This window comes from Schistocerca gregaria, chromosome 1, assembly GCF_023897955.1.
Source record: "Schistocerca gregaria isolate iqSchGreg1 chromosome 1, iqSchGreg1.2, whole genome shotgun sequence".
Taxonomy (NCBI): Eukaryota; Metazoa; Arthropoda; class Insecta; order Orthoptera; family Acrididae; genus Schistocerca; species Schistocerca gregaria.
This window is the reverse complement of record NC_064920.1, coordinates 1,043,723,713-1,043,845,608: the sequence shown is the minus strand read 5'-3', so window position 1 is coordinate 1,043,845,608 and position 121,896 is coordinate 1,043,723,713. Positions and strand designations below refer to the sequence as shown.

The 121,896-nt window shown below is 42.4% G+C and overlaps 1 protein-coding gene across 1 annotated transcript; it reads left to right on the top strand.

Annotated features, from left to right (window-relative positions):
- The first annotated feature begins 721 nt into the window (after positions 1-721).
- Positions 722-62,982, top strand: LOC126280713 (keratin, type II cytoskeletal 68 kDa, component IB-like). The gene is made up of 3 exons (XM_049979786.1): positions 722-836; positions 54,357-54,627; positions 62,044-62,982. The coding sequence occupies exons 1-3, from the start codon at positions 755-757 to the stop codon at positions 62,273-62,275; spliced, it is 585 nt and encodes a 194-aa protein (XP_049835743.1). The 5' UTR covers positions 722-754; the 3' UTR covers positions 62,276-62,982.
- The last annotated feature ends 58,914 nt before the right edge of the window (positions 62,983-121,896 follow it).

Genomic DNA, 121,896 nt, shown 5'->3' with positions numbered 1-121,896 from the left:
CACGTGGTGAGTGCAGGCAAATATTGGTAGTTTTCGCGTGAAACTTAATTCTTGAAAATGTATACGTAGAATTACGCCAGCTATTAGGCATTATTCTTCGAAATTTTTCAGAAAATTTGGTACAGATACCCTCACCGTTGTTTTTATGCGTACAACATCAAGTGTTAGTTTAGTTAGATATGGGCTCTCAAACGATAGAGCTTTCTTCCGTCGTATACTGCTTGTAGAAGCACACGTATATACTCATACCTAAACAAATATCGACGTCAAAACTTTAGTTGCATCTCGAAGATCGTGCCGAGATGCGTGTTTTAACACGAAATCTATCAGCTTGTATTTCGCATAATAAATTTATATTACGTAGTACCATTAGTTCTTACGCCCCTATGCGGCTTCTCCCTGCCCCCAACATTTTTATGAGACTCCAGTATTTGTCCCCTTTTGGATTATCTACGCTAATACCAGTAACTGAGAGTATCCTTGGTGTCACGCCAGAGCACGGGTGTTCCCACGATTCACTGCGCGTGGTCCGTGAGACGTCGACGCGGGGCAAAGCACTTCTCGTCACGAAGCACTCGTCGCCAAAAACGGAGGGCGGACGCGCTCCGGCTGCCGGAAGTAGCCTCGGGCGGGGGCCACGCCCCTGGGCCGTGTCACAATGCGACATAAGGGATTCCCGCGCCGCGCCGCGCCGCGCCGGGGGCAGGGAAGTGTTAAAAGGCCGGCGGCGCGCGCCGCGACGCCAGCCGTCACCATGGCGACGCCCCGCCACCTGCCGCTGCTGCTCGCACTGCTGCTCGCCGCGGTAGCCCGAGCCGCACCCACCGACATCGCAGGTCAGTAGGTCGCCCAGTCACTGGAGTGCATGCGAGGCATTAGCCTCGAAGGGTAATGTGTGCTGCTGGAGTAAAAAGAACTGCCGTACCGTTCACGATCTGGTGCAAGCCTGGCCAACCGATCAATGCAGCCAATGGGTAAGGCACTGGACTCGCATTATAGAGGAAGAAAGCTGTCCTTTTTGCCATCCAGTTTAGGCTTTCCTGACCCACTTCAGGCGAATACTGGATCGTTCCTCTGTAGAAGTAATAGCCTGTTTCACTCATGAACCACGACAGGATTCTATTTTGGGTCAACTCCTGGTCCTTACGTATGTGAACGTCCTTACATTTTCACCAAGGAGAACTGGTACTTTTTGCAGGCGATACTAGCGTCATAATAATTCCCATTAGAGAGAAAGCAAAAAAAGAATTTGCTAATTATGTATTTCAAATATATATACATAGTCTTTCGGACGTGAAGATAATGGATGAGGAAAACGGGGAAGGGGCACTACGTTAGTAGCGTGTGACCGAGAACTTGAGTCTGGAGGGAGGCGTGCTAAGAGTTGTCCGTGCAGCTGCGATGACCACTGTGTCCTGATGGCTTCCGTAGTAAACAGGAGACACGGATTCGAATCCTACTCCAGCACAAATTTTCAACTTTCCCCATAGATTTCCGCCAATGCCCACACCCAGCCAAAGTCTGTAATTGTTTTGTGTCTTAGTTACTAAAATATTTATCTGAAATTCTACTCTCGCTATATTCTGGTATATCACACTGTATTCATTGTAAAACGTACACTTTCAAGGCCAGTTACGACCCACTAATTAAAATACTCTTTGGTGTTATGCCGTGGTCGCATGATATTAATTGTTGAAACCTAACATTTATTAGTCATCTGCGGAAAACATCTCAAGCAGAGGGTTGTAGCTTTCTCAAAGATCCGATGGAAGCCCCGGCTCGTTGCTGTCAATAGTTAGTCAGGTCGTACATCGGACCTTCAAAAACTTCAGAACTCCCTTGAAAATGTCTTCTGCGGATAGGGTCGAAATGCTGGGTTTTAGCAACAGACTGATCCGACCACGGCACAATAGGCCGTGTAGTGTTTTAAATAGATGTGACACTATATTCAGATTTGTACAACGAATACAATTATACGAACAACTGGTGTGGCAAATGCACAGGAGTCAGCAAAAAGCGTCCTGATATATTGAGCATATTTACACTCTATAATTCCTTATGGAATAAGTTTCTGGAGTAACTCATCACTTAGAAAGAAAATATTAATCGAGCAGCAAGAATAATATGTGTTCACCCGCAGTCATATTGCCCATTTAACTGCACTTTCACACTATATACTTTTTCTACCCAAGTAGTATTATCCATACCTACAGCACAGGAAGAAAAAACAGACTTTTATTACCCATTATTAAAGTAGTCAGTGGCTCCGAAAGCAGTTCAGTGTACATCATCAAAAAGTTTTGATCATTTTCCCAGCAACATAAGATGTCTGATAGCACCACAAGCTTTAAATCTAACGTAATATCATTCCTTGTGGACTATTTCTGCTTCACATTAGAATTTTTATTTAAAAAGTAGTAGGCTCTAAAAAGACTAATTTTTAAAGGTAGTCATATCAGTAGGAATGAAAAATAATATGTTAAGTATATTTAAAACTGATCATGTCTACATATCATGTAAACTTACTCTTTCGTCATTATTTAAGTAAAAAAAAAATTCATATGATCTGTGTAACATGTACTATAACGAACAATCCCAGTCACACTGAGTTCCCTATTCGTCACTAACGGTAACATCAACGGGGCGTTAAACTATCAGTTTCATTAGTTCCTTCTACCACTCCATACGCCCGTGTCCCCATTTTGTTGCTTCTTTATCGAAGCAACTTCCGAGCGGGCCTCAAGTGATTCCAAATCGGGCACGTCTGTTACTGAAGAATCCGATGTGACCCCCGGGAATCGAACTCGAGAACGCGCGTCGGTGTTCTAGCTGTTGGGGAGATGTATAATTAGACGTCAATTACGTGAAGCATTTACGTAATCGAATTTTCGTTTCACGAAATCACCGAGAGCAGAAACGCCAGTCAATTCGGGCGAGGCAAACTTTGTACAGTGTCGAGAGCTGATCTTGTCATCAGTCAAGGATTTGCAAAGTGAGCTCAGAATGCACAACCTGAAAATAGTAGTTACGCAGATTTGAATCCCGCTCTAGCAAACAGCTTTAATCTGTTACGTACATGGGACTGAAATCTTTAATGTCAAAATTTTATGTATGACAGAGGATTCGAAACTGAATGTTTCGAGTAAGGAATCAATCGTCGGAAATAAATGTTTCAGGCAGTACTAGGTGATGAATGGTGTTTGGACGCGAAGAAAGTATTTCAAACTGCTTATGCTTTCCATCTACGTTAGTGGCGCTACCTGTATAAAGCAATACACAATCGCCTGATGTGTGTTCACGATGGAATTTTTCATGGCCCTGTATGAAACAACAGTAGAAACCGAAGAGGGACAGTAGGGACAATGAGTGTGGCAATGTTTTATACCCAGTTATAACATGTTCTAAGAATGGTGGTCATCACTTTGAACAGCAGCTGTGAGCTTAAGTTGATCTGTAAGGTGCAAACTTTTTACATCATAAAGAACTAAATAGTAATTTTCGGCTACTAGTTCTTCAGCTCGTAATACTCAGTTTGGGATCCTCGAGCATATGTGTAGTTTCGACCTAGAAAATTCTGGACATCAGTGTGTACTGAACTTGTTCGATAATTTGTTCTCAGATTGTGATCAAGCTTCTCTGAGGTGTAGGAACAGTTTCTTTCTAAATTTATTGCTGTTAATATATCAAACGGTTATCTAATTCGTATGTGTAAAAATCGTTCTACATATGTATGTATTTATGAATGTACTTTCCACATATACCCCTAAACCACTGGATCGATTTCAACCACAGTTGGTACAGCTATCGCTTACTACCTGGAGAGAAGCACTGTGGGGATATGAACCACATACCTGCCATAGTTTGGGGGTGGAGACGAGAAGGTGGCACGTAGGTGCACAATCCAGGAACGTCTAGAGCAAACTGATATTTACATGACTCATTATTTGTGCAAAACATACAAATGACATGTGGCATTGTTGGTTGTGTGGGTCCACTTATGATAGAACATGTAATATACCAGGTGTTCGGAAATTCCCGTTACAAACTTTAGGAATTGCAGAGGCGAATGTGTGCCTAATATTTCAAACAGAAACCCGTTTCCCCCACGTTTCCAGTTCAGATATTTAACACATTCACTTTTGCTTGAGGAACTGAATTAAGCTTGATACAGTACAATTATTGGGTAATAGTTTTAAAGGAAACATAACGAAACCTCGATTTATCACTTAAGTATATCGAGCAGCTGTTGTAATGCGTCAGTACTGTTCTGTACGTAAAGCATGCTGGGTTCTTTTTTAGGTTGGAATTATGTAAACACGTAATGTTTAAAGGTTAATTCTTCAAACGTTCTCAAGTGATAAATGAATATACCGTTATGTTTCCTTTCGAATTTTTACCTAATAATTGTACTGCGTCACGCCTGATTCAATTCGTTAAGCAGAAATGGATGAGCTAAACATCTGAATTGAAACCGTCGCAAAACGGACTCCTATTCAAAATATTATGTACTCACTCCTCTCTAGAAATCCTTGCACTATGTAACGGAAATTTCCGAACACCCTGCACAAAAACTGAGATAACAGTATGTAATTTTTTTTTAAAATAAAACTTTTTTTAAAAAAGAGTTACGTTTATTTGTTATTCTAGAAAATGGAAAATGCGGCCAGTGCTATTTTAACAACGGCGACGATTAGAAACGAGCAGCCGACAGAAGGAGATAAAAGGCTTCGATGGCCGGTGTTTTTTTGGACAAAATAATTTTCGGTATTGAGCCGCATTATTGTAAACTACTAAAACAACTAAACTGCCGACGTTTCGACCGACTTGCTGCTGCTCTCTTCAGGAAAAAAAAACAGCAATAAAATAGCGAAAATCGGCTATTTCAGAAATCGGTTATTTCGAGCGGTTTAAACAGTCAGAATAAACAGGAGTGTGCTCCCTGCCGCCGTTGGATAAGCAGCTGCCAGCAGAAAGTCGTATACTCCTAGCTCACTCATTTCTTACATAATTTAATTCTTAATTTGTTTGCGTGTTTTTGGTACTTGCATTATTTAATTCATAAATTTCGGGCGTATTATAGTATTTGAGAGTTGTAGCATCGCGATTTAGTACCTGAATAATGTAAAATCGCGTAATCTCCTTCCGCCGCCAAGCAGTGTGTCAGCAGTGCGCAAGTAGCAGCATTACTGCATTTACTAGGCAATCTTGTATTTTAATAACCGTTTAAATTTTGTGCCGATTTGTTGGTGCTCTCTGTAGATTAATTCAGACGTTCTTTGCACAACAGTTTTTAGCATGGATAGGGACTGAAACTGCTGTGTTCGGATGCAGGTTGAATTGGCATCCCTTCGTTCCCAGCTTCAGGCAGTGTTGGCTTCGGTCACACAGCTTGAGGCTGCTGCCAATGGGCATCACTGTGGGGGTCCGGATAGGGGTTTGTCGGGGACGGCCAGCTCGTCCCACGCATCCCCCGATCGGACTACGACTGTGGCTGCCCGGGATACTGCCGACATTGAGGCTGATCCCTCACCTGTGGTAGAGTGGAAGCGTCTCGAGGAGTGGCAGAGGGCGAAAGACATTCCGGAGGGCTGAACGGAAGGCCTCTCCAGTTTGTCTGACAAACCGGTTTCAGGCTCTGTCTCCGGCTAATACTGATCTTCGGCCGGAGATGGCTGCTTGTCCTGTTCCAGCGGTTGCCCCTCAGTCTGCAAGATCTGGGCAGTCACAGAGGGTGGGCTTACTGGTAGTTGGGAGCTCCAACGTCAGGCGCGTAATGGGGACCCTTAGGGATATGGCAGCAAGAGAGGGGAAGAAAACCAATGTGCACTCCGCGTGCATAGCGGCGAGAGTCATTCCAGATTTGGAAAGGTTCCTTCCGGATGCCATGAAGGGTACAGGGTGCACCCATCTGCAGGTGGTCACTCATGTCGGCACCAATGATGTGTGTAGCTATAGATCGGAGGAAATACTCTCTGGCTTCCGGCGGCTATCTGATTTGGTGAAGACTGCCAGTCTCGCTGGCGGGATGAAAGCAGAGCTCACCATCTGCAGCATCGTCGACAGGACTGACTGTGGACCTTTGGTGCAGAGCCGAGTGGAGTGTCTGAATCAGAGGCTGAGACGGTTCTGCGACCGTGTGGGCTGCAGATTCCTCGACTTGCGCCATAGGGTGGTGGGGTTTCGGGTTCCGCTGGATAGGTCAGGAGTCCACTACACGCAGCAAGCGGCTACACGGGCTGTGTGGCGTGGACTGGGCGGTTTTTTTAGTTTAGATGGCCTCGGGCAAGTACAGAAAGGGCAACAGCCTCAAAGGGTGCGGGGCAAAGTCAAGACATGCGGGGACCAAGCAGCAATCGGTATTGTAATTGTAAACTGTCGAAGCTGCATTGGTAAAGTACCGGAACTTCAAGCGCTGATAGAAAGCACCGAAGCTGAAATCGTTATAGGTACAGAAGGGTGGCTGAAGCCAGAGATAAATTCAGCCGAAATCTTTACAAAGGCACAGACGCTGTTTACATAGATTGCATGCAACCGGTGGTGGCGTGTTTGTCGCTGTTAGAAGTAGTTTATCCTATAGTGAAGTAGAAGTGGAAGTTAATAGGAATATAAAAAAGGGAGGAAGGTTTATCTGTTTAGCAAGAGTAATAGAAGGCAGATTTCAGACTACCTAACAGATCAAAAAGAAAATTTCTCTTCCGACACTGACAATGTTGAGTGTTTATGGAAAAAGTTTAAGGCAATTGTAAAATGCGTTTTAGACAGGTACGTGCCGAGTAAAACTGTGAGGGGCGGGAAAAACCCACCGTGGTTCAACAACAAAGTTAGGAAACTACTGCGAAAGCAAAGAAAGCTTCACTCCAAGTTTAAACGCAGCCAAAACCTCTCAGACAAACAGAAGCTAAACGATGTCAAAGTTAGCGTAAGGAGGGCTATGCGTGAAGCGTTCAGTGAATTCGAAAGTAAAATTCTATGTACCGACTTGACAGAAAATCCTAGGAAGTTCTGGTCTTACGTTAAATCAGTACGTGGCTCGAAATAGCATATCCAGACACTCCGGGATGATGATGGCATTGAAAAAGAGGATGACACGCGTAAAGCTGAAATTCTAAACACCTTTTTTCCAAAGCTGTTTCACAGAGGAAGACCGCGCTGCAGTTCCTTCTCTAAATCCTCGCACAAACGAAAAAATGGCTGACATCGAAATAAGTGCCCAAGGAATAGAAAAGGTACTGGAATCACTCAACAGAGGAAAGTCAACTGGACCTGACGGGATAGCAATTCGATTCTACACAGAGTAGGCGAAAGAACTTGCCCCCCTTCTAACAGCCGTGTACCGCAAGTCTCTAGAGGAACGGAAGGTTCCAAATGATTGGAAAAGAACACAGGTAGTCCCAGTCTTCAAGAAGGGTCGTCGAGCAGATGCGCAAAACTATAAACCTATATCTCTGACGTCGATCTGTTGTAGAATTTTAGAACATGTTTTTTGCTCGAGTATCATGTCGTTTTTGGAAACCCAGAAACTACTCTTTAGGAATCAACATGGATTCCAGAAACAGCGAACGTGTGAGAACCAACTCGCTTTATTTGTTCATGAGCCCCAGAAATTATTAGATACAGGCTCCCAGGTAGATGCTATTTTCCTTGACTTCCGGAAGGCGTTCGATACAGTTCCGCACTGTCGCCTGATAAACAAAGTAAGAGCCTACGGAATATCAGACCAGCTGTGTGGCTGGATTGAAGAGATTTTAGGAATCAGAACACAGCATGTTGTTATCAATGGAGAGACGCCTACAGACGTTAAAGTAACCTCTGGCGTGCTACAGGGGAGTGTTATGGGACCATTGCTTCTCACAATATATATAAATGACCTAGTAGATAGTGTCGGAAGCTCCATGCGGCTTTTCGCGGATGATGCTGTAGTATACAGAGAAGTTGCAGCATTAGAAAATTGTAGCGAAATGCAGGAAGATCTGCAGATCGGATAGGCACTTGGTGCAGGGAGTGGTAACTGACCCTTAACATAGACAAATGTAATGTATTGCGAATACATAGAAAGAAGGATCCTTTATTGTATGATTATATGATAGCGGAACAAACACTGGTAGCAGTTACTTCTGTAAAATATCTGGGAGTATGGGTGCGGAACGATTTGAAGTGGAATGATCATATAAAATTAATTGTTGGTAAGGTGGGTACCAGGTTGAGATTTATTGGGAGAGTCCTTAGAAAACGTAGTCCATCAACAAAGGAGGTGGCTTACACTCATTCGACCTATACTTGAGTATTGCTCATCAGTGTGGGATCCGTACCAGGTCGGGTTGGCGGAGGAGATAGAGAAGATCCAAAGAAGAGCGACGCGTTTCGTCACAGGGTTATTTGGTAACCGTGATAGCTTTACGGAGATGTTTAGCAAACTCAAGTGGCAGACTCTGCAAGAGAGGCGCTCTGCATCGCGGTGTAGCTTGCTGTCCACGTTTCGAGAGGGTGCGTTTCTGTATGAGGTATCGAATATATTGCTTCCCCCTACTTATACCTCCCGAGGAGGTCACGAATGTAAAATTAGAGAGATTCAAGAGCGCACGGAGGCTTTCAGACAGTCGTCTTCCCGCGAACCATTCGCGACTGGAATAGAAAAGACAGTGGCACGTAAAGTGCCCTCCGCCACACACCGTTGGGTGGCCTGCGGAGTATAAATGTAGATGTAGATGTAAATGTAGAAAGAACGGGTAGAACCGAAAAACCTGTTGTTTCAGCGATAACCGCCATCCCTTATGACGGTATTGCGCCAGCAATGGATTAATAGTAGGTACTTTTCAGCAGTTCGAAAAGATATTCTTTTCCTCACTTCAGATCATCGGTTACAGTTCGCTGGATGCAGTCGTTACTGAAAGCCCAGTCCCCCACCTTGATACGTTGTTGCTGAGAAGTAACTGCCCACTTGAGCAAGGGCGGAGCTGTCCTCAACCCGAAGGTTTGAACTCTGATGTGAGCTACTAGACGTAGCTGTATTGTAGGTAGTATGTCCTTCCCTACTTCCGGCCTTTGAACTGCCTTACGGAGGCAGTCACATCGTTACCTACACTTCGGCATGGGTTCCGAATGGTGCAACGCAACAGTTTACGCATTCGACCTTCATTGCAGGAGGCGAAAGAAGAATTAAGTTGCAGAATAAATTTTAGAAACTTCTGAGCATCCATCCCTGCACCATTGGATCTGTACTACTATACCGGGTGGGCAAAATAAAAGTGACCACTAAAATATTTAATGTACCTCAGGAGAGGCAATCTAACTAACATCATCTGCCTAATTGCGGATGATGTAAATTGGGTTGGCTGTCTTAAGGTATATGAAATATTTTCTGAGCCACTTTTAGTTTTCTAACCTGTAGTTACTTACATAGCCACAGGGACAGTAGAAATCGAGTACATGCATGTTGTATCTAACGCTAGTGCTATCTGTCATTTTAATTAACGTATTCAGTTTAAACTAGTTTATGAGATCAGCGATATTAACATCTTTGAGTGTTACATTTGGTTTCGCGTATGGTACCAATAAATCTCCAATCTCCAATCCCGACAGTTCTGATAACAACAAAAGTAGTTACTTGGTGAATTCTGTGTAGCACTTTAGGCTGGAAAATTACCTACACATACAGAGGCCTAAATTACTCAAACTTTTTTATACTCGACCGTTCGGTGGCTTTATGAACAATGAGTGGGGTGGTTGGACGTAACTGTTTCGTTTAGATGGCCGTGATGATTGCGCGTGGAGTATAGTGAGGTATTTGCATTGTTGGTAAACGAAATAAAATAAGGCGACTTTCTGAGCCTGCTCGTAGCCTACTCGTCCGGAAGGGGAGCTACTGAACTTAACGCCACCATCCGACACAAGGGCGCCCTCGCCACATGGGAGATCGACAGAGCTTTGGAAGCTAGCCTCGCACACTGACCCTACGTTTGCTGATGGAGAACTTTATGCCACCACCTGTGCTTGCTTCACTGGCCGAATACTACTGTTGAAAGTTTCTTCCACTCGCAAAATGCGAAGCAGCTCTTTCCAGATCGAGCGCGATCGCTCAAGCGTCCTGGTACTGAACTGTATCTTAAATGAATCGCCTCTCTTTAAGTAGCTCTCTTAGTGTTTAAACTTAGGCAGAACGGCCTATTTCGAAACCCATAGACTGTTATACATTTTATTCACATTAGCTTTTATCCTCGGGATTCGTCGGCATACATCATATATATACACTACTGGAAATTGAAATAAGAACACCGAGAATTCATTGTCCCAGGAAGGGGAAACTTCATTGACACATTCCTGGGGTCAGATACATCACATGATCACACTGACAGAACCACAGGCACATAGACACAGGCAACACAGCATGCACAATGTCGGCACTAGTACAGTGTATATCCACCTTTCGCAGCAATGCAGGCTGCTATTCTCCCATGGAGACGATCGTAGAGATGCTGGATGTAGTCCTGTGGAACGGCTTGCCATGCCATTTCCACCTGGCGCCTCAGTTGGATCATCGTTCGTGCTGGACGTGCAGACCGCGTGAGACGACGCGGTCTGCAAACATGCTCAATGGGGGACAGATCCGGAGATCTTGCTGGCCAGGGTAGTTGACTTACACCTTATAGAGCATGTTGGGTGGCACGGGATACATGCGGACGTGCATTGTCCTGTTGGAACAGCAAGTTCCCTTGCCGGTCTAGGAATGGTAGAACGATGGGTTCGATGACGGTTTGGATGTACCGTGCACTATTCAGTGTCCCCTCGACGATCACCAGAGGTGTACGGCCAGTGTAGGAGATCGCTCCCCACACCATGATGCCGGGTGTTGGCCCTGTGTGCCTCGGTCGTATGCAGTCCTGATTGTGGCGCTCACCTGCACGGCGCCAAACACGCATACGACCATCAGTGGCACCAAGGCAGAAGCGACTCTCATCGGTGAAGAAGACACGTCTCCATTCGTCCCTCCATTCACGCCTGTCGCGACACCACTGGAGGCGAGCTGCACGATGTTGGGGCGTGAGCGTAGGACGGCCTAACGGTGTGCGGGACCGTAATCCAGCTTCATGGAGACGGTTGCGAATGGTCCTCGCCGATACCCCAGGAGCAACAGTGTCCCTAATTTGCTGGGAAGTGGCGGTGCGGTCCCCTACGGCACTGCGTAGGATCCTACGGTCTTGGCCTGCATCCGTGCGTCGCTGCTGTCCGGTCCCAGGTCGACGGGCACGTGCACCTTCCGCCGACCACTGGCGACAACAGCGATGTACTGTAGTGACCTCACGCCCCACGTGTTGAGCAATTGCCGGCCGCGGTGGTCTCGCGGTTCTAGGCGCGCAGTCCGGAACCGTGGGACTGCTACGGTCGCAGGTTCGAATCCTGCCTCGGGCATGGATGTGTGTGATGTCCTTAGGTTAGTTAGGTTTAAGTAGTTCTAAGTTCTAGGGGACTGATAACCACGGCAGTTGAGTCCCATAGTGCTCAGAGCCATTTGAACCATTTTGTTGAGCAATTCGGCGGTACGTTCACCCGGCCTCCCGCATGCCCACTATACGCCCTCGCTCAAAGTCCGTCAACTGCATATACGGTTCACGTCCACGCTGTCGCGGCATGCTACCAGTGTTAAAGACTGCGATGGAGCTCCGTATGCCACGGCGAACTGGCTGACACTGACGGCGGCGGTGCACAAATGCTGCGCAGCTAGCGCCATTCGACGGCCAACACCGCGGTTCCTGGTGTGTCCGCTGTGCCGTGCGTGTGATCATTGCTTGTACAGCCCTCTTGCAGTGTCCGGAGCAAGTATGGTGGGTCTGACACACCGGTGTCAATGTGTTCTTTTTTCCATTTCTAGGAGTGTATATGAATGTCACATCTATTTAACGTTGTTGAGAGCGAAAGCGTTGATCTCATTAGACGCGTCGAAAATGATCATTCACTTCATGTAATCAAGTTACCCCTTGTTCACTACCTGATGCGGAAAGTGAAGCATGGTGTTACTTGGATTTTCAGGAAGAGTGAGCCGTACATGCTTATTTGTACTCCAACATAAGATGATGGTGGATGTCTTGTAAGGAATCGTTGCTTAGAAACATTTTATTGTGAACTACGAAATCTACGTTCCGCATTCAGTGTATTACGAGGGTAATCCCAAAAGTAAGGTCTCCTATTCTTTTATAATTACATAGACCTGTTTATTTCTACAATGGTTTACATCATTTATAGCTTGAACGTTTAGCTATTTTTCGAGATAATCACCATTTCTGTCGTTTCATTTTTGTAGACGCTGTGGCAGTTTTTGTATGCCCATGTCATACCAGTTCGCCGCCATGCTGTTCAGAAAGTTATGAACCTCTTCTTTCACCTCGTCGTCGGAACTGAATCGCTGGGACCACGATTAATTCTGACAGGCACTGTGAGACTCTGAAAGTACTAAGACGGGCAATTCCGAACTGGAGAAGAGGAACGTTCAACAAGGGCGGACACATTCTCCATGACAACGCTCGCCCACACATCGCTCGGCAAACCGTTGCTCTCCTGCAACAGTTTCAGTGGAACATAATCGCCCTATAGTCCTAACTTGCCGTCCAGAGACAATCACCTGTTCCGTAGTTTAAAAGAACATTTGGCCGGAAAGTGATTCAGCTCCGACGACGAGTTGAAAGAAGCGGTTCGTCTGTGGGTTTGAAAGACAGAATTTATATTGGTCATTACTGGATCACGATGTGTAGTTAAGCGAGTTACCTCGAGGTCCCAAAATGGTCTCAATTCGTCGTCTGTGGGTATCTGAGTCCAAAGTACAAATACAGCAAATCTGCTCCCAATGAGAATCCAACTGAATATGGTGGGAATTAGAACTATGGATATAAAACGCGGATCGGTAGTCTATCGGCGACAGTTTAAAAACTCGATGGGCATGTATTTTTGGGAACCTGTTCGTCGATCAGCTAAGTGCAGTGCGCGGACATGTGCCACCATAATCTTGTGGAACATAGGGCTGTGGCGTAAACCATTGATCAGTTTCATACTTGTTGACGAAAGTCGTAGCGTTAGTTCACACTAGTGTAATTTCGAAAGACAAGGCTGTACCATCACGAGGAGCTAGTACGAGATTCGGTCCTGGAAACTCTAAGTTGTCGGCGGTCGGAGGCAGGCAATTTCAAATCTTCTGTTAAAGACTTTGATATGAGGACTGCTTGGTTTCTGTCGTCTTAACACACATTGAGTAAGTTTTCTGTCATGTTGACCCTACGATACGCAACTGAAGCTTGGCATGTATTTTAACTCACTGAGCCGAATAATCACTCTAAGATACAATAATAAACAACCGGATACACCATGAAGGAATTATCTGAATTAGTCGGTAATTGGTAGAAGTGATAAACATGTACAGAAAAACAAATAATTACAATTTCAGAAAAACTGGATGTTTTATTCAAGGTAAAGAGCTTTACAAACTGAAGAACTCGATAACGCGCTGGTCCACCTCTGCCTCTTACGCAAGCAATTATTTGGCTTGGAATTGATTGACATAGTTGTTAGATGTCCGCCTGAGGGATTCATGCCAAATTCTGTCTTTCCGGTTCGTTACATAGCCAAAACACAAGTCGATTTGAGGACAGCAAATAATGCTCCAAACGTATTCAGTTTGAGAGAAATCCAGAGGTTTTGCTGGGCGAGGCAGGGTTTGGAAATCTCGAAGGCAAGCAGTAGAAACTCTGGCCGTGTGCGGGCGGGCATTATCCTGCTGAAATGTAAGCCCAGGATGGCAGTGCTGTAAGTGTGCCGCAGATGACAACCAAAGGGGTCATGCTTTTTTTGTGTGAACCATCAGTCTTCTGACTTGTTTGATGCGGCCCGCCACGAATTCCTCTCCTCTATGAAGTGAAACGGCGCCCCAGACCTTCACTCCTGTTTGTCCGGCCGTGTAGCAGGCGACGGTCACGATGGTATTCCACTGGTGTCCGGGGCTTCACCAGACACGTATTTGCTCGTCATCGGGGCTCTCTTCGAGACTCGTCACCGAGCACACTTCTACAGCAGTCAATGAGATTCCAGGCCAAACACGTGTCTAGAGAAGCCCCGTACAGTGGTGGGATATCAACCTGTTTGTCACCAGCCATATGGCCCGACAGCTGGGAGTGATGGTCTCGGGTGCCATTTCACTTCACAGCAGGACCCCTTTGGCTGTCATCCGCGGCACCCTAACAGCAGCGCAGTACATCGACGTCATTCTACGCCCCGTTTTGTTGCCATTCATGGGCAGCCATCCTGGGCTTACAATTCAAGCAAGATATTGCCCGCCTGCACATGGCGAAAGTTTCTACTGCTTTTCTTGGTGCTTTTCAAACTCTACCTTGACCAGCAAGGTCGCCGTATCTCTCTCCAACTGAGAACATCTGGAGCATTATGGGCAGGGCCCTCCAACTATTTCGGGACTTCGACGATGTAATGCATCAGTTGGACGGAATTTGGCACGATATCCATCAGGAGTACATCCAACAACTATGTCAGTCAACGCTAACCCAAATAACTGCTTGCATAAAGGCCAGAGGTGGACCAATGCGTTATTTACTTTCCCAGTTTGTGAAGCTCTTTCTCTTGAATAAATCATCCAATTTTACTGAAATTATAATCATATGTGTGTCTACATCACATCTATCGAATTCGTCCCATTCAGATAATTAATACTTAGAGCGTCTTTTTTTGTGCCTTTGCTCCATCTTAGCACCTTGGCCGGATGTTGCTCTCTGCTCGATGTTCTATTTGTATGCAGCTTGATCAACTCAGTTACTCTAATCTTCCTTCGGTACAGTCGTTTGATTACACATAACTTTATTTTTTTGGCTAGATATTTTTTTCATTCATGTAGTGTCGAAACAATTTATATCTCTTCAACTCTGCATCTTTTTTATTTTAAACTTTCGGTCTTTGAACATAAAACGTTTCTCGACATTATGAAAAAATAATTATTAAGTCGTACAGAAAAGTACCACTTTTTATAAATTGTAATCGTGATGTAATCCCAAACTACATGTAAAGGTACATCTAAATACTCATCGGCAAGAGCCTCTGGACCTATTTCACGGTCGTTCATTTCATTTCTGAAAAGGAGGAGAAACTCCTATACGCAAATGGTAGATACCTGAAACATGACATTGCTAAATAAGCATACGGTGCATGGAGACAATCACGTCTGCTACGTTGTTACCAGAGTAAACAGCAGAAATTTGTTCGCAGCGTGTAGTAAACACGATTCATCTCGTGATCCGACCTCAACACCTAGCGCGAGACGTGAGTAAATTTGGGATCTGTCCGCAACCTGTTAATAACGGGAGTAACTTTTCTCATTGCTACCAATATCTTGCGCGACGTACCTTCGATGCATATCGACTTATCATTCGGGTTTTTACAATCTGCACAAAATACTAAACGCTTCTTTTAGCAATATGACACTTTATGTCGTCGGTTTAGACATAGAAAACACCGGTTGGTAAGTCTCAATTTCTGTTTTCATGCAGTGACGTCAGTAACTGTATTACATTCTTCGTCCCGATGGCCACATTCTTCGCAAAAAACGCAAAATAGACCTTAATTTTTATTGCCTTTTAGTAGTGTCTATTTCTGATTAGCACGTACAAGAGCGTCCTCTGGTATGGGAGTGTAAGTCGACGTTTTATTGCCACAGTAGATCCTCCGCGAAGGAAGTTCTGCGTCTATTACCGCTCCTATAAATTACATCAAGCGAAGTATGTCCCCTCCTGTAAAATCTGTTTGCTTGACATGAATATGCCAGGGTGAGCAGTTGTCGTCAGGAAAGTTTTGAGAAGTTTTGGTGCTTGTACACGATCGTAAGTACGAGGGTTGGAACTTTAATATTGGCAACTATTTATTTACATATCGTGCAGAATAGATACGTGTTTTAAAGTTTTACTGACCTTCAGAGTGTGTATAGCCCGTTGCCAGCGATGCGGAAGTCGTAGGATACTCTTAGCAGTGTCAAATGTGTTGACATTTCGAGCGGCACGGTCTATTGCCGTACGAATTTGTAGCAGTTCTGAAGCGAATGCCGTGAAGAGTTTCCTTACGTTTAGAAGTCGAGATGAACTTACGAGGGCTTAAGACAGAGGAGTGCAGTAGATCGTATAGCTCTTAGCAGCCCCAATCAGTCAAACAAATCAGTAACAGCTTGCACTGTACGTGCTTGAGCATTGTGCTGCAAAATGATGGTCAGGTCCTGCAGAATGCGTCATCACTTCTGTCTCTAGGCTGTTCATTTTTGGAACACAACCTGCAATGAGCTGAGAGACAGAAGTGATGACACTTTCTGCAGGACCTGACCATCATTTGCAGGACAACACTCAAGCATGTACAGCTCAAGCTGTAACTGATCTGTTTGACTGAAGGAAACACTTCGCTTCAGAATTGCTACAAATTCGTCGAGTATTCTACGATCTCCACATCCCTGGCAAAGGGTTTTACACAATGCTGGTGACTACTTTGAAGGTCAGTAAAACTTTCAAACACATATCATTTTGTACGAGTTGTAAATAAATAGTTGGTACTATTGAAGTTCCAACCCTTGTATTAACGTCTTCACCAAGCGCTCGCAAAGCTTGGATGAGCCGATCACAATCGATAAATGTAAAATTACGTAATCATGAATTCGCCATGTGTACGGACTTGATAGATTCCAAGTAATCGAGATTAGCCTGTATAATCCTATGTTTATTGCTGTAGTGTGCTGTGATAATTCTTTGGTTAGACAGTGTGTGACGGTAGATTCGCGTCAAATGCGCACGTTTAGTGGTCCTTCGCCGACCAGGAAGTTGGTCTGAGTCAGCGGTTCTACGTCATCTCTAGCAGGGATAGGCCTCTCCTTTATCAATGTGGTGTATAGTTGTTCTGCAGTTAATCTTGATCGTCTCAACGCTTTTCACAAGCATCAAAACTGTCTTTGTATCAGTTCTCACCAAAGTGTTTTTTGCGTTCATCAGTGGTACCATGTCTGCCACCGCAACTGTGTGGCCTCGGCGCCGACTTGTCATGACGGGGAGGGGGAGAGGGGGGGAGGGGGGAGGGGGGGAGGGTGGGGGGTTCGATTCCCACCTGTGTTGGAGATTTTCTCCGCTCCGGGATCAGGTGTGTGTGTGTCGTCTTCGTCATCATCATTTCATCCTCATCGACGCGCAAATCGCCGAAGTGGCGTTATCTCAAAAGACCTGCACCAGGCGATCTGGTGTACCAGCCATGGGGCCCTCGCCACACGATATTTCATTTCATTTCAGTGGTACCTTCTCTGACAGACTGTTGTTGATGTTGTGTTAATGTGTGCATTTGTGATCATATGTATGTGCACCAAGCTAAGCCGTGTAAAATTACGTCTTGCCACTGACCGTGGAAAGGACTGAAAGCACAGAACGGAAATACGATTAGGACTTAACGAGGCCGCCAGGGCTATAGCCCCACCCGACATTGGGTTCAGAATCAACAGTGTCCTACGCGCTCAACTATTAAGCCACAAAAAAGGGAAAGATGGAAAGCAATTTTGTGGCAACAGTCAAGAGGTACGTTTCTAACACCAGCAAAACACCTGAGTCGAAATTTTATTGCAACCCAGGCATGAAAACGGCTGTCTTAGGGTCTATCGCCACAGAAAGGGACTGGTCACTTCTGCAAGTAGGCGATTTCTTTCGGACAGGTGTTTGTGCGTCTAGCAGAGCACACTCTCCTTGTTGCAGAGATGAGAACTCTGCAGCATCCCAGCTGCCGACGCTCACATATATACGCTGCTCTGTAGCGACCTCCAAACATTCTTGGAACAGCGAGACTACCAGGAAGCGCAGAGCATTGTTCTGTTGCATCACAGCCAGTGCAACTGGTACGTGCAGCCACAAGGCTTGCACACTGAGTGTTCTGCGTGGGATGATAATGATATTTTGTGGGGAGGTTCACCCTCTCTCCCGCCTTGATGCTGGCACGCCTTTTAGAGTACATTTTGCAGCTTTTTATGCGAAATGAATATTTCGTCATTTGTTCGGTATTAGTGCAAAATGCTTTTCAGATGATTCTATGACATGTTACTTACATGAATCCTTGGTGGGTGACAGTTTTGTGAAGGTGCTACTTTAGTCTGAAGTGTTACAGAATAATTTAAAGAACCATCGATGGGAAATACCAAACAGCGCTATTAAATGCATTCGCTCGTGTGCTTTTGTGTGTGTCTGCGTGTCAAATGAAGGGGTGAAGAATTTAGAAGTAATTTATTAATGTGGGTGACACGTGTCATCATGAAGATACAAATATAATCTGACGTCAGCGACACACACAAACACGCACACACACACACACACACACACACACACACACACACACACACTATGTGTGTGTGTGTGTGTGTGTGTGTGTGTGTGTCTACAGAAATTCAAACCCACGAGATTTTCGAGAACATAGATTCTGAATGTCGATGGCAGAACTTTGTTTGAAACGTCTAAACACCAGGGTACAATACAGATAACTGATTAGAGGAGCGTTCTTTTTTCTGCATGTCGCATTCAGCGTAATTGTGCTGTCGTTTATTCTACCCATTTGGAAAGGCAATAACAATTAAGATTCAAGTGAATTCTATAAGTTGGCTGAAGGCCAAAAATCTAACACTTGAAAAGCAACAACCTTAGTTTAAACGCGGCTGAAGGACCATGATTTAAGACTTAAGGTAAAATTTAAAAAAACACATGGCAGAAGGCCTTATCTTCAATTAGGCTGAAGGCTCCAAACAATCTAACACTTGACATGCAAGGGACTTTAATTTTAAAATGGCTGAAGGCCCATTACTTAAAACGCCTCTAAAAACAATTCAACTTTAATCAAAACCATCGGCTATGAGCCATACAAATACACACAACAGAAAATAAGAAAAGGAAGTACAACTAACGGCGCTCAGAAGTTGCGGGGATCGGCCAGCACTTTAAATACTAAAGATCACTTAGGTGAGACAGGCAGTCGGCCCAACCATTCTCGATCCGACGACAACCCAACCAACAGACAGTCAACAGACCCACTGAAAAGGTAACTTGCGCTCCACGCGACCAACATGCAACTGGGAGTTCAATGCGAAACGTAAAAGGCATGGACACCCACAACCTAGCATACATTAAGCTGTCAAACTACACACCATGCTGAACAGCGACAACACGGCGAGGAAAGGACACTTCCTGAATGCCAGGGCAGGTAACCAGAACATTAACGACCACAAGGCAGAAAATTCCGCTGGTTCACTTCAACTGCAAATAACCAAATACAGTTAGACTCCACTGGAAGGTAGCTAAACCTTCGCCAACTCGAACAGACACGTTGTTGCTCCTGAGAATGTCCCAACAGCCAACAATGAGAACCAGATGGCACAATGTGAACAGTCTTGACTTGCTGATAAATTAAATCCAAACTCAGCTCCCGGTGGGGTCAGGGATTTTCTCTGTCTCTTGATGGCTGGGTGTTGTGTGATGTCCTTAGGTTGGTTAGGTTTAAGTAGTTCTAGGGGACTGATGACCATAGATGTTAAGCCATTTGAACCATTTTGAACCAAACTCAACTTTCGTGTTCAGGGTCGGGGAGCCCCGGACCTCCTAGCAACGGGAACAGCCCCACACACTCCGACACTGCAAGAGACCGCCAGTGGGCCCGGCCAAACTACGCCCCACAGAGATTTCCTCGCTGCTCCACGCCAACTGACGACTAGCACACCACCACGGAGAGCACTAAAATAACTGAGCAGTCGACATCAGAAGCTACACTCAATTCCACAAACACTTGGATGAAGAACGCAGCCAATGCTAAAAGCAGTGACTGAGCAATGACACAGCAGAACCACGAGCTGAGACACACACAGTCAACCCATAAGCGACTGGCGAGCACATACACGTCGTCCGGTGAGACGACCAACCTCGATCAACCAAGTGCGTCCCCAGTTCAAGTCATGTGTGCCGGCGACGGTCGGGCGAGTCGTGGCTGTCCAAGCCTCACTACTGCTCCAACCCGACCGACTTCCCCCGCGTCCCAGCACTACGACTGCCAGGTCCGTATTGCACTGCAGGCCCTTTCCAACTCGATGCATGACAGATGTCAACCGGGAAGTAAAGCAAGTCAGCAAAGATGATACGGCAGGCTATATCGATAGGCCCTGGTGCTGCCGCTCATGGGCAGGCAAAGCAGCAACTCAATGACAACAGAAATTGAAACTAACATAACGAGGTGCCAGTCTGGTAAAAAATAAAAACAAACAGATGTCAAATAAGAGATGGCACGAACACGAGCCAGGCGCGGCTCAAGATTGTTAGAAGTAAGCCGAGCTAATTGTCTCATTGACTCATGAATTCGTGGTTTAACGAAAAACTAAATATAACTTATTTTTCGTCACGAAGTGGCGATAGGAAGGGCATCTGCCCCCCCCCCCCCAAACTAACCATGCTGAAACCGTTGATAACATTGCCGTCCCGAATGAACGAGCACGTTAAAGCGCCGCTCTTGTGATTTGGGAAAGCAATCCTACCGCTGATCGAATCCGCCCAGTGGTGGACGACGAGTGATAGCAAGCCAGCCAACCTCGATGTGATTTTAGGCGGTTTCCCACATCCATCTAGGTAACAATTCAGATGATACCTGTGTCCCAACTGAGATACATGCTACGCAAACATTTAGAGCACGCCCTCACAATTGAACGTGGGATTTAGGCTAGACGCAGGCAGGTAATTCCTCCTGGGGGGGGGGGGGGGGCGGGGGGGGGGGGGGGGTTTGGCGTCGTCTGATCACCACCAGCACTAAAATTACCAAATCCCCACATAACAGTGCCGACCCCTCGAAGAAGCGGGGCAAGACAAGGGAGAAGAAGGAGATAGCGGGAATATTACTGTTCCCGTAACGCATCCTTTAAGCGTACCCAACGTTACTTTTGGTTCTTTTGGAACATTCGCTGTCCAGTTTCTTGTCATTACCCTGAGGTGGATCTTATTAAGGTAGCACAGCGTATTTCTCCAAAGTTGTTACAAGTCGATCCCACTTGCTGTTTAGTAAACACGGTGACGCGATCAGAGAGATTGTGGGCCAAGACTAACACGTGGCGTAAAGAATAATGGCTCTATTACTGTGCCCTGAGGCAGCAGTGACGTCACATCTCCGCAGAAGATTCATTGCAAACAGAGGAGAAAAACGTAAACGGCTGCAGATGGTAGGCGGCTTGTGTACGGACGGGACAGGTCGGGGAAACCCGCGAGGCCGACCTTGCACTTGCCGGCTGCGGCCGTCTGGGGAAAGCCCGCTGCCGCCAGCGCCACATCCGGCTGGTGGCCGCCACGGGAACCTCCGGTGGCTAATAGGCGCTCTGTATGCGGGCCGCGCCCCGCGTGCATAGTCGCGCCGCCGCCCATACCGTGCGATATCGGTCGCGCAGCCTCGCCTCGACATTCGCGGGCGCCCACGGTCGCGTAACTCGACGTAACTGTTTTGTCACGGCGGCAGTTTGACCTGAAGCAACGGGTAGGCAGTATTCCCGGCTAGTGTGTGTATGTGAAAATCCGCAATGGTGAATTAAAGAGCTTTCTCAGCATCGCGTTGTAATCGAGCTTCTACGTAAAAGTCCCAGCAGCCAAAATATAACTTAAAAGAGCACACTGGTCGCTTTGGAGAGCTGTATAAATCATAGAGCTTGTACTGGGCGGCGATGCGGCCCCCATCGCTAAGTGTTGGCAGTGGAGTGGTAGAGTGCATGCAATCAGTGCAGTAAGACAGGTGGAGGTGGAGACGAGACAGAATGTCAGAAAGGAGCTATCGTGTCTGGATGTACCCTTAATACGAGGGGAGTTCGATAAGTACTGCAACACATTTTTTCTCTGCCACTTTCTGAGGAAAAATGCGGAATTTATCGTGAGACATCTTGGATTATTCCCGCTTCAGCCCTTACTGTTTCACAAAGTTCTGATTGGTGGCGCCACTATACTTCAAAATGGCGTCTGTAACGGAGTGCTTTCCAAGCAGAGAGCTGTCATTGAGTTTCTTTTGGTGGAGAACCAGAGCTTCACAGATATTCATAGGCGTTTGCAGAATATCTACAGAGGTCTGCCAGTGAACAAAAGCACGGTGAGCTGTTGGGTGAGGCGTCTGTCATCATCGCAATAAGGTCGAGCGAACCTCACCGATCTCCCACGTGCTGGCCGGCCGCACACAGCTGTGACTTCGGGATTATTGGAACGTGCGGACACTCTCATTCGAGGTGATTGACGGATCACACTCAAACACCTAAGCTGGATGTTTCTGCTGGTATCTTTGACATATTCATCCACCAGTTACGGTATCCACCATTTTGGGTACTGAGAACTGTGTGCAGACAGAATTCCTTGTCACATAACAGAAGACTTCCATCTGATTGGCCAAACGAGGATGCTCTATGCAAGAAGCAGCACTTGGATAATAGACCACTCCATTGACAGGCCACAAGTGGCCCATCTGGACCATGCAACAGCCATGACATCCTCAGCTGAGGATGCGGGTAGGAGGGATGTGTTGTCAGCACACTGCTCTCCCAGTCGTTATACTGGTTTTCTGTGACAAGAGCCGGTACCATTCGGTCGAGTAGTTCCTCAATTGGCATTACGAGGCTCAGTGCACTCCGAAAAATGGCAACAGCGCATGGCGGTCCAGACGGTCATACATCCAAGTGCTGGCCACACCCAACAGCGCTTAACTTCGGTGATCTGACGGGAACCGGTGTATCTACTGTGGCAAGGCCGTTGCCTAGTACTTGGATAATGAGAGGTTATTAATGCAGCAACACGTTGGCTCCTTCGTTAAGCAGTAGAATAGTACCATGCAGGTTTAAGAATACAGGCCCTTGAAGTAAGGTAAAAGAGATAATGTTAAAATATAGGGTTTTGTAGTCAAAATAATGGCAAATAATATGGTGTTTTGGAATCCAAAATGAAACCAATCAGTTTAAAAAAAACTGTTTTGAATTACTTATTGAACGTCACTCGTACACCGTGCAAGAATTTGCTCAATTTGTTTTGTCATTACGTACAGCTCAGCGTGTCTACAAGGAATGATCTACCACTTGCAGCATCACCTGAAGGGACTGGAGACGAGTTTCACGACTTGTTAATGACAGTTGGATGCAAACCCAATAGGAAATGCTCCCATCAGTTAATGCAGGACCATCGGGTCTAGTTTCCGAGCGTCAATGGGCCAAGCATCACGAAAACGAGACAGTAACTGACTTTTTCAAATTAACCTGAGCCTCTACCCCGTCGATAGCCTCATGAGGCAGTTAACACACAGTGTGTGGAGGATGTAATTCAGGCTGGAGGTTTAGAGGCTATTTCTCGTATCACGACTTGGGCCTATGCTTTCAGGGCACCGTGAACACAAAGCAGGATGCTTATTTCAACATTCTCAGTGATCAAGTATCGCCTTTTCTTTCACATCTTCATTGATGTGTATACAACGGCCACTCTCACCTCCCAAGATAAGAACAGCCGATTTGACAGGGCTTCTTCACACACGCTCTCCTGGTTTTATGAACACTCACCTATTTCCACATTCTTCGACAGATGCGCTAAATCATCCGAACTTAATCCCACAGAAACTGTCTGCGACTATTTGAAATAGTGGGCGAATCCCCGCAATTTCGTAGTTCTACAGGATCTAACGATCAATGAGTGGCTTCAGTCGGATATGCCACACAGAAAAAACTCTCTTCCACTCCGTACTGAGGCCGTTATCAAAGCTAGAGTGGATATTAACATGGTGTACTCTGAACATAACTATTCTTTCTCTTGGTGTGGTTAAATCAATAAGTATAGCGTCCGAAGTAGCAACACTTGGGAAAGAAAATAGAGCGCAGGATTTGACACAAAGAACAATTTACCTCTTTGGCTAATATATATACAATTTAATGTTGTCTTTTTTGTTTTTAGTCCTTTTTCATATTTGCCGGTATACAAGAATTACGGGCTACGTACCAACTTTTGGGAGTGTAATGAAAGTCTTATTTAGACCATGCAAGTGACATTCTCAGTGACCAAGTATCGCCTTTTCTTCTACATCTTCATGGAAGTGTATACCAAGGTCACTCCCATGCCTTTAAAAGCATCTTCAGTGGTCACTGTAACAGTTTAGTGTCTCTTGCAAATCTGATTGTTACGATTGCAAACAGTTCTCATGTTTTACTATACCACTATTTAACAGTATTAAATTATTATTATTAATCAAGATCTTTTGCTTCCTACAACACTCCTAATATTCTTCCATCCACAGGTATTCGAATCTTGAAACATTAAATTTCACTTACCCTGGACACATTTATCTTTGCACATAATGTAGATGCACTTAAACCAAGAGCAGTTTGTTTTGATGCAATGGCAAATTGTTTTATTTTCTGTGGTTGTGGAGGTGCCTGCTATATCTCTGTGCACGTGTGATTTTTATTTTTTCGACTAGAATATGTATATGTGTGTCAGTTTAGTGGTGATCAGAATAAGTAAAGAGAGAACTGTCTGAGTACGCTCAGTTTCACTCAGCTGTCTTTGTAGGAAATAACATAGAAGTTTACCAGCACAGTAATTCATAATTTTTCTAAGGGGACGTTACAGAATGCTTTCAGATACAAAAGTCAAATTTTCTTTGTAATGCTCATTTACTTTTACTTTTACATTATGTTTTAAATCATATATGCATTTTTTTTGTTTTTAGCACGAGGAAGGATATGTCTTTATGGGTGTTCATGTGTTTTGTGTGTATGTGTGTGTGTGTGTGTGTGGCTTTGAATGTAGGGTAGGTGGCTGACACCAAACCTGATGATGAAAAAACTCAACTACTGCAGAAGTTTTAAAACATAATCTAAAAATAAAAGTAAATGGCTTACTATCTGAAGAGCAGAGGAAGGATATAAGTGCTATGAACATAGGTCGAAGAAAGGAATTAATAGGAAAAGATGGTAAAAGCATCAAAGGTAAAATACATGAATACATTAAGACAAAAGGGATAACCACAGAATCTAAAACTGTGAAAACCTTTAGAGGGTAAATGTACAAAGAAAACAATCATAACCAAAGCAGACAAGGGAAATAAAGTGGGTCTCATGAACCAACAAGTGTACAATAGCAAAACACAAGAATTCATACCACAGAATAAATTCTAAAGAGTAAAGTCAGACCCAAAAACACATTCGGGACAAAAATGAAAAAAAAATTAATGATAACTATACAACATACACTCGAGGATAAACATGTAACGTGACTGACTACACGAAACCTAATGCTCCAGAACTCTCCTCCAAACTAAAAATCATATTGTAGATACACCTGTTTGAGTAGGTGTAAATTACAGAAAAGCACCCACATACTACTCACTAGATATGCGTTAAACACACTCACTCAGTTGTACACAACACAAAATAACACATCGGTAAAAAAAAAAAAAACACCTTAAAATACATATATTCCAGCTATGTTGATTTGATGTAGAAAACATAAGCTCCACGATCCTAATCAAAGAAACAATCATGATGATAGAAGAATATACACATACAATTACCACAGGAACTCATCTCAGAGATAAGCACAACCTTACCTCTTATTACTCACCAAAACTACTTTGAATTTAATTAAAAATTCTACTTACAAGAAGAAGTATTTCCAGTGGGGTCTCTCATTTCTTTAAAGGTAGCAAATATTTTCATGAACAATACAGAAAAAGGGTTATTACAGAAAATAGTACCAGGAAAATACGAACTACTACATTAGTGGAGATACATGAATGACATCCTATGCTTGGTAGGCAAACCAGAAACAAAGACAGAACAACAACACACAGAAATAAACACGCTACATATTAACCTGAAGTTCACTTCACAATAATAACAAGCAGATCAAATAAATTTTCTAGATATATCTATCACAAAGAAAAATAACTAAAACTTATTCAATATTTAGAGCAATACCAGGGCAACAGACACAATGCTACAAAATCATGAAACCATCTACAGTGCAAAAAAATAAGCACCTGTCAGATACAGGCTCAACAGACTAAACAGAGTGTTCCTAGACAAAAGGAATTACGATAAGGAGCTAGTAACTCAACTAGCTGAAAGTAATGGATACAAAGAATCTCTAGTTACAAAATTATATAAGAAAACCCAGAATGACTTAAAAATAAGACAATACAAATAAGTAAAAGAAAACACCACACAAATCCAGCAACACACAACACTCACCACAAACTCAGACACTAACAACAGCACTATTACACAAAAATGGTTCAAATGGCTCTGAGCACTATGGGACTTAACTTCTGAGGTATCAGTCCCCTAGAACTTAGAACTACTTGAACCTAACTAACCTAAGGACATCACACACATCCATGCCAGAAGCAGGATTCGAACCTGCGACCGTAGCGGTCACTCGGTTCCAGACTGAAGCGCCTACAAGCGAACAGCCACTCCGGCCGGCACTATTGCACAATAAGGACACAGAACTAAAGCTCAACAACCACACTGGTACACACTGACATGTAGAAACAAGCTGACACACAGAACTGGTAATATTTTTAAGAAACAAGGAGTAAAGGTACCTTACCAAGGCAATTATTAAATAAAGAACGATTAAAAGAAGGACAATGAAACTGATATATATCAAAAATCTGGCATTAATCAGCAGATGTGGCCTCTATACTAAGGACAGGCCAGGAGAACATTTGAAACAAAATATAAACAACATAAAAGAGCCTGAGACTATGACACCAGACATTCAACATTAGCAGAACACCTCTGACAAGAGAACAGACCCCTCACCCCTTCCCTCTCACCCATCGCTAATACCACTGCAATAGAAACAGATATAAAAGTAAACAGGCTCAACAAACAAAAAAATCTCCTAATACAGCAAGGAAACTTCCAAATGCAAACGGCAGTCGTAGAAAAGAAAAACGTAAGAAACAAAGAAACAAACCTTAACAACCAAAATATATTTAAACCAATAAAAGATATTGTAGATAAATAATAATCAGTTGTTGTAGCCACCACAAAAACAGTACAACATAAGAAAACCAAGACACCAATCATGACCACCTGCCACAGTAGCATAGAAATATGCTTTAACAAAGTAATAATTGGTGCATACAGAAGTTAGGACACGTATCTACACCCCCCCCCCCTCCCCCCCCCCACCCACACCCACACACAGGAATAGCAGACGCCTCATCAACCTTATCATACCAAACAAACACATAAAACAAATTGCACGAGGTGTAAGTGGATCTACAAAACACGAAAACCAAAATTCACTATGGTGCAGAACTTAATGACGAATGTAACATGAACATGATGTCCAACTACCAAGTAACATAGCTCGATGAAATTTGGACAATACATGTAAAGAACTGCTACGGTATGGTGCAGAAGGTGACTGAAAGAAATACGCAATCAGATGAACAAAAATAACACTTTTATTCAAAGCCAAATAATTACGCCGGCCGCAGTGGTCTAGCGGTTCTAGGCGCGCAGTCCGGAACCGCGCGACTGCTTCGGTCGCAGGTCCGAATCCTGCCTCGGGCATGGATATGTGTGACGTCCTTAGGTTAGTTAGGTTTAAGTAGTTCTAAGTTCTAGGGGACTGATGACCACAGATGTTAAGTCCCATAGTGCTCAGAGCCATTTTGAACCTATAATTACGCTGAAATCACCTCGATTTATGATGCTCCCCTGGACGTTTCAAAAGTTAGGAGTTGGTTCTTTAACAGGGTGTGTGATCACTTCTGCAGCGTGTTCCCATGCCTGCCACAAGACAATGTTCCTGGGTGCATTTCGTGTTCCCACCTCTCGCCATATGAGGTTACGACCAGCAATGTCGAATATGATCGTTTTGGTGGTCTGTGTATTGTGGTATTTGGGGTGGGGGGTGCTCATAATGTTGCATGGGCGTACTGACCTAAAAATCTTCGAACAGGGTACACTTTCCCGTAAAACTTTATTGTGACACTGTAATCCTCCCCCATTTGCTTTTTTCATGGGTGCATTCCTCCCCGGATCCATTTCTATGAATAATGTGCTACCGCATCGAATATCGCAGGTGTTCCCTCGACTTAAATCCGTCGTTCACGTGGTTTTGGATGCGCTAGAGAGTGGTTCTGCAGCATGTACACATGCGCCAAAAAAACCTCCAGCAGTTGTCAGCCGAGCCGAGGTAGGAATGGAACGCCACACCGCGGGAAATCCTTACTAACCTTGTGGCCAATATGTGAGCAGAATGAGACTTGCACTCTGCAGCGGAGTGTGCGCTGACGTGAAACTTCCTGGCAGATTAAAACTGTGGGCCGGACCGAGACTCGAGCTCAGTACCTTTGTCTTTCGCTGGCAAGTGCTCTACCATCTGAGCTACCCAAGCACGACTCACGCCCCGTCCTCACAGCTTTACTTCTGCCAATACCTGGTCTCCTACCTTACAAACTTTACAGATGCTCTCCTGCGAAACTACGAGAACTAGCACTCCTGAAAGAAAGGATATTGCGGGGACATGGCTTAGCCACAGACTCAGGGATTTTTCCAGAATGAGATTTTCACTCTGCAGCGGAGAGTGCGCTGATATGAAACTTCCTGGCAGATTAAAACTGTGTGCCGGACCGAGACTTGAAATCAGGACCTTTGCCTTTCGCGGGCAAGTGCAAGAGAGCTTCTGTAAAGTTTGGAGGTAGGAGACGAGGTACTGGCAGAAGTAAAGCTGTGAGGACGGGGCGTGAGTCGTGCTGAGCGTGTTCGGTCAGAGGGCTAGCTGCTCCCTGTAATAAAAAAACTAAGTTAATGGATCAACAACGAACTGAAACGGGTGTCTTTCGAAGTCCGCCCAGAGCAGATACAACAAACGAAAAAAAATGAGAGTAAAAAAAAATAGTTGGCAGAGCACTTGCCCGTGAAAGGCAAAGGTGCTGAGTTCGAGTCTCGGTCCGGTACACAGTTTTAATCTGCCAGGAAGTTTCAGTACGTGAGCACGTTGCAGAGCATGCATTGCCATCCGTGATGATTACACACTCTATTAAAAACCATGTCCCGCCGTTTGTAACCTGCAGGAGACCGTCACCAATCTCTATGACCGGTGTAATTATTGTCCTCATTCGTCAATTTAAGTATTTCTTTGAGTGACCTTCCGTACTATACTCCAGCTGTTCTTTCTATGTATGGTCGAGGTTCCATCCAACTATGTTACCTGGCAGGGACAAATCATGCGAAAGTTACTTTCATGCTTAAGTTATGACACCAGTTTATATACAGTGCCAATGAAGTGTAGTGTTCGAAAATTGAACGACGATGTGTGGAAGAACATCAGGAATGACGTAGGAAGCAAAACATCGTGAGTACTAATTGTAATTTACTATTCAATAGTTGTAATGTAAAAGATGGAGAACTGTTTACGACACTGACAGACAGATTTGTTAGAAGAACCAAATTGTTACAGTAAGACGCTTTGAAATGAAACGAAACACATGTGGTCTCAGTAAGACTTTTATTACAGTCACAAAAGACGTTATGTAACCTATAATACCTGTGTAACATTTAATCCTTGACCCAGAAGTAAGAAAATAAAAAGAGGGCGATGTAGAGGGCACTGCAAAGAAATTAACTGAAAAATGTAGAGACACAAACGGATTTGCAGGAAAGAAAATGCGGGAAAATGTCCCACTGTTCCACCATGAAGTGGGAGACGGCAACTGACAGGAAACGACACGGAAAGACATGGCGTAATCTGACTGAGCACATTTAAGATGCTGAAATAAGGAAGACCACAAACACTGGTCATCTCTCCACAGCTTCATGAAATCCACCCCATCAGCCTGTTCGTCCCAAAACAGACGAGCAGAACCATCGAGATCTACGCTATACCAAACTGAATAAAACTCGCGACTATGATAAACGACAAGATTCATGCTCCGGTGATCGTAACGGACAACGCAGACATGTTAACGATGGTTGAGTTGCATGACTGTGGATTAAGTACACTGCATAAAAAAAAAAAAGAAATAAACCACTCAGAAGGGGAAACGAAATGAAGCTTCACGGATTGAGAGTGTGTTGAGATTATTCCAGTGATTACAAAACAGAATCAAATTTACAAAGAACTTATCAGTATGACGTTGCACCCCTCTGGCGTGGATGTATGCACTGATACGACTGGTAAGCGCTCCATAAATCTGTTGTATCCTCTTCTGAGTCAAGCTGGCCCACAACAGTCATGCAATTGAGATTTTATTCTATTTTATTTTAGCTACCAGTTTCGGCATTTCATTATGACATCTTCAGGTCCCATATGAGCCTCTAAAAAATAATCGATGTTGGCATACTAGGGCCGTATGTTTCTGGATGTCGTGACTTCGTAGTTCAAGTGCTTCCTTCGAAGACTTGACTGCTTGACCCATGTCCAAAATGGTTCAACTGAGACTATTGTCAGTGGTTCCGGATATCCTGGATGCTGGTACTGGGACGGATTTATGACTGAACTGGTGCCACACACGTTCCATCGGTGACAGATTTAGAGATCTTGCTGGCCACTGTATTACCTCAGTATCTTACTTCACTATCGTGCCCTGTGTGGACGTACATTGTCCTGTTGAGAAATGGCACAACGATACTGTTTCTTGGGAGGTAATACACCAGCATGCAGACTGTCTGTGACGTAGTGTTGTGTCGTCAGTGTTCCCTCAAACACTACCAACCTCGAGCAATAACGCCAGAAGAACGGGACCTCTCCGAAGGCAGTTACTGTACTCAACGATAGTTACTTGGAGTAATGAAGAACAGCGATAATCGCTGTTGTGGTGTTCAGGGCAGCCTACCCAGGGGACGGTAGCTCCCTAGCCCGACTGCTGATAGTCTCCGACCAATGGAGCGAAATGGCACAGACTGTCGCAGGGAGTCCGTTCCATGTTGTCGAATGGCAGGCACAAATGTGAAGGGGATATGATGTTCTTGATAACGGAATACGGCGATCCTCTCTTGTCGGATCAGACGGCGCCGACCGGAACCGTGGCGATGCGTATGCCTCCCCTCACGTTCTCATGCAGTACAACACTGGGCTACTGTCACATCCTAATGCCCCAAAAACCTGGGTATTGCACCATTCGACTGTAGGCAGAGTGGAACCCATGGTGAAACCCTTTTCAAACTTTGGCAGTTCCTAATAATGCTCACACGAATACAAGGCATCTCTGGGTCCTTCAGAGTGATCACTCAATATATTTGTTCAAGCCCCTTCAACACTCTGCCAGGTCTGGTAACAGCACTAAACACGAAGATCAGCAGTGCACTCTGGTGGCGGATCTATCTGTTACAGAGATATGTGGTCCTATACGCACTTGCCGAAGGTGTGTACGTGAATGAAGTTACATTGACATTCGACGATGTCTGATACCGGCTCTTCACCTTTCTTGTCATAGTCCGCAGCTTGTCGTCTACTGGCTGTAGTTGCTATCTCTGGATCACACGGCCCTGGGTTCGATTCCCGACCAGGTTGAGGATTTTCTCTGCCTGGAGACTGGATGTTTGTGTTATCTTCTTCATCATCGACATCATTCGTGACAGTGGCTAGATTGGATGGTGAAAAAATTGGTCTCTGTATGAATTGGTACTTTGTACGGGCGATGATGACCGCTCAGTCGAGTGCCCTACCTCTACGCCTCCATCAGCTTTCCTGTTATTTGAAAAGACCCGAGTCTATGATGATTCAGAAATCGAACACCATGGTCAGTCTTTAGGGGTACAGAATGAGAAGTATGTATAAAGCAGTGAAGTATGAATATTGTTTTTCATGTAGTTCACAACTGTTCCGTAGTACTAAGATTACTATTGTTCGTAAATAACCATAAACTGGTTTCAGGATACTGTATATTCTATAACTCGTGTTTGGAAAACGTAGCTGAAGGCACTCTTTAAAAAGCACCAGCAGATTTTACGTCCCCACGGCTAACGGACACTCTAATGCTGATCCAGCTGTACATAGTTAAGTCAAAACGTATGAAAATTGTAGACATTGAGAAAGGTCTGCGGAGGATTGATGCTCGGTGCAGGAGCTGGCGGTAGACCCTCAACATAAATAGAAGGAACTAGGCGGAAAGACCCGTTATTGTTCCATTACGAGTCTGGCGAGCAATCACTGGAAACAGTGAATAACAAGCGTTAAACATTTAAGAATTCAAAGGGGAACGACGACATGAAACTTGCTATAGGAAAAACAAATGGCAGACTGAGTTTCATTGGAAGTACTCAAACGAAATATAATTTACCAGTGAAAGATGCAGTTCGCAATACCGTCTTGAAATTTTATAGTCACTATGACGGTAAAAATCTGAGAAATTCGACTTCATGTGTAGGCTTATGACAGCATTATGTCTATGCACCATTCAGCAATGGGACGGGAAAAAGCGAGAAATTATACGGGTATGCGAACTACCCTTCGCCACAAACAATAAGACGGCATATAGAAGAAAGGTTATGCACCTCATGAGAGTAATTTTTTTTCTCTCTGTATTCCGTACAATATTTATTCTATTCATCTCCCTCTTTTACGGTGGAAATTATTCCTTGATGTATTAACACACGTCGTATCGGCCTGACCTTTCTCTTGCCAGTGTTTCCCATATGTTCCTGCCTTTCTCAACTCTGCAGAAAACCATATCAGTCCTTATCCTTTCGGTCAACAAAATGTTCAATATTTTTCTACAGGAATACTTCTCAAACGCTTCGATTCTCTTCTGCTTCGGTTTCCCCACTCGATGCTGTGCTCGAAAGGTACATTCCCACAAATTCTTTCCTCAAGCTATATCTATGTTTGATATCAGTAGAGATCTCTTGCCCAGGAACGCCCTCTTTGCTTGCGCTGGTCTGCATTTTATGTCCTGCTTGCTTCGTCCGTCGTGGGTTATTTTCTTTCTAAGGAAGAACAACTCCTCAACTTCCTCTAATTCGTGACCACCAATTTTGATGTTACGTTTCGTGCAATTTTCATTTCTGCTTTTTCCTACTACTTCTGTCTTTCTTCGGCTTACTCTCGATCCATATTCTGTACCTACTAAACTGGTCATTCCATTCAACAGGTCCTGAAATTCCTCTTCACTTTCAAAAAATGGCTCTGAGCACTATGGGACTTAAAATCTGAGGTCAGCAGTCCCCTACAACTTAGAACTACTTAAACCTAACTAACCTAAGGACATCACACACATCCATGCCCAAGGTAGGATTCGAACCTGCGACCGCAGCGGTCGCGCGGTTCCAGACAGTAGCGCCTAGAACCGCTCGGCCACTCCGGCCGGCTCTTCACTTTCTCTGTGGATAGCAGTGTCATCAGCAGATCTTATGATTGATGTCCTTTCGTCCTGAATTTTGATCCGACTCTTGATCCTTTGTTTTATTTCCGCCACTGCTTCTTCGTTCTATGGAATAAATAGTAGAGGTGAAGAACAGCATCCCATCTTATTTCAGTTTCAATCCGAGCACTTCGTTCTTGGTCTATGAATCTCATTATTACTACTTCATTTTAGTAGATACTGCACATTATCCACGTTTCCCGAAAGCTTACTCCTATTTTTCTCGGACTTTCGAACATCTTGCACGATTGTACTAGGGTTGCGAAGAAAGCGAGGTCATCGGTCTCATCGAATTAGGGAAGGACGGGGAAGGAAGTCGGCCGTGCCCTTTCATCCCGGCATTTGCCTGGAGCGATTTAGAGAAACCACGGAAAACCGAAATCGGGATGGCAAGACGCGGGACTGAACTGTCGTCCTGCCGAATGCGAGTCCAGTGTGCTAACCACTGCGCCACCTCGCTCGGTAACAGTTCTTTAGTGAACATAACGAGAATTACACATATGAAAGAAAGGCGTTTTATCTACACGGCCTATTTTTCTACATAATTTCCACCTCGTTCTATGGCCTTCCTCCAGCATGAAACAAGGCTGTGTATGTCTGTCGGTACCAATCCTTGTCCTGGTGGAGGATCCAATGCTTCGCTAAGTGGACTTTCTTTACTGACTGACAAATGCAGAGCCAAGTGCCGAGTCGTAATGCGTCTGTCCTCGCGAATGACATCATCATCTCCCTGCAACATGTCACGTGTGACAGCCGTGGGTGGTCTCCCGGACCGCCGAATCGCCTTTAATGACCTCACTCTCCGGGCCCAGCGACTGACTGTATTTCTGTCGACAGCAGATGCCTCATAGATTTCACTCAAGCGTTTGTGAGTATTCCCCAGTTCTCTGCAGTGAGAACTTCAATGACGGCACGTTGCTTGTAGCGGGCCATTTTGAAACTGCCCTGCAACCACGCCATCTGTAAGGAGTGACGGAAACTTGAGGCACTCACTCAGGAGACTTCAAATAATACACACGAAACGTTTCGCATTTGTAGCATTGTTATCGGTTTAGAAACATAATTCGATGCATTACTTTCTGGACAACGCTAGTAGATTTTCGGGAAGCATTTGACCCGGTGTCCCACTCCAGGCTGTTATCGAAGGTACGAGCATATGGAATAAGTTCACAGATATGTGAGTGGCTCGATGATTGCTTACGCAGTAGAATCCAGAATGTTGTCGTAATCAGCGAGTGTTCATCAGTGACATGAGTATTGTTAGGAGTGTCCCAGTGAAGTGTGATAGGTCCGCTGTTGTTCTCTATGTACATAAGTAATTTGACGGACAGAGTGGGCAGCAATCGGCGGTTGTTCGCTGACGGTGCCGTGGTGTGCGGTAAGGTGTCGAAGTTGAGTGACAGTAGGAAAATACAAAATGACTTAGACAAAATTTCTAGTCGAGCTAGCCCTAAACGGTAAGTTAATGTGGATGAGTAGGAAGATCAAACCTGTATTGTTCGGATACAGTATTACTAGTATCCTTATTGACACAATCAAGTCGTTGAAACATATGTGCTTCACGTTGCAAACTGATATTTGCGAGAGGAACAGGAAAGAAAATGACAAGTAGTGGTACAGGGTACCCTCCGCCACGCACCGTATGGTGGTTTGCGTAGTACCTGTGTAGATATGGATGTAGATGTAGATGATGATGATGATGATGTTTGATTTGTGGGGCGCTCAACTGCGCGGTTATAAGCGTTCATACAAATTCCCAACCTTTGCTCAGTCCAGTCTCGCCACTTTTCAGGAATGATGATGATATGATGAGGACAACACAAACACCCAGTCATCCCGAGGCAGGTGAAAATCCCTGAACCCATCGGGAATCTAACCCGGGACCCCGTGTCCGGGAAGCGAGAACGCGACGCGAGACCACGAGCTGCGGACTGTAGATGTAGAGAACTCCATCCCACAATCTGACATCCGACGTCTGTGCAACAAAATGCATGAATGTTTGCATGCTTGCATTCAAAATTCTGGCGGTAACACTGGTTTGTAATGTACCAGCAGTTCACATTTGCAATGGCTTATCTCGCGCTGATCTTAACCTGTAATCATACAGTGTTAATCACTTAAATATGTATTCCTAAAATTTCATTACTCTACATTAGCTATCTTTTGGTGTTACGATTTTTTTCCTTCTGTGTAGTACCAGCGGAACAGCAGAGCTTGAAGTCTCCAACCGACTGAACGTCAGCAGTGTCACATGACCTTTGGATTTAATCTAAGGCATTGCCCCAAAGCCTAGTGATCGAGAACTTCACGCCCTCACCTCTCATTTCCTTGCCGATCAAAAATTAGCGATACTAAAAATTTATTTTGCTACTGATACTCGAACCGGCTTCCTCTGACTCGAAGGCCACTGCAGAAGTCTGCGTCAGCAACCTCGGCTATAAGACGGAGGTAGCAATCTGGAATATTTTACTTTTGTTTTGGTTTCACGTGGTACCATAATTTTGTTTGCTCAAAGAGACATAAAGAAGAAAATAAAACGAAATTAATAGTTTTCCCGTTTTGCCTCCACGGCTTTAATTACGTCAGTTTCGTCGAACATAAAAGCGAGTTCTGGTCACGCTGTGGAGCCGTGACGTCATCCTGATGCAGCATGAGTGATAAAATGTCAGCAGTGGCAATCATTTTGACTCCATAAAAACGGGGGCATCTTCGAATCTCGAACTTTTGAACAACTGTTATATAATTAAAAAAAAAAAAAAAAAACAAACTCACGAGTGTTAGAGCAACTAAAGAATTGATACGTTGCAGTAGGATGCTAGATAATTACTCACGGAAGAAGCAAAAAATGTCTTCTGTCCATCTGCATTGCATGCCGAGAGTAGAATGTCAAGGAGAGCAACTGCGCTATTAAGAGCAATGTTAACACACCTGGCAACATTTCGAAATATTACTTTTCTACGAGTGATATTCTCAGCTAACGTCAACGAGAAAACATCACCATTTAGAGTACATCTTTGTTGCCGTAGCAGATGTCCTACTATCCAGTCGTTCTTCTCCTAAGGGTCTTCGATGTACTTCCTCACCTTTCTTTAACACTTATTCATATCGTACTTTATCTGTCCATTTAATTTTTAACCTTCCTCAATTACATCACATTCAAATGCGTCCAAATTCTTCTTGCCCGGATTTCAGATGGTCCGCGTTTCACTTCTGTACATTAGTGAGCTACAGACTAACACTTTCGTGGGATTTTTCCTCCCTCAGTTCCGTATCAACATCTGAAATCACTCGGGCTCTTCTGTCCGAAAAAAGTTTTCATCGCTTGTGCCATTCTCTTGAGGTATCTTAGTTGCTTCGGCCATCTTCCGTAATACTGCTTCGTAACTAGCAGAACTGTTACTTTTCCATAGGTGCAACATTTCTTGCTTTGCAGAGTTGTAGGACAACAGCCGATATTTATGTAAGAACGAAAAGAGCACCTTCAGCTGAAAGTTCATCTACAATTTTTTTAGGCAACCGATTTCGGCGGTATAATACGTGCATCATCAGGCCCTCTATACTACACAGTGGATGAATTTTCCATATGTGAAAATAACCAGTCTTCGCATCAGCTTATGCGCTCACATTAGCGCATGAGAACGTCTCCGAGGTAAGGTTGTCGTGTGGAATGCCACTCATGCATAAGCTGGTGCGAAGACTGGTTATTTTCACGTATGACATGCATACGCTTGTCATTGGAAAATTCATCCACTAACTACAATGCGCAACAGAATTAAAGGATCACTTTTTTCGAAACCCCGTAATTGTCCCCCATTACAATGCATAAGTTTAAAATTTGTCTCAAAGATGCCTACAACGTTCCTATGTCATGGTGAAACAGCATGGCGATGTCGGCCTCGACGCCCCTTCAAACAGAAAGGTGTCCACAAATATGACAAAAAAAAGGCCAGAGCTCAGAAGCTGATGTGACGTGTAATGTGGGCTAATGTGGTCACGTTGGCATCAAATTTCACCACAATTCTGCCTAACCCCCCCATGGACCTGTGACACGACGGTCAGATCTTGACAGACCCTATTATCCACATTTCACCCTTGTTTTGACGCCTCGGCGATGAAAGTCATAACCGCGATGTCCAGTGTCGAAATAAGCTGTTTTGTTATGGATGTCTGAGGAAAACATTTCAGACACACCGCCGCACAGAATCGAAACGAAAAGGCATCAGGGGATGTCGTTAAAGGGCCTCAGTAAACTACCTCTTTCCTTGACATGTCGATTCTCACACATTTCGCTTCTTACATTACATATGCGATGAGCAAGAGGAAGATCTCCTTGAGAACCTTTGATACTGTTTACACCCTTGAAGGTGTCAAACCCTTCCCTATTGACATCGTTTGGCTGCATCCATACTGAACGTGATTACACGTCTTTGGAGTGCAGTGCGACCACAATTTTTAATCTAGTGTAGAGACTGGAACTACTAGGAATCGTTTAAACCAATTCGACACAATGTGAACGTGATCTACAGTAGCACAGGGTTCTTACGCTTTTTCGGCGCTCCTGTTTTACCCTTTCCTGTGGCGTGATTACAGAGGTGTACGACACTGACACATACAAGAATAAAATGACAAAGACTTCCTCTAAAACCTTGAGTTTGGCTAAACTATCAGTAGCACCAGCCCAGTATTTTAAAAATGTACGAAGGCTGTTCACAAAGTAAGGTCCGATCGGACGCGAAATGGAAACCACAGTGAAAATTCGATGAAGCTTTCCACAGATGTATTGGGCAATGTTTCTAACAAGACCATATACCGCGTCAAGTTGCTCTTTTCAGTTCCGAGCGCACAGTGACCACTTAAAGATTCCTAGAAAATAGTGTCTCTCGCCAATTGTGAGTGCCATATGAGAGATTTCGCCTGATGTGATGCAGCCCACATAACATAACTGTAATGTGTTTCCTTCCTCGTGACAATTCTCGGCCGCACTTTCCAGGAGCAATGAAGATGCTCCTGCAGCGTTTTTGGTGCGAAGTGTTTGATTACCTACGATACAGACCGTAATTGACTACCCTTGAGTTTCATCTCTGCTCACATGAACCGATGGCCATGAAGATTGTGTTTTGGGACAGACTGCGAGCTGTAGACCAAGGTAGAGAATTGTAGGAAAGCACAGGCAACTCTCTTCTGTGGCGGATGTGGTAAAGTTGGTACAACGCTTCGACAAATGTCTAACATGGAGCGGCAACTATATAGAGAAGTAGCCGGAAGCTGTAGCTGCCTGTTGCAAATGAAAAGTTTTTGATTTTCACCGTGGATTCCGTTTCATGACTGATAAGACATTACTTTTCGAACAGCCCTCCTACCTCTACAGAGAAAACCTGCGAGATACTCCTAGTTGCCTGGAGGCAGGCAAGTGACCCCATACACGTGTCAAGTGGTTGCCTACCTGCAGGTGCCTCAGGCTCCTTCGCAGGTTTTCTCCGAAAAGGCGTATTTTTAAAATTCTCAGTGAACGTGGGCAGGTGCCAGCGAGAATTTTGCTGGACTTGGGGTTTTAGAGAGACCCTTTACAAATTTACTCTTGCATATGTCAATGGCACAACCCTCTGTGATCACGCCATAGGAGGGTTTGAGACAGGAGCACTGAAAGAAGCATAACTACACTTTGATACCTTGGATCACGTTCATATTTCATGCAATCGGTCTGGATGGTCCACAGTGGTTCCAACCTGTATATGTGAGCAGAATTCGCTGTCGCACTGCACTGCGATCATGTTGAAGGGGGATGCAGCCCCACAATTTCCACAGAGGGAGGTCTGAAACGTCAGAGAGTGCTAGCAGTGTTAAAGGCTGTCATCACACTGCGAACTGTCGTTTTCTAGCGCGAAATGTGTTGAAATGGACATCGCAGGAAAAGGTGTGGTGTCGTTGATGTCATTTATACCATCCCCTAAGGCCTTTACGTTTCGATTCTGTGCATCAGTGTGACTGAAAATGAATAAAAAAACAGAATATTTCAAAGCCGGGCGTCGCGGTTCTGACCTCCATCGCAGAGGCGTCAGCAGAAGGGTGAAATGTGGGTAAGAGGGGCTCTGGCGACTATCCCATCGTGTGACAGTTCCACGCTCTGGTGCTGGGCAGAGTTGTGGTGAAACTTGGTGCCAATGTGACGTCACATGAGCTTCTGAGCTCTGACCTTCTTCCCGCACGTGCCGACACCTTGCTTTTGAAGTATCGTCGTGCCTGAGGGTGAATTTACAACGCGCCACGCTGTTGCGTCATTATAGAGACAGGTCGTAGGCATCCTTGAGCATTTTTCAAACTTATACGCTGAAATGGGAGACAGTTAACGGGTTTCGAAGAAGTAATCCTTTAATTTTACTGGACAGTGTAATACAGAGGGCCTGATGATGGCGTATTATATGGCCTTAATCGGTAGCCTATAAAATAAATTGGAGATGAATTTATGGCTGCCGGTGTTCTTGATATTTTTCACTGTTTCACTTCTTACACTATTGTATCGTTGAACATTTTGATGTCAAGCATGTCGTTACCGAACTGGTAACTGCAGAAAGGAAACAGGTCATCTTTTCCAAATTTTAGAGGAGAAACAGAAAACTGCTTTGTACAAAAATTCTAAAGCTAAATCATACTATATTTTTCCTAAAAATATGTTGTTGTATTGTGCTACAGATTATGTGATTTTTGTCCAGTTTGCAACACCATTAGCCTTTTTTTTGCAGCTGGAGATGTTCCCTTTTTGCATTAAACAATGTGGAATATAAATTAAAAGCCTTATGTTTTGTGGATAAGTAGTTGTTTTGCATATTTTTCTCAAACTAAAGACATTTTGAAATTCTTTTCTGTTTTATCTCTATTTTTTGTATGATATGTGACAATTTCATTTCATATGCGTCTTTTCTTCTGGAATGTAAACTGACCCTTCTTTAGTTTCAACCTGTTTTAAGATGTTTATGGGTAGTTTAGCTTTGTAGGCAGGCCCCTTGGGAAGTACAAGGTTCATTTGAGTACTCCTTAAATAAACTATGTTACGTAACAGGCCTTTGATTTTTATCTTACATTGAGCTATCTATGGTGTTTCTTTGATTAAACTAAATTCATGATACTCTGATAGGGCAAAAGAAATGTTTTAACTTTTGGAACAGTTTCTCCTTAAAAATTATTATTAAAGCAATTTTATTTCGTAGAATTTTGGTTACCAGGTACTGTAACCTTTAAAATCCTCTGGACGAGAACAACACTAAGAGGACTGTCACCTACTAACAGTGTAACATCTTATCTGTTTTCTCCGTTTTTATCCCGATGATGCCAAAATCCATATCATTCGGCAAAAATGAATGGACTTTCTGAGTATAACGCCATAGCCCACGACACTCTTCTGTTCCTAACGTTTCGTCCAGAAATGCGCTGGACAATTTGAGAGGCTTTTCTCGTGACACCTTCTCGCTGGTGAAAGAAACCTGTGACCATTCGTGCTGCCGTTCTCTGTACATATTCAGCACCCCCTGTTAGAATTATTAAACTCGGGTCCCACATACTTAAGCAATAGACTGTAAGCGGCAGTCAAATGGAAACGAGACAAAAATGTTTATTACTTCTAAAGTAGTTACCCAAAGTGTTAATACCTTTACGATGCTGTGAGACGAGATGGTCAATGCCTTTCCAGAAAAATGTTTGCGGTCGCCTGCGGGACCGTATTTGTATCCAGGTGAGCACCTCTTCGTCTGAAGCAAACTGAACGCCACAAATATATTTCTTCAGAGCTCCAAAAATATGAAAATCCTATGGGGAGAGACCGGCACTGTTTGGAGGATGAGTGAAACTCCTGCAGCGTTGTCGAAGCAGCATTGGTAATGTGTGGACAAGTATTATCCTGCAACAGAATGGTGGACACCCGAAGACGTCTACGACTCTCGATGACTCTCTATCCAAGATAGTACGCAGTGTCCCCCTCCCAAGAAATCCTCAATCCAGTCACAAGTTTCGCTTGATACCCCATAAGATAGTACTTTCGACAACACTCTGTAACAAGAAATTGTTTGTGCAAATTTAACATAACTTTATGAATAAAACTGACATGTAGAATACCAAAATGACAGTAGTTTTTCCAAAATAATAATTATTTTGTAGCAGTGGTTGAAAATATCGCTTCAGTTGTAAGTTACTTTATTTTTACACGACCGGTTTCGGACTTTTATAAATCCATCCTCAGGTTTCGTAGCTGTCAGGTGACGTTCCTGTTCTGCGCACACCGCGCCTGGTACACGCAGCGCTCGGGGACCACACCACAACTACGACACCTGAGGATGGGCTTATAACAGTCCGAAACCGGACCTGTGAAAATAAAGTAGCTTACAACTGAAGCGGTATTTTCAACTCCTGCTGTAATGCTCAGTTGCGGATGTTCTTCCAACAGGATTGTTTGTGATTATTTTGTTAATACTTAGGATATTCTCGTTTTTAAAAGGCCTAGAATAAAACACTGTTCATTGATTTACTTACACCAGATAATTCACAGTGTCATGTTTTTTATTAGATTCATTTCCATTGTCGTTCAATGCAAAATTAGTGCAAATTTATTCCACTGTTTTCTAGTTTATTCTAAATTGCTTCTAAGTTTTTTGTTGTGTTTTCTGTACCCTGAATTAGTTGTTGACTCTGTCTGTTATGTCTGTGGCTGTTACATTGGACATAAACAAGTTAAACATAATACTGTATTAGGAGAGTTTTGTAATGCATATGAATCTTAGTTTCGAGTTACGGTTGGCGATGTGGATTTCTTGGGCCCTTCGTCTGCCATGTGAAGCTGTAGGTCTGTATTGGAAGAATATATCCATGGGGAAAGAAAAACTATGCCTTTTGTAGTCGGTCGAATTTTGACGGAGCTCATAAACCATAATGATGTTAGCTATTTGTGTATGTGGCCATACTCCTTGTGGATATTACACACGGACTAATTAAACAGTTCAACAAAGATGTGGCTGGTGATTCTGTTGCTCTTAATTTTCGAAGGCCTAAACCCAGACATCAGACGCAAAAATGACACGCGGAATATTTTTACCGGACCTCTGGTTCGCTTCATTTTACATTCAGTCAAAAGATCTGGAGGAAGCAATGACTCCAAACGAACGTTATGCACTGGAGTCCTTCAGAATGCTGGTACATGGGTTTCTATGTGAAAATAAATGAGAATTACCTAAAACTTGATGGTGCTAGAATACCACTGTACGAAGAATGTAAATTAAAATGACCTGCTGCTATTCACATATTGATTTCTTTAGACAGATTTTGTAAAATGTGAGTGAAGAACACAGGAACGTTTCCATGAAGACATTCGGTCTGTGGAGAAAACGTGTCAAGGAAAGTGGCATACAGCTACTATAGGGGAGTCTACACAGGGCTTTGTGGGCGAAACGAAGGTTAGCACCACACAAAAGGAGATCACTTTTTTATTTGAATTCTCTCTAACCTAAAGAATATCCTTTTTTGAATGGCCGTTGTTTGTCATAAGTACTGCTCTTGTAAACATTATTTTCTTATATATTATTCTGTTTGTTGAACACAGTAGTTTCCTATGTTAGCCTAGTTTAAGAAAAACTGAATATTTTTAAATTACACCTAAAATATTGAAATAAGAAAAAAATTCTTTTATTTTCTTCATCAGCACTGCAAAGTCATACATAAACACTAAAACATTAAGATAAACAAAAACCTGACAAAAATTTGGTTATCCTGTTTAGTAAGTGTAGATGTGGTACTGAGCAGAAGGCTTTTTGGAAGTCGAGAAATACTGCTTCTTCCCGACTGTCATGAACCATGGCTTTCAGAGTTTCATCTTGAATCGCTGGTCCCGGCGGAGGTACGAGTCCTCCCTCGGCATGGGTGTGTGTGTTTGTCCTTAGGATAATTCAGGTTAAGTAGTGTGTAAGCTTAGGGACTGATGACCTTAGCAGTTAAGTCCCATAAGATTTCACACACATCTGAATGTGTATATATATATATATATATATATATATATATATATATATATATATATATATATATATATATTTCAGTCGCTGATTATATTCTGTATCCAGCTGTATACAGCTTCAGTGTATTGAAAGAATGGTGTTATGGAGCACCAAAAGCTACTGTGATGTACATTTATTTATAGACAACCACTTTCGGTGAAGCGATCAATTTTGGTATGCCGGCCTGGGTGGCCGAGCGGTTCTAGACGCTACAGTTTGGAACCGCGCGACCGCTACGGTCGCAGGTTCGAATCCTGCCTCGGGAATGGATGTGTGTGATGTCCTTAGGTTAGTTAGGTATAAGTAGTTCTAAGTTCTAGGGGACTGATGACCTCAGAAATTAAGTCCCATAGTGCTCAGAGCCATTTGAACCATTTTTGAATTTAGGTATGAACGCTACATCAGATTAAAGAAAGGTTGCTTAGTGTAATTATATTCCACGTCAAGGTACTTTCATTTAACCTGAATTAATGTCAACTGGTGACACGAAGATGGTTGCTTGACTGAGACTGGCAGTCCGTGAATAGGTACCCATCTCAGCAGCGTCTGGTGGTTTTCGTGATTTCGCTCCCGAAAACCCACGTTGTTGTTGACTGGTATTCGTTCATATCAAAGAAAGAAGAAGACTGCAGTTCTGTTTAGAAATTGCTTCAACCTTCACATCTAGTGTTCCGTAGAAGGGAAAATAAATTAAACTGAAACGTTTTAAGCATTATGAAGAAACTGTTGTTTGACATTCATCTGCAAAATTACAAATACGGAACTGGAGACACCTCACGGTGTAAAAGTCTGTTAATGAGCACCATTCTTCTCGGTCTATACTTTAGAATGAAAGCGCTTCGGGAAAAAGCATTTCTAGACCCATGTCATTCTTCTCGGAAGTGTTTTTTTCTATCACGCGCTCCCTGTGAAGGTGTCGAAACTGCAGTAGTCGTCAACAACCTGGCACCTGAACAAAAGCCAAGGTCAATAGCCGCCTATCGAATGCAACGAGTCCACTTTCACGGGAACACGACGGACGTCAAATGGTTCCAGGAAGTTTACGAGTGGCTGTGGTCCTGAAAACCTGTAAGAGGAAGTCGTTACCTAAAAGTTTCGTTGCCCATTTGTCTTCTCGGTTTAGAATGTCTTGTTCGATTTTACATTGTCGCATTCTCGCATTCACAACCTCTAAGAAGATATCGAGATTTTTCATTACGCTTCCTTCCACTGTGGCCGGCCAGAGTGGCCGAGCTTTTCTAGGCGCTACAGTCTAGAACGGGTGACCGCTACGGTTGCAGGTTCGAATCCTGCCTCGGGCATGGATGTGTGTGATGTCCTTAGGTTAGTTAGGTTTAAGTAGTTCTAAGTTCTAGGGGACTGATGACCTCAGAAGTTAAGTCCCAAAGTGCTCAGAGCCCTTTGAGCCTTCCACGATGAACCACAGTGTATTTAGCCGACAATACGAAAGCATGAAATGGCATAATCATTGTCCGATAGTTTTAAAATTAACAGCTTATCCGTTCTTTGGTGGTATGAGTAGTTTCGGGAAACTTAATGGTTAGTCTCCTTTTCTCTCGGTGCATCGTACCTCTCGTTCACACCCAATCGAATTTAGTTTCTTCTGGCGCATCTCATAGGCTCAATGTGAAATTTCATTCAGTCTCCGTCCGTATTACACATACCTTCAAAGCACGTCCAACATTTATAAGACTTTGGGACCGTCTGGAACAATGCGCAAAACATATCGGACGGAATTTCTAGTGCTAGTAAAAAAAAAGCTGTATTTTTAAGTTAAAAAAGAATTATTTCTCGACGAAGTAACTTTTAGGTCACGCTGTCTGAGGTTTCTCTAGTGAAAACATTCCTCCTCTGAAGTCCAGCTGTGGAAGATCTGCTCCCTATTCGTATATTGCTGCTATAATTAAATAATTAGAACTCCTCTACGCCCATATCACCACCAAAAGTGAAACGTCCCCTTAGAAAAATTATTACAAGACTGTGCTTAAACTGAAACACAATATTTTTTAGCGCAACGCAATCTGACTTCCAAAAATCCCTACGAAAGACTGGCCCTGACTAGCATTAACCTATACGTTTCATAAATCACTTACCTCACAAAAATCTTCGTTACTCAAGCTACTGCAATACAGCGAGCGCCAATACTGCCAGCTAAATAAAAGATTCAAACTACGGAAGGCACTAACTACTGATAGGTATAGTTAGCAAATGAAAGATTTTAATAGAGAACAAACAATGTATTTACCTTAGTAGTCATAATATATATATCATTTCGTGACACCAATTCTTACAAATTTCAAAACTCCGCCATCTCTCTACCCACGTCCACCACTGCTGGCGGCTCACCTCCAACTGCGCAACGCTACGCGCTGTTAGCATTCAGCTGCCGCTGCCCAACACTACAATGGCGAGTATTACAACAATGCCAACCAGCCACAGACTGCACACGGCACAGCCAGTGATTCTCATACAGAGCGCTACGTGGCGGCGGCGTTACCAATAAAAAAACTTAATCAGCCTACTTACATAGCCCCCATGCTCCCCACAAAAAAATTTTACAAATTGTTTTGGGCAGTGGCCAATAATGATTTGATAAAATTTTTCATAACTACTATGACAAAGAAGTGAAATGCACACACTTATCGATGCAATGTTGGTCAAAAGTTAATATTTTCTCACAGTCCATAAAGACAGTCCTGATCATTCATCAAAGTAAAATTGCAGTGTTTTTCTCAAAGTCTGAGTAGTAAAAGAAAATGCACACGGAAGTAGAGGATTTCCATGCAGTCTTGAAGAAGTAGTGTTGTCCTTCCAACAGAAAGACAGTGCTGACTCTTGACATGCTGACAGGTAATGGGCCACAACAGAGCAAACCCACAGCAGAGTCAGTCCAAGTTTTGAAGAATATTGGTAGGTAGGTCGTCACAGAATAGGCCCATTGTAGTCCTGGTAGAGATTACGATATTGGTGGGCCACCAGAGGTGCAGACCCATTGCAGTCCTTGTAGAAATAATGGTATTGGTGGGTCGTCAAAGGTGTAGACCCACTGTAGTCCTTGTAGAGATGGCCAGCAGCCATCTGTTTGACTGTGCAGGTGCACAATCACCATTGAAGAGTTTTACAGATAATATAGCAAGTCCATAACCACCACATGTGCACTCACAAAAATTGTTTTTGAAATGTCCTTACAACCAGCAATGCTGTTATCCAGTCCCTTACTGAATTATTAACACACGTGCAAACACTATGAGTCCCTACTTCTCACATATTGTCCATATGCTATGACCAACAGAAACGTGTGCAGTGAAATGTAATTTACAAGTTACTTAATTTGATGAACTGGTGTCAGTTACAATTTTATAACATCAAAAGTTTTATCCCCTCTGTGAAATGGTCAGTCTGCTGTTCAAGCAATCTGAGGTTGGCCATACGTCTGGTTGTGGTTATTCATTGACACTGTCCTATCTGGGAGGTAAAGGAAGCTAGAAAGCTTTTGAAGGGTAGTGGTGTAGAGCAGAGGGGCAAAATGCAACGGCAGGTCGTGAAATAAAAAAATAAATAAATCTGCCTGACAGTCTAAACGAGTTAGAGGAGTGCTGACAGATTACGCGGCGACAGTCCGTGCAAGTGTATTATGTTTGTTAATAGCGAAGTTACCATTATTACTGGACACCGACAACGTCTGCTGAGCCAACTACAGCGGCCTCGGCCCTATAATCTGTCAAAACTATCAGAGAGGTCCATTTGATAACAAAATTGGCCACTTAGTGTAGTGTTTCAGCTACGTTTACATCTGCGTGATTACTCTGGTATTCACAATAAAGTGCCTGGTGGAGGGTTCAATGAACCACCTTCAGAAGCAGTCTCTACACCGTCCCACGCTGGAACGGCGAGCGAAAAGAACGAGCACTTAAATTTTTCTGCGCGAGCCCTGATTTCTCTTCGATTATATCGTGATGATCATTTCAACCTATGTGGGTGGATGCCAACAGAATGTTATCGCAATCGGAGGAAGAAACTGATGATTGAAATTTTATGAGAAGATTCCGTCGCAACGAAAAACGCCTTTGTTTTAATGATTACCACTCCAATGCATGTATCATGTCTGTGGCACTATCTCCGCTATGTCGCGATAATACAAAACGAGCTGGCCTTCTTTGTACTTTTTCGATGTCATCCGTCAGTCCCACCTGATGCGGATTCCACACCACACAGCAATACGCCAGAATAGGGCGAATAAGCGTAATGTAAGCAGTCTCTTTAGTAGACCTGTTGCACCTTCTAAGTGTTCTGCCAATGAATTGCAGTCTTTGGTTTGCACTACCCACAACAATTTCTATGTGATCGTTCCAATTTAGGTTATTTGTAATTGTAATCCCTAAGTATTTAGTTGAATTTACAGCCTTCAGATTTGTGCGACTTATTTGATAATCTAAATTTAGTGGATTTTTTTTTGTACTCATGTGGATACCTTCACACTTTTCTTTGTTCAGGGTCGATTGCCACTTTTCGCACCATACAGATATCTTATCTAAATCATTTTGCAATTCATTTTGGTCATCTGACAACTTTACAAGACGGTAAATGGCAGCATCATCTGCAAACAATCTAAGACGGCTACTCAGATCGCCTCCTATGACGTTAATATAGATCAGGAACAACAGAGGGCCTATAAAACTTCCTTGGGGAATGCCCGATATTACTTCTGCTTTATTCGATGACTTTCCGTCTATTACTACGAACTGTGACCTTTCTGACAGGAAATCACAAATCCAGTCGTACAACTGAGGCGATATTCCATAGGCACGCAATTTGATTAGAAGACGCTTGTGAGGAACGGCGTCGAAAGCCTTCTAGAAACCTAAAAATATGGAGTCAATTTGGCATTCCCCTGTCGATAGCACTCATTGCATCATGAGTGTAAAGAGCTAGTTGTGTTTCACTAGAACGATATTTTCTGAATCCGTACTGTCAATAAATCGTTTTCTTTGAGGTACTTCATACTGTTCGAACTCAATACATGTTCCAAAACCCTACTTCAAATCGTTGTTAGTGATATGGGTCTGTAATTCAGCGGATGACTCCTACTTCCCTCTTTGGGTATTTTTGTGACTTGAGCAGTTTTCCAGTCTTTCGGTACGGATATTTCTGTGAGCGAGTGGTTTTATGTAATTGCTAAATATGTAGCTATTGTATCAGCATACTCTGAGAGGAACCTGACTGGTATACAATCTGGACCGGACGCCTTGCCTTTATTGATTTAAGGTGCTTCATTACTCCGAGGATATCTACTTTTATGTTTCTCATCTTGGCTTCTTTGTTGAAAGAGTTTCGGAAAACCGTGTTTATTAACTCTGCATTAGTGGCACTGTCATCAATGACTACACTGTTGTTATCGCGCAGTGAAGGTATTGATTGCGTCTTGCCACTGGTGTGCTTTATGTATGACCAGAATCTCTTTGGGTTTTCTGCCAGATTCCTAGACAGACTTTCGTTGGGAAAAGTATTAAAAGCATCTAACATTGAAGTACGCGCTATATTTCGAACTTCTGCAAAACTTTGCCAGTCTTGGATTTTGTGTTCTTTCAAATTTAGCATGCTTTTTTCGTTGCTTCTGCACCAGCGATCTGACCCGTTTTGTGTACCATGTGGGGGAGGGGGGGGGGGGGGTCAGTACTATTTTCGTTTTTCCTTGTCATTTGCACATTATCAGCTTTCCTGTGGTCCTCTGATGTTGAGCTGTAGAGGTGCAGCTGCCGGCTCATTGAGTCATGCTACGTATGTTTTTGGGTTTGATTTTGTCTTAGAAACTGTCTGCCACAACCTCTTCATTACTCTCAGTTCTCCTCCAGCTACAAATATCTCTTCATGTTGGTTGAACTAGGTGGAAGTCGAAGTTTATCCAGACAGGTTAATGCTTAAACGTTCTGTACTAAAGGTTTTCGACTGCTAAACCGTCTTTGTGGGCAGACAAACTTTGATGTTTCTTAAGCAGTTTAGGATTTTGCTCGCTCGTTCCTCATACAGTTCATCCACTAGACTTCATTATAATCTGGTAACTGTGATTTTACCATTTCTGAGGTAACTGATGAGGAGAATTACTCACAGAACCGCGAAAACAGATTATATATAATATCCAGTACATGAAATCGATTGCTATTTCTATGGTGAGATGAAGTGCCTTATTTACAGCAACTGATCCGCGCAGAACATCAGTAATTTTTTTAAAATTTAAAACGAAGAAAATAAATAGTTTTATTAATCGATTTTTAATTTTATTCCCCAGAATAATTACATATAACTTCTTGATGAAATTAAATGGGACGAAAAATAAGCCACTTTAAAAAAGAACTTCAGAATACACTGCCATTCTTTTCTAAGCTAGTTTTCGTATTTGCTTTTAATTAACAATCACAAATGCTGCACATGTCATTCGTGGAGTTTTAATTCTGCTAGTAAAATTAACCATACTCCTTCTTTTAATATGCTTATGGCATCAGCTGTTTTACAAAAATTTAAACGACGATCGTTAACTGAAGATCCCCTTGCATGAACCAGACATCTTCAAATTATAGAACATTTCACAGGATACGAAAAACTGAATTAAAAAATTAAACTTGGGAAAAAGTAGCTGCTATTCAAATACAACTGTTAAAAACATCAATAATAAACGTACTGAAGTGAAAATAATCTGTCGTTATAAGTTAGTAGGCGTCCACGGTCAGTGTCATTTTCAACAAAGTAATTTTGGATATTAAGTCACCCCCCTGTAAAACAGTAAATCAGCTAAATTTTCGACGGTTCGACCGACTTGCTGCGGTTGATAGCCGGATACTGGTGAATATCTTTCCCTATATAGTGTCTGTTTCCGTTATCTCGCAGCTGTTAGTGTCACATATCAAGGACGTCAATGAACAATTTGAAGAGAGGTAGCTGTGGCTGTATTGCCTGTACAATCTGGTGGCTGACTGAACGACAACCCTAGTAGGTGACTTGTAAGAAACAACATGTCGGCAGGCTTTTGGCTGTGTCACTCTAGAAAGTTATTGGCCGTTGGTGACTGGCAGGCAATAGCAAATAGGCAGCTAGTATCCATGGGGGTAGTGTTTTCCAGCAGCGAAGTGTTAAGGCCGCACGCGAGTTCTCTCGTGGCCGGTCCTTATGCTGGTAAGCCCCCACGTCAAATGGTGCTGCTGGCTGGCGCACATACGCGGTTGTGTTTGTAGGTTTATCTCATTTTTTTCATATAACCACTGGAGCTCTCTATTTAATTGCTCCGGTAAACCATGTTTACAACGGAGGATGCAATACCCAGAGCAATAAACTGTCTTAATTACCTGCATTATCCATCTGACGTAGTTCATTATATAATAAACTTCCTATGAGACTGATTATTGGTACAGCGAAACAAGGAAACTAGGACGTCATAACTCAGCTATAACACTAGTCACAGCTGCACGATCACTTCCAGTTGAAACTATCTGGCTGTAGAGCCACAAAGTATCATACGGAAACACTTCGTTGCTATGTAACGCCGTTGTTATTTCTCGATTGAGTTTATAATAGACTTTATGTGTCTTGCAAGAGCAGCTCATACTTCTTTTTAAAAACAAAACTATCTCTTATCAAGGAATTGTTTGTATTGGACTGAACGATAATCTATAGCTCTTTTCAGTCAACGTTGAAGACGGTTTTGAAATGAGTTGCATTATTCAGATTAGGGTAGGGACCGTCGGATCGAGATCCGGATGACCATAAGTCGAAAATCCATCATTGTGGAGCTAGGGTTATAAAACGACAACTAATTAGAGAAGAGCGCCAGGTAATTCGGCCGATAAGTGAACGTATTGGAATGTGCCCAGCATCGCGGCTTTCAGTAAGAGGGTGCGGCAATCATCATTTTCTTCGGGCGGCTTGCAGCGTCAATGTCGACTGTCTTACCGCAGTGCTGTTTCTGCAATATAGCTTAGTGTGTTAATATACTGATGGGATTACGGTACTTCCTGCGTAGCTAAACTAATAGTCAAGCTGTACCCAGTAAATATCAGAGTGGATTCGCGTCTAACGTAACCAGCCATAGTTAGGAATTCAAAGTTTGCCTAACTTTGGCCCCCCAGCAGAAACCATTATCTTCACTTAATTTAAGTAGTTACTGATACAACAGGAATTAGCTGAGGCAAGTTAGTTTAAACACACATACTTCCACGTGATCGTCACTGACTGTCGTTTTATAGCCAAAGCGGCGCGTTCAAAACCTTTGGGAGCCTGGAAATCTTGCTGCATTCGATGTCCTCTGCCATGCTCTGATATTATTATGAAGTTAAAGTTCTCCATACTAGGTGGTATCCAAAATTTGCCTATATAACTCTAAGAAAAAAAAGCCACACACCACTAAGGAATTATCTGAATGGGACGGAAATCGGTAAATGGGATGTAGATGTACTGATAAACAAATGATTACAATTTCAGAAAAATTGAATTATTTATTCAGAAGAAATTGCTTCACAAACTGAGCGAGCCTATAACACTTTGGTCCACCTGTGGCCCTTGTGCGTTTAGTTACTGACATTGGTAGAGTTGTTGCATGTGCTCTTGGATGTGGGGCCGTTTGGCGGGCAACAGGCAGGTTGGCACCCCACTGCTGCCTGGGGCGTCTCGAGATATGTCTTTACTTGTCATCAATCATTTCGCCTCGGGACTCACCGCTGAAGACAATTCTGCTCCAGTCAATGGGGTTTTAGGCCGAATACTGTCTCGAGACGCACCGGACCATGGCGGAATACCAGCCAGACTGTGGCTCGCCATACGGGTGCGCAACCAGGAATGATGGTCTGGGGTTCCATTTCGTCATCCGCAGCACCCCAGCATAGCTTCATACCGACAATGTTCTACACCCCGTTTTGTCTGCTTTCGTGGGAGGGGGGAGAACGGCGAAGAAATATCTGTGCAGTCGCGACGACGGTGGATGTGCGGGCATATCCTCCACTTTCAGTTTGTATAATATTACATTTTCGCAATGTTGTTGTTGTGGTCTTCAGTCCTGAGACTGGTTTGATGCAGTTCTCCATGGTACCCTATCCTGTGCAAGGTTCTTCATCTCTCAGTACCTACTGCAACCTACATCCTTCTGAATCTGTTTAGTGTGTTCGTCTCTTGGTCTCCCTCTACGATTTTTACCCTCCACGCTGCCCTCCAATACTAAATTGGTGATCCCGTGATGCCGGCCGCGGTGGCCTTGCGGTTCTAGGTGCGCAGTCCGGAACCGTGCGACTGCTACGGTCGCAGGTTCGAATCCTGCCTCGGGCATGGATGTGTGTGATGTCCTTAGGTTAGTTAGGTTTAAGTAGTTCTAAGTTCTAGGAGACTGATGACCACAGCAGTTGTCCCATAGTGCTCAGAGCCATTTGAACCATTTTTGATCCCCTGATGCCTCAGAATGTGCCCTACCAACCGATCCCTTCTTCTAGTCAAGTTGTGCCACAAATTTCTCTTCTCCCGACTTCTATTCAATACCTCCTCATTAGTTAAGCGATCTACCCATCTAATCTTCAGCATTATTCTGTAGCGTCACATTTCGAAAGCCTCTATTCTCTTCTTGTCTGAACTACTTGTCATCCACGTTTCACTTCCATACATGGCTACACTCCGTGTAAATACTTTCAGAAATGACTTGCTAACACTTAAATTTATACTCGATGTTAAAAAATTTCTCTTCTTCAGAAATGCTTTCCTTGCCATTGCCGGTCTACATTTTATATCTTCTCTACTTCGACCATCATCAGTTATTTTGCTCCCCAAATAGGAAAACTCCTTTACTACTTTCAGCTTCTCATTTCCTAATCTAATTCCTGCAGCATCACCCGATTTAATTCGACTACATTCCATTATCCTCGTTTTGGTTTTGTCGATGTTCATATTATATCCTCCTTTCAAGACACTGTTCATACCGTTCAACTGCTCTTGCAAGTCCTTTGCTGTCTCTGACAATATTACAATGTCATCGGCGAACCTCAAACATTTTATTTCTTCTCCGTGGATTTTAATTCCTACTCCAAATTTTTCTTTTGTTTCCTGTACTGGTTGCTCAACATAGGGATTGAATAACATCGGGGAGAGGCTACAACCCTGTCTCTATCCCTTCCCAACCACTGCTTCCCTTTCATGCCCCTCGATTCTTATAACTGTCATCTGGTTTCTCTACAAATTCTAAGTAGCCTTTCGCTCCCTGTATTTTACCACCTTCAGAATATGCAGCATTTGATTTGACCACCATAGTATTCTGTTTCTTTTTTTTAAAATCAAGTTGGCACTTAACATTAGTTACTTTACAATATGTGCGAATATAACAAAAAATAAGAAACTTCCTGGCAGGTTAAAACTGTGTGCTGGACCGAGACTCGAACTCGGGACCTTTGCCTTTCGCGGGTAGGTGCTCTACCAACTGAGCTACCCATGCACTACTCACCCCCTCCCCCCCCCCCCTCCTCACAGCTTTACTTCTGCCAGTACCTCGTCTCCTACCTTCCAAGCTTTACAGAAGCTCTCCTGCGAACCTTGCAGAACTAGCACTCCTGAAAGAAAGGGTATTGCGGAGACATGGCTTAGCCACAGCCTGGGGAATGTTTCCAGAATGAGATTTTCACTCTGGAACGGAGTGTGCGCTGACATGAAACTTCCTGGCAGATTAAAACTCTGTTGGTAGAGCACTTGCCCGCGTGAAGCAAAGGTCCCGAGTTCGAGTCTCGGTCCGACACACAGTTTTATTCTTCCAGGAAGTTTCATATCAGCGCACACTCCGCTGCAGAGTGAAAATCTCATTCTGATAACATAAATAAGTTTCTCAGTTGTATTAACATGTGTTTGCGAGACCACGGAAAATTTCTACTTTGACCCATACTTACGAAGCGTGATTTTCCGCAGGAGCGGGCGACGTCTTCGTGTTCCCGGAGCCGCATGTGGTAGCTGCGGCGGCCCCACTGCCCACGGCGTCTGCGTCTGCGGCGGCGGCGTCAGAGGCAGCAGGGGGCGGCGTGGGGGCGAGCGCCGTGGCCGAGGGCGGGCTGGCCGGCGCCTCCAGCTTCAGCGGTCCCGGGTTCGCGGCCAGCCACGCCTCCAGCTACGGCGGCGGCGGGGGCGGCGCCTTCAGCTACAGCAGCGGCGCGCACGCCGCCTCCTACAGCTCCAGCTTCGGGTGAGCGTCGGGGGCGGCTGGAGGCGGGAGGCAGGAGACCAGGCTCCTTCCCAGGCTCGACAAGCGCTCTCTTCCACCTGTTACCCCTCTCACCCTGTGTTCACGTTTTATACACACTCAACCGAAAAACTGATAAAGCTATGGTTATCCTTCTAAAAGATTCGGCCTTCAACAGCATTTTCACACAAGAACATAACACTGTTTCCTCTACTACCAGAATATTATTATACTAAATATGCAGAGCCATAGTACAGCCCATGCGTTGGACACAGTTCCTGATCCGATAAATTATCATTTGTAACCTTCGCTCACCTAGATTAACTGAAATTAAACTTAAGAATAATCGAAGCTGTCGTTTTGTCTATGCCATAGATTTAAAATCGTCCGGATCATTAATTTATTTTACGACTCATACAAGTTCACTAGAGTTAGTAGCATAATTGATTTAATTAACATTAGTGCAGAAACAGAAAAATACTCACAAACTATTAATTCATGCTACTTAATTTTTAACTTTTTAAATTAAACTAAAATTTTAAGAAAAGGGGCGTGTGTTATCTACCCTGTGCTCCATTTTCTTACCTGATGTCAAGCATGTGAAGTTCTATCTTTTTGTTTAGCTTTTCCTCCTTAATGTGATTACTATGAAAATAGCCTCAACCACATTACTACAAATTGATGCTTATCTATGTAAGGGAACTCAGTGAATAGCCTAGCTAGTTCTGGACGATGAAACCAGAGCTAGCAATGTGATAGTTCCTAAAGAGCTAAATTGTGATTGACAATGTTTATAGAATATCATAAGATGTAGAACTGTTTTGTTGCCAAGCGCAGATCTGTCCTTTTCTTAAGCTAATGTATGACACGAGTTCCTTATTTACATTAATGTATAATGTTTACATGAATAAAGTGTTCAACTTACAGTGTTCAAAGAAAAAAAGTAATAACACTGTTCCTCTAGTGAGATGTCTTGCTGTATTCATCCTACATTAGTCAAGCATTCCCTTCAGTTACTTTATGCAGCAGCATTACAACATTCGAAGCACTCCTGTCCTGGCAGGTAAGAGCCTTTGAAGAAGTTGTAATTGGAGCTTTGTTCTCGGTAGCAAGAAGTTCACTAGCCTCGTACGCATAGTGTACTGCAATCTCAGGAGCTCCTCTACCAGAAACACTCAGCTGACTAAACACTTTACATACAGTAACTAGGAGCTGATGCGCAGTAGCGATGTAGTAGGTTCTTACACGGGAAGACAGCGCTTCGAATATCCATTCGGCTATCGGAATTCACTTTTCTTTTATTCAGACTAAATCGCTGAAACCAAATGCCGTAATAGTTCCTTCGGAAGGGCGATGCCAGCTCTGTTCCCCGTCCTTGTCCAATCAGAACATGTGCTCCGCATCTTATGACATTACTGATGGGCGAATTAATCGCGATCTTCCTTTTTTACCTATCGCAAGTCATTGGCAGTTTGACATAGAGTCCCACACACAGGAAATAATATCAGTAGAGGGGTTTTGCCCTTGACTTCCTCGAAGCTGTTATGAAGTGTCAAGTGTATGCCTGTGTCCTACGGATGACTGTGGTGAATGGTTGCACAGTGTAGCTTTGCGGTATTGGTGTTAAGCGAAAAGGGAAGAGAGATGGTGCAACCGTTGCTGGCACATAGTTTTCGCCTCTCGGATAGCACCAAGTAGGGCCGCCGGAAGAAACACCATCAACAGTGCCACGTGCTCTCAATTCGCGAGATACTGCGGACTGGTTTGGGCTTAAATCCAGTGCACAGACGCAAAGACTGATGAACAGGAACTTTACTACAACACCTCTCCTTCCAATGCCGGCCAAATACTGGATTTTAACATTTTCCAGCACCAGGATTCTAACCGACTTGTCCGACTTGTCCGTGTCGATCGCCACCGGACAAGCATGTATTAGTGACTTAGGATACGGAGATAAGTAACATAGACCTGTATAGAGAAAGCAAGAGTGCCAATCAGTTTAACTAACTAGATTCGCTCAATAAATACGCCGTATTTTAACCAAGACGACCACTTTCAACATTCATTGTCGTCATCTTCAGGTCTTTAACATTTTTGGTTGTAAAATGTATTCATTTTACGCTGAACGTCACTCACAAAATATCAAGTGGATAAAATAAAGCACATTACAAACGTTTGTCATCGCTGAAATATTTAAAAAACTGACATGGTGAGTTTTATCCACTTGACATCTTGTGCATGAATCAAAAATGTTCAAATCTGTGTGAAATCTTATGGGAATTAACTGTTGAGGTCATCAGTCCCTAAGCTTACACACTACTTAACCTAAATTGTCCTAAGGACAAACACACACACTCAAGCCCGAAGGAGGACTCGAACCTCCGCCGGGACCGGCCGCATTCTTGTGCATGAGGGTCAGCGTAAAACGAACATATTTTACAACAAAAGATTTTAAAGCAATGACTGCTGATACCTGTCCTCTCAAATAAAGAAATTTTTATGTGATCTTGGCTTTTGAATGGTTTTTAACAATTAAAACAGACAGCCCTGCAACACTCTTAAAATGAGAAAATCCAGTGTAGTTTATTCGCTGGGCAAAGAGATTCCCCGTGGGGAATACAAAATCATAGCAAACCATATTCAACGGCTTCAAACATGAAGGAAGATTTCAACTGAAATTAATCTACAATGAAGTACAAACCAAAGAAATATTTCAATGTATTATTTATTTTTCTTAAATCTTACACCCTAATTTCACTCAGTCAATTGTACTCTGCTTACTCTAAATTAGTCTAACATGGTTTACGCAATTACAGAACGGGTCAGGCACAGACGCCTGTTTTTTTTCTGTGCAAGAGTTCTGTTAGAATCTCAGTGAATTTCGCATACTTTTAAGTCTTCATAGTCTCGGGAGGATAGACGTCGAAAAATGTCTTACTCTCGTCGGAACCTGGCCGATGGACTTCTACTCGACCAGCTTTGTCCCTCAGCAACGGTTTGAACGCTATGAGATTGTGTACCTGTTTCCTGGCTTACCTAGCTTATCTATATCTATACCCTTATGGTATCCAAGAGACTCCAAAGTATCCGCCGTTTGCTTTTGATGAACAGGACAAAAAACGCACTCGATATAAAGTTTCTGATACTTAAGTCACAAAAAATTAAAACCCAGTCTAGCTGCGATGCTAATACCAAAGCATGTAGTGTAGCCTGGTGTAAGCCTTTCTAGCAGGCACAACTGGAACAACGTCTGCATTATTGTCTTGAGTGTAAAATAAGTAGTGGCGGTGACTGATGCGTGAATATGTAGTGTGTAATATCATGAATGTGGCGTTGTTGATGCTGACTATAACGAAAAACAGATAGGATGTAAGTGCCGACGTACAATCTGCTCCTCTCGAACAGCAAAAAGGGCTCGCAGAGCCCAACGACCACCCAGCCCAGCCAACGGATCAGCATCACAGCTACAGACCCTCACTCAATGAGACATTGCGGACGGGTTTGGAATTCATCCCAGAACGCTGGCGCAAACTCTGGTGATAATGATCACGAATTTTACGCCACTACCTCTTTGCCGACAAAATTCTGGCTATGAAAATTACTTCCATCATTAGGATTCGATAGAGTTACCTCAAAGTTGAGCGCCACCACGAAAGCATGTGTACGTGATCCCAACTGAGGAGGCTAATTTTTCTGTAATTGACCGAGAAGAGTTCCATTTTAACTGTAATTTGACGCGCCTTATATACCGAGTACTGCAAATTGTTTGTCTCTGCTGCGCAAATCAAACAGATCACTAACACTGTAGTTAATTCCTATTGGAAATTTTGCTTCCCTGAAACTGCTGTAGTTTCAAAGGATCATTACTACATCACCGAACCTTCTCTCTCAAGCTGCTTCACCCAGTTTTCTTCATGTAGGTAATTCGCGATTTCCTGAAGTCTCCTAAGGTGAATGCCATATTCTATGAAAATAATCTCGCCGATTTCCTATTCGAGCTTGTGTTTCTACACTCCTGGAAATGGAAAAAAGAACACATTGACACCGGTGTGTCAGACCCACCATACTTGCTCCGGACACTGCGAGAGGGCTGTACAAGCAATTATCACACGCACGGCACAGCGGACACACCAGGAACCACGGTGTTGGCCGTCGAATGGCGCTAGCTGCACAGCATTTGTGCACCGCCGCCATCAGTGTCAGCCAGTATGGCGTGGCATACGGAGCTCCATCGCAGTCTTTAACACTGGTAGCATGCCGCGACAGCGTGGACGTGAACCGTATGTGCAGTTGACGGACTTTGAGCGAGGGCGTATAGTGGGCATGCGGGAGGCCGGGTGGACGTACCGCCGAATTGCTCAACACGTGGGGCGTGAGGTCTCCACAGTACATCTATGTTGTCGCCAGTGGTCGGCGGAAGGTGCACGTGCCCGTCGACCTGGGACCGGACCGCAGCGACGCACGGATGCACGCCAAGACCGTAGGATCCTACGCAGTGCCGTAGGGGACCGCACCGCCACTTCCCAGCAAATTAGGGACACTGTTGCTCCTGGGGTATCGGCGAGGACCATTCGCAACCGTCTCCATGAAGCTGGGCTACGGTCCCGCACACCGTTAGGCCGTTTTCCGCTCACGCCCCAACATCGTGCAGCCCGCCTCCAGTGGTGTCGCGACAGGCGTGAATGGAAGGACGAATGGAGACGTGTCGTCTTCAGCGATGAGAGTCGCTTCTGCCTTGATGCCAATGACGGTCTTATGCGTGTTTGGCGCCGTGCAGGTGAGCGCCACAATCAGGACTGCATACGACCGAGGCACACAGGACTAACACCCGGCATCATGGTGTGGGGAGCGATCTCCTACACTGGCCGTACACCTCTGGTGATCGTCGAGGGGACACTGAATAGTGCACGGTACATCCAAACCGTCATCGAACCCATCGTTCTTCCATTCCTAGACCGGCAAGGGAACTTGCTGTTCCAACAGGACAATGCACGTCCGCATGTATCCCGTGCCACCCAACGTGCTCTAGAAGGTGTAAGTCAACTACCCTGGCCAGCAAGATCTCCGGATCTGTCCCCCATTGAGCATGTTTGGGACTGGATGAAGCGTCGTCTCACGCGGTCTGCACGTCCAGCACGAACGCTGGTCCAACTGAAGCGCCAGGTGGAAATGGCATGGCAAGCCGTTCCACAGGACTACATCCAGCATCTCTACGATCGTCTCCATGGGAGAATAGCAGCCTGCATTGCTGCGAAAGGTGGATATACACTGTACTAGTGGCGACATTGTGCATGCTCTGTTGCCTGTGTCTATGTGCCTGTGGTTCTGTCAGTGTGATCATGTGATGTATCTGCCCCCAGGAATGTGTCAATAAAGTTTCCCCTTCCTGAGACAATGAATTCACGGTCTTCTTATTTCAGTTTCCAGAAGTGTAATTATCTCGACATCGACGGGACGATACACCTTACGCTTGTTTCCTGCCTTTCTTTCTCCAAAATTCACCTCCTATCACTGTGTTTATTCATTCTAGTACTGCAGGCAGTTTGCTTTGATCAGAACCCAAAATGACGACACATTGCTGTTACCCATTTGTCTAACTTTTCTAATTGGATATCTACTTTACTCTCCACATTTTCAAAGTGATAATTTCATACAAACACCTCCTTCAAAGTGCCTGCATCCATTTCCTTGCTGCAGTTATCGCCGAATTACTTGCCGTTTACTGTCACTTCCAAATCGATGTTCCTATTGTGGTTTCACAAGCGTGGCTTCACATATGATTTGATTTCATACAAACAGGTAACAGCTATAATGGGGTGAGTACAGAATCATTGATACAAATGATAGAAAAGCATACTTTGTCTCAGTGAGATGCATTTCTTCTTCTTCTGTACCAGTTGCTGACAAGTGAGTGCATATCACTATCAATTTATTCGGCCATGTATTAGATTACCATGTAGTTGAAACTCAACTGCGAATGCAGCTTCAAAAATTAGCTACACGAATAACATGATGGTCTATTGTATATTTATAGAGTTTCACGCTATTAAAAGAGATTATGAACTGTATGTTTTAGTTTTTCCTAGCTTTGGAAAATAAAGAATAATATTTATGATCCATCTACAAATAGAACTCTTTCCGATACATGTACCTAATTGGGAATTTAATTTCGTTCTGCTATCACATCCAGTCTAGTAAATGAAATCTGAGGTAGTTTAACTCATGTCGTATGGGCAGAGGTTACAAACGAGAAGAAAGTTCATCATAAAAATTTGACGATCACGTAATTTTGTACACAGTGGGACTGAGAAAGGAGTTTATTAATGTAAAGATATTTTCCAACAACATAATTTTACTAGCAACTGATAGTTAGCAGCAAGATACTTGACATAAGTACAGCAGTTTTTCTTCATATTTCGTGAATTTGATTTGATGGCTTTACGACAGTACCAAGCTTGCTTGTTCATTGAAAATAACATCAGTAGAATGTCGGCAAGAAATCTAGCGCTACTGTTAGCGCTGTCCTTGTAACAGGAGTGCATACTGCTGTTTCCACTGTTAAGCTCAGCTATTCGTAAAATGAAATGTTCTTGTCGCTAATTTTGATTTCTTTATTGGTAGGAGTTAGGCTATGACAGCTTCTTTATGTGCAAGAAACAGGAATGGACAACTTTATCAAAGCCTCATACTGTTTTACTAGTACCTGTTGCCGTTATTCTCGGGTTATATGGCTTACGGTTCTTTGACTATTCTTCTGTCGTTTCGGCAGTACGAGTGGCTAAGCACTGTCAAAGGTTCTCCATTAAATTGCTCGCCTCTGGTAGTGGATAAGTAACTTTGAGAACTGACGTGCAAATACCGATAGATAGCATTTGTGGACTGCGTCAGTGCAGTCTTTCTCTGCGAAACCATACTAAACATTTTGTATTTCTACTGTTGTGAAAAATATTTATCATTGTCGTCTATCTGAGAAGTCCACATTTACAACTAGACAAAACGCTTTAAGTGTTAGCCATAGACGTTTCACGTCCTTTATTTCTTCAAGCACCATCATGCTTTTACGTTAATCCTAATGATTCATTATAGTAGAGATTAAAAACCTTATGGAATTTTTTTCTTTTTTTTCTTTTTTTCTTCTTTTTTTTTACGGCGCTTGGTTGTACTGAAGAAGGGTACTTCTTCAATGTCCTGTTCTTTGTCATTTTGTATTTATATTAAGATAACTAAGTAGTCGTCCGAAACTAAAAAAAAAAAAAAATCAAGAAGAAACTGTAAAATGTTATTCTGATCAAACAGGTTGACGCTTAATCGTTTCAGGACGTAGATCTATCCCAGTCTCAGACAGACTAACGGCCTTGTTTTCATACCGATCTGTGAACAGTGTACGCTAACGCAGGCGCCGCCTCCGCCGTGTTTCAGGCCGGCGGGGGCGGCGGTCCATCACTCGGCCAGCTTCAGCTTCAGCCACAGCCAGCGCCACGGCCAGCAGCAGTTCCCGCAGCTGCCGCCAGAGTTCGTACGCCGTCGCGGCTCGTCTTCCAACCCAGCGTTGAAATCTCCGGAGCTATTGCGGCGACTGATGCGACGTCTATCGACTGCCAGGCGAAACGCCACGACATTTCTACGAAGGGCAGCGGCCTCGTCTCATTGACAACTGCTGTGCTAGGAAACATGTCTCCATGCTGAAGCTTTTTTTAAAATCTAATTCCTGCTACGTAGTAGTTACCATCACAAGTTACCGAAGAAAACCTCAAGTTTACCAAAGCCGTAAATGTAAACAAAGCACCCGCAGGTGCTGCAACTCACTGCCATAATTCCAACGTTGTGTTCAGCCTCTCACCATTTAAGCATAAATAAACAGCATTGCTCAAATTTTAATACATGATTTGCAACATAACCCTACCGTCTAATTTTTACACTTATATTTATATTTATATTTATAGCGTGTTTTTATAGCGAGACAATTCCGTCATTCGTAATACAAGATGTACTCCCATCTGATTCTCAGTTAGAGCATGTGTTCTTAGCAAGTTTGTTGTTCAGAGTTAATCGAACCTAAACTAAAACAGGCATGTATGTAGTATATACCATTCGTGGCTCTTTAAATTCTTCCCCTTCTCCAACAGCATACATAAACAGATATCGACAATATTTCTAGTCATAGTACAAATAGCAACGTTGCTCAGAAGTCAGTGGTATCAGACGCAGTGCTAGACCAATTCCTTAATGATCAGTCACTTAATGAAATTTTCCCCCGTGTGCCGATTATCAAACAAACAAACAAAAACAACTGTAAAACTGTCTCTCTGTTATGTCTATAACTCAGTAAATAAATATAATAAATTATCCATTGTTTCATTCTGATTAACTGCATTTTTTGTAGTACCCTGTCATGCTTACACTGCATACATATTTAAGTTACCAGTGCACCTTTTTAGACTACATGTGGTAAAAAAATGTTACTGAGTACCTTATAAGTCGTTTTGAATTTTAATGGTCGAAGAGTAAAGTATTTTTCCTTAGTTTCCCCAAAATAATTCAGAAATTATTCTTTGGTTTCGTTATCGACCTTTGTGCAGATGAAATATGTGATCTATATTTGCGGAAGACGTTTCTAGCGTTTTATTTATAATAGCATCATCAAAGACAATCTCGAGGGCTATCTCCGTTTGGAAAAATAGTGTAAAGGCGTTTGTAAATGTAACGTACGTGGAGCAAGTTGTAGGCTTTGATAAGGCACTATTCTTTCTTTATGGAGGAGCATGGTTCAAATTCACGTCCTGTTACCCACACTTCTGTTTCCCGAGGACTCTGTAAGGCACGTAAGGCACGATTATTAGAATGGTTCCTGCCTGCTTCGCTTTTAACGGCATTGAAGCCATTCGTTTAAGCCTATTATCCCAGTGCCTGAAGTAAATGTTTTTTATACTGATCGCTGTTTATTGTCTTCTTCTATTATTCAGTACACGCTGGATCACACAATCTGTTAAACTTAAATACAGTTATTTCCAGATTCTTTATACAACGTGTCAGAAACTATCATGGTTAAAAGTAAGCAGACGGCAGAATATCACATTTTGGCTTAAGGAAATAATGGACGGAATGAATATTTCAGGTGTTACGGGGTCTCGGATTATCTACATGGGAAAGTCGGTTGTGTATGTTTCATTCCCGCGTCGACGTTGACGATACGCCCACGGTGGAGCTGCCACTGTTTACAGTTCATGACTTGTCTAAGATGGAACGTTACTTACTATAGGAATTTATAGACTTGCATTTATAGACTTGCAATAATCTGCAGCGGGTAACTGTGGCGTCCGAATAGTCAGACAATATGCAATATTTGCATTTAACATTTATCTGCACTGATGGTCTATTACTTACCTTATTAAATGAACTGTATATTACTTAACATTTTTGTAACACTTTGTACAGAAATAAATAAATCTGTATTCCTGTTTCATAAAATATCTAGTATACACTTAAGACAACACGTAAAAAATGTAAAATAACTTTGGCTTGAGAAATTGTAAGAATCTGACATGAGAGCATCTGATCAGGAAGGGAAAAAAAGGAAGAACACAGGATAGAATGTGTAAGCTCCCACCACCAGCGTCATTCCAGGCGCAAGGGTCTCAATAGTAAACATGGGGTCGTTCGCCTCTGGGTGGCATACTGACTTCCGATATAATGACTGGCTATAGGAAAGTATTTCCAGATTAACGTGCGGTTGGTACCTGAAGTCTGTTTTCTATGCTATTCTAATCTAACTTCTATTGTATTTTAACATAACCTGCAGTAAACTTTTGTATTCTTCTATGTGTATGGCTAGTTTATTTCATTTCTATTTGTATCCGGTTTAACAAGCCCATTATAGGTGTAGCCCCCCTACAGATGTAACAAATGTAAAGAGAAAACTTTCGTTACATGTTTCATCCGAATTGGAAAAAAATTATCGCTGCAGATGGAAACTTACGAGAGAATGGATCATTCGAGACACGAACACATGACTCAACGTTCTCCAGATGCACAACAGAATTTAAGCAGATTGTGCAGAGTAGTGTGGGAGAGGATTCAGGAATGTGAAAGAATCGACTCGGCCTTAAAATGCTTACTCCGAAGAATACAGTGTACAGAGTATTGGTGGAGAAGCTTTTACCCTTCTATCTTAAGAAATGAGTGCAAGCAGTGAGATAAAGCGATTCTGAACATCGAGAACAGATCAATGGATTGTATTATAATGTATGCATTCTGGCTGACCGTGGTCATTCCGCACGGTTGCTATCAGTTATGATGCCTAAGCCCGTTATATGAAGAAAAAAAATAATTTACGTCCATTATTGCTCTAACTCACAGTACTCAGCGTGGAGTTCTTTGCCACATGGATCATTTCAACCCTGAAGATTTTGTTAGACACGCGTCAGATATCGTTTACAAGTTTTCAACAAATGATAGAAAATAAAGGAGAGGCAACTTCTTAATTTTCTACGTAAATGAAATAGATATTTAAAAAAAAGATTTACGAATTTCATCAGTGATGTACGAGAGGACTTGGAATAATAAAAGTACTGATATGTTGTCTGATGTGTCTTGTAGCGGAACGTTTTGCGGATAGGCGCACAGCTCTCTTTCTTGATGTTTACGGGCCAGATCTGGTGATATTGCGTTGTGCTGGCAACCTTGACTTTCATATGTAGTATATTTCCCACGAAATATGCGAAAATTCCCCTGCAGGCCATGACAAATATATTACTGTACTTCTCTTTCGAAAGGCTCTTTAAGGCCTTAGAAAGTTACAGAAATGCATAGTTCCATTTAACAACCACGATTACTTCATTATTTTGCCGAATTTATTAACAGGTTCTGCACAAATGGATTAGCTTTAAATTTTGAACAAATTCAGGGCATCCAGTTTTCGGCTGTCAAATCTACTTGCAAATATCGGTTGCAAACAAAAAGGTAACAAACTGTTTAAAAAGTTCTTGAGGTGTATATTAACGACAAATTGAAAAAAAATGAAAAAAATTAATTTCTATAATTATGAGTCATATTACCAACGAGTGCGATCTTTTTAGAGTTGTCAACACCTTTCATCCACACTAAGACAGATTACGATTCATTTATTTTACGATGATTCCTGGTCCTGAGAAACATAGGCACAGTCGACATGTGATACGATGAACCCTTATTTCTGCTGTAAACTTCACAAATCTGAAATGTCCGATAAGCGACGACATTACGTGCGTTGAAATTATCTAGCCCTTTTATTTTATCGACGTTTGGTCCAATACAAGAGCAACGGTGACCCATGCAACATTTCTATCATTACCAAGGATTACGTAGGCGCCCAAGTCATGTTGCATGGGCCATCGGTGTTTTGCGGTGGAATTTTGAACTTCACTCTCGCTAACAAGGATACGAATGAACACGGTAACGGCTGGGTCACCGTTGCTCTTGTACGTGGACCAAAGTCGATAAAGTAAAAGGGCTAGATAATTTCAATTCACGTGATGTCATCGCTTATCGGACATTTCAGATTTGTGAAGTTTACAACAGAGATGAGGGTTCATCGTATTACATGTCGACTATGCCTTTGGTTCTCAGGACCAGGAATCATTGTATAATAAATGAATCTGAATCTGTCTCAGTGTGGGTGAAAGGTGTTGACAATTGTAAAAAGATTAAAAATGAAAAAAAAACGTTTTGTAAACTAACTCTGCTACTTTTGTCATAAGAATAATTGTTAACTTTCAGGACATAGAACTAAGAAATTCTATATATTGTGAATGTATTTTGTAAATTTTAATTCACTGATGTCCTACGGATAAAATTCTAGTGTAACTCCTCACTTAGTCCACTTTGGCCTGAATTATTTTTCCTGTTATATTTTGGGAAAACATTTAAAATGTACTTAAAATAATTTATTTGAGATATGGTCACTATAATTTTTGACTGTAGACCAATGGATTCAGCAAAAAACATTGTTCCCAAATGTGTAAATAGGAACAACAGGAATGAGAGGGATTGCACAAGTAAAAATGAAAAAAAGTACTTTTTTCATTAGTGTTCATTTATTTAGAAAACAAAAGCTTTAGTACAAATATTTGTTATATATATCCAACCAGTAGTTAATTCTTAGAATGTTAATCCTTGAAACAATATGCTTGAGGAGTTAATTTACATTTTTCGCTTCTTTTTTGTTTTGTTTTTCCACATCCTCGATGCTCTGGTTGCATTTCAAATCCAGTGCCCAATGTTGTCAAAGCGAACTGTGTCGATATTCCTCTTTTGTAACATTTTCGGTGTTTTCGCTGTTCCTCCTGACGTTAGTGGTCCTTCATGCTTTTGAAAATATATTTGTACTATGTTTCTTCTAAATGAGAGACTGTGAAAATTCTTATTATTTATATTTTTCCTGCAAAGTTACCATGCATTTTGCATTGACACATCAAAACAGAAAATAAATGTTTGCCTTACGTCACCCATAAAATGGTTATACGCTTGGACTACGTTCGGCTGTTGAACTATTACTCTTTCCTTTTCAGCCCTGGTCCAAGTGCAGGCTTCTCTGATGGTGTGAGCAGGTTCAGACATTCATATGAGGTGATCTGGTTGGTTGTTGTTCCCAGTAGCTATCAGTGACCCAAATTGTTTTTCTCTTCTGTAGCCAAAGCTACTGCAAAGGAACTTCCCTATTTTGTTTGGATCATCCGCAAGGAACTTCTGTATTCTATTGCTCATTATTGTGCTCGTCAATCTCATTCAATTTTCTCTCAGTTTTCTTTGGCCAAATAAATTAAGGAAAAAGAGAAGTCTGACCAGATTTTGTGTGGAGCTTGTGGTCTCGTGGTAGCGTTCTCGCTTCCCGAGCACAGGGGTCCCGGGTTCTATTCCCGGCGGGGTCAGAGATTTTACCTGCCTCGAGATGACTGGTTGTTGTTGTGTCGTCTTCATCATCATCATTCATCCCCATTACGCTCGGAGGAAGGCAATGGCAGACCACCTCCACTAGGACCTTGCCTAGTACGGCGGCGCGGGTCTCCCGCATCGTTCTCCTACGCTATGTAAAGAAGCATGGGACTTCATTTCCATTTCCAGTGCAAAAAATGGTTCAAATGGTTCTTAGCACTATGGGACTTAACATCTGAGGTCATCAGTTCCCTAGAACTTAGAACTACTTAAACCTAACTAACCTAAGGACATCACACACATTCATGCCCGAGGTAGGATTCGAACCTGCTGCCGTAGCAGCCGCGCGGTTCCGGACTGAAGCCCATAGAACCTCTTCTATTCTTTTTTTGTTCGTTATGGTTCGTTGTGTTTCGTCGTAGCGGACGTCACATGACATCGCTGTTGATCTTTTCACTCATTTTTTTTTTATTGCAGAGGGCAACCAGCACTGTGAACTACCGTGCTGGCAAATTTAGGAGGCGCTGGGTATCGATCCCAGTACCTCTGGCATGCTAAACGAGCGCTCTACCATCTGAGCTACCTGAGCTACGCACCCCCCCTCCCCCCCTCCAACCGCTCGGCCACCGCGGCCGGCGTTGGTGGAAAGTCTTTCAATAGTTTCAGAACAACTGGTTCACCTAAGCTGATGTTTTTCAGCCTATCAATATCTTTTCGGCTGTAAGGAAATTATTGTACTATGTATCCAAGTGGCCCTCAGAGGTACCACTAGCTGAAGCCAAATCTTATGGACTCACACGCCTTTGCTCGATACATTCTATAATATGATACCATACTCTCGTCAACAGATGAGACAAGAAGCGATCATTCAGAAGCCTTATCAGGGGTGATAATTTACCATATTGATCGCCTGATGGTGTCTCGGAGTTATTACCACAGTGGACTAACTGTTTTATTGTTTCAAATCTATTGGGTTGCATTTGCTAGACTGTGTCGACATCCCACAGCATTCTACAGCTAGGAACGGTTAGGTGCCCTGACAGAAACAAAATTGCTAAACTATGGTCACCTTCCTGGTAGGCATATAGAGTAAACGTTTCTCGAAGGTGATTCAATATACCATCGTCAAAAAAGACTTCAAAGCACTCAACAAGAATAGAGGAGATATCGTTTTCTTGTAGTGGATTAAACTGATTGAAACTGGGAGCAATGTCAGCTTTCTCCCAATCATAAACAGAGTGATCCTCTGAGCTTCGTTTACTTTCATATTTATTAGAATGAGGTTCTGGTTCAGGTAGAGCGGTTCCGTGCATATATTCTGCTCTGTCCGGTCTGATGACTTTTGCTTCAGCTACTGGTGAAAGTTGTCCACCAGACTTGTCAGTAGTACCGCATATTTCTTCATCTCCACTGACATCTTCAGTCTCCCACCCATCGTCTGAGGATCACTGTATACACTTGCCTCTGAAAAGTCTTCAGCTTTCTCCAAAATGGCTAATATTTCAGCAGCAGAGAGAAATATAATTTTGCATGCAACTCTTCCTTAGTAAGATTAACGAAAAGTGATAAAGAGTGTGTTTCTGTAGTGCACTTACTTCTTGGCTCTTATGTTGTAAACTAAAATGAGTGACAACTTTGTAAACATACAATAACTATCAGGCGCCAAACACGTTCGATACAGAGCGCTAAGAACGAACTTAGACTCCAAGCATTGTAAAAAGAAATTCACAATTTAATAACCATTACATGTCTCGAAATAGATAAACAAAAACTTAAAAAATATTGTTCCAATTTGGGAACAACGAGCAAAAATGGGTTTGGCAAATAGTGTTTATTGCACAAAAGAAAACTATTAGGATTATATGTAGATTTCATATACATACAGCTTTTTAACACTCACATCGTGGCAGTACATTTGTTCACTTACGAAAAGTGTCATCAACAACCCATTGCAGTATGAGAGTAATAGGGATATTCACCAGCAAAGTCCTAGAAGGAAAAATGATCTGCATTTCCCCCTAGTGACACTAACTTTGGCACAGAAAAGAGGGCAATATTCAGCTATAAAATTATTTAATAACTTGCCCACTGAAGCGAAATGTCAGACAGTAGTAGATGGAAGCTTTTCTCCGTAACCACTCCTTATATACCAAAGGAAAACTTTTGAACAGAAATAGTTAGTCAGTTAAAAATACGTAAATGGCCAGTATACAGAGAAAGTGTTTTGTTCAGCTGACACATTCCAAATCACAATTTTATTGTGAATGTGATCAAAGAACATGCAACTAATTATCTCATTAGGTAGAAAAGCTATGAGTATTGTGTACACAGCGAAACGTTCGCCCATCTGCCTCTCAAAAACAATTTTCAGCGCACCCTGATGTATAAAGGCTTAACAGCTTAGGTAACTGACGTAGTATACGACTCCATTTAAACATTGCGGTACGTGAGATGTGCAGCTGATCATCGAACGTTTCCTCTGATTCATCTGAAGCACAACACAGTAGCTATGCACTTGCTTCGGAATATTCCTAGCCACACTTCTCCGTCATAAATTAAGAACGATGGTGCAAGCTCTTTGACGTGCAGTCTGTCGGGAACGTAATGACGGCTGTTTGTCAAGCAGGCGTGTGAAGGCGCGGAAGGACCGCTGCGTGGCAGCCGCATTGTTTACGCTGGCCGGCGCAACGTCACGGCGCGGACTTACCCAACGCTGGCCCTTAACAACTTCCCGCGAGGCGCATCACCCGGCTCCTCCGCTGCTTACGTAACTCAAAATGCCAAGGCCGGCGCGGGCTGAAAATAATGTATCGGATCAGAGCTAATAACTGGCTGCGTCAGACGCGCGAAAATCGCATTCTGTCTGCCTGCAGCCGAGTGTGGGTCCCCGCTGGGTTTCCCAGCAACTCCTCACATTTATCTCCAACCTCTCCAGCATGGTGCCAGCTCCTTTCTCCAACAGTAGCTACCTAACTGATGCAGCGTAATTGCCTTGTCGTGACTGATTTGTGTCTCAAGGAAGCGAACAGCGAAGGCTGTAAGGCTACTTTTAACTTTCCTTTTCCTAAAGACAGACGAGTAAATTTCTTTCTACATGCTGTCATTTATGCGATTCATTCAGTGGAGATGAATATACATCCGTATCAACGGAATGTTTGTTTCACTGTTTCTGTAGTAATTACCATCCTACATTGTGCAGGTTTATAATAGAAACTTGTTTCCTCTTTAACACGAAAAACAGGTACCCGACAAACAGGAACGACACCGCATCTGCTGTGAGTGTGTTGCTACCGCTCCAGAACTAAACTTGTTTGAAATCTGCATTACATATAATGACAAGGAATTAAATAGGTCAAGTGAAATTCGTGTCTAGCAATGAACCGAGCATTGTGTCGTGTTACGCTCAGAGGGGAATCACGTAGAATGTTCATATTATAGAATATTTACACACAAAAGTTAAGAGGTGATATTATTCAAAATGTTCAATTGTGTGTGAAATCTTATGGGACTTAACTGCAAAGGTCATCAGTCCCTAAGCTTACACACTACTTAACCTAAATTATCCTAAGGACAAACACACACACCCATGCCCGAGGGAGGACTCGAACCTCCGCTGGGATCAGCCAAACAGTCCATGACTGCAGCGCCTCGGGCATGGATGTGTGTTATGTCCTTAGGTTATTTAGGTTTAAGTAGTTCTAAGTTCTAGGGGATTGATGACCTCAGATGTTAAGTCCCATAGTGCTCAGAGCCATTTTAACCAATAAGCTTGTATCTTTCCATCCACACACATCACTTTGTGGGGCTTCAGAGATAGACCTTTTCATAAATTGCTTGTTGTCTAAAATTGGCTTTTCAGTTATTAAGACTCAATGATGTCCCGTTTCCTAACAACAAGCTACTCGAGAGTGATGTTCCTCTTTGTCACGAAGGATCAGCCACACAGTCCATCACTGCAGCGCCCTAGACCGCTATGGTAAGTGATATTATTCTCCAAGAGAGAATGCATAGGAATGTGGAGCAAACATGCCTCGACCTCAAGTACTTCTAGAATATACTCAAATCGTGTACACGAGGGGCAGGAATCAAATCCTCGTTTTAGGTTTTATGTGTTTGTCTGAATCATTTCAGAGTGAGAACAGGGATGTTCCTTTGAGGCCGGCCGCGGTGGTCTCGCGGTTCTAGGCACGCAGTCCGGAACCGTTAGACTGCTACGGTCGCAGGTTCGAATTCTGCCTCGGCTGCCTCGGGCATGGATGTGTGTGATGTCCTTAGGTTAGTTAGGTTTAAGTAGTTCTAAGTTCTAGGGGACTGATGACCACAGCAGTTGAGTCCCATAGTGCTCAAAGCCATTTGAACCAATAAGCTTGTATCTTTCCATCCACACACATCACTTTGTGGGGCTTCAGCGATTGACCTTTTCATAAATTGCTTGTTGTCTAAAATTGGCTATTCAGTTATTAAGACTCAATGACGTCCCGTTTCCTAATAACAAGTTACTTGAGAGTGATCTTCCTCTTTGTCACACAGGTGTGAAAATTATTGAACTAATTATTATATTTAAATTCCTGTTCCTTGATCGCTAATGATCATTGTGATCTACTTTATGGAAACTGATTGTACTTACTGATGTTCTGAGGTACTGTCAATCTTTCTTCAGCTGAGTGTATCACATGTGTATGATCTGACGAGCTACAATTTTCCCGTACCGAGCATATGACTGTGCTGAGTAGCTGTGTAGTTATGAACTATATTTTTACATTGGACGACTGTCGAAATGCAACGAAGAGAAGGGGTGAAACCTCATCCCGACATGTACCATACCTTTCTCGAATAGTTCACTGTTAGGACGGCTGATCGCTGTCAACAGCGTCATACACTTCTGGAAATTGAAATAAGAACACCGTGAATTCATTGTCCCAGGAAGGGGAAACTTTATTGACACATTCCTGGGGTCAGATACATCACATGATCACACTGACAGAACCACAGGCACATAGACACAGGCAACAGAGCATGCACAATGTCGCCACTAGTACAGTGTATATCCACCTTTCGCAGCAATGCAGTCTGCTATTCTCCCATGGAGACGATCGTAGAGATGCTGGATGTAGTCCTGTGGAACGGCTTGCCATGCCATTTCCACCTGGCGCCTCAGTTGGACCAGCGTTCGTGCTGGACGTGCAGACCGCGTGAGACGACGCTTCATCCAGTCCCAAACATGCTCAATGGGGGACAGATCCGGAGATCTTGCTGGCCAGGGTAGTTGACTTACACCTTCTAGAGCACGTTGGGTGGCACGGGATACTTGCGGACGTGCATTGTCCTGTTGGAACAGCAAGTTCCCTTGCCGGTCTAGGAATGGAAGAACGATGGGTTCGATGACGGTTTGGATGTACCGTGCACTATTCAGTGCCCCCTCGACGATCACCAGAGGTGTACGGCCAGTGTAGGAGATCGCTCCCCACACCATGATGCCGGGTGTTGGCCCTGTGTGCCTCGGTCGTATGCAGTGCTGATTGTGGCGCTCACCTGCACGGCGCCAAACACGCATACGACCATCATTGGCACCAAGGCAGAAGCGACTCTCATCGCTGAAGATGACACGTCTCCATTCGTCCCTCCATTCACGCCTGTCGCGACACCACTGGAGGCGGGCTGCACGATGTTGGGGCGTGAGCGGAAGACGGCCTAACGGTGTGCGGGACCGTAGCCCAGCTTCATGGAGACGGTTGCGAATGGTCCTCGCCGATACCCCAGGAGCAACAGTATCCCTAATTTGCTGGGAAGTGGCGGTGCGGTCCCCTACGGCACTGCGTAGGATCCTACGGTCTTGGCGTGCATCCGTGCGTCGCTGCGGTCCGGTCCCAGGTCGACGTGCACGTGCACCTTCTGCCGACCACTGGCGACAACATCGATGTACTGTGGAGACCTCACGCCCCACGTGTTGAGCAATTCGGCGGTACGTCCACCCGGCCTCCCGCATGCCCACTATACGCCCTCGCTCAAAGTCCGTCAACTGCACATACGGTTCACGTCCACGCTGTCGCGGCATGCTACCAGTGTTAAAGACTGCGATGGAGCTCCGTATGCCACGGCAAACTGGCTGACACTGACGGCGGCGATGCACAAATGCTGCGCAGCTAGCGCCATTCGACGGCCAACACCGCGGTTCCTGGTGTGTCCGCTGTGCCGTGCGTGTGATCATTGCTTGTACAGCCCTCTCGCAGTGTCCGGAGCAAGTATGGTGGGTCTGACACACCGGTGTCAATGTGTTATTTTTTGCATTTCCAGGAGTGTATGTTCTCGCTTTATGAAAGTTTACCCACGACATTGACTGATCAAAAGATGATCAGGAACTGCCCTGCTAATTTCTTACCACCACACTCTCCCGGTGTCTATAGTAAAGTCCGTGCTTATCGATGCACTATTGATCACTCTTTGTTTATTGTCCATTGCTTCTTCTATTCTTTTGCACATGCTGGATTACCTCAACTACCTCTGCATAGAATGAGGCTGCATGGCGAATTTGGAGCTTTCAATAAATAGCAGTATTTAGGAACCACTAAATGTACTGCTACCTACTTGGAAAAACACCGTTGAAAACATATAACAGACATATTTCTACAGCATCGAAGAAGTGAGTTAGTGTCCTGAAATGCTATCTGTTTTGGTCAGGTTGATGGAGAACAATGTATGAGAGTCTGAGGAGATCGTCAGTAAGAAATCAAAAAATGCTGGTGCTTGGTAAGAGCAGTACGCCTGAAAGGCAAGGCCCTGTGTTCGTGTCTCAGTCAGCGTTTAGTGTTTCATGATGCTTAACAACAGTGCTACAGAGATTCTTTGCAATTTTTTAAAAATTAGTAAGCAACAATGCGTGAAAAAATTTATTATTCTTTTTTGTGGTGAAAGTCTTCCCAGTTGACATCCGAATTAGTGGTTTGCATGTCAGGTTTCTTAAGTGTAAATGTGACAAGTAGTTTCGTAGATAGTGGTGCGACAGAACAGCACGAAATTGGGTTTGTCTCCGCTGAATGGAGGATCACCACAAACTGACTCATATGCCTTCACTCAATGAGTCTCTATTGAGAGATTTGGGCTCTGACCTGGGTCTAATGGTCACGAAGTCTCCCTTTTACGGTCAAATACTGTTAGTGTAGCTTTCTTCAGCAATAGGATTTCGATTCTACTGTCTCGGAAATAAGAGTAACTCCACAATAATGCGTTAGCGATCTCAGCTACACAAGCGAGTCTTCTATTAGACGTAACCCAAAACTCCAAGTTAAAGAGAATTTTAACGTGAGCTACTTAACTGAGGCAAACACATAAGACAAATTCTTTGCGTTTACTGGTCCACGTACTAAAACAATATTCTGGGGTGGCTCATATAAAAGCAAAATGAACTTCATTTCGGCAATATCTTTCCAGTGAACTGAATATTTGCTTTAACCAAAGTTAATTGCTAAGAGAATTCAATTTCATACGACAAAATGACGTTACAGGTAGCATTTATTTTATGAAAAATTTCGTTCATCTAGTATGGAAATCCACACTTCCTCCCCTCTTTAATTCGAAACCAATTTATTCAGAGGAAATTGAAAGGAAGATTTGTCGAGGTTCACTCACTTCTCTTGGGAACTGGACTTTTTTGTAGAAGATCGTAAGGCGGGATTTTAACACAGTGCTCCAGTCAGACAACCTGTTTTCGACGCACCTAAGAAGAAGAAGTGAAGTAATTACGGACAATCACTTGATGATCTTTGCCTCGTTAATGGAAAATGTTTTATGAAACAGAATAATTCGAGTCCATCTTCCTTCCTTCTCGTCTTCACTTTCATCTATGTAAAAATATAGTAAGATTAAAAGGTTTTCACAAATTCTGTCACATATTCCCGACAGTAACTTCACCGCAGACAAAACTTTCATTACGACGAATAAGTTCACATTGCCTTCAGGTCACATTAAAATAATTTTCAGACATGTGAAGCAATTGTTGTGATGAGATACTACTTCGAACTTCAATCCCTGGTGCCTAACAACAGTTACATTTGTAGTGCCAGTTTCTTTCATCTGGATAATAGACAAATTAGTTAATGCGTAAAATAAATGCCCAACACTAGAAACCTACGGTATTCAGAACCATTAGGCACAGCATTGCACTAAATATAGTCACAGTGGGCTTATCTTCTTAGACAAGAAGCTGCTAAGGTGAAATTGTGAACTAATATCCAAACGCTAATGGAATAACTGCTAGAGTGCCAACCCTTTCATTAATCGGCAGCTGATTACTACGGTTCCGTTAGGTCCAACATTGTTCACATACAGAAGACTGACAACCATCTGAACAATGGTAAGGGAGCCATAACAATAAGTATTCTGTCTACAAGAAACAAATGGCTGTCGTTGATCTGAAACATCTGCCCTCTGCAACCGGGTTCACACTCTTGTGTTAGACGATTAATGGTCCAAATATCACATCGATTATCAACAAATTAAAAATTGCTGTTACAAAGCAACAGTGGACTGAAATCAAGAAAATTGCCTTGGAAGCGTGGTGAAAAGCAGGTGCGAAATTTCGAAATTCGTGCCACATTGCTTGATGATTGGAATCCCGCAAATCCAGGTTGAAAGGTTTTTGTGTCTGCTCCACTTAGGCGACCACTTTGTTTCAGTCCGCCCAGGGAATTTTTGAAGTCATTAGATCGTGTACAAAGAGGAGATGTTTGATGCCGGTACTGCAGATATAAGAGAAGGATTGCGGTAGTTAAATGCGATAACATAAAACGCCGTATGCTACGCCCGGCTATGTATATTTTCGGGGAGAACACAGGATATCCTCGAAGCTACGAAAGATCTTACGGCACGAACATCCAGCTACGGTAAAAAATGTAACTTGCCCCTTTGGTTTTTTGTTCATAAGATGAAATCATGGAACTGTCTGTTCTTTTCGGTGTGTATATATTGTACAGAACGACTTGTTAATATTTTAATCTATTATTGTTATAGTTTTCTCATCCATAACGTAATTCAAATATGAAATGTTACCACAAAAATTATTCTAATCGGAAGAAAGATTCTGAGTGAGGTCTCATAGAAAAATGGATGTTTTTGTCGGAAGTGAAGTTGGAAAGGAAGTGTCATGAAGACAAGAGAGAGGAAAGCACTGAAGTGCATTTCACATTAGCAGTGTAAGAACTCACTGGGTCGTCGGAAACATCGAAGTAGAGTAATAATAATGGCAACGAGGATCATTACACCCATCACAGCATTACTTCACTAATAGGAGTTTCATCTAAGAGTAAATGTGTAATTGCAACAAGGAGTCAAAGAAACTCTTGAAATGTTTACCAGGTTTATTCTTTGTAATTACATATGATTAACAAATGCAGCACCATGAACAGAAGCAACATTTTAAAGGGAAAATAAATCTAGTAGAATTTGTAACTAACAGAACACCGTTGAAGCTGCTCACGAAAGCTGACCTCGGCTTAGTGGACATCCGAGAATCACATGAAGGCGACGCCTTGTATTGATTTCTTTAACGGTACAATGAGTTAATGGTAACATTTTTAGACCTCAGAGAAAAAAAAATCGACGGATGTAAATCAGCGATCCGTTGCACCTTACAAGGTGATTATATGATGGGTGTGCAGTCCTTGAGGCAGAAAGTGAAAAACAAGAAGCGTGACCTGTAACGGTCACTGGACTTTTCGTCCAGTGAATACAGGGTTATAAATATAAAATCAAACAGGGGTAATGCAGGAGTTGGTTTAATAATGATTTAAAAAAGCGGTGCTGGTAAGCTACTACAAACAGCATAGTGAACGCATTATTGTGGCCAAGATAGACACGAAGCCCATGAATACTACAGTAGTACAAGTTTATATGCCAACTAGCATGCAGATGACGAAGAGTTTGATGAAATGTATGATGAAATGTTGTTGTTGTTGTTGTTGTTCTTGTGGTCTTCAGTCCTGAGACTGGTTTGATGCAGCTCTCCATGCTAATCTATCCCGTGGAAGCTCCTTCATCTCCCAGTACCTACTGCAACCTACATCTTTCTGAATCTCCTTAGTGTATTCATCTCTTGGTCTCCCTCTACGATTTTTACCCTCCATGCTGCCCTCCAGTGATAAATTTGTGATCCATTGATGCCTCAGGACATGTCCTACCAACCGATCCCTTCTTCTAGTCAAGTTGTGCCACAAGCTCCTCTTCTCCCCAATCCCATTCAATACCTCCTCATTAGTTACGTGATCTACCCACCTAACCTTCAACATTCTTCTATTCTCTTCTTCTCCACACTATTTATTGTCCATGCTTCACTTCCTTACATGGCTACTCTCCATACAAATACTTTCAGAAATGACTTTCTGACACTTAAATCTATACTCGATGTTAACAAATTTCTCTTCAGAAACGCTTTCCTTTCCATTGCCAGTCTACATTTTATATCCTCTCTACTTCGACCATCATCATTTATTTTGCTCCCCAAATAGCAAAACTCCTTTACTACTTTAAGCGTCGCATTTCCTAATCTAATTCCCTCAGCATCACCCGACTTAATTCGACTATATTCTATTATCCTCGTTTTACTTTTGTTGATGTTCATCTTATATCCTCCTTTCAAAACACTGTCCATTCCGGTCAACTGCTCTTCTAAGTCCTTTGATGTCTCTGACAGAATCACAATGTCATCTGCGAACCTCAAAATTTTGATTTCTTCTCCCCGGATTTTAATACCTACTCCAAACTTTTCTTTTCTTTCCTTTACTGCTTGCTCAATATACAGATTGAACAACATCGGGGATAGGCTACAACCCTGTCTCACTCCCTTCCCAACGACTGCTTCCCTTTCATGTCCCTCGTCTCTTATAACTGCCATCTGGTTTCTGTACAAATTGTAAATAGCCTTTCGCTCCCTGTATTTTACCCCTGCCACCTTTAGAATTTGAAAGAGAGTATTCCAGTCAACTTTGTCAAAAGCCTTCTCTATGTATACAAATGCTAGAAACATAGGTTTGCCTTTCCTTAATCTTTCTTTTAAGATAAGTCGTAAGGTCGGTATTGTCTCACGCGTTCCAACATTTCTTCGGAATCCAACCTGATCTTCCCCGAGGTCGGCTTCTACCAGTTTTTCCATTCGTCTGTAAATAATTCGCGTTAGTATTTTGCAGCTGTGACTTATTAAACTGATTGTTCGCTAATTTTTCACATCTGTCAACACCTGCCTTCTTTGGGATTGGAGTGATTATATTCTTCTTGAAGTCTGAGGGTATTTCGGCTGTCTCGTACATCTTGCTCACCAGATGGTAGAGTTTTGTCAGGAGTGGCTCTCCCAATGCCGTCAGTAGTTCTACTGGAATGTTGTCTACTCCCGGGGCCTTGTTTCGACTCAGGTCTTTCAGTGCTCTTTCAAACTCTTCACGCAGTATCGTATCTCCCATTTCATCTTCATCTACATCCTCTTATATTTCCATAATATTGTCCTCAAGTACATCGCCCTTGTATAGACCCTCTATATATTCCTGCTACCTTTCTGCTTTCCCCTCTTTGCTTAGAACTGGGTTTCCATCTGAGCTCTTGATATTCATACAAGTGGTTCTCTTTTCTCCAAAGGTCTCTTTAATTTTCCTGTAGGCAGTATCTATCTTACCCCAAGTGATATAAGCCTCTACATCCTTTCATTTGTCCTCTAGCCATGCCTGCTTAGTCATTTTGCACTTCCTGTCGATCTCATTTTTGAGACGTTTGTATTCCTTTTTGCCTGCTTCATTTACTGCATTTTTATATTTTCTCCTTTCATCAAGCAAATGCAATATTTCTTCTGTTACCCAAGGATTTCTACTAGCCCTCGTCTTTCCACCTACTTGATCCTCTGCTGCCTTCACTACTTCAGCCCTCAGAGCTACCCATTCTTCTTCTACTGTATTTCTTTCCCCATTTCTGTCGATTGTTCCCTTATGATTTCCCTGAAATTCTGTACAACCTCTGGTTCTTTCAGTCTACCCAGATCCCATCTCCTTAAATTCACACCTTTTTGCAATTTCTTCAATTTCAATCTACAGGTCATAACCAATAGATTGTGGTCAGAGGCCACATCTGCCCATGGAAATGTCTTACAGTTTAAAACCTGGTTCCTGAATCTCTGTCTTACCATTATATAATCTATCTGAAACCTGTCAGTATCTCCAGGCTTCTTCCATGTATACAGCCTTCTTTTATGATTCTTGAACGAAGTGTTAGCTATGATTAAGTTGTGCTCTGTGCAAAATTCTACCAGGCTGCTTCCTCTATCATTTCGTACCCCCAATGCATAATCACCTACTACGTTTCTTTCTCTCCCTTTTCCTCAACACAATCTATTGGCTATGAACTGTAGATTAAAACTGAAGAAACTGGAATAAGGTGGGAATTTAAGGTGATGGGATCTGGATAAACTGACTGAACCAGAGGTTGTACAGAGTTTCAGGGAGAGCATAAGGGAACGATTGACAGGAATGGGGGAAAAAAACACAGTAGAAGGAAAATGGGGGCAGCAGAGGATCAAGTAGCTGAAAAGAAATCCTTGGGTAACAGAAGAAATATTGAATTTAGTTGATGAAAGGAGAAAAAATAAAAATGCAGTAAACGAAGCAAGCAAAAAGGATAACAAACGTCTGAAAAATGAAATCGACAGGAAGTGCAAAATGGCTGAGCAGGCATGGCTAGAGGTCAAATGTAAGGATGTAGAGGCTTATCTCACTAAGGGTAAGATGGATACTGCCTACAGGAAAATTAAAGAGACCTCTGGAGAAACGAGAACCACCTGTATGAATATCACAATCTCCGATGGAAACCCAGTTCTAAGCAAAGAAGGGAAAGCAGAAAGGTGGAAGCAGTGTATAGAGGGTCTATACAAGGGCGATGTACTTGAGGACAATATTATAAAAATGGAAGAGGATGTGATACTGCGTGAAGAATTTGTCAGAGCACTGAAAGACCTGAGTCGAAACAAGGCCCCGGGAGTAGACAACATTCCATTAGAACTACTGAAAGCCTTGGGAGCCAGTCCTGACAAAACTCTACCATCTGGTGAGCAAGATGTATGAGACACGCGAAATACCCTCAGACTTCAAAAAGAATATGATAATTCCAATTCTTTACATACGAATGGAAAAACTGGTAGAAGCCGACCTCGGGGAAGATCAGTTTGGATTCCGTAGAAATATTAGAACACGTGAGGCAATACTGACCCTAAGACTTTTTTTAGAAAATATATTAAGGAAAGGCAAACGTACGTTTTTAGCATTTGTAGACTTAGAGAAAGCTTTTGACAATGTTTACTGGAATACTCTCTTTCAAATTCTGCAGGTGGCAGGGGTAAAATACAGGGAGCGAAAGGCTATTTACAATTTGTACAGAAACCAGATGGCAGTTATATGAGTCGAGGGGCATGAAAGGGAGGCAGTGGTTGGGAAGGGAGTGAGACAGGGTTGTAGCCTCTCCCCGATGTTATTCAATCTGTATATTGAGCAGGCAGTGAAGGAAACAAAAGAAAAATTCGGAGTAGGTATTAGAATCCATGGAGAATAAATAAAAACTTTGTGGTTCGCCGATGACATTGTAATTCTGTCAGACAGCAAAGGACTTGGAAGAGCAGTTGAACGAAATGGACAGTGTCTTGAAAGGAGGATATAAGATGAACATCAACAAAACCAAAACAAGGATAATGGAATGTAGACGAATTAAGTCGGGTGATTCTGAGGGAATTAGATTAGGAAATGAGACACTTAAAGTGGTAAAGGCAAAATAACTGATGATGGTGGAAGTAGAGAGGATATAAAATGTAGGCTGGCAATGGCAAGGAAAGCGTTTCAGAACAAGAGAAATTTGTTGACATCGCGTATACATTTAAGCGTCAGGAAGTCGTTTCTGAAAGTATTTGTATGAAGTGTAGTCATGTATGGAAGTGAAACATGGACGATAAATAGTTTGGACAAGAAGAGAACAGAAGCTTTCTCAATGTGGTGCTACAGAAGAATGCTGAAGATTAGTTGGGTAGATCACATAACTAATGAGGAGGTATTGAATAGAATTGGGGAGAAGGGGAGTTTGTGGTACCGTTTGACTAAGAGAAGGGATCGGTTGGTAGGACATGTTCTAAGGCATCAAGGGATCACCATTTTAGTATTGGAGGGCAGTGTGGAGGGTAAAAATCGTAGAGGGAGACCAAGAGATGAATACACTAAGGCCGGCCAAAGTGGCCGAGCGGTTCTAGGTCCTTCAGTCTGGAACCGCGCTGCTGCTTCGGTCGCATGTTCGAATTTTGCCTCGGGCATGGATGGGTGTGATGTGCTTAGGTTAATTAGGTTTAAGTTCTAGGGGATTGATGACCTCATAAGTTAAAGGCCCATAGTACTCAGAGCCATTTGAACCAATACACGAAGCAGATTCAGAAGGATGTAGGTTTCAGTAGGTACTGGGAGATGAAGAAGCTTACACGGGATAGAGTAGCATGGAGAGCTGCATCAAACCAGTCTCAGGACTGAAGACCACAACAATAACAACCTCTGACAGTGCAAAGATCATCCAGTACTGTTGTTGCTAAGGCTGTAGGATAGGCAACTTTCAGAGATGGTACTACGGATCAAAACAAGAAAAAGAGTTTGGTAACATGGGCTCTAAAATGCATGATTTCAGATCGACGAACACTTGTTCGATAGAGGAGGGTCCCTTAATTGAAAATGATACGTTTATCCTTTTCCTTCATCCCTGAAGATCTGTAACATCATGACGGAATCACCCTGCCTATAAATACATACAAAGGCGGCGGGGCCTGTAACTTAGACGCTCTGTCAGTATTCCGAGCCAAAGGTCCTTGATACTAGCATAATGTCACAATAATGGAGCAAAACAATGGCCATGGAGGTAGTGAAAACCCGAGAGTATGATAGTGTACAGATGAATACATAAAGATGGATTTAATTTTATTGAAACTGACGTAATGCCAATTCAGAAAGTGCGAAATTTGTTTGCATAATAATTTATTACATCCCGATCGCTTGGATACATAAGAGAATATACACTACTTCATCGAAGCGAGAAGGTAATTACGCAAACAGCTGAAAAGTATCCTCTGTTAAACGTAGCTTCGAGCTTCTAAAATTCCTTGGCGTTTTCAAGACTCTATTGTCCTCATGCTACTTTATTCTCCGAGAGTTAGTTCTTAAATCCGGAAATCGACAATAGTTGTTGTTGTCCAAAGATTGGTTTGATGCAGCTTTCCACGGACGTCTTTCCTGTACTAACCTCTTAATCTGTGCATAATTACTGCAACCTATATCCATTTCAAACGGCTTATTGCATTCAAGACTTGGTCTTCCTCTACAACTTTTACCCTAACACTTCCTTCCATTACCATCGTTAGATAACTTTTCGCTTCCCTTATTTCAGTCCTGCTACCCTCAGAATTTCAAACAGTGCATTCCAATCAACATTGCTAAAAGCTTTCTCTCAGTATACAATAGCTATAAATCTAATTTTCCCTTCCTTCAATCTATCTTCTGTGATAACTCATAGGGTCAGTATTGGCTCGCGTGTTCCTACATTCAATGTAACACAAAATCATCTTCCCTGGGTCGGTTTATACCAGACCGGATTTTCTATTCTTCTGTAAATAATCCATGCCAATATTTTGCAGCTATATTTTTAAACTGATGGTTTGGTAATATTCACACATGTCGTCACCTACCTTCTATTGAATATGTATTATTCCATTCTTACAGCCTCAGGGTATTTCGTTTGTGTGATACATCTTGCATACGATATGGATCCTCTCCCAAGGATCTGAATATTCTACAGGATTGTTTTTTACTCCAGTGAACCTGCTTAGAATGAAATCTTTCAGATCTCCATCAAATTCTTCGCGCAGTATTATATCTCTTTTTTCATGTTCATTTACTTCCTCTTCTCTTTCTATAATACTGTCTCCAAATTTGCTTACGTTATGTAGACCCTCTATGGGTACCTTTCACCCATCTACCTTCCTTTCCTTGCGTATTTGGGCTTGTCACCTGAGCTGTTTATTTTCATACTGGTGACTCCGTTTTACCATAATGTCTCTCTAATTTACTTAAAAGTTACATCTATGTTCCCCGAGTCCTGCATATTTCAATAGCCTCGCATTTCTCAGATAGCCATATCTGTCTTGCCAGTTTGCAGATTTTATCATCCTCATTTTTTAGATTATTGTATTCCATTTTGCCAGCTTCATTTTCAGTATTGTTATGCTTTCTGCTCCCATCAACTAGATGTAATATCTTGTTCATTATTCGAAGATCTTTACTGACTTCACTATTTTATCTCACAAGGCCCCCATTCGTTTTTCTGTTGTGTTCCTCATCCTGATTCTCTCAGTTGTTGTCTAATATTCCCCTCGAAATTCTCAACTCCAAGTGCCTCCTCCTTAATATCCAACCTATCTACAGTTACATCACCTTCAGTCTGCTGTGTTTAACGAATAAATTATGTCCTGAATGAAACCAATTTGCCGAATTAGCTGTTTTAATTTGGATTAAACCACCCTTCTATTTCATACTGTTCACTATAATTTTGGTTTGTGTAGTCATTCTCAAGTGTGAAGTATAAGTTATTAAAAGCACGTACATTGGTTACATTTATCATACTTCTATACATCACACACTCTTTGAAGCAGTGTATGTCAGTAAATATAAAGTCCGGCCAGTCACGCTGTGCTTCTAAAATGGTGTGACGTAGACAAGTATGGTAAATGTAACCCATCTATGAGCATTTAACAACTTATACTCGGCACCTTAGAACTGCTACACAACTGAAACTACCTAAAGTGAACAATGCGAAATAATAGGATGGTTTAGTTCTGACAATAGTAACCAATGCAGCAGACTGATATCGTTTAACAAATTTATCACGGCTGTGGAATATTGAAGTGGGTTACGACATGCCCCCAATTCCCCTCTGAAAATGTTATGGAGTTTAAAATATGGTTTTCAAATATCTGTCTTCCTATTACGTTATCTGTTTGGAACTGTCAGGTGTCTCCAAGTCCCCTCTACCTATATAACGACCTTTCACGATTTTTAAACTGAGTGTTAGCAGTGATTTAATTGTGCTCACTGAGAAATTATATCAGGTGATCTCCACTTACTTTCCTCTCATCCGTCTCTGCTCCCCTAGTACTTTTCCTTCTCTTCATTTTCTTACTATTACCGAATCCTAACCCCACCCCATCACAGTTTTAGTTTCACTTAACTATAAGAATAGTTTATTTTACTTCATCATAGATTCTTTGTCTCTCTTTGTCGTCTAAGGAACTAGCTGGTATATTAACTTGTACTGCTTTGGTGGGTATTGGCTTCTCTGGTTTGGCTGCTACAATACGTTTACTATGCTGTTCATAATTTATTTCCTACATTTCTATTTCCTCATTATTTATTTGGCTTATTCCTCAATTACGTCTTTTTGATTTTATGTCAGTAACTCTCTACTGATCCGACCGGAAGTTTGTTAGTCCTGCCAGTATACTTCACTAATTTTCACCATATTTTTCAACCTACTCATTTCCCTTTTTAAATTTCCTAACTCACCTTTCTGGTTAAGGAATCCAACATTTCATGCTCCGACCGCTAGACGTCAGATGACGACATCCTCTTGAGTAAGTATCCACCCAGAGATCCGAATGAGGAACTTTTTACTTTGGGGATGTTTTGTAGAGGAGGATATTATCATTACTAAGCCAGACGGTATAAATGCATGACCTCGGGAAACTTAATAGCGGTAATTTACCCTATCTTTCAGTCCTTGGCAATACCAACATAGCAAGAGCTTGCTGTCTAGTGTTACAATGTCACGTCAGTCAATCATCAAGACTAAAGCCCCTGCAACTACTGAAAAATCTGCTGCATTTCTTCAAGGACCACATGTTTGTCTTGCCCCTCCACAAGTACAACTCAGATGTGGTCGAACTTGCGGTACGGGTGTGTGGTGTGTGCGGCGTGAGTGTTTTCGTGAGGTATAACTGCATCTGTGTTATTAAATAAATGAAACCCCGTGCAGAGCGACACGGCGGACAGTAGAGACGAATCACAAGGATGGGAACGAAATCAACCGCGCGCTTTCAAAGGAACTATCCCGACATTTGCGTGGAACGATTTAAGAAAAACTTAAATCTGGATGGTCCAACAGAGATCTGAATTGTCGTGCTCCGGAATGCGAGTTCGGGGTGCAAAGCACTCCCCCACCTCGATCGGTAAGTTGCCGTTGGGTTCTGCACCGTCGCGCTTGCATACGTAAACGATCTTGCCTACACAGGCAGGTCACATCGCGTTGACGTAGTTAATGTAAAATTTGCTCGTGTATGTTCAAAGCAAAAGATTTTGACACTGTTTATGCATCGTCCGGTGGACTTTGAAACCTCCTATTGAGATATAATCCATTGTTGGTCAGATTTCCTGCAGATTGAGTTCTTAAAGGTGTAGAATAGTTTGACACATAATCATTATAATAATCGGTAGACAGTCAGGCAGCACTGTAATAAGATAAACTGATGTTATGTGTTATTAAGCTCTCCAGTTCTACGCAAGCCGTTCTGAAAGTTGCGACGAATTCCCTAATGGGATACGGCAGGTAGCCTATCCGTATAGGCGAACCCCGCTGTGGTTTCAACTGCCGCTGCGTCAATGCAATGAGAAGAGTGAGAATTAAAACTCACGTAATAGATATTTGCTCTCAGGAGTGATAATATGGTCTTTCAAACAAACATGAAAATTAGGTATCCTACTGTAGACACCATATAGCTGACATGTTTATTTAATTTCCGATTGCGTTAAAGACTGAAAAATGTGAATATGCGGTACTCTACATAAAAAAGGGTATTTCTTGCTAAAGGAAATTTTCTAATATCAAACAATGGCCTTAGTCTGAGGAAGATCTGGTGGTATACGTTTAGTACACAGCACTGTTGGACCGTAGGGAGACAGAAAAAGCAAAGAATCGGATCGTTTGAGATGTGGTGCTACGGAAGGGTGTTGAAAATGGACTGGTAAGGTAAGAAATGAGGAGTTTATCCCCAGAACAGGTGAGGAAAGTGACACGTGGGAAAACACTTACAGAAGAAGAAGGGACAAGGTGACAGGATACGTGTTAAGGCATAGTACTAGACGGAGCTGTAAGGGACAAAATCTGTAGAGGAAGATAGAAGCTGGAATATATCCAATAAGTAACTGAGCATGTAGGATGGAAGTGCTTCTCTGAGATGAAGTGGTTTGCTCAGGAGAGGGGTAATGGCAGCCACGTCGAACCAATCAGAGTAATGAAAAAGAAAACTCCACTTGACCTCACAGGCAACAATTGAAGGAAAAGATAAAAGTACCGACTGTGTTATTCCTCTAGAACCGTTAAGATCTTAAACATATTTGGCGAACTTGCTGTCAACTGTTCCTGACAACCTAACTAAAGAGAAACATGCGGTGTGAAGGACAGATCTGGCTATACTATCCTGCGTTTCAAAACTGTTTTATGATTGTAAACGACAACTATATAAATAATTTTATGACTACATTCTAAACACAAAAGCCAGCCTTTTTTTTTTTTTTTTTTTTTTTGAGTAATCAGTCTTCAGACTCGTTTGATGCAGCCAGCCACGAATTCCTCTCCTGTGCCACCCTTTTCATCTCAGAGCTGCACTTACAGCCTACGTCCACAACTATCTGCTGGTTGTATTCCATGGTCTGTCTTCCTCTACTGTTTTTGCCCTTTACAGCTCCATCTAGTACCGTGGAAGTCATTCCCTCATGTCTTAACAAATGTCTTATCATCCTATTCCTTCTCCAAATCAGTGATTTCCACACAATCCTTTCCTTCCAGAGTCTGAGCAGAACCTCTTCGTTCCTTACTTCATGAGTCCGCCTAATTTTCAACAATCGTCTGTAGCACCAAATCTCAAATGCTTCGATTCTCTTTTTTTCCGGTTTTCTCACAGTCCATTCTTCACTACCATACAACGCTGTACTTCAGACAAACATTCTCAGAACTTTCTTGCTCAAATTAAGGCCGATATTTGATACTAGTAGACTTCTCTCCGCCAGGAATGCCCCTCTTCCGTTGCTAGTTTTCTTTTGATGTCCTCCTTGCTCCGTCCGTCATTGGTTATTTTACTGCCTAGGAAGCACAGTTCGTTAACTTCATCTACTTCGTGACCATCAATCCTGATGTTAAGTGCCGGCCATGGTGGCCGAGCGGTTCTAGGCGCTTCAGTGTGGAGCCGCGCGACTGCTACGGTCGCAGGTTCGAATCCTGCCTCGGGCATGGATGTGTGTAATGTTCTTAGATTAGTTAGGTTTAAGTAGTTCTAAGTTCTAGGGGACTGATACCCTCAGATGTTAAGTCCCATAGTGCTCAGAGCCATTTGAAACATTTTGATGTTAAGTTACTAGCTGTTCTCATTTCTGCTACTTCTCATTACTTTAGGCTTTCTTCGATTTACTCTCAATCCATATTCTGTACTCATTAGATAGTTCATTCCGTTCAGCTGATCATGTAATTCTTCTTCACTTTCACTCCGGATAGCAATGTCATCAGCGAATGTTATCATTGATATCATATCACCCTGAATTTTAATTCCACTCCTGAACTTTCTTTTATTTCTCTCATTCCTTCTTCGATATACAGATTGAACAGTACAGGCGAAAGACTACATTCCTGCCTTACACACTTTTTAAGCCGAGCACTTCGTTTTTGATCGTCCATTCTAATTATTCCCTCTTGGTACTTGCACATATTGTACAGGATGAGTCACTAACTATTGCCACCTAGAATAACTCCGAGAGTGTGATAGTAACTGAAAAGTTTGTGGGACAAATGTTGTATGGTACAACGGGGGCCATGACATGACGTTGGCTTTTTGCTGCTAGGTGGGATCGCTTCAGAGATATGAAAGTCAGTACAGATTTTTTTTTCTTTTTTTTCTTTTGATGGGATGCTGTACTTTGGTACTTATTGTCTGATAGCGGCTATCGAGAGGAATCCAATGATGTGTAACAGTAAGGTCAACGAAGGTCAAAATGGTGGCAAGAGCGTCCATTTACAGAAGGTGTTCGAACTGATGACCATTGGTATCAATGCAGTGCTGCAATCTTCTTATCACGGATTAAATGGTATTCCTTATCACTTCTGCACTTATCGAAGCACATGCCCTGACAATTCTCTCTCGTATATAGTAAACATTCGCCGAATACGGCGTATCCATCTAAAGTGCCATTGACATGTAAACACCATTCGACGGTTTCGCAATACAACACTAACAGGAACCGTAAGACTAGCATCGTCAAATCAAGCGAATGTGAATGATGTGTGCCTTGGAACAAGTCGATATGCTTCTCATTTACGGAGAAAACGGAGAATGCCAACGAAATTCAGCGAGAGCTAGAGACTTACATGCTGAAAGATAACCTCAACGTACTCACCCTACACGTCGTACATTTAAATATGTGTATGATAAACTGAAAACAACTGTATCTTTAACGTATCGGAAACATATCCGGAACAGGAAAGTTACTAACTAGGAAATGGAAATTGGTACCTTTGTCACTGTGGTTCGAAATCCTATTGTTATTTAGCGTCAAGTCACTAGGAAACATGACAAGAGCTAGAGTAGTGTTTTTCGTGTTCTGCATCGCCATAAATATCATACTTACCTTATCAGTCTCCACCAGGAATTAAGTCGTACGGATTGTATGCGTCGCATTGAATTCTTCCAATATGGTCAACTTCACATTCAGAGGGATGATTTTATTTACTGATAAGGCTACATTCAAGAACTATGGAAATGTTAATTTGCATAACAGGCATTATTGGGCAACTGAAAATCCATGTTGGCTGCGGCAAGCTGCACACCAAAAACCTAGGTCGGTGAATTTCATCGAAGGGAATCCTAATGGTAGGAAGTACATCACATTCCTGCAAAAACATTGGGTCTATTATTGGAGGAAATACCTTTAGGAACAAGGAACAGAACGTCGTATCAACACGATGGGTGACCGGCACGTTTTTGCAGATACAATTCCCAAATCGTTGGATTGGACATGGAGGAGATGTGTCGTGGTTAGTTCGTTCGCCAGACTAGACGCCTCTGGATTTTTTATTGTGAGGATTCGTAAAAGACGTTGTTTATAACCTGAAGATATGCGAGAGAGAATTTTCAGAGCAAGTCCTGCGATAAGTGCACATGTGATAAGGAATACCACTGAATCCATGACAAGAAGGTTGCAGCACTGCATTGATACCAATGGCCATCACTTCGAACACCTTCTGTAAACGGACGTTCATGCCACCTTTTTGACCTTCGTTGACCTTCAAAGACCTTACTGTTACACATAATTGGATTCGTCTCGATAGCCTTTATCAGAAAATAAGTACCAAAATATAGCATCCCATTTAAAAGAACAAAGTTAACCTTCATATCTCTGAAGCGACCCCACCTAACAACAAAAAACCAATGTCATATTATGGTCCCCGTTGTCCCATGCAATTTTTGTCCCACAAGCTTATCACCCTCCTATCATACTTTCGGAGTTATTCTTGGTTTCAATAATTAGCGACTCACCCTGTTTATGACCCGTCTCTCCCTATAGCTTACTCTTTCTTATTTCAGAATTTCGAACATTCTGCACCATTTTACGTTGTCGAACGGTTTTTTCAGGTCGACAAATCTTGATTATTCTTTAGTTTGCTTCCATTACTAACCGCAACGTCAGACTTGCCTATATGATGCCTTTACCTTTCCTAAAGCCAAACTGATCGTCCTCTAACACATCCTCGATTTTCTTTCCGATTCTTCTGTATATTATTCATGTGAGCAGCTTGGACGCATGAGGTGTTAAGCTGATTATGCGATAATTCTCGCACTTGTCAGGTCTTGCAATCTTCGGAATTGTGTGGATGATATTTTTCCGAAAGGCAGATGGTATGTTGCCAGACTAATACATTCTAAATACCCACGTGATTAGTTGTTTTGTTTCAGTTCCCCCAGAGATTTTAGAAATTCTGATGGAATCTTATCGATCCCTTCTGCCTTATTGAAGTCCTCCAAAGCTCTGTTAAATTCTGATTCTAATACTGGTTCCCCTATCTCTTCTAAATCGACTCCTGTTCCTTCTTCTATCACATGAGGCAAATCTTCCCCTCATAGAGGCTATCACTGTATTCCTTCCACCTATCCGCTTTCTCCTCTGCATTTAGTAGTGAAATTCCCGTTGCATCATTAATGTTACCACCCTTGCTTTTTATGTCACCGAAGATTGTTTTGAACTTCCTGTATGCTAAGTCTGCCCTTCCGACAATCATATCTTTTTCGATATCTTCACATTTTTCATGAGCTATTTCATTTTAGCTTCCCTGCACTTCCTATTTATTTCATTCTTCAGTGACTTGTATTTTTGTATTCCTGAGTTTCCCGGAACATTATTGTACTTTCTCCTTTTATCGATTAACTGAAGTATTTCTTCTGTTACCCATGGTTTCTTCGCAGTTACCTTCTTTGTTCCTATGTTTTTCTTTCCAACATCCATGATGGCCTTTTTAGAGACGTCCAATCCTCTCCCACTGTACTGGCTACTGAACTACACCTTATTGCTGTATCTATATCCACAGAGAACTTGATGCGTGTCTCGTCACTCCTTAGTACTTCCGTATTCCACTTCTTTGTGTACTAATTCTTCCTGACTAATGTCTTAAACATCAGCCGACTCTTCATCACTACTATATTGTGATATGAATCTGTATCTACTCCTGGGTCTGACTAAGATGGCCGGCCGGTGTGGCCGAGTGGATCTGGGTGCTTCAGTCTGGAACCGCACGACCGCTACCGTCGCAGGTTCGAGTCCTGCCTCGGGCATGGATGTGTGTGATGTCCTTAGATTAGTTAGGTGTAAGTAGTATTAAGTTCCAGGGAACTGATGACCTCAGATGTTAAGTCCCATAGTGCTCAGAGCCATTAGAACCATTTTTTGACTCTGATGTAAAAAATGGTTCAAATGGCTCTGAACAAGGGACTTTACATCTGTGGTCATCAGTCCCCTAGAACTTAGAACTACTTAAACCTAACTAACCTAAGGACATCACACACATCCATGCCCGAGGCAGGATTCGAACCTGCAACCGTAGCAGTCACGCGGTTCCAGACTGAAACGCCTAGAACCGCACGGCCACACCGACCGGCGACTATGATGTAATCTAACTGAATAACGAAATAAAAACCCAGCCTTTTCCAAATATACCACCTCCTCTTGTGATTCTTGAAGAGAGTATTCGCTATTACCAACTGAAATTTATTAGAGAACTAAGTTAATCTTTCTCCTCTCTCTCATTTCTTGTCTCCTGTAACCTTTTCTTCTGCTCCTTCCCCCCGACAACTGCATTCCCCATGACTATTAAATTTTCATCTACCCTTATGTACTGTATTACCCACTCAATATACTCATAAATTTTTATCTCATCGTCTTCAGCTTGCGACCTCGGTATGTATACCTGAATTATCGTTGTCGTTGTTGGTTTGCTGACGATTTTCATAAGAATAACCCTATCACTGATCTGTTCACACTAACACACTCTCTGCCCTACCTTCCTGTTGACAACAAATTCTACTCCCGTTATACCGTTTTCTGGTGCTTTTGATATTACCGTATACTCATCTGACCAGAAATCTTTGTCTTCTTTACATTTCACTTCACTGCCCTCTACTACATGTAGATTGAATCTTTGCATTTCCGATTTCAAATTGTCTAGTTTCCCTACCACGATCAAGCTTCTGACATTCCATACCCCTGCTCGTAGAACGTTATTCTTTCGTTGACTAATCAATCTTTTCTCATGGTCACCTCTCCCTTGTCAGTTCCCTCCCGGAGATCCGAATGGTGGACTATTTTAGAATCTTCTGCCAATGGAGAGATTATCATGACTTTTGTTCAGTTACATGGCACATGTCCTGTGAATACACGTTACATGTCTTTAATTCAATGGTTTCCATTGCCTTCTGCATGCTCATGCCATTGATGACTGCTAACTCTTCTGCCTTGAAGCTCAGTTTCCCATCCCTAGGACAAGAGAGCGCTCTGAACCTCTGTCCACTCCTTCACCCTATTTGACATGCCCACTTGCAGAATGAGGGTGACTTCTTATGTCAGAAGTCTTTGGCCATCAATGCTAATTATTAATCAAAATTTTGGTAGTGGTGGGATTCGAACCCAGGATGGAGGATGTTTTGACTACTAACCAAAGACCCTACCTGTAGACCACGTGTGCAGCCTATGAAGATCACTTGATGCGTTTGGTGCAAAGCACAGATAAAGAGTGGATTTGACAGATTTCTTTTCCCTAGGCTATTATAAGTCAAGGAGCTATAGGAAGCAGCAAAACGAAAAACTATTTCCTGCCCAAGTCGTGCAGTTTTGCTACTGTAGCGACAAATGCATAGCCAGGCGAATAGTCATGAGTAGTGGAAACGGTGAGTTCCGGTGTACTTTTGATATCAAATTGGTATGCCACTTAATTAAATTGATGAATTTAACCACCCCTCCCTTTCCCCTTAACCTACTTTTCGGCTAAGTGGTTTATGACCTGCTGGGGTTTTATTTATGACCCCCATGGGCATAATCAGTTCTTCTGAGAAACACCCTCCTGCTCCTCCACTTCCTCCTCCCCCCCCCCCCCCCTCTCTGGGAAATGGGATACTTTGTTACTCAATCCCACTGCAATTAGGAGCCTCTTTTCTCATCCTGGAAAATACCCCAGACCTCCCCTCCTCTCCCCTTCTCCCCCCTCCCCTCGATATCTTGAGACTGGTGGCAGAAAGACTCAGTCTTAGCTGAGCTGCTGCAGAAGAAGGATCTCACAACATGAAATTCACTTTTGTGTTAACTGGCATAATAATATATTGTCAATTAAATTTGTATGTTAATACGTTTGTTAGTAGATTCTTTATTTAATCAGATTGTGTGAGACAGGGCTGCTCCCTTCCCCTCCTCTACTTTCCATGTTGTAATGACCGTAAGCACCAAGGAATGGACTGAAGTGCGATATATTAGCCAACATTTAGAGTTACTCATCCGTGTGCCTGTCATCTAGGTGCTGCCAGGCACGAGACGGAGCATGGTGGTCAGGCCACGTCTACCAGGTGAGTGCCGTGGCACCTGGCAAAGTACCAAGCACTAACAGCTCTGTTCCTGTGGACTGATGCCGCGTCGTGTGACAACCGCTCAGAGAGACCTCTGTCGGGAGCTGCAGATAAACTGTTTATGGAAGCAGTAAAGTCACTTGCCACCAGGAGCCACTCGCGCCAATAGTGGGCCGAGCAGACAAATGTGCCTACTAGGCTGGAGACCTTCCATCTCACAGATCTCAAAAAGGTTCATTACTGAAATTGTAAAAGTCTGTGCACCGTGTTTCTCGAGAAAAAAAAAAAAAGAAAATTATACGTCAGAAATGTATACACACACCTTGCACGTTATGTAAATGGAATAGATGTTTTTGAGTTTCATGTGCTACTAACTGTGTAAATCTGATTAATTTTTAACTGTAGGTGTATTTGCACATAGTGAAGAAGAATTGTTGTTTTACAACAACTATGTAACTGCTACTATTGGGACTATGCAGTTTAGTTGTAATGTAAGAGTAACAGTGTCTCCACATTAGCTTTTAGTGTAGATTTATTCACGTAAAATTGTAAATATTTCAACAAGTGAATTTTTTTGTTATTTGGGTAAAAAATGTATCTCTGAATTAAATATTAGAACCAAATCGTGCCTCAAAATCCAGATTGTACCACAAGAACCAAATTGTATCTCAACTATCATACTACATCTTTGAGAATTGGCTAAACAAAAAAATTCGTTACCACACATCTCTTTGTTGTTATTTACAAAACACCTATACCAAATGAATATATGCCAATGGTGTGCAAGACATAAATGACATGAGTTTTGAACATCAAGGTGAGGGAAGACAACAAAATATATAGAATAGTTGAATGAGATTACACTTATAGTGTAGCACGAATTGGCGTATGGGAGCAGGGGGCACATGGCCATGTTTGCTTCCAAGGATATATAGCAAAAATATCTAAAATTATATCACCAGTACCTGCAGAAAACCATAGCTGTAGTATCTGGTGAAAGGTATATACTATCAAGGTGGGAACGACGTAAAAAGAAATCGTTCCTTTATTTTCCATCCAACTTAAAAGTAATTTTAAATTTTCATGAGCAGGTACAACGATATATTCACACATCTTCTTGAATCGATCGAGAGCAAGACGCTCGTACAATTCTACGTCTTGACTAGCAGCAAAACTGAACATTCGACACATGGTATCCGTGTGGTCGACCAATCGAAGTGATGTCACAGTATCTTTATAGTGTATACCAGGATCACCCCAGTAAATTCTATGGTAGAAAGGTGTTAACTAATTTGCACTCCTTGAAGTTTTAGCACACTTCATATCACTGAAAGATCTTGTAACACAGCAGTGCAGTGTCTATAACAAGCAATGGTATTAATGTTGTAATTTTCATTAATGGAGTAATTTTTATGTAATATACGAGGGTAAGTCAATTATTATCCGCAATTTAGTTATATTTTTCTTTATTTTGATAGTACTGTCGTTTTACGTTGATTACGCATGCTCTGTAAATTTGTTGTTACATCTTTGCAATTTTCAAACTGCTAGGTTAGTTTCATTATCACTGCCGTGCTCTTAATCATGGCTGCTCCGCTGTCTATTTGCACCAAAGAAGAGCAACGTTCAGTGATTCAATTACACTGTGCACATTCGCGCCCAGCGACAATGTTCCCTACTTCAACTATACTCTTCGACTGTTCACAACAGCAAATCGCCCTGACTAGACCATCATGTTTACTAGATGTCATTACACAAACCTTTTTTAGATATTGCATTCAAATTACGTAATTTAATTTATTCACAAAAAAATATTTAAAAAATAGTGACAGAATACGATGGTGATCTCGTTCTCCTTTTGAGCTCCTTGAGTGTAAGAGTTTTTACGTGGCACTCCGTAGCAGAATAAGTCCGTGTTTAGCATTCAGAATTATTCGCCTTGTGTCTTCAAAGTATGCCAGAAGCTGTTTCAGGGGTATACATGCAGTAAATCTCTTGTACTCTTCCACTGTTCTACCCACTGTCGAAACAGCTCTACCTGTACAGTTTGATTCTACCGTAGCAGTACCATCCATTTTCGCTAATAATCTGTCAATATATATGACACTCCGGCATGGGAGATTAAAAGTGTCTTTATATTGGATGAAAATCCTAAATTCATCGTTCCTTTTAAATGTAGTTCATGCATAAGGTTTATGCAACAATGGGCTGCCCTATACCAATATACTTTCTTGCACATATTGCCTTGGCTTTGTCAGCTACAATGTATCTGCAGCGTGACGCCCTGGGAGATCTTTATTTTTTGCATATGCAGTTTCGTGTTCTAAACACTTCTCATCAAGCAGGTTACTCCTCTTATTAGCATGAGCCAATCGTTTTTGTAGTCTTGCACCAGGTCTGCAATAGTTATACTTCGGAATGTGCAATTCAGCTGTAAGTTTACTGAGAATACCACCACTTTCTCAAATGTATCTCCTATTGTGCCTGTTATGCTACTGTGCTGGCTGTGCTCTGCACACCCAATTATACACAAAATATTCAGTGTCAATCCAGCTGTTTTGTGTTGCACGAAAACCTTGCCATTTACCTAGTTCTTCATTCCTTTAACATCTTATGACACACTTCATCAGAAACATATGTGGTTCTTACATTGTCTGGATTTCCTTTCTGTAAATGCATCCAGAAATTTCAGTTCCACTGCTATCCTTTAAGATGTAAGTTCTGGGATTTGTTCTCTATCGTTTGAAACTGTGAATATCTCACGTGATCAGTTTGGAACGTATGACTTCTCCAGCATTATGTTTTGTTTTGAGATATGCACCAAATTACCTGCATTAAATTTCTGTTTATATCGATCCATCATTTTACTATGATAGGGTACCATATCTATGAACCCCTTATCACAAACATCATTTGGTTTCATTTTTGTTCTGCTATTTTGGTACGATTATACTATGCAATTATTTCTGCAAGAGTTTTCATCCTCTTGTATGAACCACACAGATTGAAACATACCCACATTTGACCTTTTATTGTGCTGCTCAGGCGTTCCACAGTACTCACCTTCAGGTGGGTGAATGTTGAGAAGTGATGTATTCCATATTACTGCAGCGCGATCTTGAAATATCTATTGTAAAACTCTCCACTGTGTTTGGTTTGGAGGTTGTCTGCGCATCGATTCAGTCCTGTCTGCGACAAATCTTCAAACATCTCTGCTACATCACTTCCCATTCTTATTTTAACAGGTAATGTCCAGGAAAATTGGACTATGTATCAATAACCATTGAAATATATTTTAATCCATTATTTACATGTGAGTATCCCCACATATCTACAGGATAATCCTGCTGTAAGTCATCCACATCTTTAATCACAACATCCATAGTTATTCGATTATACCTCTCTCTCTGTGCTCAGAATTTATTGAAATAACCTCATTCAAATGAGCAGTATTAACAGCAGCAACTGATGCTGTGAGCAGTCACAGTCGATCTATTAGTGCACTGGGTTAGTCATAGTGTAGGTACTGCAGGGGTTGATTGCTGACTGTCCACAGCTCGTGGTCGTGTGGTAGCGTTCTCGCTTCCCGCGCCCGGCTTCCCGGGTTCGATTCCCGGCGGGGTCAGGGATTTCCTCTGCCTCGTGATGACTGGGTATTGTGTGCTGTCCTTAGGTTAGTTAGGTTTAAGTAGTTCTAAGTTCTAGGGGACTGATGACCGTAGATGTTAAGTCCCTTAGTGCTCAGAGCCATTTGAACCACTTTTTTTTTTGATTGCTGAATCCTTTATACTGGATGTCACTACAATCACAAATGCTATACTGAGCATCTAATATATGTGTTATAATGATTCTGCATTTTGCACTGTGCCAGTTTCCCACTTTCTTATGTACATCAATCATTTTCAGTGTTTTACCATGCGTCTTCAGACCTTTGGATGAAGAATTTACCGTTTTTGTGGGATTTAGGAAAATAAGGTTCGCTAGACCAGCTGTTCATTGAAATTCGCTTTCTCCTAACTGTATTGTTTTCTCTTTTGAACTTATATATTGCATGCCCAACATGTATAATTTTTCACCACTGGCACCGAATGTTTTATCTATCCTAGCATCACTATGATGGTTAATGAAATCAGCGATGCCATCGCCATTGTGTAATTTCACTTAGAGTTCATTGAGAGCTTCAGTAACTGGTATAAAGATTCTCGCAGTGTCTGCTCTCGATACAAATATCCTGTCCGCCCCAATAGCTGAGTGCTCAGAGTGACTGATTGCTGTCCTATGGGCCCAGGTCGCCCAATGTGGCGTCGAATGTAATAAGATCTGCACCAAGGCAGCCGGACATACCCCGCAAGGGGACTCCCGGCCAATGACGCCAAAAGCTGATTTCCATTTCCATCCAAATATCCTAACCTTATCAGTCGTAACTTCTCTCAAATAGCTACCCATGCCATGATGACCTTATGCTTAATCAACATCTTGTTATATTCTAAGCAGACTCCTTCACAGGGTGCGCCTTATATACATTCCGTCCATTTCTATCAGTGTTTACAGTTAAGTTCTGTACATTCATTTCAGTTCCATCAACTTTTACAATTAATTCATTTACTTCATATCTCTGAAATCAAATGATTCAAATGGCTCTGAGCACTTTGTGACTTAACGTCTTAGGTCATCAGTCCCCTAACCAACCTAAGGACACCACACACATCCATGCCTGAGGCAGGATTCGAACTTGCGACCGTAGCGAGTGGTTGAAATATTGTGAATTTGCCAATGGCGTGATGTAAACTAATGTATTCATCACTTTTTTCACTGATTTATCAATAATGAAGAACCCGTACTGTGTGTGATTCGAGAAATCTTCACCTAGCTTTACAAAATAATTGAATGACATGTCAGTTCCTAGATGTGTGTGGTACATGGATTTTAAATTCAAATTTCTTGTTTTAAAGTTGCAATGACATTAGAATTATCCCACACCCATTGTTCAGAATTCTGGAATATGTGTGATTCAAATAAAATACGTTGACAAGCTTATGACTAACAAAAAAGAAATATCATAGAATTTGATCCTGGTTTCTCACAGAAACATCGTCAAATATGAACATAGTGTTTGGCTTTACTTTTTCTGGCTAACGGATGTGATTGCTTTGACTGAACGTCTTGTATGTTAGACCATTGACATCCTGCAGTATCTTTTGAAGCAACTGGTATTTGGGTTGAAACAGCGTTTTTGAAGCTGCAGATAGATACTCAAAGCATACTCCATCCAGATGTGTTATGAGTGACATGAGAACATTTGTCTTGACACAGATGGATTGACCTACAATTATTGTTTGCATATTATTGGGTACAAGTCCAAGATTCTTCTTCTTCTTCTTCTTCTTCTTCTTCTAGCTCCTCTTTGACACCACCATAGAAGCAGTCACTTACAACACCCACTCCGCCATGATACTGATTACATCAAGTTTAGCGTGCAATGTATTTTTACAGAAAATATATGTCAACAACCAAGCTACAGGGTATACACATGGACGTTTGCTCTATCACTCAGTTTAGCAATGACTGAAGACGTTGAATGTCGTGACTAGGTGAGTCAGACAACTTGCTGCTACTGCGGCATTCTAGACATTGCAGTGAAAATACTGGTAGCAGTAACATTATTATGAGATGCATGAAGGAAATAAAAGCATGGTTTGCGGTAATATATGTAAATTCAACAGAGTTATGCAGGATACGGTATTTCAAAGAAATCATCTGGTCCTTTCTTTATCTCCAGTCATGTACATGTTTTAACACATATAGCTTTCTTGTATGCATAGAATTCAGCGTGTATTTCTCTCAAAATGATGAGTAGTTCTTTAGCTTCTTTTTACTCCATATTTCTACAGCATTCTAAATTGTCTGCAGACATGCTATATGTACAGAGACAGTTCACAATGTCTTTGTACATAGTTTGAACACACAGTTCAGTCTTTCACACACAAGGGATAGCATGATCCATATACCATATAAGTTTATAATGGTGGAGTGATTCAGATAAATGGATCTCATCTTGAGTGGTGTGCTGTTGTACAGTAATGTTATAGCTGATGTTAGATCAGCACAGTAAATGTTCAGTGATGGACGATCTGGACAATATTTGGAGGTATCTCCTGATTGATGTATGGTTTTACACAACAGAATTCATCCGATTCCAACTCTGTACACTGCAGTTTAACACTTCTTGGTGCATTTTCGATCTCTAACACAACACACGAGTCACTGTTCACTGACGTTTCTGTACTAATATTTAAGCGATTTGAACCACTAGCTGTTAAGTTATGAGTTGAAGTGAAAAGAAGTAGGGCAGTGGGAGGAATCGGCAGCAATGACGCCAGAATGTTCTGGGATGGTGCTTATTTCGAAGACCAGTACTGATCTGTACCTTTTGACGTAGGGTCACCACAACAGTTCTTCTGAGAGTCAGAGACTGGCTGGGTGTCTTAATTACACAAATCGACTATCAGGATCTGCTTGTTGTCCTGCTCGGGCATGCTGGGTCAGGTGCACTGCATGATCCCATAGTGCTGCTGCAGTTGCTGGTGCCAACAGGCCAGAGGTTGCTGCACATCCCAACAAGACACTGCTCGTTGTTGCTGGTCCAGACATGCTGGAGGCTGCTGAACAAATAAGAAGAAGAAACAGTAAGAATCCCAAACAATGACACAAAGGTGAACAAAGACATGGAACTAAAGTACATGTACTTATCTTTACGCTTCTTCTGTGAAATGGAAGTGGATGAGCGTCTCAGCTCCTGTTAAGACTTCAAGGTTCTTCCACTGATTGACTGTTATTGAGACCACATCATTCTTATATCCATGATATGACCAGATACAGCACTCCTATTGGCTCACACCAATTTTCAAGTGGGCGAGTGGGTGAATGCTGTGTTCCTATTGGTTCACAAGGGAAGCGATGTGGGGAAAACCTGTTTTAAGTTTCTTTTTATAGCAGTTTTGTAAACTCATTCAGTCAAGGCCAATACAGTAAGGTGAACACCTCTTGTTCATTCTGTTTGGGGTAGCGGACCTTCCCAGGAGGACATTATGTACTGAGACACTGCAGTAACATAATTCCAAACTGCGCTAAAATGTTTAGCAAAATGCATAGAGTACCACAACATCCCTATTTTTTTTTCATTATCATATGAGCACTCCATAGTGAGATCCTTCCTGTCCAACAACTCGACACAGACGGAGGTAATAAATCAGACTTCATTCCAGTCCTTGGTAGTTGCAGAAAGTGGAGGAGGGTGGAGTCCTGTCTCCTGCAAACTGATTAAATAAACAATATGCAAATTGAATTGAGCAGTATATTATTGAATCAACTGACAATGATTTGAGTTTTGTGACGTGAGATCCTTTCTCTCTAGCATCTCAGCACAGGCTGTCTTTTCCCTGCCAGTGCCCAGACAGGGTAGCGAGGAGGAAGTGAGGGAGCAGAGGGGAGGGCTGGGTGCTTTCCCAGCGGGGAAAAGAAGCTCACTACTGAACTGAGGAGGAGTGACAAAACATGTGTCTATTTTCCCAGAGTGGCGGGGTAGTAGGAGGAGTGGTGGATGTTTCTCAGAAGCATGGATTATCCACTCACAGGTGGTCATAAACCACTTAGCAGAACAATAAGTTAAGGGGAGGGGTAGGGGTGGTTTAATTGAGTAGTTTGACTTATTAGGATTCTCAATTTGATACAATTTGATATCAAACCTCCTTTTCCCCACTACTGTTAAGTTTCAAGACAAATTTTTCGCAATTGACTCAGTAAGGCTTTTGCTTTAATTCACGAAGTGAATGACATAATAACATTGCATTATAAGAGCCATTTATATCACATGGTCGAGACGTTCATTTTCACCGATCCACAGTTTAGAATGCAGTTTAGTCTACGGAACATGATTGGTGGATCTATGTTTCGCCTACAGTCCCAGACGTGCCACAAGTTCAACTCTCTCAAACATAATTCTGTATATTCCTGCATTGGATGTTTTTAGTCTGGAATGAACATTTGGTGCACCCATTGGCATTCAGTTACCTTGATGATTCTATGAAAACTCTTGAGGAGGCCATTTTCACAACCGTCTGATTGATCTAAATGTGAGAATTTTCTATGATGATCTGATGAATTTGGTGATAATTTCTCTGGAGGAATTTTCAGTTGAACATCTGACGCTACCAGCTCTGCATTGTTCATGACTGCTTGACCATTTATCTCCTGCTAGACGCGGGATCGATTCTATAAGTGTCTCAGATAGCCATGCACCGTCCAGCACGGCAAATTGGAGCCACTCTAGACAACATCAAGTGCTGCCGTTAGTGGAGGAAACAATAGGATCGCTGTAGCGGCGCGAGTACCTTAGGGCGCAGCTCATAGAAATTATCCAGCAGTGCACCTTGCAGTACAACGAAGTCTTCCACAGGGTTTTACTTATAAGGAAAGCCAATGACGGTCGTCATCTTGCTGGAAATATATCTTCGCAGCAGGAATTCCCATTCGAAGTGGATTATCAATAGAATGAGATTTGCACTCTGCAGCCGAGTGTGCGCTCATATGAAACTTCCTGGCAGATTAAAACTGTGTGCCCGACCGAGACCGAACACGGGACCTTTGCCTTTCGCGGGCAAGTGAGGTGTGAGTACCGGGCGTGAGTCGTGCTTCGGTAGCTCAGATGGTAGAGCACTTGCCCGCGAAAGGCAAAGGTCCCGTGTTCGAGTCTCGGTCGAGCACACAGTTTTAATCTGCCAGGAAGTTTCATATCAGCGCACACTCCGCTGCAGAGTGAAAATCTCATTCTGGAAACATCCCCCAGGCTGTGGCTAAGCCATGTCTCCGCAATATCCTTTGTTTCAGGAGTGCTAGTTCTGCAAGTTTCGCAGGAGAGCTTCTGTAAAGTTTGGAAGGTAGGAGACGGATACTGGCAGAAGTAAAGCTGTGAGTACCGGGCGTGAGTCGTGCTTCGGTAGCTCAGATGGTAGAGCACTTGCCCGTGAAAGGCAAAGGTCCCGAGTTCGAGTCTCGGTCGGGCACACAGTTTTAATCTGCCTGGATTATCAATGTTCGGGCAGTTTTTGTGCTCCCTCCACATCGCACACATACCATGCAACTCTACGCATGTTACATGGCGTTAATTGCTCGCAGTATCGTCGCACAACTATTGCGCCGCCGTCCTCTCCAGCAGGCCTATGGTGACCTTGGAGCAGGGGCCACGAAATGGAGGCTTAGATTCAACGCAACCATAAGTCAGTCTGTTTTAACAACCCAGAAGAAGTTTGCAGCAGGTTTGCAACCAGTTCGCTCATGGTGGTTGACTGGCAAATACCTCGACGTCATTTGGGGCCTCACGAGGAGGCAGCACAACCGATACGTGAGCTGTAAATGGCATGGAGACTCCGTGCACTTAACACCACACTTAACCCCACGACGCTGGTCTGCCACTGCAGAATCATCACCCTATACCCGATTCTAAATCCATCAGTGCCGGAGGACGCTGCAGTAGTGTGGGTAAACACCATCGAAGTGCACGAGAATCTATTAAAACAGTGCAGAACTGATCTCTCAGTCTTGTACCTCTCTTGCTATGAATATTACGAACGTCCGAGGCACCGCAAGATGGTCGGTATCTTCATTCTCTGGGATAGATTCCGTTAGACTACGCGCCTGTTTTGCACGACGTAGTCAACAAATCGTATCATCCACAGACGGGCCAATCAAATTCATTAGCATCTGGGTACGAGCTGATCAAAATGGTTCAAATGGCTCTAAGCACTGTGGGACTTAAAATCTGAGGTCATCAATCCCCTAGACTTAGAACTACTTAAACCTAACTAACCTAAGGAAATCACACACATCCATGCCAGAGGCAGGATTCGAACCTGCGACTGTGGCAGCCGCTTGGTTCCGGACTGAAGCGCCTAGAACCGCTCAGCCACCGCGACCGGCCAGCTGATCAGATCTGCTGCGAGATTCGCATATCATACCCGCAACAGAAGGATAAAAATACTAGCATATGCCTATAATGCAAAGATGATCTACACTATTTGATCACCTATTAGTCGACGTTAATATGAAATGTGTCCGCTCTTTACCTTTATGACGGCCTAAAATCTGATGGGGAGACTTCTTATGAGATATCTAAGTATCTGTAGAGGAATGGTAGTCCATTCTCCCCGAAACCAGAGGAGCTAGTGGTGAAGTTGTACGCTGGAGTTTGGTGCGAAGTCGTCGTTCTTTTCATCCCGAAAGTGTTCGACTGCGTTAAGATCGGAAATACGGGCAGGCCAGCCCATTTCAGAAATGGTATTGTCTACAAACAATTGATGCACAGACGGTCTTTACGAGACGGTACAGTTTCATGCTCATATAGTCATCATCAACCCCACTGTTCTTCTACTGTACACAGTATACGATTTGTAAAATGTGTTCACATCATTCCTTGAGCGCAATAAGGGGGCCACACTCTACCCACGAAAACACTCAAATATCGTAATACCACCTTCTCCCTACTTCACTGTTGGCACAATACATGAGGGTAGGAAATTATGTTCTCGAGACATTCACCAAACCTTGACACTTCTGTCGGACTGCCAAATGGTACAGCGTGATTCACCACTCCAAATCTTTCGCTTTCAGGGATGATGTTTGGTTTGTGGGGCGCTCAACTGCGCGTGTATCAGCGCCGGTACAAATTCCCAACATCTGCTCAGTCCAATTTCGCCACTACCATGAATGATAACGAAATGAGGAGGACAACACAAACACCCAGTCATCTCGAGGCAGGTGAAAAATCCCTGATCCCGCCGGGAACCGAACCAGGGACCCCGTGCTCGGGAAGCGAGAACGCGATTGCGAGACCACGAGCTGCGGACTCATCCGTTTCCTGTCATACTCTGTCCAGTATCGTCGCACTTTACACCACCTCAAGCACTGCTTAGCATAGACTACAGGAATGTATGAACTATGAGTAGCTGTTCGATCATTTTAGCCTTTTCCTTTCTTGTCCCTATCCACAGCTAACTGGAGTACCGTTTGCACTTCCGAGCTCGTGACTGATTCCATCTGCTGACTTCATGCGATTTTTTACAACCACTCCCATCACAGCTCGTTGCTCCCTGTCTGTCAGTACATGAGGTATGCCCCTGTTTAGCTGTGGTTGCTCCTTCGCGTTTCCACTTCACAGTCACCTCACCAACAGTTGAGTTGGGCAGCTTGAGAAGTGTCGAAATATCCCTGATATTCAAGTGATATCCAATGTCTTGTCCAGTTTTGAAGTCACTGAGCTCTCACGACCGACAGTCTCTGCTGTTACTGCTTTCGTACTGATCCGTACCTCCTTTCACATTGGCGGGCCCACCACACTTGACGTCTAATGGTCAGTTCCGCGTTACATGCGGGCGTCCCGATACCTTTGATGTAATATTTACACACGCATGGAGTCCAATCAGAATTGTATACTCATATGCAGCTCCTAATACGGTTTATATTGATAAACCGGGAAGTAAACAATGGCGGCGCTTCGTCACTGCTTTCGTTTCCTGTAGCGAGGTTGTGGCTCCGCTTATGTTAGGTATTTAATGTGAACTCTTTGTTCGTGCTCTCCGTCGGTGGACTCATGTGCTGCGCAAATAATATTTTCGTGACATGAGACCGAGCACAGCCTAGTATCGTTGGCCAGTGGGTTACGAGATCTTCCATAAAGTCACTGCAAATTTTCTTTCTTAGGTATTGCCCCGTCTCTTATTGTCTCTACATCTACGGACGTTGAACATTAATCTTCCTTCCTCGGAATATCTTTCGCCTCTGTCTTTTAACCGGTAGATTGGTGACCCGAAACGCTAGTCCAAAATTCAAGAATTGGTCCATTTTGCAAATGCATTATTCTCTCCCAGAACCATCCTAATAAACCGAAGTCATTAATTTGCCGTATCAGAAATTGTTTTCTCATCTTCCTCTATATAGTTCTGCAACTGCAACCCTGGATATTTAATCCACATATTTAATCCACCATCTTATCACTACAATAGCCTCGAAAACCTACTGGATATCTTATCTATGTCCATTATTTCGAAATTATCCATATTTTATGACTCTGTCTTATGTGAAAAGCTCAGACTTCCTCAGGCAGGTCTCTCTTTCTTTCATTTATTGATCCGATGCAATTGAGGCAACTGTGATGCATAAACTTGTAATTTAATTTAATTTGTCCTTATTCGATATAGGAACTAAGAAAAAGTTGTACGTCTGCTCCTTCCTGTGAGAGCTTTATTAAAAAACCTGCTTTACACTTTGCATCAGTGAGTTAGTGCTTCACGCACTGAAAATATATTCCGCTCGTAGTTGCTAATTTACTGCACATCAAGTACATACGTCTCAAGTTAATCTGAAAAATTCATTCTATCGATTATGACAATGCGATCAACTCCATGTCATTCTAACTTTAAAAAATCTCCTTAACCAATATTTTTTCTTTGAAATCTTATTAGTTTTGTCTGCATTAATTGTCTACTGTAACGTATGATATTACGTTTGTTTTCTTTTCGCTTCCTATTTCACACAGTAACGATGCAATGATATGACCCTCAGTTCATCTTTTGGAGTAGCAACATGAAGCCCCACAACATCATCCTAGACAACGTTCGAACTGATCCTTTTTGCCGAGGTCTTGCTCAGGCCTTTCAAGTTTGAAGCCCCAGGGCGAAGAAAAGCCGAGAATAAGCACTAAGACACAGTACATGAATCCACGTATATAGGTTTTTACGGGTAGTTTATAGCCGGCCGCAGTGGCCGAGCGGTTCTAAGTGCTTCAGTCTGGAACTGCGCGACCGCTACGGTCGCAGGTTCGAATCCTGCCTCGGGCATGGATGTGTGTTGTGTCCCTACGTTAGTTAGGTTTAAGTAGTTCTAAGTTCAAGGGGACTAATGACATCAGATGTTAAGTCCCATAGTGCTCAGAGCCATTTGAACCATTTGGGGAGTTTCTACCACTGTCCATGTCTTTCCATTCGACAGAGGGGACGGAGCAAGAGAATCAGTCCATGCGTTCTCTTTCCGGCCCATACACCTTGTACATTGGTCCTTTCATCCTTACAAATAACATCGTACAATTTCAACGTCACAAAACAATGCGTTTTATTCCCTGCTTGTTTGTTTTGACGATACTCAGTAGTAAGCTTCTTGGGCGGCTTGGGCTCTAGAGTGTTCCTTGAGGTACACGTGCTGCACACACCTCTCAGCTTGGCTCGCGATGGTCATGGATAGAAGCTGTTGTCCTTGACCGCGGGCAAGCTATGAACCTGTTCTCGCCGCTACCCGGAACGTGTGTTGCGGATGCGTGCAAGTCATATCATTAGTTCCTAAATCGGATTAAGACAAGTGGATTTGTGAGCATAAATTATTTTAGAACAGTGCTAAATCAACAATGCGCGCAGACACGAAGGTCTGTTGAGCTTAAGTATCAGAAATATGTCTAAACAATAACAACGGTATGTTGATAATGTTTACTTTTGGACCGTCCACTTAGAACTGAATCAACACAATTTTCGTCCTATATGCTTTTCGCCTTTATTCTTTGCAAGGGATTTGCAATGGCAGGTTTCGTGGATGTTGTTCTATATGCTGTGCTTCTGTACAATTTTTGGCGTTGTCCTTTCTCTTATAATTACTACTTGGAATTTTGTTTTCCGGAATTCACAGCACTAGGAACTGAACACTTATAAGAAGAACAGAACAAGTGTTCAGTTCCTAGTGCTGTGAAGTCTGAAAAACAAAATTTCAAGTGGTAATTATAAGAGAAAGGACAGCGCCAAGAACTTAACAAAAGCACAGCATATAGAACAACACCCAGGAAACCTGTCATTGAAGATCCCTTTCAAAGAATAAAGGCGAAAAGCGTATTACACGAAAATTGTGTTTCATTCAGTTGTAATTAGACAGTCCGAAAGCAACAATTATCTACTTACCGTTTTTTTATAAGCAACCGAGGACGACAGCACTGCAAAATTTGAAGATGAGAAACAATGGTGTTTCGGACTTACAGCCAGACCTCGATATTTTGGTTGGCGGCCATTAAGCCATCTTCAGATGAGCTTCACACTGGAGTTTGCTACTCCTCGTTGCTGCCTTCATGCCAATAATATGCAATTGGTGCATGTGCATAGGTTTAAAATGGTGTCCGCGTGTTCTGGACATAATTATTTCATTAAAAAATTTAAGAGCACTCCTGCATAGTACTGACTTCTTGCCATATTTCGGCTGACAACCAGGCAGCCATATTCGAGGAATGGATCGTTTGCCGCTGCGAGCGAGATCGCGAAACGGTGGCATGATGCACTATTATTTCTTAGTAATAGGGAAGTAAAGATAACGAAAGGAAACAATTTCAAATATTCAAATATTTTATGCCATGGCTTAAAATTCTATATCTGTTGGTCCCATAGAGGGATAGGATGAAGATTCCAATTTGCGCTGTTTATCTGTACTCATTAGATATTTAAAAGTTTCATGCTTCTTGACGTCGCACTGATTAAATAAGCCCTGTTCTTCTTCCGATACCCAAACATTTCGGAGGAATGGACATTTCTCCTTCATTTACGGAACATTCATGGCACATGCACTGGGGAAATAAATTTAGCTAGCATAAAATTCGTTTCTTGATGGTATGTTTACCTCATAATAATTCCCTATTCATGGAGGCCCAGTAGAGAGACAAACTTGCTGCAGTGGTATGTGGGATGCTTTGTAACACACCTTGTATTTTAGTTGGATAACAGACCATGAGACTGCCAGTGCTTGTTGGACAGGAACTAGATGCAGAGATACCTGTCCTTCACGAATGGGAGATGGGTAGAACAGTCGTTTATGCAAAGTTGCGGTACACACGTTTTTCCCCCCACTCCTTCTTTCCTCAAGTGTTATGTCAGGCACAAGGTAATGAATTCTGACTCAAAGCAGCAAGTTTAGGTAAAAAGTGGAACAACGCTGAAACAAACATTTAAGAGAATGGAGAGAATCATAAGGTTATTCATCTGCGACTTGAACCATGGCAATTATTACTGTCAAAATAGCCACAATGTCAGTTACCACTGTAATTTTGGATATCTGGATAATACCCTCTGCTACATTATAATATAGGGAAGGAATGGGTGAATTAAAATACTTGTCATATCAAATCTAGGTAGATGTCAGAGAGAGGTATGGTGATCATCAAAGCAAATGCCTTTTTGTTCCACTAGTCAAGGACGAGAGCTTCACTCCAGTGTGAGAGCTGGAGGAGAGAGACTGTCTGAATGGAAACTGTGAGGGTTAGTCGTTAGTATTCTGTGAATAACTCAAGCTGTATCTGGTCACGAAAGGACAGAGTCCGTACTGAAGGCCCGATCAGACACATTTTTTAAAACCTGTCACGACGTTTCAAATGCTGTAAAGTCCGATGTAACCTGGGTAAAACGAAAATAACTACTGGATACCCAAATGTGACTTGCGGGCACGTCTTGTGTTTCCATAATCAGCTCTAGGTTGATTCTAAAAAATTACCACTGTTATTACCACACCAGCATCACAAGAAGACAAATTCTTTTACTTATCCTGAGGCAGACAAATATATTTATTAAGTTAAATTCAGTTCCTAGGTTGCGAGCGTTAGGAAAATCAAACTGACACCGACATTTATTTAACCGCATGACAATAGACTGACATGTCCAGCAAGTTTCTTCGCGAGAATATTTTGGGAACAGCTGTAAAATAATTATTGGCATATTTGTAAGATTTAATGAACTGATGGAAACTCTACGTCTGATGCCAGGACATCCCGAGGAAGTGGATGACAAATGTTTACCATGTGACGTCACCACATGACTTATCGTAAGTGTAGCGGTTGAGCCTATCGGTTTGTTGCACTTGATCATCCCAACCACCGTGAAATATTCCCGTCCGTGTGGCTCTGGGCTCACGTGTGCGATTTCAGTGCGCAGGGGTCAGGGTTAACACGCAATGTTGTATATCATTCCGTTAAACAACTGTGTGTTTACATGGAGGTAAGATTTGTGATTTCATTTACCTATCTCGCAATCTCCGTTTTCCGCTGGTTTATTTCAAAGTACAGTACAACAAAAATCTATCGTAATGCGTCACAAGTAAATGAATAGAAGCTTCCAAATGACGTCGTTACCAGTAAATGACCTACGTTTCCCTTAGTAAAAAACGACTGTAAAAAGAAATTAAAAAAAAAAACAAGAAACAAAAGAAATGAAAAAGTAAGAACAGCTTTTGCATGGTTACAGCAAGGACAATAAATTTGTAATTTCAAGCTTCACAACAGATCACATTTACAAAAGGTGATCGAAATTTGCATCGTTTGCTCCAATGGAAGTCATCGCTTCATGCCCAAGTCCAAACGCTGCATATGTCGCGAGGTACGTCATATGGCGACGCCACGTGTTCAACTTCTCTAATTCATTTTTGTGGTATTTCCCATCATTTGCGATCCCACGTGTTTTATATTAAATTACTTGTCTCATCGTCGCCTACGTCTCTTTGGGGATTGTTAAACCTTAATAAGAATCATCCAGTACACGCACGTCGTATTTCACTATGGTTCAGGGTCAAAAATATGCTGTAAGAATAATACGTGTCACTCAACCACGATCATCTTGTAGCCGTCTGTTTAAGGAGTTAGGCGTTTTGACTGCTACTTCACACTACACTGATTTTTTCATGAAACTTATTGTAAATAATCGACTGTAGTTCAAAAGGAACAATACCAGTAGAAAAAATGGCATTCATTATTTCCTATTAAGGTTGCATGTAGAACAAAAAAGGTGCGCAATGCTGTCACCAAAAGTTCTGGTCACCTACCCAAGCTCATATCCACAAAATTATGCATCACTACAAAAATATAAAGAATTTATCACATAGCAGTAGACGATTTTGAAGTACTATCGGAAATTACGATACTATTATGAGAAAATTTTTAACTTAAGTTTTACTTTTTGTGTGAGAAAAGCAAACGATTATTATTTTGTGGATCACAACAAAGAAAGCTACTTAAATGAACTGTGGAGGAAAGATGATCTAGGCGCTTATAATTCTGAATTAGAAATCATAGCTCAAGACAGAACTACTCTGATGTACAAAATTTTTCTTCTCAGTAGAACTTTGAAAAACAAATGTCTCTGTTTGGTAAAATGTTGTCACATAATGACACACAATGGCATATTACATTGAGAAAACAGAAAATTTCTGACAGAGAATGAAATAAGTAAGCTAACCAGTGACCCAACACAAAGATATCAATGAAACGTAAAGACTCTCTTAAAAAATATCACAGACACCTTGACACAGAACCAGACAAAAAGAATGACACAAAAGAACACTAAAGCACCACTTTTAACAAGCCTGTCAAAGGTCCACAAACCCCTCATCCCAGTCAGGCCAGTGGTTTACTTCAGAAAAGCCCCATCTTACTTACAATGGAGAGACATGCACACCTTCCTACACAATACATACACATACACAAACAACAGAAGCCTCAAAAACACAGGAGACATAAAAGAGAAAATTAGGATTGTCAATATCCCCCAACAGCAAAACTGGTGTCTTTTGACATAACATCCATGTACACAAACATACCCACAGAAGACACTATAAACATTATAGAAGAACAGCTAAAATGCCAGAAATTCCCAGATGTACAAATAAACGAAATCTCATACATTCTTAGGCTAATCACAGAACAAAACTACTTCACTTTCAACAACAACTTCTACTTGCAACAAGAGGGGCTTCCCAGGGGGTCCCCCATCAGTGGAACCTTAGCCAACATTTTCTTGGACCATATAGAGAACACAAGGATGGTACAACATAATCTACTGGTACCGATATGTGGATGACATAATCTGTCTTGTAGATGAAACACATAATAGGATAGAAGAGCTAAACAGTAACATCAACACAGTACATTCACAAATCCACTTCACAATGGAAATAGAAAACAACAATAAACTAAATTTCTTGGATCTTACAATCACAAGAAACAACCACCAACATGAATTCTCCATCTACAGAAAGCCCACATCCACAAGCACTGTTATCCACAGCTCATCCAAGCACCTGACAGTGCATAAATATGCCAGTTTCACATACCTGTTCCACAGGATAAACAGAACACCTCTTAAACCACAAAACTACACACAGGAACTAAATATAATCAAAAAAAATGCTGTTGAAAACGATTACAAAACAGACATCATAAACAAACTCAACAACAAGGTATAACTGAAACATGCAGTACACACAGACAGCACAGCAGACCACACCACTTCAGTAAAAAGAGAGAGATGGTACACACTAACATACAATAACAAAATATGACATAGAATAGAAAAAATCTTGAAGAAGAAAGGATCCCAATAACATTCAGAACAAACAGTACAGTTCAGAAAAGACAAAGACCAGTCAGAAAAACCTCAGATAATTTCAGCAACGCTGGAATATATCAACTCACTTGCAACTCCTGTCAGGCCCAATACATAGGACAAACAAGTAGAAACTTCCGAATGAGGTACACAGAGCACATGAGAGTCCTAAAGAGTGACAGCACACATTCAACTTTTGCAGAACATCTAATGGACATAAACCATAACCCCACTAATATCGAAAACGATCTACACATTCTGAGAAACAGCTATAGTCTATACCGACAAATAACAATATAAGAATACTACTACATACAGTCCGCAGTTCGTGGTCGTGCGGTAGCGTTCTCGCTTCCCACGCCCGAGTTCCCGGGTTCGATTCCCGGCGGGGTCGGGGATTTTCTCTGCCTCGTGATGACTGGGTGTTGTGTGCTGTCCTTAGGTTAGTTAGGTTTAAGTAGTTCTAAGTTCTAGGGGACTGATGACCATAGATGTTAAGTCCCATAGCGCTCAGAGCCATTTGAACCATTTTTTTTTTTACTACATACAAAAGGCTGTAGTCGAAGGGAAAAATGTAATAAAGGAAAACATAACACTTTGCAACAACACACTCTTTAACGCTCTGAGAGAACTGACCAAGGGCAGAGAACAGAAAGCACACACACGCAAGAGAACCACTTCCCCATCACATACAGAGACATAAATAATGAACAGAAGTCGTCGTAATTCGCGCTACAGTTTTTCATAGCCTTTCTCGCCACATGCGATACACCTCTCGCGACACACGCGAACAGCAAGATGGCGTAATATTCTGGATCAGAAACAAAGTGCAAAAGTTTTGTTTTTCTGTGTATTATAGGAGCTACACACCATCCAACGAACGTGAGTACACGAATAGTCAAGTAACAGCTCCGTACGCACCAAATAACTGGTTTCCACAACACTACCACAACCCCAAGTATATATTGCTGACATACGAAGTTCACCTTTTAGTATTTTTTTGCAAATGACATGATGTTCGCTAAGTAAAAAAAGGCAACAGAAAAAAAGCGCACAGGAAATATGTTGCAAACAGCGACAATAATTGCTTAAAACATGCTGTAACGTACAATAAATAAAGTAGTATGAAAGTATCCATAGAAAACTATATTTCGAAAAACGAATAGTAAAAATGTAATAATGTGCTACTGTGTTTGTATAACCATGCTATTTTCTGCATGTTTTAGATTTAAAAAAACCACTGATGATAGTGATATTTGTCGCCGAAACTAGTTTGGGACAATAAAGAAATAAACATTTGTAGCCGAAACTAGTTTCGGACAATAAAGAAATAAACGCGTAACAAGGTGTTTTGCATCAAGGCGGTTTCAGTTTACGATATTCCTGTTTATCTATACAAACACGGACAAAATGGAAGAGTTCCAAGATAAATTGGAATTCGAATCCCGTCTAGCCATCCAAATTTATGTTTCCTGACGTTTCCCTAGACCGACGAAGTTGAGGGACGGCATGGCTTTTCTGTAAGGACGTAGTTGGTTTCCTTCGCCTTTCAAGTGCTAGCCGACTGCGTGACCATCTCTAATGGCAATGTCCTCGACATTTACTGCAAGTACACTGTATTCAATGTGCACTCTTGTACACTGGACATTAAACTCTGGTGTTCTTTTCCTTTGTTTCCTTATGTGCAATTCAAAAACGTTGAAGAAAAAAGCGAAGATGATTAATGAGGAAACAATAGAAGACGTGAGAGAAAGTGCAACTGACGTTAATAGCAGTAGGCTTACTGTGGGCCATTTGTAATCATTCATTTATGTGAAATGATTTCCTAAAAAATAATAACGCGATAGTAGAAACACATTAAGGCAACCTTCATCACGTATCATGATATCTTAAAGAAATAAGTATAAAACTAGAAAAGGGACACTCATGAACGTGCCTGAAATGGCATGGATTCTGAAGTAGTTTCATGTTACAAACAGTGCTACGACATAATAAGAAAAGTTAGAAACTAGAAAAAAAGAGGGCATTTTATCTGCAATTGACTGCTCGGACAAGAAATTGTAATTTGATCCCAAATGTCATTAATTGGATGAAATACATATTTGACGAAATATCGCTTTATCTGTCGAGTACGAATGTCATCTTGGAGCACAATTTCCACAAAATTCAAAACCAAGCGATTTTAAATTCACTGAGAAATCTCGCATTCTTTCACTCTACGTTTTACTAGCAGTGAATACTTTTTTCCTCTATTATGAGATTTCATAATATAGCTCTGTGAATGAATGAATGAAAACTAAATTAGTTGAGCGGTTCATTTCCGGTTGCCAAACAGGATCGACAATCCCATTTTTAAGCATAAAACCTCGTACAGTGGAGTAGTCAAGTTTTACGGCGTCGAAAGTGATGGTCTCAGTCGAGTTCTCTGCATAGATTACAAGCACACTTGTTCTTGACTGGGCACTTCCCTAGTCCTCAGTCAGTCGAAATCAAGTGCTATTTCTCCAGTCGCTGGAACCCTTTGAGATTGAAGAAGACTGTTATTCAGTTTACCTGATACACTTGTTGTTGCAGTATGCAATATAACTCAACATGTCAACATATAAGGCTACTTAAGTTTCATTTAAGAACATTTAAGAGTAATAACTCGCAAATACTTAATTAGTTGACTAGTACAGTCGCCAAAATACTAAATCTGAACATTGTCAGACCAGAATACATTTCATCAATATGACCCGAAAATCTGAAAAATCAGAATTAATTCACTTTCTTACACTTTTGTTTACATAGTCTGCTATCTTACGGAAAAGTCACTGACATTCTGTATGAGAAGATATGTGATATACGATTATTCCACTTGCTGTTATTATCAATGTAAGCAATGCTTTTTTTTACTTCTTAATTTTTATATCCTGCAGGGCTTCTGTATCAACAAGACATGAGCAGCGCCATTAATTTCAGGAACTCTCTCAACAAAATATCTGGAGTATCAAAATTATTACAAAAGTTCCAAATAAAAGTAACAGTCTCAATAATAATAATAATAATAATAATAATAATAATAATAATATGCATGATTTTCTGTTTCTTTTTTGTTGATTACAGTATCAGCTACCTTTCAGTGCTACGTACATGGTGTAAATTTTAAGTTGATAAACCAGAAAAACTGGAAAAAAGTAAGCTTCACACGAAAAAACGTCTAGAATCCAAAGTTGATTATTTTCGAGGGGAACATCTGCTGGTGCTAAAATTAGCCCCCTGGGGGTGGGGAGGGGGAGGCAACTTTAAAAATTCTAATGGAAACCACTATTTTTTATTGCAGAATCAGATGCTACATAAAAACTACGAACATATGGTCTTAAATATTTATTTTGATTCTTGATAGTTGGCGCTGTAATTCAAGAAAATCCATGTTCTCATTTTTGGGTGGAAAATTGTTAAGGATAAATAAAAAATACTTATTTACTTAGCAAATTTAGCTAATGAGTTCACTCGTTAGCAAGTAGGATGTTGGGCTAGTTAGTTAGCTAGTCAGATGATCTGTTTGATAATTAAAATTTGTGTGGCCTCATGACCGCGAAACAAACAAAACTTATCCGAACCTGCGGAAAAAATTAATATTTGGGTCAACATGTGTAATACTCTAATTCTTGTCTCTCAAACCCATCCCTAAGGGGAGAGAGGGAGAGTTTTAGTTTTAGCGGATCAAAATTTACGTAGTAAATAAGTATTTTTTATTCATCAGTAACCATTTTTTACGCAAAACTAAGAACACGGATTTTCTTGAATTACAGCGCCAACTAGGCAACGGCCTTGCCGCAGTGGATACGCCAATTCCCGTCAGATCACCGAAGTTAAGCGCTATCGGGTGTGGCCGGCACTTGGATGGGTGACCATCTGGGCCGCCATACGCTGTTGCCGTTTTCTGGGGTGCACTCAGCCTTGTGATAACAATTGAGGAGCTTCTCGACCGAATAGTAGCGGTTCCATCATAACGACCAGGAGAGCGGTCTGCTGGCCACACGCCCCTCCTATCCGCATCCTCAGCTGAGGATGACACGGCGGTCGGATGGTCGCGATGGGCCACTTGTGGCCTGATGACGGGGCGCTTTTTCACAGCGCCAACTACCAAGAATCAAAACAAATGTTATGACAAAATGTACTTGGTTTTTTTGTGGAATCTGACACTGCAAAAAAAAAAAAAATGGGGGTTCCCATACGAAATTTTAAAGTTGCCGTCCGCCCCACCCCTAGGGGGATGGGGTGGCGGGCCAATTTTAGCACCAACAGATGTCCCCCTCGAAAATAATCAACCTGGGATTCTACACATTTTTTTGTGTCAAGCTTATTTTTCGAGTTGTTCTGGTTTGTCAACTTAAAATTTACTCCATGTATAATGGCGATCAAGAAGTTTCCGTTTGTGGACGTTGCTGCAGTCTATATGAAACGTAGGGTGACCCTGCTACGAGCATATAAGCACCGACATATATGCAAGGGAGATTAGTGTGATATTCGTATCTTTTCGACGTGCGTGCAGTAAATGTGAACTTTGACGATATTATTATCAAATGCTTCCAAAGAAGACCAACGTTCTGTGATTCTTTTCTTGGCTGCCGAAGGACAAACATCGGTGGACATCCATCGGGGAAAGAGTAATATGCATGGTGCAGCATATCTGTCGAAAACCATGGTAAGCCAAGTTTTGTGCCGGTCTTGATTCGACGCAAGACGCCGGTTGATTTGGGGGGACATTGAAGCACCCGCCCTATAGTTCTGCTCTGTTTGCCATGCCTTAGGTCCCTTAACAAAAGAGCTTGAAGGATCGACGATTCGCACCGTAGGAGACGGTGTTTTACCAGACAGGTAGCTTCAATCTGGTGCGTCGGTGAGTTGATTGTGTCAAGGCTCACGGGGATTTTGTTTGATTAGCACACAGAGTCTGGGCTGTACGGCGTTCGAACAAAAACTTTTGATCGTCCGTTATAAATATTCGTACACATAACAATACTTCCTAATTTATGATTTATTGCAGTGAGTCATAACCATCGTAAGACAACGTAGTTTAAGGTCGTGTACAGGGTGGTCCATTGATCGTGACCCGGCCAAATATCTCACGAAATAAGCGTCAAACGAAAAACCTACAAAGAACGAAACTTATCTAGCAGGAAGGGAGAAACGAGATGGCGCTCTGGTTGGCCCGCTAGATGGCGCTGCCATAGGTAAAACGGATATCAACTGCGTTTTTTAAATAGAAACCCCCATTTTTTGTTACATATTCGTGTAATACATAAAGAAATATGAATTTTTTTGTTGGACCACTTTTTTCGCTTTGTGATAGATGGCGCTGTAATAGTGACAAACGTACGGCTATCAATTTTAGACGAACAGTTGGTAACAGGTAGGTTTTTTAAATTAAAATACGGAACGTAGAAACGTTTGAACATTTCATTTCAGTTGTTCCAATGTGATACATGTACCTTTGGGAACTTATCATTTCTGAGCAAGAATGCTGTTACAGCGTGATTACGTGTAAATACCACATTAATGCAATAAATGCTCAAAATGATGTCCGTCAACCTCGATGCATTTGGCAATACGTGTAACGACATTCCTCTCAACAGTGAGTAGTTCGCCTTCCATAATGTTCGCACATGCACTGACAATGCACTGCCGCATGCTGTCAGGCGTTGTCGGTGGATCAAGATAGCAAATATCCTTAAATTTTCCGAACAGAAAGAACTCCGGGGACGTGTGATCCGGTTAACGTGTGGGGTATGGTAAGGTGCTTCGACGACCAATCTAGCTGCCATGAAATATGCTATTCAATACAGCTTCGCCGGCCGCGGTGGTCTAGCGGTTCTAGGCGCTCAGTCCGGAACCGCGCGAATGCTACGGTCGCAGGTTCGAATCCTGCATCGGGCATGGACGTGTGTGACGTCCTTAGGTTAGTTAGGTTTAAGTAGTTCTAAGTTCTAGGGGACTAATGACCACAGATGGAACTCCCAAAGTGCTCAGAGCCATTTGAACCATTTTTGAATACAGCTTCAACCGCACGCGAGCTATGTGCCGGACATCCATCATGTTGGAAGTGCCTCGCCATTCAATCATGCAGCTAAACATCTTGTAGTAACATCGGTAGAACATTACGTAGGAAATCAGCATACATTACACCATTTAGATTGCCATCGATAAAATGGGGGTCAATTATCATTCCTCCCATAATTCCGCACCATACATTAACCCGCCAAGATTGCTTATGTTCCACTTGTCGCTGCCATCGTGCATTTTCCGTTGCCCAATACTGCATATGATGGTGGTTTACGTTACCGCTGTTGGTAAATGACGCTTCGTCGCTAAGTAGAACGCGTGCAAAAAATCTGTCATCGTCCCGTAATTTCTCTTGTGCCTAGTGGCTGAACTGTAAATGACGTTCAAAGTCGTCGCCATGCAATTCTGGTACATAGAAATATGGTACGGGTGCAATCGTTGTAGAAGTAACATTCTCAACACCGACGTTTTTGAGATTGCCGATTCTCGCGCAATTTGTCTGCTACTGATGTGCGGATTAGCCGCGACAGCAACTAAAACACCTATTTGGGTATTATCATTTGTTGGAGGTCGTGGTTGACGTTTCACATGTGGCTGAACACTTCATGTTTCCTTAAATAATGTAAGTATCCGGCGAACGGTCCGGACACTTGGATGATGTCGTTCAGGAAACCGATCAGCATACATACCACACGCCCATTGGGCATTTTGATCACAATAGCCATACAAGAACAAGGTAGCGACCTTTTCCGCAATTGGTAAACGGTCAATTTTAACACGGGTAATGTATCACGAAGCAAATACCGTCCGCACTAGCGGAATGTCACGTGATACCATGTACTTATACGTTTGTGACTGTTACAGCGCAATCTATCACAAAGCGAAAAAAGTGGTCCAACTAAAACTTTCATATTTCTTTACGTACTGCACGAATATGTAATAAAAAAGAGGGTTTCTATTTAAAAAACTCAGTTGATATCCGTTTGACCTATGGAAGCGCCATCTAGCGGGCCAACCATAGCGCCACCTGGTTTCCCCCTTCAGGCTATACAAGTTTCGTTCTTTGTAGTTTTTTCGTTTGACGCTTATTTCATGAGGTATTTGTCCCGGTCACTATCAATGGACCACCCTGTATAAGTAGCATTTTTCTACAATTCCATTTATTTAACTGGGCTACAGTAAACATGATGTGCACCTAAACATAACTGTAGAACTGTTTTATCTCTCAAAGTTTGGTTTTTTAGAGGTTCCTACCAAGTGCGGACGACTTAGAGCTTAGCTGGACGCAGTTTCAGCTACGGGTTGGTCGAGCGAGCGGAGATCAGAACGCGCAGCCGCCGCCGTGACCGCGGCCGCTCTTGGCTCGTGACGTCACCGCGGCTGAAGGTCAGCCGGGCTCCTCAATTCTCACGCCCGTGCCTGCGCTGCAGCTCAAGGTGATTGCCACCGCCGAGGAACCCCCTCCGGGACTGACGCGCCTACGTGGCGGCCTATCACGTAGAGTGCTCCGCTCTGCCGGCGGAAACCTGAAGCAGCGAACCGCGAAGGCTGCGTATCACGTTGGAACATCTCTACGAGCTGAATCTAATTACGTTTCAGAAACGTGTTGCGTCTCGTGCAAGACATTTTAGGTTTCACTTGATGCTCATTTTATTAACCGTTATTTTTAACTACTCTGCTGGCAAAATACGGCGAAGCGAAAAGATAATATGAGAGACATAACTACTTACCGGTTTCACCAGCCATATCATTTTCCAACATTTTTGAGAAGGTTTTCATTTTATCTCTGAAATCTTACAAACAGCTGCATTTGAACTAGTTTTTTACAGCCACTAGCGGTTTCGCGGTTTACAGTCACATTATCAGGAAATAAACAATAATACCAATTATAACCACCATACATTATTATTTTTCTTCTTTTTTCCTTTCTAGAGACACTCTCCCCTCAAGCTATGCATAGCACAATACTAACACCTCTTCCTCTTTCTGAGCTCAACATCTCACTCATTATGAAGGGATGCTGACTCAGTTTTTCAGGATAGCAAATGGGAACTTGCAGTACAGAAAATGGCCCAAGGAGCACCTGTGTGTGTGTGTGTGTGTGTGTGTGTGTGTGTGTGTGTGTGTGTGTGTATGTAGTGAGTGAAGTGTTATGAAACAATGTGTGTATAGTGTGTGCAGTGACTGATAGTGAAATATGAGTGAATAGTGTGGCATTACATTATTTAATGAGTTATTTGTAAATAAATTATTGTATACCAGGAGTAAAATCTAATGATTGTCTCTAACTAGAAGTCTGTAAATATATGTGTATACGAATTAGCTTATTGTAAATTGATCTAAGCTTGTAAATACTTTGACATGTCCTATATCCTTGTAAAAAGAGATCTACGGATGAATAAAACTACTACTACTACTACTACTACATAAGGTAATACCAGAGCCATAAGCACCTAATTATAATAGATGTAGACACATGTGTACTTACAAAAAATTAAAAGATGGTACACAACATGGCTGGCCATACAGAGGACCGAACCTTCATATTCAAAACCACGCTCTCCACAGAACGGATATTCAGTGAAAAGTTGGGCAACGGAAAACATCCAATGGAATGTTACACGGACGCGCGACTATGGACCACGATATGTTGCGTTGGATACGTCACCTCACTTTCGCTCTTTGGTCATAGGCGCGTTCTGGGCATGGCATTGGGTGTCTTCCGTTCCCCAACTCGTTACTGACTATCTGCCCTGCGGAGAGCTTCGTTTTAACTATGAATGTAGGATCGTCTTAATTCTTAGCTATGTTGTGTAATATCTTTTAATGTTTGTTATTATTCTTGCGTTTTTATCTTTTTTCATAATAAGGTACTTAATGACCCTGATATGACTTCGATGTATAGAGGTCGAATCACTATCACTGTTTATTTTTTGTTGTTTAGATTAAATATTACAGGTTTTTATTCGTTGATCATCGGTCTACGAAGATTATGATTTTAATTATGGTTGGGCCTTCTGTATTCTTCACCATGTCGTTGCCCATATTTTAACATTTATAAGTACACTGGTGTTTTTACCTATTCTTATAATTAGCTGCTTATAGCTCTGGTATTGCCTGCTACGTCTACAATTGCTATTATTACGCTATGTGATCAAAAGTATCCGGACACCTGGCTGAAAATGACTTACAAGTTCGTGCCGCCCTCCATCGGTAATGCTGGAATTCAAAATGGTGTTGGCCCGCAGTTAGCCTTGGTGACAGCTTCCACTCTCGCAGGCATGCGTTCAATCAGATGGTGGAAGGTTTCTTGGGAAATAGCACCCCATTCTTCACGGAGTGCTGCACTGACGAGAGGTATCCTTATCGGTCGGTGAGGCCTGGTACGAAGTCGGAGTTGCTAAACATCCCAAAGGTTTTCTATAGGATTAAGGTCAGGACTCTGTGCAGGCCTGTCCATTACAGGCATGTTATTGTCGTGTAACCACTCCGCCACAGGCAGTGCATTATGAACAGGTGCTAGATCGTGTTGAAAGATGCGGTCACCATCTACGAATTGCTCTTCAACAGTGGAAGACAAGAAGGTCCTTAAAACATCAATCAATGTAGGCCTATGCTGTGATAGTGCCTTGTAAAACAACAAGCGGTGCAAGCCCCCTCCATGAAAAACACTACCACACCATA

What these genes read in the sequence shown, in the direction of transcription:
- LOC126280713 (XM_049979786.1), top strand. Translation starts at nt 755, where the DNA reads ATGGCGACGCCCCGCCACCTGCCGCTGCTGCTCGCACTGCTGCTCGCC. An exon ending in CGCACCCACCGACATCGCAG is followed by an intron (nt 837 to 54,356) that starts GTCAGTAGGTCG and finishes GATTTTCCGCAG; the next exon opens with GAGCGGGCGACGTCTTCGTG. An exon ending in TCCTACAGCTCCAGCTTCGG is followed by an intron (nt 54,628 to 62,043) that starts GTGAGCGTCGGG and finishes GCCGTGTTTCAG; the next exon opens with GCCGGCGGGGGCGGCGGTCC.